Source organism: Phyllostomus discolor, chromosome 5 (genome assembly GCF_004126475.2).
Source record: "Phyllostomus discolor isolate MPI-MPIP mPhyDis1 chromosome 5, mPhyDis1.pri.v3, whole genome shotgun sequence".
Taxonomy (NCBI): domain Eukaryota; kingdom Metazoa; phylum Chordata; class Mammalia; order Chiroptera; family Phyllostomidae; genus Phyllostomus; species Phyllostomus discolor.
Genome location: NC_040907.2, coordinates 14,971,874 through 15,112,538, shown reverse-complemented (window position 1 = coordinate 15,112,538; position 140,665 = coordinate 14,971,874). Strand labels below are relative to the sequence as shown.

General features: G+C 54.3%; 3 protein-coding genes across 3 annotated transcripts; all 3 read left to right on the top strand.

Annotated features, from left to right (window-relative positions):
- Positions 1-42,092: 42,092 nt before the first annotated feature.
- On the top strand, positions 42,093-60,552 carry IFNLR1 (interferon lambda receptor 1). The gene is made up of 7 exons (XM_028513825.2): positions 42,093-42,183; positions 46,184-46,307; positions 53,357-53,544; positions 55,548-55,690; positions 57,188-57,347; positions 57,656-57,795; positions 58,736-60,552. Exons 1-7 carry the CDS (start codon positions 42,126-42,128, stop codon positions 59,483-59,485), a joined length of 1,563 nt encoding a protein of 520 aa, XP_028369626.1. The 5' UTR covers positions 42,093-42,125; the 3' UTR covers positions 59,486-60,552.
- Positions 60,553-69,959: 9,407 nt separating this feature from the next.
- IL22RA1 (interleukin 22 receptor subunit alpha 1) lies at positions 69,960-85,005 on the top strand. The gene is made up of 7 exons (XM_028514237.2): positions 69,960-70,042; positions 73,798-73,930; positions 74,813-74,991; positions 76,950-77,125; positions 79,529-79,667; positions 82,880-83,001; positions 84,041-85,005. Exons 1-7 carry the CDS (start codon positions 70,000-70,002, stop codon positions 84,920-84,922), a joined length of 1,674 nt encoding a protein of 557 aa, XP_028370038.1. The 5' UTR covers positions 69,960-69,999; the 3' UTR covers positions 84,923-85,005.
- Positions 85,006-90,950: 5,945 nt separating this feature from the next.
- On the top strand, positions 90,951-139,358 carry MYOM3 (myomesin 3). The gene is made up of 37 exons (XM_028513469.2): positions 90,951-91,159; positions 94,205-94,383; positions 94,649-94,729; positions 95,465-95,624; positions 96,333-96,490; positions 100,460-100,555; positions 102,154-102,242; positions 103,875-103,919; positions 104,385-104,525; positions 106,064-106,225; positions 106,807-106,948; positions 108,096-108,295; positions 109,060-109,113; positions 109,505-109,632; positions 112,081-112,264; positions 114,583-114,757; positions 117,393-117,514; positions 117,874-118,061; positions 118,308-118,434; positions 119,462-119,640; positions 122,323-122,437; positions 123,423-123,579; positions 124,305-124,414; positions 125,961-126,005; positions 126,531-126,667; positions 128,437-128,581; positions 128,718-128,777; positions 129,130-129,197; positions 130,199-130,309; positions 131,892-131,979; positions 132,531-132,569; positions 132,829-132,937; positions 134,434-134,597; positions 134,803-134,839; positions 135,026-135,048; positions 136,869-136,924; positions 137,848-139,358. Exons 2-37 carry the CDS (start codon positions 94,223-94,225, stop codon positions 138,109-138,111), a joined length of 4,320 nt encoding a protein of 1,439 aa, XP_028369270.1. The 5' UTR covers positions 90,951-91,159; positions 94,205-94,222; the 3' UTR covers positions 138,112-139,358.
- The last annotated feature ends 1,307 nt before the right edge of the window (positions 139,359-140,665 follow it).

Below are 140,665 nucleotides of genomic sequence, written 5' to 3'. Positions count from 1 at the left end.
GGGGTGCCCCCTTGCTCTGTCTTTGCCTAGATAAATTCTTGCTTGCCCTTACTTTTCAAAGATGACTTCTCTGACCAGTCTATTAGATCAAAACCTTCTTCCACATACTTTTATAATTTTATGTTGATTCCTTAATTGATGTCTGGTGCCACCACTGGACTATTGGCTTCAGCAAGGCAGGAACCTCATCTGTTTCCCTCTCCAGTCTATCCCAGCACAAGGTGGTCACACCATAGGTGCTAAATAAACATGTGTGGGGACAGCAGAAAAGTGCTTTGTGTTTGCACAATGGAGGGACCCTAGCTGTAATAATCTTCCTAAGGCCTTTTGGTTGTTTCTGTAGAGTTTACAAGGAGGCCTTGTCCACAAGCAGAGTGTGGGATGGTCAGTCTGGCTGTGGGCTCTGGACCCACATTATCTGAGCTCAGATTCTGCCTCTACTACTTACTAACTGTATAACTCTGGGCAGGTTATTTAATCACTTTGTGCCTCAGTTGCCCTCATCTACAAAGTGCGGGTGAATATAGTACCTTTTGGGGGGGGTAGTTGTCAGGATTCATTGAATTCACATACATAAGGCTCAGAACAGTACCCAGCATGTGACTGTCCAGAAATAATCCAGCCATGCACTATGAAAAATAGAGACATTTATTGAAGAAGATACAAGAAACATTGTACATAGGACAGTGATGCCTCAGTCCCCTTCAAAGTAGGCACCTTGAGACCTTACACAGTTCTCCCAGTCACCATCAGCTGCCCTGTTATATTTTCTTGAATTTCACTGTTGGTCTGAAATGTCTTCCCTTTCAAAGGTGGTTTTACTTTTGGGGAAAGTCAGAAGTTGCAAGGTGCCAAATGTAGGCTGTAGTGTGACTGAGTCACTTGGGTGATTTGATGTTTCCCAAAAAAAAGTCTGCACAAGATGTGATGCATGAGAGGGTGCATTGTCATGATGAAGCTACCAGGCACCAGTTGCCCATAGCTGCAGCCTTCTGAATGATTCAAATAGTTTCCAGTGAGAAATGTTCAAACTTAATGCAAAATTTGATGCTGATTCGTTGCTCTACTTGCTCAGTCATTTTGAGTGGGGTGGCCACACAGCACACATGTTCACTTAACAGCGTCTACCACCCCCACTGACTAGTACAGTGAAGTCGTCATTGTTCACACATGTGCATTCCAGTCCACTCTCCTCGGTTGCCAGGCCACATTAGTGTCGCACAAACCATTCTCATTGTATTAACAATGGCTGAACTTTTTCCAGACAGAACTTATATATCCATATGTACCTGTCTTTGTCTATCTATCTACTCCGACAGTTAAAGAAAGGCTATTGAGTGGGGAGTTGGTGTTGAGGGTGGCCAATGGATAGTGAACTCCCTGGTCCTACTGTAGGTCTCCTGGGCTGGGGATCAGGAGACAGGCAGGGGCTGAGGAAGGGGCAGCCCCACCTCAGTGCCTCCCCAGACCCATAGCACTGTTCAGTGGACAGCCCTGCAGTGAATGTGACTGACAATCTGTTCCTCAGTGAGACAGGCTGACTGCCCCCATCCAGCGGTGTGCTCAAGCCAGCCTGTGCCAGCTGTCAGAGCCGGTGTGCGCATCTCTTCCCGGCTCTGCACTGAGTGATGTCAGGCAGGTAGCTGGACACCAGCCACAAAGGGAATCTTTACAACATACATCCATACCTCACACCGTACATAGTTAAATTAACTTGAATTGAATCATAGACCTTAAAGCTATAAAACTCTTGAAAAAAACATAGGAAAATAACCTTTGTGGCCTTGGATTAGTGAAAGATTTCTTAGATACCAAAGACACAATCCACAAAAGAAAAATTGACCAATTGAATTTCATTAATATTAAAAACTGCTCTTTAAAAATCACCATTAATAGAAAAGATAAGCTACAAAATAAAATAACATGCAAAGAATGAAATAAAAATTAAGAATTAAAGTATGAAATTAATAAAAACAAAAATACAAATAATGAATTGTAAAAATATAAAATGCAAGCAACAGAATATTTGCAAATTTTGTGTCTGATAAGGGACTTTTGTCCAGAATATATAAAGAACTCTCAAAATCCAATAAGAAAACAACCATCCAAATTTACAAATGGGCAAAAGATTTCAACGAACACTACACCAAATACTATAAGACACACACATTCAGCATAAAATTGTGCAAATTATAAAGACTGTATCAAGTGTTGGTGAAGATGCGGGACAACCAGAACTCTCACGCACTGTTGCTGGGCATGTAAAATAGTGCAACCACTCTGGAAAACAGTTTAGCATTTTGTTTAAAAGCTGAGTATATACCAGCTATGTCGTCTGGCCATCCTACTCCTAGATTTTTACTCAACAGAAATGAAAACCTACATCTACACAAAGTCTCGTGCAGAAATGTTGGCAGCAGCTCTATGTGTCGGAGCCCCAAACTGGAGACGGCCCAGACGTCGTTGACAAGTGGGTAAGGAAACACCGTGGGACGCATGCGCAGTGCAGCGCTGCACAGCGATGCAGATGGAGGTGCCTCTGATACACGAAACAGCGTGGGTGAGCCTCAAAGTAATGTTGAGTGAAAGGCAGAAGAGAGCGACTGCACACTGTGATGTTATTTTTTAGAATTTTAGGAAATATAAACTAATTTAACCTACAGTGACGACAGCAGACCAGCAGTTGTGTGGGGATTTGGGGTGGGAGAGCAGGAAGGAATAGGAGGGAGGGACCTCAAAGGGGCTTTTGGAGGTGACAGATACGCCCAATTTTGGGTGATGGTGTCACTGTGTATTTACACGTCAAAAGTTATGAAATCGTGCGTTTTATATAAGTACAGCTTATTGTATGTCAACTGTACCTCAGAAGCTGTTTTTAAAAGACTGAAAAGGCACCAAAATAGAATTGGTAACAACAGGAAAGACAGCCAAAATATGCTAGGGCTGAAATAATGTTATAGTGAAAAACCACCTTACAAGAGAGCAAATATGTAATACCAATTTTACTAACACACACACACGACTAACAGAAGCTTTTCCAATGAAAAAATCCATGCATACCCTTTATTCCAGCAGTCCAACTTTTAGGAGTCAGCCCTTCCTACAAGGGAGAAGACAGAATGTAGGGCGGGACACCACATGCAGATGTGCGGGCTGCTCACTGCACAAGGGCGCTGGGCGGAGGGGCGTGCGGGGCCAGAATCCAGCCTGCACTCCACGTGCCAAGGCACGTGCCCCCAGGTCCATGTCTACCTACAGGGACACCTTTTGCTGGTTTACACAAAGGTATTAAGTGGTCTGGGCGCATCCCAGTTAAAGACACATTGAGATGATTCTGCAGCCTTGTCTGAAACACCCATTGCAACACACCAGAAACCACCTTAATGTCTCCCCACAGGGGAAGGGCTGGAGACAGTGCCCCCAAGCACACGATGAAAAAGAAGGAGGCTATTAACAAGAATGAGGTTGACACGAGTTAGCCCAGGCCGGTGTCAGAAGGAATGTTAAAGAAAGAAGAGAACTGCAGAGAGCTGCGCTCTGAGCAGCCACGCGGTCCCTGCCCGCCCGCCGTGGAGGTGGCCCAGTAATCACCTGGACCCTCCACTTCTGTTTTCCTTTTCCCCTGTGCTTCTCTGCATGCCTTCCCTGTGATGGTTGGAAGTCGTTAAGCCAGCCCTGGATAACAGTGTTTATGCCTTCCGTGAACAGAAAACATACATCTCAGACACTGAGACTATTCTGTATGCTTAAAGGAAGGGCCTCTTTTTTAAAGGCAGAAGGACCATGTTCATGTAAATAACATACATATATATGTATGTTCGCAGGGTCTTAGAGCAGGTAGACGCCCGTGGGTTGGACAGAGAAACAGGAGCCTGTTAACTTTCTCTTCACACACTCCAGCATTGCTCGACGTGCTGCGACCGGCACGTAGTATTTTTGTAATTAACAGAACAGTGTGCATAGGAATTACCTGTGCTAGTCCTTATACTTTTCTGTAAGCTTGAAATTACATCAAAATGTTTAAAAATTAATATTAAAAACAAGAGATTAAGAACAATAGTGATTTTTTTTTTTGCAGAAATGAAATACTAAACCAGTAGAAACCCCTCCTAAATTGCCAGCTAAACTGAAAAGCCCTCCCCCCACCCCCCACCACACACACAAATATCTGGGTGAAAGAGAGGCCCGTACATGCAGCTGAGGTGCTGGGTGTGACTTTCCTTCACGTGGCGGGTCACCAACAACCTGGGGACTTGAGAACCGGACCCCCGGCAGGTCAGGATGTCATTTCCATGCTCATTTTGTGTCCGTAGCTCTTGCCTGGTCCTCGGAGGGTCTGTGGCCTAAACGACAAGTGAAGACTCACAGCTGTGCGTTATTTCTGAATTCCGTGTGGTGACGTGATTTCAGGTGGCCCACCTGCGTGCCAAAAACCCAACAGGCGGCAGCACAGTGGGCCGTACTCATATGCTCGTTATAACACAACTCACAAGGGAAATGCAAAAAACCTAGAAAACATGACCCAGGATTATCATTGTTTTGCTTTCTTCTTTTGCCCATTTCTACTCTCCAAATGTTCTACAGTGAAGATGCAGTATTTTGGCAATAATAAAATGTTACGGATACGCTTATTATTATAAATATAAATATGCAGATAGAGAAGTAGACTGGAAGGAACCACACCCCAAAAGCTAACAGTTTATGCAGGAGGGATGGGACTGTGGGGTTTGCACTGTCTTCTTTGGGCTTATCAGGAGTTCCTAAGTTTTGTTTGTTACTTTTGGATAGAGAGATGTTACCTGGAAGCACCTAGAAACCACTTCCCTCCTGTTGATCAGTTTTAAGATCTCTCTCTTCTCCCCCACACTGGTAGCCCCCTCCCAGCCTCTCTCCCCCCAGGGGGCCTCACACTCATCACCTTGTTTGGGGAAGTGGGGGAGAGGGGGGCTTGCCCGGGCATGCCGGGCTGACTACCTTCCAGGGCCCAGCCTCTGAGTCACTTGGGAAAACCTTAAACACACACTCCGGACACTTCACTCCCTCTCCCACGGCTGTGCTCCCTTGGGGGAGAGAAAGGGTTGAAAGAGCTGTTCAAGAGTCAGGCTCAGACAGACAGAAGGAAAGGAGCTTCCAGACTCTGGAATTTTCTAGCACAAGAGGAGCAGGGTGAAGGTGGAAAGGCTGGGCTCTGGCATCAGGCTGCCTGAGCTCCGGTTCCAGATCCACTGTTTACCCCAGGCTGGTTCCTGAACCCCTCCGAGCCTCAGTTTCCTCATCTGCAAAATGGTATAGTGACAGCACCCAGGAGGCAGTTGTGCAACAATAGACATATTAATAAAGCATCACACAAAATATGAAAGAGTACACATTGCCCTTCTGTGAATGAGAAACTTATCAAAACCCACCTAATTCACAGCAGGCTGAGCAAGCGAATTGCGACATCTTCATACCATAGTCACACGATTGTACCGCTTTGGCTGGTAACCAGGAACACGAGAGGCCTTTGTCAGGATGGGCCTTAGACCATGTGAGTTTGGAATCATGTAAGGTATTCAGCGAAAGGATTCTCACACGAGACAAATTCATCCTGAACCTCACAGGATTGTAAAATGCCAATGAGACACTGTATTCCCAGTGCCCAGGTTGGTGCCCGGCATAGAAAAAGTACTCAGTGTGCAAATACCCATTTCCAAAAGCCCATTCTCCTGTCCCCTCGGGCCTGAAGGCCACCCCGAGACCCTCTTTACCACCACTGGCCCCAGCTTCCATGCAGGGGGAGGGGCCGCCATAATTCTCCCAGCTAGCATCCCATCTGGTTCTCCCTCCAGACACAGAATGTAAATGGGGGGCGGGGCTTGCAAGAGAAATCCTGGAACTCCTTTTGGGCTACAAGTTGTCAAAAGAGGGAGGAGCGTCGCTGGATATGTGACCCTAAGATGTTATTATTCCTCCACCTGGGGTGCTCAAACTCCTCCTTGCTTGGGGTACCCTGATAAGTCTCAAGCTTATGCACCACCTCCCCCAGGAAGCCTTCCTTGCCTACCCTCTCCCCAGTCTGAGTCAGGGGCCTCCTCTGGCTTCCGCCACTCCCTGCTCACCCCGTCACAGCACCTGCACAACCAATTGTCATCGCCTGTGTGCTTGCTCAACCTACACTCCCCTTGCACCTCCCTGCCAAGTAGACCGAGAGCTGGGAGGAGGGCAGGGAGCGTGTTTTATTCACCTGTATCTTGGGCATCTAGCACAAGGTTCAGAGTGGCCCCTCGGCAGTCTGGTACATTAGTAAATGCCTGACTCTCAGCACAACTTTTAGGGAAGAGGTTACGAGCCCAGACAAACCTAGATCCAGTCCCAGCTCCAGTCTCCAGGGCTTGGACTGCGGACAAGTTATTTCCTCCTCAGGCCTCGTTGCCGTCATGGATAACAGGGGGAATGATAACAGTTCCCACAGTGCAGGTTGCCGTGAGGGTCACCTGCAGCAGGAACTGGAACGCATTCCGTCAGAGCCCGCTGCACACGGCAGGCACTCCATACATGCCCTCCACGCTCCTGTTTCCTCCGCCCCCACACAGGGGCAGCTGGGACCCTCCACCCCTTCAGGGGTGTGGGGACTGTGAGGGGTGTGGCCCCGAGGGGGACCCAGGGAGCCAGGCCTCCCGAGTGGCATGCTTCCTGACCTGGATTCTTGGCTCCTTCTGAGAAAAGGGGAGATACCCGCCCCAGCCTCCTGGGCCTCCAAGGCTGAGGCTCCCTCTCTCCCTGCCAAAAATTAGCCTATCACGTCCTGTGAAACTCAGGTGGGTGACTCAGACACAAGGCGGGCCTCCTCCGTGGCTGCTGCTCCCAGGGCAGGGCCCACGGGCAAGGCTGAGGCGTGGGCCCTCCTCACACACCCACACCCCTCGGGGACCCCGAGGCAGCTGGGAGCACCCCGTCCTCCTCCCAGAACTGCCAGGGAAGCCCACCTCCCCCACCCTTTCTCCTCTTTCCCTTTATTCCCACCCGTCTGGCCTGTTGTTTTCTCGCCCGGGTGAAATGTGAGATCTGTCGGTAGAAATTACAAGATGGCCTGGCAGCTGACAGACATCCGCAGCGAGGAGCAGAGAAGGGGGCTGGGCGCAGGACAGCGCAGGGCACTGTCGGCTCTTCCCCGGTTTCTGCCCCCGCTGCGCTCCCCCCCAGGCCCCCCCGACAGTGGGGCCCAGGCGTCCACACCCAGAACACAGTGGTTGTTTCCAGAAACAGTGTCTTCCCACCACAGCAGTTCCTGAAAGTGGGCCTCTGGACTCCTTGGGGTCCCAGACACCCTTTAAGAGGCTCCATGAGATCAAAACTATTTCCAAAGTCGTATCGAGATGTCATTTGTCATTTTCATTCTCATTCTCTGACAAAACTCATTCTCTGGAGCTTTCCGGAAGCTACGTGATACTACAAAGACTGAACGAAGTGGTGGATACAAGAGCCTCGCCCTCCCCTGTGAGACCAGACTTTGAAGAGTCTGCAAACATTGAAAATAGTGCCCCTCCCCTCGTTTTTTTTATTTGGAAAATATCGCTATTTTTTTAGTAAAATACATGTTGGCATGTGATGAGTTTATTATTCTCAGATTAAACCCAGGCTTCTCGGCCTTGGCATTGTTGGCTTCTGAGCCAGGAATTCTCTGCTGTGAGCCTGTCCCAGGCAGCGTGGGCTGCAGGCTGTGGCGCTCGCCTCTACCCAGTGGATGCCAACAGCACCTCCCAAGCTCCAGTTGTGACAAACAAAAACGTCCCAGATGCCCTGGCTGGTGTGGCTCCATGGATTGAATGCCTGCCTGAAGCATCGCCAGTTCAGTTCCCACTCAGGGCACATGCCTGGGTTGCAGGCCAGGCCCCCAGTAGGGGGCACTCCAGAGGCAACCACGCATGCATATTTCTTTCCCTCTCTTCTCCTTCCCTTCCCCTCTCTAAAAATAAAATAAGTAAAATCTTAAAAAAATATTCCTGACATTGCCAAGCTAAAATGGCTAAAATGAACATTAGCAATAGCTAGAACACCACCAAAACCCTGAATAATTTTTAAGGGTGGAAAGTGGTCCCGAGACTAAGAGGTTTGAGGGCCACTGCCCTAACAACACACGGGTCACCGGTGGGCTTGCAGGTCAGGACGAAGGAGTGGCCGGGTGGTTTTGGCCAGCCTGTTCCCGGAGCGATGCACAGCCCTTCTCACTGGGTTGCTACAGGAGGTGTGAGTCGGCCTCCCAGGGGGAGGGCCCTGAGTTTTTTCCCTTTTAAGTATCATTTATTTTGCTTTCTCAAAAAGCAGAAATCGGTGCATACACAGAGTAGAAAACATGTAAGACCACCAGAGTGTGAGAAGGAGTCCCCAGCTATCCCACCACCCAAGGAATAAGTACACATCACATTTTGGTGTTTGTCTTAATATTCAGGGAACTGTGTCTTTTGTTTTTATTGGATTTATCGGGGTGACATTGGTTACTAAAATTATATAGGTTTTAGGTGTATAATTCTATAACACATCGTCTGTATATTGTATTGTGTTCACCACCGCAAGTCTCCTTCCATCACCATTTATGCCCCCATACACTCTTCTCCCCCCCACCCCCCAGGGAACTGAGTCTTTATAAAGTTGTGGCCCCAGCCCTTGTGGCAGTGGGTGAGGTGGCTTCCTCCTCCAGGCAGGCCAGGAAGCCCCTCCCAAGATTCTCCAAAGTAATCGAAGCTGCTCTCCCATGGGCCAGCAGCAGGTGTCTGGGTGATGGTGAGACTCGCAGAACACCCGCGAGGCCCACCGCCCCCCGGATTCCTGCCTGTCCCGAAAGCCTCTGGACTGTGGTTAGTGCCTGAAAGGTCACCCTTTGCGTGGCATTCCTTTAACCTACAGCTTTGCCCCCTCATAGCCCTCTTAGAATGCTTTGCAATCTCCCAGCTTAAAACCCTCTTGGTTCTACTCCCCCTGCGACTTGAAGTCCCCACGCATTTGCGTGAGAAATAGTCGTTTCCGACTACTGTGTACTCACTGTGCATCGGGCACGGTGCTGGATGCTTCGCATACCGTAACTCATTTAACCTCCTGACCTACCGTAAGGTGGGCACTATTACCTCATTTTACAAACAAAGGAAGCAAGGCATAGAATGGCTAATTAACTTGCCCAAAGCCACAGAGCCAGCAGTGGCAGGTTTGAACCCATTTCCCACGACACCAAAGCCTGTGTCCCCAGATGCCACACTCTGCATGCACACAGGCATCCCTCCCGGCTCCTTCAGCCTCTTCTCCCAGCAATGTCGCCAGTGTGGGCTAGGGACACAAACAGACCCCAACCTTAACTTCATCTTAAAATAGCCGCGTGAGGTGGGGGAAGTCACTCAGCCTTTCTGAGCCTCAGTGGCCTCCTCTGCAAACTGGGAGTGACAATAACACCGACCTCATAAGAGAGTTGTGAGGGCTCAGTGATAGAAGTAAGTTAAATGCTTAGCACTGAGCCTGGCCACTAGGAAGTGTTCAATAAAAGAAGAAAGGATCCTTGACCCTGACGACACCAAGACCTTTGTCTTTTCCCTGAGCTCCTTAAGAAAAGTTCATGTCTTTCAGATCAGCCCCGACCTCCGCAGGGTGAGAGCCAGCCTGCCTTCCCACGCACTGTTCCCGCCACACAGGATGTCCTCTGCTTCGTCACTGTCAACTCCTATTCCTCCTTCAAGACCCCGTGCAGGCTCCGTCTCTTTTTCAAAGTCTTTCTTCCTTCCCTTCCCACCCTCTACCCAGCTAGGCATTCCTTCCTCTGACACCTACAGCCACAACCCCAAACCTGGCTGGGTGTCAGGGCCCCAGGCCTCCTGTTAGAGCTGTGCACGCCCGGGCCCACCTCCCACCCACTGAATCAGAACTTCCAGGGAGGGGCTCGGAATCTGCGTGGTGATAGGCTTCCCTATCGATGAGGACACGCAGCCAGCGTACACCCTCCGGCCTGCAGCACACCATCCTGTAATTATTTGTTTCCAGGACACTCGACATGGTCTCCCACAGAGGGCGGAGAGGGCCTTGAAGGGGCCTCCTTGTTTTTCAGTCTCCAAACTGCTCCTAACGTTTGCTGAGCACTTACTGTGTGGCAGATACTGTTTTCAGTGTTTTCCTTGTATTATCTCAATGAATCCTCAACCCCCCCTAGGAAACAGGTATTGTTATCGGGGTGGGTTCTGTGGGTGACCTGCTCAACCTCCATCCCACCCTCTGGGGCAGCTGTGAGAACAAGCCAGGAAGCTTCCTGCTACAGGCAGTGTTATTGCCCAAGGGCCCCCAGCAGCCAGTCCGCCCGCATGGATGTCTCCACCAGTGCCTGCTGTGATGGGGATACTAATGCACGCTCCTTCCTTAAAGACAAGGACTCCTTTGCCGAACACCTTTGGTTCAAGGATTCTCAGGTGACTTTGCTGAAACTTCCGCAGATGTTCTGCCCAACCTTCTCTCTGCCACACCTTTACTTAGAGTCAACTTGCTTTGCCATTTGACAGCTCCCCCGGCCTTACTCAGCTCGCTACCCAGGCATTTCCCTCCCTTTTAAATTCTCACTCAGGCATTTCCCTCCCTTTGAAATTCTTGCCTGATGTCTGCTTCTCAGAGGACTCAGACTACTGCACCTTTTTGTGAGAAGGTTGGAAAGCTGAAAACGACATTTTCAGACTCCCTTGCAGCTAGGGTTCTGGCTATGAATTAGACTCTACCAATTGGCTACTGTAATATTTGCAGGTGGGAGAGAGGCAGGCCCCCCTCTTCCTCTCCTGTTAGTTATTTCTGCTGGCCAGCGAAGTTTGGGGAAATATGAGGTTTTTCTGCTGGAGATCTCAGGCCCCTTACACACAGGTGCCAAGAGGCAGTTGCAATGGTGGCTTCAACATCTCCCTTCCTACCCTGGGATCGGCAGTAGAGGACATGTCCCTTGAACATGACCACAGAGGTTACAGCTCCCCTGGAGGGTCAATGCTGGACACAGTTCCCGGGAGCCCAGCCTAGAGCTTTCTCCCTCAGCCTTTCCAGCAAGTCTATAGGCCCCTAGTTCCCAAAGTTAAATCCCTCTTGTTTAAATACTTTGAGTGGCTTCCGTTTCCTGCACTAATATTGTCATAATTGCGCATGAGAAAACCGAGCCTCAGGTGAGGAAACCTGCCCAGGGCAGCAGTGGGAATGGGCAGTAGAACCTGGCAGTCAGGTTCAAAGCAGTGTCCTCGGCTGCTCTCGGGCCTCTGAGCCCTGTTCAGTGCTCCCGACGCCCTGGGAACGTCCTCCGTAATCAGATCGGAGGGAAACAGGTTTGCCACTTTCTGAATGCATTCCACTTTGTATGTTTAACACGGTTACTTTGTACCCACTTCATCCCATAAAAGACTGCAGGTGGTTTTTACCTACATGGGAAATCTTTCAAAATGCAAATCGACTTTTGTGACGTGTTTAAGAATTGGCTTAAAATATAGGAGGAAAATGCAAAACTCAGCAAAAAAAAATATATACATTTCTAAAACTAAAATCTATTTAGTTTCTTTGCGTATTCTAAAAGAAATATCTATCCTTTGTATTAACAGGCAGACACACAGACCACGTCAGAAAGTAGGGACCCATCAATGTCCCCCGCCTGATTTTCCCGTCCACACTCACCGCTGTGCAGCATGGCCCCTGTTTCACTTCCTTGCTCGTTGCTGTCGCTCTCCCTCACCAGAGCACCAGCTGCCCGAGGGCAGGGATGTTTGTCTGTTCTGTTCGCTGCTGTGCCTGATGCCGCACTGATCACATAGGTGTGCTCAGCAAGTATATACTGAATGAATTAATTCACATCAAAGTGCAGCTTACCACTCTTTTAAAACCTTTATCATTTAACACTTGGGGATAAAGCACCTGGTTATTTAAGAACAGCTGCCCTGAAGATCTAGGGACTGTGGCCACCTCACCCACCGAGCAGTTTAAAGTGTCCCCCGAGGGCTGTGACATGTGTATGGAGCCATCCTTGTGCATGTGGTGAAATGGTTTCAGATTCTGCCCAGGTTCCCCCAACTCGGGGCCTGAATCAGCTCCTAACCTCGGGGAGGGTGGGGTCTCGTTAGGAATCTGCTGGCCCAAACCCACAGCCCCCAAGGCTGGCAGCAGGGCAGAGCGGCCCCAAGTCCTTCCATGGCAGAGTTGCCCTCTCCCTGGCCCCGGCTGTCTTGGGGAGGGAAGCACACTCTCCCTTTGGTGATCTGCCTCAAGCTCGGCCCTGGAGTTCTCTCCTTCATCCCCCACAGCACTGCCGAGCCCCCTTGAACAAGATGCTACTAAGCCGGGGGGGTGGGGTGGGAAATAAGCACAGACAGCCTCGCGCAGCTGTGTTCTCTGTGGCACATTCTCAGCAAACGTCCTGCTTCCCGTCTCACTCCGTGTGCAGGAGACTCCTCTCCGCCCAGAACACCAGAGTCCCCCAGGCCTAGGTCCCAGAGGGCGAGGCCCAGAGGCGTGCAGGGGCCCCGTTCCCCCGCTGAAGGCCTGCCTTCTCAAGGCCTGTCTACCTGGTCCCGGGTCTGCCCCGGAGAGTAGCTCCAGGCAGGGGACCCCTGTTCGGGGAGAACCAGCTCCCTCCAAGCCCAGGACAGGTCTGGGGATGGCCTGGCACAGTCCTTCCTCTCCACCCCCAGCTCGCTTCGTCTAGCCTGAGGTGGGCTTCAGAACCACCCAGTACTCCTTGTCAGATCTGTTTGCAAGCCAAGAGTGACTAGGTTAGAAATGAGGACCCAAGAGTGTTTCTGGGAGAAAAGCCATAGGTCTCGGTGTGTGAACTTTATCCTGTTGGTTCTGTGTGTTCTGAGGTCTTTTCTGTTTACTCCCTGGGCCACAGATGAGGCCACCTGATACGGGCCTGAAGGGCACGGGCATTGCCACGGCCCGAATAAATTCTGTCGCTTCGGATGCATCGTGCGGTCCCTTCACTGGGACCAGGAACCCCCTCTGCAGGTGGGACCCAGAAGAATTATTTTGGCAGACGCATGTGTTTAGGAGCTTGCTCTTGTGGCAGGCACAGCGGGTGCCGAGAGCCAGCCCGTCCCCACGGGACGCAGGCCCGAGGACACGCCTCACCGTGGCGAAGCGCCATCCAACTACCCATTCATTCATTCATTCATTCATTAGCCAAGAAATATTTAATAAGCACCAGTGTGTGCCAAGCATTGTTCTAGAAATTCAGTTACATTAAATCCTTTTAAGTTCAAAATAACCATGCAAGGTAAGGCTAATAATCCCCACTTGACAGATGAAAAAACTGAGTCAGAATGATGAGGTCACCTGTTCAAGATCACACCTCTGGCACAGGTGGAGCTGGGCCCGGGCTCTGGCCTCCCCCTTCCTCCTCCTTCCTCCTCTCTCCCTTCCACGCCCCTCTCCTCCCTCCCCCCACCCAGGGCTTCCCACTCCCCCCGAGAAAGCTTTGTGTAACTGCGCTCTAAGACGTCGCACGGAGCACTTGACTTTGTCTGCCTCTTGAAGCCGTGAAACGCGTAATTTCATTAAGCTCTTTACAAACTTATGAGGTTCCACCCTTGGGAGATACCTAAGCTCCAGCCTCCCATGACAGAAGGGGAAACCCAGCAGTTCTGGGGCCCTGGTGACGCTGGCTTAGCGCCAGCTGTCCCCAGCCCCAGAGCACAGCTAGGCCCGGCTGTGAGGACTGAGGGCTGGCGAACGGCAGGCAGGATGAGAGGTGAGCCGTCCGTCGGGACAGAGCGGAGGTTTGAAAGCCTGTGCTGAGAACATTCTCGCCTGTGCGGTGGGGAAAGTGTGCGCTCCGGAGCCACAGGACCTGCCCTGTCCCCTGCTAGCTGAGTCACCGTGGACAAGCCGCACAACCTCTCTCCTCCTCAGGGCTCTCATTTATAAGTGGGGACGGTCAGCCAAAATGAAAGCAAGTCTCACTGTGTTCAACGTGTCACTCGCCAGGAGCATGAACAGCACAGCACGGGTGACTCCCGGCCTTCCCTCCCGCACCCGCGGCAGGCTCCACTGATAGGTCACGGGCCTTCCACGCCGGGCCCGGCCACAGCTCCGGACCCCTGCTTGAGGCGGAGCCCACGGCAGCCACCTCCGACGCACTGAGCTGGCGTGTGTAACCCTCATGTGACCCTCCACCAAGTCAGCGGTTTGAAGCCAGCGTTTTATTACCTCTCACGAGTTCGTGGGTCAGGAGTGCAGGCAGGGGTGGGCAGGGCGACCATTGGGCTCTACATGGCATTACTGAGCTCGCTCGATTTGGGTGACAGCGGGGCTCATCTGAAGGGCCCGTCGGCTTTACCCACATCCCCGGTGGCTCGGTGCAGACTGCTGGGAGACTGGGCCCTCTCTCTCTCTCCGCGGGGCCTCGGGGCCTCGGGGCCTCTGTGTGCGATCTCACCAGCCAAGGCAGTGAGACCCGCCCACGTGGCAGCTCAGGGGTCCCCGTGGCAGCAGGCAGAAACTGCGGTCTCTCCAGGCCTGAGCCGGGACCTGGAAGGGCATCCCTTCTGCTGGATGCTGGTGGTCCGAGCCATCACAGGCGCGTCCGGGTTCCAGGGAAGGGGACTCAGACCGGGCCTGTCTTTGGGGCCAGGGGTCAAAGCACCTGCAGCCACCTTTAGTCTGCTGCAGCTGGGGAGGTGCAACTCGTCTGCCGAGCCTGAGACAACCAGCCAGTCACAGGGCCCTTGTCACCCCTCCCCGGGCGCCCACTGTCCCCGCAAGTAGTCGTTCAGAACCTTCTTTGGACCTCGTTCTGTGGGGGATGCAGAACTAAGCGAGCCCGGGTCCCAGGCCACCGGGGGCTCACTGCAGGCCTGGGAAACGGGCCATGCTCCTGGACAAGCGAAGTTGCAGGGCCGAGAGCCTCCGCCAAGGAAGGGGCAAAGACGCTGCCTTCGAGGCCCGGGGGAGGGGAGAGCACGGGGAAGGGGGAGGGCAGGTGGCATCCGAGCTGCAAAGATGGGCAACACGGTACAGCTGGACTCGCGTGCTCATCGGGCCTGTACTGGACGCCTGTGGTGTTCGGCCCTGAGGACGCAGCAGCGGCCAGAGCAGGGCCCCTCTCCAAGAAGCTGACCATTCTGGTCGGGGAAGACTGTTAATAGGCAACACTGTGAATAAACAAAGAGCATAGTTCCTGATCATGATAAGCCTGTGAAGAAAATAAAGTGGGAGAAAGGGACCGAGCGAAACTGGGGGGGGTGGGGAGAGTGCTGTAGGTGGGGAGTCGGGCAAGCCCCCTCACCCCACAGGCAGCACCGTGGCTGGCGTGGAGACGCCCACCCGGTGAGCACCAAGGCCCCCCATGCCAGGCGGGGCGACACTCAGTGTCCAGCCTGTGAGCTTGGGGTGGTCACACCTGTGTCTGAGAAATACAAGAACGTCAGTGAGGACGGTGCCCGCCGGGCAAGGGGAGGGGCAGGCAGGGCCGGCACAGCGAGTAACGGAGTTTGTGACTGATTCAAGTTCACTGTCAGAAGGCCCCTCTGGCTGCTGTGCGGCTTAGATGGGCGAGTGGATTGGGGAGGCCAGTGAGGAGGCTGCCATGGTGTCCTCAGGGGAGACCTGGGTGAGAGAAGTGGACGCAGGGAGAAGGGCTGGGCTTGGGGGTATTTGGGGGGCATCAGAGGTGTTTGCTGATGGACAGGTGTGGGGAGCGGAAACCAAAGGAGGCTCCCAAGTCTGGGCCCCAACTAAACTGGGAGGAGGGACCGGTGTCACGTCCTGACTCGAGGAAACTGGGAGGAAGAAATCGGTCTGAGATCGATGATTGCTGTCATCCGAAGTTTAACTTCAGATTTCCAGGCGCCAGTTACCATTTTAAAATGTCATCTGCGAGAAGGGCTTATTATGACCACTTTGTAGCTGAGCAAACTGAGGCTCAAGGAGTTCCCGCCCAGCCCCACGGGCCGGGAGCAGAACCAGGTGTGACCCCCGAGGTCCGGCCAACCCCGGATCCTGTGCCGTGTGCCATTCTCCAGTGGTCCTCGGCCACTGTTCCCCTGGGAGACAGTTTGGGCCGTCACACCAGGGAGGTGCGCCTGGCTGGGAGACGGCAGGGATGCTGCTCACCACCCTACAACGTGCGGGACGCGCTCCCAACGGAGGATTACTCTGCCTCAAATGTCGGGGGTCGGGGGGGCTGCTCAGGAGCAAGGACACCGACCAGTGACTTTCAACCTTTTCCACCGCACGGCACACGTAAACTAACTACTAAGATTCTGCAGCACACCACAAAATACATTTTCTGCCAACCTGAAAAAAAAAACAGATATACTTTTGATTCATTCACAACAGGTGGTTGTTACTGTGTGGGCTGTTGCTGTATTTTTGTTTGGCAATCGAAGGGAAAAGCCCGGGAAAATCATCACCCTTGCTGCCACTTTGTGAGCACTTACTATCTGCCGGGCACCATTCTGAGCTCCACGTGTGTTGACTCACTCACTGTTCATGAGAAACCTGCCAGGGAGCCCTATTCCCATCCCCATTTTACAGATCGGGAGACCGGGGCACCGAGAGGGAAGCCACTGCTGAAGGCCACGCAGCTGCCAAGCCGGGACTGCGGGGCAGGCGGTCCGCTCCAGAGCTCACGCTTTTTCCCACCGTTACCCTGGCAGTGTGGGCGGGAAGGGGAGGGCTCGGGACAGCTGCGCACCTCCGGGCCATTTCTGAGGTTTCCCACTCTCGCGATGGGAGATTAACACTCTGGGAACCGCAGACACCAGGGATGGGGTGGGCGGGGGGGGAGGGACCAAGGAAAAAACTACTGGACACATTCTTGGCTTCAGGCCAGTTGAGAAAGTTAAAGAAAAGACCCAGAAAAATCTCCTTTGGGGGGCCTGGTGCTGTTTTGCAAGGTGTTGCCTTTCTGCTTGGCTGTATTTGCTTTGCCAAACTGGAACGCTTTTCTGAAATACAGCAGCCCAGAGGCCCGGGGCTGTTTGCCAAGGGAACTGGGGCCCGGGCGGCGGGGGAGGTGGAGGGCAGGGCTTGGCATCCCCGCGGAGGCCCACCTCATCTGCCTGCTGCTGGGAGGGTCTGTGGGGGGGCTCAGGGAGCCAGAAAGGGCCTGGCAGAGAGGGGACGGCACTGGGCTGGGAGTCAGGCAGGGGCAGGCGACCGACCGCCCCAGTCCCAGTCTGTGCTGATGACTTCCATCCAAATGTGCGCCCCTGCAGTCCCCCGCCCCAGCCTGGACTCATGTGTCCCCTGATCGCTCTCCTGGGCCACTTGCATGTCCTGCTAAATCTCAAAATTAACATGTCCCCAAATCAAATTCTCATTATCACCCCCAGTCCCTGCTTATTCCCCAAGCTCCCCAGCACAGTCAACGGTGCTCAGGTCAAACACCCAGGAGTCGTCCTGGATCTCCGTTCTTTCCCTCATGCCCACCTCCTCTCCATCAGCACCTCCCGTGGGTCCGCTGCCAAAATATGTCCCACACCTGGCCACCTCTCGCCACCCCCACCAGCCTGGTCCGAGTCACCAGTCGCTTCTTATCTGCTGTTCTGTCCACCCTTGCCCTTCCGCAGTCCATCTGCACGTGGCCACCAGGGCGGCATTTTAAGAATGTGGATCAGATTGTACGACTGCCTGCTCAGGACTTCCCGCCGGCTTCCTATCACGCAAGGAACAAAAGCCTCTCTTCTCACCACGACCTCAAGACCCTGCCTGACCTGGTCTTCGCCCAGCTCTCCTTCCCCATCAGCCTCTGCATCACCCTTGCTGGCTGTGCCCTCTGCATCCACCGTCTGCTCTCCCTGGACACTCTCCTCCTTCCCCCTGCCCCGACTTCCCGGGGCTCCCGATTTCCCATCATTCACGTCTCGGCTCGGATGTCGTCTCCTCAGGAAGGCTCGCTCTCAGCACCATGCCGGTCCTTCCCTGTCCCTTCAAAAATTTTTATTCTTTATAAAATATATTCTATTCTGAAACTATCAGGTTTACGTATTGCCATTTCCCTGTACAACGTCAGCAACGTGAGATGAAGGGCTGAGTCTATCTCACTCCCTGCTGGGTCTGCGGCGCCCAGGTGCTCAGCACACGCGCGTGTTCGCTGGGTGAACCACGGTGTTGTGCGGGGCGGTTACATGAGCCAGTCGTGGGCACTCTCTGCCAACACGCAGAACAAGGCCCCCGAGGCCCACTGGCAAGGCCCTGCCTCCTCTGATATTGTCTGTGACTCTCTGAGTGTTCAGAACCATAAGAGGCCGGATGCAAGGCTCAGCATTAGATGCGAAAGGAAAAAATGATAAAGACGGAGCCTCCTGCAGACAGTACAGGGAGGGCTGGAGGCCCCGGGGGAGCTCGGGCGTGTGAAGTGCTGGTGGGAGAGCTGCAGTGGACAAGTCGGCTTGAGCCCTGTGCCCTGGCCTCGGTTTGCTCCTCTGGAAAGTGGGCACAACGCTCCATGTCCTGATTCCCTTACAAGGTCACAGGGAGGGTCGGACAAGAACACATCTTATGGCTCAGGATTTTATGAACAAGTACATGGTAAAAAAAAATCTTTACTGAGTGTCTGGGAGCCAGACATCGCGCTGGGCCTGGGGATGCCACCACGAGCAGCCCTTGCCTTCCAGAAGGGAGAGAATCACTTGGTGCGCTCACCCACAGGGAGGAGTGTGCTGGAGGGGGAGCGGCTCCCCCTGAGAGCCTAGTGTGGGGGTGGTGCAGGGAGGGCTTCCCTGAGGAAGTGCCATCTGGGCTGAGAGAGGAAGGGTAAGCAGGAGTTTGCTAGGTGAAGGAGTGGAACGAGGGCTGGAAGGGGTGTTCCAGGCAGAGGGTACAGCTTGTGCAAAGGCCCTGAGGTGGGAAAAAGCACAGAGAACGCAGGGGACTCCAAGAGAACTGGTGTGGCTGCACACGTTAAGGGGGAGCATGCACCCCCAGGAGCTGGCAAGGCGGGCCAGGGCCAGCCCCTGCAGGGCCTGGGAGAGCATGATGGGTAGGCTTCCGAATCCCACGGGCGGTGAGACTTCCAAAGGGTTTTGGGAGGAGGTGGGGGCAATGACAGGATCAGACTTGTCATTTGAAAAGGTGGCTCTGGTGTCAAAGGAGAAATATTGGAGAAACACAGCAGGGCGAGCGTGGGAAGACAGTTGAAAGGTTAGCGCGCACATCCCAGCAAAAGCGCACGCCGCGGAGGCGGGGGCAGGGCACCGCACCACTGTACTCAGGAGCGGCCCCTCTGAGGACCCAGCTGGCGATCGTCAGCGAAGTGGGGAATGTGTAGGCTCCTCAGTCAAACCCCTCTGTTTCTCCAAATCGATTCTGCCGAAATGCTGGCACAGAAGTTTGCAGGCTGGCCGGCGTACACATGTCTGTTTTGTCACTGCTCAAAACGGTAAGAACCGGAAGCCACTCCAGCGGACACTGGTGGGGGCTGGTTAAATAGCTGGGCGGAAGCACGCAGCGCAGCGCTATGCAGCTGCTGAAAGAATGGATTCAGTTCGTCTATTCTGGTGGAGAAAAATAGACACAGTCCATTGCTGGGTGAAAAAGCAGGTTACAAAACAGAACATGCATTATCAAACCATCCATCTGTAAAGTTTATGTCCTCCTCCTGCGTCCATGTCCACAGGAAGGATGAGAGACACGTCTCATTGCACCAGTGGCAATCTCTGGGGTAAAACAGCAAAGGGGGAAGTTCTCACTTTCTCTGCATTGCTTGAGTTATATTTTACAACGAGGGTGTACTTTTAAGAAAAACAGGTGTTTCTTTTAAAATATGAGATGCTATAAATGAGGCTTTATCCATTACCTCCCCACTATTACCACCATGATTTCCCCAACCACCTTCACCTTCACCACCACCACCATCACCTTCACCACCACCATCACCATCACCATCACCACCACCATCACCATCACCATCACCACCATCGCCACCACCATCGCCGCCACCTTCACCACCACCATCGCCACCACCACTATTACCACCATCACCATCACCACCTTCACCACCACCACCACCACCACTGTCACCACCATCACCATCACCATCACCACCACCATCACCACCACCTTCACCACCACCATCACCATCACCATCACCACCATCGCCACCACCATCGCCGCCACCTTCACCACCACCATCGCCACCACCACTATTACCACCATCACCATCACCACCTTCACCACCACCACCACCACCATCACTACCACCACCATCGCCACCACCATCACCACCTTTACCACTATCTTCACCACCACCACCACCACACCACCTTAACCACAACCATCGCCATCATCACCACCATCTTCACCACCATCTTCACCACCACCACCACCTCACCTGCACTACCCCCACCCCCACCGCCATCACCACCACCGCCACTCTTGTCACCCCCACACTCCTCCCTCTTCCCTGACCCAAAAACAGCAGTTCAACAGAGTGAGCACAGGTTTGGGAACAGCATTGCCCAATTGAGCTATAATATAATATGAGCCCCATATATTACTCAGGAAGTAGCCACATCAAGAAATAAAAAGAAAAAGTGAAATAATTTCAATAATATATTTTATTTAAGTCAGTGCATCTAAAATATCATTTCACCATGTGATCAATGCAAAAAAATATTTTGCATGGTGATGTTTCACAACCTTTTTTGTCACACCAAGGCTTCAAAGCCTAGTGTGCATTACACACTCACAGCCCCTTTCGGTTCAGACGAGTCACATCTCCAGTGCTGCTGCTGGAGGCTCCCCTGCCTGGGTTCAAATCCCAGCTCCAGCACACGCTGGCTTTGTGTCCGTAGGCAGGTTACTTACATCTCTGGACTCACTTTGTCACCTGGGAATAAGAGCAGAGTTGTTGTGATGACTAAATTGATGGCCCTGTGTACAGGCGTGCTCCAGGGCCTGTCACACAGACACACATACAGGCGCACTGCAGGGCCTGTCACACAGACAGACATACAGGCACACTGCAGGGCCTGTCACACCAACATGGGTACAGGCGTGCTCCAGGGCCTGTCACACAGACACACATACAGGCGCACTGCAGGGCCTGTCACACCAACATGGGTACAGGCGTGCTCCAGGGCCTGTCACACAGACACACATACAGGCACACTGCAGGGCCTGTCACACCAACATGGGTACAGGCGTGCTCCAGGGCCTGCCACACCGACAGCGCTGTGTCATACCAGCCGTTGCTATCCTTCCAGAAACCTGGAAGGAGTTCAGAGGGTCTGGCTGTGCATGTGGGAACCATCGGAGAGACGGAGATGTAGCAGGGGCGGGTGCAGCCCAAAGGGGCTTCAGACGTCATGGAGGAGAAGAAGGCAGCCCTCCCAGCTCAGGGAGCATTTGCACAGGAGAAGCCAAGTGGGCAGGGCTTGGTGGAGAAGGGAGAGGAGCAGGGCCAGGCTGGTCAAGAGAGAGGGTGTTGGTTAAGGGGCGGAGGGAGGAATTGGGAAGTGCTGAACAGTGGGGATAGGGCTGAAAGCAGTGGGGCCCCGCAGTCGCATCCTCCAGCACCCTCATCTGACGGGTGGGAATGCCGGGGCCAGGCAGGGCAAGTGGCCTGTCCAGGAAGCTCGGCCACACATGCTGCCCCTTGTTCACGGCCCAGGCACCCGGTCCCTGCACACCTCTGCCTCTGAAGGAACAGGCCCTCGCTGAGTTCTGATTGGCTGGATGGATGCTGCGTTGTTACGTCATTGCGATGAGCTGCCCCTTCAGAGGCAGTGCCTGCCCGTACACTGTGCTGTTGTAAGTCATTGCTAGGCTGGGTCCATCCTTTTCTAGAATATTCTGCATCCCAACGTTTTCAAAAGGGTGCTCAGTGGGATGCTAGGTTCATGAGATGCTCCGCTATAAAAAAAACCCTGAGGTCAGGCAAATTTGGGAAAATGCAGATGTTTGGAGAGAGCCACTGCATGAACTAACTATCAAAGGGTCTGAGAAGGCCTGCGGCACGGGAGCGGTGCTGGTATTATCAAACTCCTAGAGCCCGGGTCCCAAATCCATTTGACCACAGAACTCCCTTGTTCCGGTGGGACAGTCACACGGATGGGCACACACCAATGGGCATCCTTCAGAATTCACTTTGGAAACAGCTACTGTCCCTGGCCCCAAACAAGACAGGATGAGCGATTAATGACAGTGCACGTGTGTGTGTGTGTGTGTTTCAGCTGAATGCCGGTTGTGAGGGCCTTTTCCAAAGAGGGGCCCAACATTTGACTATGGGTTGGAAGAAGAACCGAGCCCCCTGCGATGTATCAGCTTGCTTCTGCTCCGTATGAGCTCACGCCTGAGTTTACGCCACGCCTGATCTTAGTCTCACCTCCTTTCCTCACAGAGAAGGAAAAGTGATGCCCGACAGTGTAGGGTGGGTCAACCCAGGAAAGCTTCCTGGAGGAAGGGAGCGTTGAGCCAGCTCCTTAGAAGGGGTGGGGCCCAGCTGGGCAGGGAAGAGGGTGGAGGTGAAAATGCCACACCCCTGGAACATTGGGCACCTTCCAAACCCTGCATCGCCCTGTCAGAGCCAGCTGTTGGCTCTCTGCCCTCGCTTGTAGCCCTCGTTCCTTCCCCTCCTCCCATCCCAGTTTCAGAACAGCCTCCTGACTCAGCTCTTTTCTTCCTGCTGGGGACATCTGACCCCCTTCTGTCCAAGGAAGGGACACCAGCTTTGGGGTTCCAGGGCCCCTTCCCCTTTCCTCTGGGGCAAGGACAACTCGCTGCCTGGAAGGAAGGGAGATTGCAAGGCTCCGCATCTGCTCTCTCCACCAGGGGAGGCATGGCCTCAGCCGGGGATGAACTGGGGCTCAGCCCTCTCACCCCAAACACCTGCCCAGTAGGAAGGTACAGGAATCAGGTGCCTGGAGCTGAGGAAGGGAGGCCCAGGAGTGGGAACCTGATTCAGGCTGGAGGTAGGACCAGAGTCCTCTGGCCCCATGGGAGGCCCCAGGGCCCAGCCAGAGAGAGGGGAGCGTGGAGCGGGGAGCGACAAGGGCTGGGAGAGGCCCGCTGAGCACAGGCGCCGGCCAGGCTCCTCCACCCCAGCCCAGGGGAGCGGTCTGGATCCCTCCCTCCCTCCCTCCCAGCTGACAGGGCAGGGCGCTGTGAGCGTGCAGGGACGTGGAACCGAAACTCAGCAGAGAGTGCTCAGCAAAGAGTACTCGCCCAGGGACCCTTGCCCTGGCAGAACCCCAGCAAGCCCCGCACTGCCCAGAGCCTCCCCACCCAGACCCGCCCTTGCCAGCAAGGGGGCTAGTGCAGAGCGCAGAGCCAGGGCGGAGGGAGGGGCTCTGGGGCAGCCAGACGTGTGCACTGAGCACCTGTTATGTTTCAGTGTGGGTCCCTGGGCTGGGCTCTGTGAACGCCACGGGGACCCAAACCAGACCTGGCTGCTCACAGGCTGTGTGGCTTTGGCCATTACAAGTCTCTGAACCTTGGCTGCCTCTGCTGCAAGAGGGGGCTCCTACCACCCCACTTTCTGGGTCACTGGAAGATGCACTGACCTAAACCTCGTGCTGTAAGGCAGGGACACGCTGCAAAGAGCAGATGCTCAGCAAAGGCTCTGTGGTGACCGGGGCTCCCCTCCCAGGAGGCCAGCTGTGCAGAAGGCCAGCTGTGCCCCAGCTGCCCTCGGCCTGTCTCTGCCTCCTCATCCAGTGCCCTCTGGGTGACCCCAGCAGGACCTGTCCTACCCTCTCTGGTCCTTAGCTGCCTGCCCTCTGGAACGGGCTAGCAGGGCCCGTGTGACCACTTCCTGAGCTCGAATGAGGAAGGGCCTCCAGCCCTTTAAAGAGGCTTCCCCGGGGGCAGAGAGGGAAGCTCAGCAATTTTCAAACTATGGGTCCCTATCCATGGGGAGGCTGAAAGCAGGGATTTTTTCCAGACGCACTAGAAGCAGCAATATTAGAGAGTTTTTCACGAAGTACAGATAGGTTTTTAGCTCATGGCATTTTTATTCCAGTTGATCATCAACAGGCATGTGCTCGCCGAGTTGGGAAGTGAAATGCATTTCCTTCTGCGGATGGGAAGCGTTGGAAAGCTGCTGGTGACAGTTAACACGGACCGGACCGTGGGGCTGGACGCGTCTGGGCTTGACCCTTGACTCTGTCCCTTCCTACTGGAGTGACAATGGGCAAGTGACTTCAGCTCTCTGTGCCTCAGTGGCCTCGTCGGTAAGGAGGGATGGAAATAGCCTACCTTGTTAGGGTTTGGGGGAGGATTAAATGAACAGCCTGGCATGCGGCTCAGCGAGCCTTAGTGATTGTTGCCGGCCTCGGAGGAGGCGTGGCCTCTGTAAGTGGGGAAGGAGAGGTCATGCCGGCCCAGCCTCCCCACTTCTCGGATGAGGGAAGACCCCCAGTGCCTGAGTGAGGGAGAAGACGGGATGGAGCCCAGCCTCCTGCCTGCCTCCCAGGCTGGGGCTCTGCCTGCCTCCCTCCACCTCTTAGGGCCAACAGAGCACTCGATCCTTGGCTTTGTTGCCTATAAAATGAGACAGTAAGTCACCGGCCTCACAGGACTGACCCCTGGAGACCCTGCGTGCGAGGGTCCTAGCTCAGCGCCTGGCACAGAGTAAGGCTCGGTGAGCCTTAGGTATTTTTACTTGCCATATATTGTTCCACAAAAAAGGCAGGTTCTGAGCCATAGGCACGGTGTGAGCTTGTTTTGTTGAAGAAACAAGAGGTGTGTGGTCTGGGGACAGCCCCCACGGCACTCCCCAGGACTGTGCCCAGATGGTGGGCGACAGGCACACCTTTGCTTTCCGTCATATCTAAAATGTCTAGTCCCTAGCTTTTCTCCAGCTAAGGTGTATTGCTTTTTCTGTGGGGGAAAAGAAAAAAGAAATTATTTTTATCAACCTAAATAATAAGTGCCACCCACTTCACCGGACTCGGGTGACATTCCGGAGCCAGGGCGTGGTCTGACCCCAGGCCGCCGCACACTGGAAACCCCAGGTATGTATGTCCCTGTGGGTTGGGGCGCCGGAGCCCTGGGAGGAAGCCTGCTTTTCGTTTTCTTTTTCTTGTTTGTTCCCAGTGTCAGCTGGTGACCTCCTGGTGGCGTTCTGTGTAACAAACACATGCCAAAGATCGCAGATTTCGAACTCGGGAGGGAGAGGCGGTGGGTGGCAAAGGCGTGCTGCAGTTTATCAGGCGATAAGTCCTGGCATCTCCCGAGCACAAAACTGGGGCTGTGACTGGAGAGTGACAAAGGTTGGGGACAGGTGTTCTCTAGGCCTTGGTGCCAAGCCGAGAAGGAGGGCGAAGGAAGGGGGTCCAGGGGAGGGGGCGGTGGGCAGCAGAGCAGGAGGGCTGGCAGGGGAAGGAGGTGGTACGGAGACTGTTTCCCAGCTGAAGCCTTCCCATGAGGTCATCTTGTTCTAAGCAGCAGTGGGGAGGGGAAAGGGGGGGGCCTGGGGGAGGCAGGGAAGAGGTGCTATTGGCCAAGGAAGGGACACAGAGGCTGAAGAGCCATCCACATGGGGGGTTGGTTGTGGGAAAAGACAGAGCCAAGGTGGATGTCCTTTAAAAGCAAGGGTTTCAGGGAAACTGCAGTTTCAAGGGTCCCCACAGGCATCCAGAAATAAGCCCCCAACCAGCACCCTTGTTACGCACCCTTCCACATTAGCCCTACACCATCCCCACCCACTTGGGCACTGTCTCGTCCTCCGGGGGTATGCCCCTTGCGGCCCAGCCCGGTGTCTACCTCTGTCTCGGCAGGGCCCGGGGCTGGCCCAGTGCGTGGAAAATCACAGGGGCTCAACAAACGCCGACCGAAGGCCGGAGTCTGAACTTGACTGAGGCCTGCGAGACGGGTGACTCAGCCGCACCCGAAGCTGGGCGACCCGGGTTCTGGTTTCCCTTAGCGTGCCCGTGCCCAGAGCGTGGGCGCACTGGGGAGCATGTGCCGTCCTTTTGTTCCGTCCACACGGGGGTTAGTGTAACCCTCCTCCAGCTTTCCTGCTCAGAAGAGGAGGAACTGGGAAGAGGGCGTCCACAGAGGCACAGAGGCGAGGAGGAAGAGACACACATTCCAAACGGGCACCACGTGCAGAGGGAAGGCCGAAGACACGTGCCTGCCCCTTTAGGGAAATGGGCAGCGGCTGGGAGGCCGGGCAAGCGGGAGAGATTGACCGGGAGGCCTGCTTTGCCAGCTTCAGGGGCTTGGCTTGAGTCTACAGCTGCAGGAGGCCGGGAACCATGTCTGAGAAGTAGGCCCAGACCCAGTGGAGAAAGCTGAGATGCTGCTGTTTGGGAGGAGCCAAGAGCTGTGTTTATTGCACCAGGAAAAAAGGGTCTAGGCGGCTGCCAGGGCAGTCCTGGGAGGACGCTGCCCAGGGAAAACTGCTCTCCGCTTCCTGAATCTCTGTGGGTGATGAAGGTGCAGTAATGCCAACAGTGCCTCCTGCTGGCCAGCCCTAGCGTTATACTATGTCTGTCCTAGAGGTCAGAAACATGAGCAAGGGGGTTAAGTTCTAGAACATTCCAGCTGGAGGAACACCATTAGTGCTGTTGCCACTTTTATTGATGAAGAACGTGCTGTGTCCCAGGCTCCGTGTTAAGTACTTTTCTTGGGTCATTTCATCTAATCTTCACAACGACCCTCTGAGGTAGGAGCTATTATTAAACCAATTTTTCAGGTGAGACAAGGAGGATAAATTCTTTTTTTCTGAGGTCTCAGATTAGTTTGCAGCAAGATTAGCTTTCCAGCCCAGGTCTCTCTGACGCAAAGCCCATGGTTCTAACTCCATTCTCCGGCCTCCGTGGTTGGTGGCGGCGGCCGAGGAGTTTGGGCTGGAAGGATCCTGAGTGCCGCGATGAACTAACGGTGCCTTCCAGGGCCGCTGGAAGGTCATCGGCATGAATGCCTGGCACGTTTCCACCTGTGAGCTAGTCCAGCCTACTCTCTAGAGCACAGGTGGCAAGCACAGGTGGCAAACACAGGGCCCGCCAGCCGAACCCGGCCCTCCACCTTATTTTATCCTGCTTGGCACCTTGTTTCTACCTGGCGGCAGCTCTGAGCTCCCTGACCCTAGTTAAGGAGCAGTTACATTTATAGGGTCCTAACATTACATTCGGCCCTTTGAAGGCAACCGCGAGGCTGATGTGGCCCCCCGGTGAAAATGAGTCTGACACCCCTGATCTCGTGTGTGCTCTATCGTTCCCCCGGGAAAGGGGACAAGCTCAACCCTCTGACCGGTCTTCACTCACTCAGTGACCTGCAAGGCACCTCCAACTTCTCGTGTCCAAACATGACAACGCCTCCCGAGCCATCCTCCTGCCCTCCCCCGCATCGAAGCACCAGGCGCCTCTGATCCCCGTGTGCTCACGCCGAAGCCTTGGTGTTGTCCTCGACCCCTCTTCCTGTCACACCCCCCCATGCACTGTTCCAACAAATCTCACTGGTTCTACCTTCGAAATATATCCAGAGTCCAGCTACTGCCATCACCCCCATAGCTGCCACCACCTAACCAGCCTTGCGTGCTACACGCACCCGGCTCTCCCAGGGGCGTCCAGCCTTTTGGCGTCTCTGGGCCGCACTGGAAGGAGAAGAGTTGTATTGGGCCACACATTAAATACACAAACACTAACGAAAACTGACAAGCAAAGAACGGTTTTCGGTAAATTGACGATTTTGTGTTGGGCCGCACTCATAGCTGTCCTGGACTGCATGCTGCCCACGGGCCACGGGTTGGACACCCCTGCTTACGCTCTAGTGTCCACTCTGCAGGCAGAGCCCATAGAGCGGCATGGTTTTCAAAGTACTTTTACATAAATCACACACACACACGGTAAAGAAGGGCAGGGAATTGTCACCCCCATTTGACAGATAAGAAACACTGAGGCTCAGAACAGTGATGTGACTGGCCCGAAGGCACGCTGTAGGGAAGCTGCATCCAGGGCTCTCACCGCCGTGCCGTGCACTGCTTGGCCCTCCCAGACATACCCCTCCGATTCCCACAGCTCCCTAAGGTCACCCCTGAAGGTTCCCCCACGTCCCCTGCCCCAGGAGCTGCAAGAGGTCAGGTAAGGAAGATGTCAAGGAAGCCAAAAGAGGTAATTTTCTCTCTCCCTGGAGTGACCAGGAAACGTCTTGGCCCAATGTAAGGGCTCACAGTCAGTCACTTTTCCCTGGTGTGTGGTGCCCTCTGGTGTTCACTCTTATGAAATGCAGTCGGTGATCTAAGAAAACTTTTGGGGGAAGGGAGGGCTTTAAGATGAACTGGGTGCCTGGGAACCCCTGACCACCCTCTTAGAGGTGCTGCCTCTCAGCCTGGGTCTTCCGTCCATTGGAGACCAAAATGCATCCAGGTAGGTGAGGGCCGTGCTGCTTTCAGAGTGTACACATCCACACCTCAAGGAAAGCCAAACTGGCACAGCTTTTCTGAAAGCGCTCATTTAAAAATTGAGATTTCAAAAAAGATTTTAAATCTTTACATTAGATCATGGCATGCTCATGATGTAATGCTAAGTGAAACATGAGTACAAAAGTGCATATGAAAGTACTGTCTATGCACACAGCCATCAAAGACACACACATACAAATGGGCAGCAATGAGTCTGTCTGGGGAATAGGATGATGGTTTAGCTTCTTTATAATTTTCTACATTTTCCAAATTTTTATACTGAGCACACTTTACTTTTCTAAAGTTTTAGAAAGGAAAAAAATATTAACGTCCTTTCCATCTGGTGTCCTGCACCCCTCCCGCACTGTGAGTTGTCGGATGTCACCCTGCCCCTTCAGGGAGCAGGGGGTGAGCGGAGTCCGGACGCCATGGCTCACCCAGGCACTGCCGAGTCCTGGCAGGGGGCAGAGGGGAGAGGAAGGACCCCTCGGGGACTGAGAAACCTTAGATCTCAGAGACAAGGAAGCAGGGAACCCCAAAGAAAGCCCATGACCGAGATTCTCAGGCAGAGAGAAACAGAGGAGGCAGAGAGAGCATGTGTATGAGTGGGCCCAGGACCAGAGAGGCAACTAAATGTGCCCAAGGTCACACAGCAGCTGGTGACAGAGTGGGTTTAGCATTCACACCACCTAACCCCAATTCCTAAGTTCTTCCTCTATACCAGCAACCTAAACTTCCAGAAAACTCCCTGCAAATCAGCACGACAGTGAGAAAAATACTATTGGCAGAATAATAATAAGTTTGACAGGATCAAAGTTTGCTAAGGGTGTTGAGAAAAAGATGTTCTCAGGTATACTACTGGTAGGAGTTAGGTTGGTTCAGCCACTGTGGCGAGGAACTTGTAATATCTGTCTTTATTTTTTTATGATAAATGCATTCCATTGTTTACTTAGATGTTTAAGCTCTTGCACTAGATTTGTTACAAGCTGGTGAACACTAACAAATGATTTCTCGCACAGAACTATAACCACACATTCTTAGAGTGTATAAATATATGGTTGAACTAACATTAATACACATCACCATTTTATCAATTACATAATAAAGCAAATGATCAAGTACCCAAATATTAAGTTACATAGCTCAGAAAGCATATAAAATATTAGATGTCTGCTCAATCCATGAGCACAAACCTGCTTTTTCTGTCTTGCAAGAGAAAGTGGGAAGTAAAAAAAAAATCACACTTCAAACAAAAATAAGTTGGTAAACAGCTTCAGAATGCCTGAAAACAAATGCAAGAATTTCAGAATTGTTATGATTAAGAATTGTTTTAGCTGCAACAAAGCATCTCTACCTGTATGTTTAAAAATATATATATACTAAAGAGCATATTCTGTATTCTACACAAGACAAAGGCAACACTTTACTGAAAATACTTAGTGACCCCTCCCGTTCTTTTCTCTGGCCCTCCCTACAGGTTGCACACCAAGTACAAATATTAAAATGAACTGTAAGACTTTTTGTCTGGAGACACTAAAGACATGTGCTTCTGTGTGATGTAGATTTGCAAAATGGATGTTTTCCAGAGCAGCACAAAATGAGATTCATAGAAAGCCATTAAGTAATCACTAAGACTTGGTATACAAATAAAAATGTTGAGCAAGCATTGTTGTGCACTTGTACAAATGGGGGAGATGCAAACCAAGGTGAGCATGTAACCAGAAAAGGCACCGGCGTTCAGGTTGCCTGTCACTACCAAATCCAACAAGCAATGACAGCAATTAAATCTTTTGTAGGCGCTTTATTCAGATGGCCGGCGACCGGAGATGGTGGGTTCGTACCCTAACAAAACCATCTTCCTCTTTCTTTCCTGGCCAAATCTTTTATAAGAGGGTTACGGGAGGAAAAACAAGGGTCGGCGAGAGCTTTGGAATTTAGCAGCTGCAGCATTTCTGTCCTGGGCAGTTAGCTGTCTCCAAGGGGGAGGAGTAGTCACCTGCTTCTTCCCTATACGGATGTCTCCAGGAGGTAATCTCTAGCCAGCGCCCCAGGAGGTCATCTGCTTTTTCTCAGGCGCCAGGATGGGCCTTATCTGTAGTTTCTGAAACAAAAGCTTAACGTACACATTACCTGCTAGATTTATGGCTATTTACCTTAAGCTAAAATTGTCCAAGTCTTAAGCCCCTATCAAGCAGGCAGATGACCACACAGGCCCTACTTTCTCTGTTTGGAATGACTGCGGGGATAGACCACATGAGGTCTGAAGTGTTCACCGTTGCTGGGATTTTAGTTCTGTGTGATACTAAAAACACAGGTATTGTGCTGGACGTTCGGGCACCTAATCTTTCTAAATCCGTTGTACGTCGATAAGATTCTAGCATGGGAACAGAAGTAAAGATCTAACTCAATAATACTGCACGAGTTCAGGAAGTCACTTGGCACAAATGCTAAGCACATTTGAATGCTGAACAGTGAGAATCTTTTGCTAAGTGTCCAGATAGAGGGACCGAAACCCAAACATAGAGGCTGCAACTCTGTCAAGCTCATGGCCTGGTAAAGCTGCTGTCAGTGTTCCTATGGAAGCTTCCTGAGACATCCACCCCGCCAGCATGCTGGCTAATGGGAATGACAAACCAGGTCCCATCTCAAGTCCCACTTCCGAGGCCATGGCAGCAGGCACCGGCTTCACCAACTGCCGACAGCTGTTTCTGTGAGCACCGGAGCCTTTGAGCGCAGCCGCATTTTAAGCACAAGACTTCTCCAAACACGCAAGTTGCTTGCTGTTAACAGCTCCACGCCACTTTTGTCTTATGAGCTGCACGGCGCCTTCGTATTTCATTCCACCTGCAAGCAGCGCTAGGGAATGAGCACCGCAGCGCTCCTGAGGCCTGCGACACAGCAAAACGTGGCACAACCACCAGGCCCTCCACGAAACCCAGTTTTAACGAGACTCCGCCAGTCACCAACCATCTGCCTGAATGGTTGTGCACCATCACCAAAAGGCCAGTCGAGAACACGGGCGCCGTCTTTCTCCACCAGAGTGGCGTCATCAGCCGCTTCACATACTTACTGTTGCGGTAACTCCGCACTTCTTCAGCTCCTCTGTAAGCCTGTATAAGGTCGCCGTGGTTGGACTGCGTGGAAGAGGAACTCTCACGTTCTTGCCCGTGACTTCCACAGGAGCTGGGCGGCTCATTCGAGCCGTGCTAAGTTATTTAAAAAATACTCAGTGGGGTTATGAAAGAGTTTAAACATGGAATACAGCAATGATGTCAAGAAGCTGAGTCTACTTCAGCCCACTCCACTTGCAATTCCCAGGGCTTCGAGTGTGCAGTTGGGAGCGATGGGACGTGAAACGAGCCTCCCAACAGGCAGCAGCGATTCCTCAGTCCGGGAACACCGAGGCGACAGGGAGGAAGCGCGCTGAGGCTTTCCCCAGCCCGGTCAGCTCTCCTGCAAAGTGCTCCGCCGCTTCCAATCCAACACTTATCTGTCCAGGTTAATCACTCTTAGGGGGGCTTCTTGGTGGAGTAGCGATGCATTTCTACAGTTCGCTGGGCTGCACAGAGGTCGCGCTGTGCCTGGCAGGAATCTCCTCTGCCCTTCCGAAACTCCGTAAATGTGTGACCAAGAAGGCCACAGAACTGAGCAATGTGTTTACTCATTGAAGATAGTGTCTTAATCACACAGCCGGTCCCCAGGTGTTGGCGACACAGACGGCGACTGCAGGCCAGGGGGCGGCGGTGTTCGGGCCTGTAAGGTCTGTTTTCGAGTGCACGCCCCCTAGGGCCCGGGGAGCCCCATCTCGGCGTTGTCTGCCCCCAACTAACCCGGCCCAGTGCACGTGGTGTACGCAGGCAATTACTGTGGCGCTTTCATCATCGCAAAAATTTTAAACCCTTCTAAATACCCATCAACGGAGAGTGGTTAACTAAAACGGCACATCTGAAATGTGGACTACTTCGAGCAGTGAGGGAAAATAAAAGGGATGTGGAAAGTTTTCCACGGAGTTTTGTTGAGTGGAAAATGCCGGCGGCAGGTTGCAGAATGGCAGCGTGTGAGGCGGTTTATGTAGGAACCACACTCAGAGACACACAGTATCATATATCTTCGGTGGGTCCACACACTCCGAAAGGTTTGGAAAAATCACCCCTGAACAGATGACAGTTATGGGGCGGGGGGAGCCGGGGAGAATGGAGGGGGGAGTATGGTGAATCTGTGCTATTAAAGAGAAAGAATAAAAAGAAAGGAGATGGGCAGGGAGGGATGGAGGAGCCCCCCAGGACGATGTAGCTCACAGGCCCACAGAGACAAGGACAGGACGAAAGGAACGCAGACCCACTAGAAGGAAAACTCCGGCAGGGAACTGAGGCCCAGACGCAGAGATGCATGGCCCCCAGTCGCGGGTTCACGCACTCCCCTCTCGCTCCAGGGGCAGTGGGCGGGCCTTCGGGCCCTGCGCTGCGGGTCTCGGGTCTCGGGGTCTGTCCCTGCATGCCCCGCGGCCAGCACATCTAGGAACCGCTGTCAAAGTGCCTTCCCAGGCCTGAAAGAAGCAGACAGAGGCAGGTTTGGAAAGAGCCTGGGTGTTTCTTACCGGGAAGGGAGCGATGGTTCTCGCCTGAGGGCGGCCTGGCCCCTCCTCCTCTCTGGGCTCCCGCCTTTTTGCTCCCCCGCCCCTTTGCTCCCCCCACCTCCCATCCTAAGGGCGGTGCCACACTTGGAGTCCTCCCCACGTCTGGGCCTAAAGGAGCAGCAGGGGAAGCTGAGGCCAGAAAGGAAGGAGGGGGCTTGAGCAACGTTAAGGGCAGAGCTAAGAAAGGTCTTCACTTTGGGCTGTTTCCAGGCTGCTGTGCTCCTGGGTTCAGGTCCCAGCCCCACCCGTCGTTCTTTGTGCTCTCAGGAATTTCCTCCCAATTCCCTTAATTGAGATATAATCTACTTACCATACAGTTGGCTCTGCTGAGGTGCACAATGTTTAATATATTCACAAGGTCATGCAACCATCATCACTAGCTAATTCCAGAACATTTTCATCACCTGGAAATGAAACCCCACGCCCACTAGCAGTCACACCTACGATTTCTTCCCTCCCCCCTGCCCCTGGCAACCACAGTATACTTAATGTCTCTAGATTTGCATATTCCGGGCATTTCCTATAAATGGAATAATACAATATGTGGTCTTTTGTGATGGGATTCTTTCACTTGATGTTTTCAAAGTTCATCCATGTTGTGACAAGCATCAGCACTTCATTCCTTTTACTGCTGAATGGCATGCCACTGTGTGCGTGCGCCGCGATTTGCTTATCCGCTCATCAGCTGGGGGAAAGTTGAGCTCCTTCCACCTTTTTTTAAATCCTCACTGAGGGTATGCTTATCGATTTGAGAGAGAGAGAAACATCAATCAGTTTCCTCCTGTAGGTACCCTGACTAGGAACCGAACCCACACCCCTCGGTATGTGCCTGGACTGGGAATCGAACCCGCAGCCTTTTTGGTGTACGTGACGATGCTCCAACCAAATGAGCCATCCGGCCAAGGCAAGCTGCTTCCACTTCTTGACTGTAATAAATAATGCTGTGAGGAACATTCGGGTGCAATTTTCAAGTGGACATGTGTTTTCAGTTCTCTCGGATACATACCTAGGAGTGGAATTGCTGGGTCATGTGGTAACTTGATATTTAACTTTCTGAGGAACTGCCAAACAGTTTTCTCGAGCAGCTGTACTACAGTAGCTCCATTTCTTACCCTCTCTGAACCTCAGTTTCCCCTTGGCAAAGCCTCAGTCCTGACACTTACAGTCATTCTGTAAGGATTAGATAAAATAGTGAAAGCAGTGAGCACAAAGCAGGTGCTCACTAGGTGGATTATTGTACTTAGGACACCTGTACGATTCAGCCCATTCCTTTCGGTTCCCTTCAAACCTGACCAGGCCTCTCCTGCTCCTCTTTGTCCCCATTCGTTTCCCTACATCTTGAGTTTCCCTTGAATTAACTTTACTGGGGAACAAAGCTACACAAACACACACCATTGAATAAAGGCCTGGGCCCAAGCCAAATGGAAAGGTAATGTTAGCGCTGGAATCGTCTACTACTGTGATTCTCAGAGTATGGAACCCAGCCCGCCAGCACCTGGGAACTTGTAAACTACAAATCCTCAGACCTCACCCCGGAAACACTGAAGCAGGAACCCTGGGACTGAGCCTCCGCAATCTGTGCGTTAACAGCCTTCCAGGTGCCTCCAATGCAAACTACCGTTCCCAAACTATAGAGGAGAAAACTGAGGCCCAGGGGAAGGACATAACTGGTTCAAGGCCATAGGGTGGTAAAGGATAAAAGCTTTGGAATTATTGGCTGCAAATTCCAGCTTCCCTATTTTTAATTGTGTGACCTTGGGTGTGTCCCTTTACCTCGGTATCCGTCTTTGTGCAGGCTGCTGTAACGGAATACCATGGACAGGGTGACTTAACATTAATGTCTCACCAGTTCTGGAGGTCGGGAAGTCCACGATCAAGGTGTGAGCTGATTCTGCTCTTGCTGAGAACCCTCTTCCCAGTTTGCACATGGCAGATGTCTTCTCCTTGTTGACTACATACCCGAAAGAAAAATGATCTTGCTCTTGTCTTTTCTTACCAGGGCACTAATCCCATTCAGGAGTGCTCCACCCTCATGACCCTATTACCCCCCAAAAGGTCCCACCTCAAAATACATCACTTTGAGAGTTAGGATTTGAACATACATGTATGGGGGGCAGTGTATCCTCATCTGTTGAATGAAAACACCTACTCCCAGAGTGGCCATTATTCTGCATGAAAAGCAGAGTGAGTGCTGGAACTCAGGCCGCTTAATTTCCAGCCTACTGTGTTTATCCCCAAGAAACTGGCTGTCACCCCTATACCATCAGATAAGAAGTCTCCAGAAACCTAACATTTGAAAGGTTCGCACAGAGAGCAGGGCCTTGTTTTATTCTGTGAGGCCCCTAAAGGAAGAGCTAAAAGAGTAAGGGAAGCTACGAGAAGGTAGGTCGATTTAATGGTCATGTTTCTAACTAGAATTGTTCACAAACAGAATTGGGAGCCCCAAAGTGTATTGGGAGCTCATCACTGGAGGATTCCAAGCAGCATCTACATGCCCCTCTTCCTAGGATGTTGGAGAGGGAAGACCGTCATGGTAAGAAGCTGGTGTGGATGATCTCGGGGTGCCCCTCATATGTAACCGTCTGTAGTGGATGTATGCCGTTTGTCTCAGCAGCATCCCCTCTGGGGAGCCACCCTCTTTCTGCTCCAGAGTTTGGAGGAGTTGTAATTAGGATGCTCCATTCACCCCTCCCACCCCAGGGGAGGGCATGCTACCCAGACTGGCCAATTAGAATATTCCAAACTCCCTGACCACACTGATTGGTTCAAGGAATAGCATGTGACCCAAGACAGGCCAATCAGAATATTTTTTCTGCTGGTGCTGCTTCATAGCTGCACCCACCCTTGAATTTTCCAGCCTGGAGAGACTGCAGAGTTCTTTTTTGTGCTTAATCCAGTTTGGGGTTTCTGTCCTTGCTAGATATCAAAATGGGCCTTCTTTTTTTTTTTTTTAAGTTTGACTTTTCTTCTTCTTTTTTTGATTATTTATTTATTTATTTATTTATTTTTAGAGAGGAAAGGGGGGGAGAGAGAGAGAGATCAATGTGTGGTTGCTGGGGGCCATGGCCTGCAACCTAGGCATGTGCCCTGACTGGGAATCGAACCTGGGATGCCTGGCTTGCAGTCCGCTCTCAATCCACTGAGCTATGCCAGCCAGGGCCAAAATGGGCCTTCTTGTTCTTGTATTGGGACCTGCCTCCCTCCAACACTGCATTAAAACAACGACAAGAAAGACAACCCTCAAATAACAATAGTTTCAAACCACTTAAAATCTTTAGACTCTTCCCTGGCTGGCGTAGCTCAGTGGATTGAGCGCAGGCTGGGAACCAAAGTGTCCCAGGTTCGATTCCCAGCCAAGGTACATTCCTGGGTTGCAGGCCATAACCCCCAGCAACCGCACATTGAAGTTTCTCTCTCTCTCTCTCTCTCTCTCTCTCTCTCTCTCTCTCTCTCTCTCTCTCCCTCTCTCTCCCTCTCTCTCTCCCCCGTCCCTTCCCTCTTTAAAAATAAATAAATAAAATCTTAAAAAAAATCTTTAGACTCTTGAAAAAAATGCTCAAAGGGATTCCAGTCCTAATACCAAGCAAAACATTTTAAAATCCATTTTCTCCACCTCTTTCTACATACAGCTCATATCCACAGCAGCCTAAACTTGCTCCTTTCTTCTTCCAACGCCCAAGCCCCAGTTAGCTCATGGCTTTTTCCTCCTCTCCTGCCCTTTCCAATGTCCATCGATCCAACTTCACTGGACCCTGTGCTGGCCGAGGCAGGAGAGGAAGAGGCTGTGAGTCTTCATACAGTAAGGTGGTTTTACACATGTGATTTTTAGGGTCAATGCAAGAGGTGTGACTGTAAAAACCCACCTGCAGATAGACGCATGACCGTGAAGTTATACTTTCAGAAGAGATACTGAGGTCTTTTAACACTGAGTCACATGCCAAGTTCAGCTCGGTAGGCATTTAGCAAGTGGCTGATTGTTTGGGGCATCCAGAATTACGTTCAACTGAGCCCCAGACATTGAAGGTCTGTTAACTCACTCTTCATTGAGTGCCTGCTATGTGCCAGGCCCTGAGGATGGAACCAGGAAAGAGATATTAAAGGCGCAAAGTTGATTTCTGTGAAATTGTGATTGAGTATTACAAGGGAGACTTATCCGGAGATTGGAAACAAATCAACGCTGGAGTTAAGGAAGGCTCCCTGAGAAACTTCTACCAGCACCACCGCTTGTACCTAGTAATTCAGTGCAAAGAGGAGGCTGGCACTGGGCATATACCTTGCCATTCACGAGAGTCTCGTGCTGGGACCTTCGCAAGTCAGGAAGTGAAAGGGGCTGGGGAATTTTATTTTTGTCTGGCCTTAACCATCTGGAGGCTGAGTAACAGAAGTTTTAAAACCACAGGTTTCGAGGACAGCCAGATCGAGGTCTGAAACCCAGCCCTGTCCCTAATCGGCTGTGACCTAGACAAGCAGTGTTACCTCTCAGAGTTTCACTTGTTAAAAGGGCATGTTAATACTCGCCTCATGGGATCATCGGGAAGACTAAATATTGTAATGTAGGTAAACTGTAGGCCTGCTGCCTCATAAAGACTCCATCAATATCAATGCTGTTGAATGCTGTTTTAGATAAAGAGATCTCACTAGAGAACTTCCGGCCAAGAGGAAGGTGTAGATAGATACACATTGCTTCCTCACACAACCAAAAGAAGGACAACAACAAATATAAAAACAAAAAACACCTAACTGCCAGAAAATCGAACTGTATGGAAGTCTGACAACCAAAGAGTTAAAGAGGAAATATTCATCCGGACTGGTAGGAGGGGTGGAGACAGGCAACGGGGTGGAGAGGACTCGTGCCAAGGTGGTGGCTGGCAGACCAGGCGGTCCCACATTTGCATGCAGATAAACCAGGAGGAACAACTGGCGAGTGAGACAGACCACACAACCAGAGTGTCAGTGCAGGGAAGTAAAGCCTCAAAACTGCTAACAGTGAAAACTTGTGGGGGTTGAGGCGGCAGGAAAAACTCCCAGCCTCACAGGAGAGTTCATTGGAGAGACCCACAGGGTCCTAGAACATACACAAACTCACCCACCCAGGAATCAGCACCAGAAGGGCCCAATTTGCTTGTGGGCAGCAGGGGAAGTGACTGAAAGTCGGCAGAGAGCTGAACAAGTGGCATTGTTCCCTCTCGGACACCTCTCCCACATACAGCACCACAACACAGCCACGTGGGTTGCCCCACCCTGGTGAATGCCTAAGAATCCACCCCTTACTACGTAACAGGTGTGCTGAGCAAAAAAAAAAAAAAAAAAAGGCCTAAAGAACAGAACAAAGCTCCAGAAAAAAATACAATTAAGCGAGGATAGCCAACCTATCAGATGCACAGTTCAAAACACTGGTAATCAGGATGCTCACAGAATTGGTTGAATATGGCCACAAATCAGATGAAAAAAAATGAAAGCTATGCAAAGTGAAATAAAGGAAAATGTACAGGGAGCCAACAGTGACGGGAAGGAAACTGGGACTAAAATCAATGGTTTGAACCAGAAGGAAGAAATAAGCATTCAACCAGAACAGAATAAATAAACAAGAATTCAAAAAACATGAGGAGAGGCTTAGGAGCCTCCAGCACGATTTTAAATGTTCTGGGATCCAAATCATAGGGGTGCCAGAAGGAACAGAGGAAAAGCAACAAATTGAAAACTTATTTGAACAAATAATGAAGGAGAACTTCTTCAATCTAGCAAAGGAAATAGATTCCCAGGAAGTCCAAGAAGCTTAGAGAGTCCCAGAGAAGTTGGACCCAAGGAAGCATACACCAAGGCACATCATAATTATATTACCCAGGATTAAAAATAAGGAGAGAATCTTAAAAGCAAGAGAAAATCAGACAGTTACCTACAAAGGAGTTCCCATCAGACTGTCAGCTGATTTCTCAAAGGAAACCTTATAGGCAAGAAGAGGCTGGAAAGAAGTATTCCGAGTCATGAAAGGCAAGGACCTACATCCAAGATTACTCCACCCAGCAAAACTATCATTTAGAATGGAAGGGCAAATAAAATGCTTCCCACATAAGGTCAAGTTAAATAAGCTCATCATCACCAAGTCCTTATTTTATAAAATGTTAAAGGGACATATCTAAGAAAAAGATAATCAAAAACTATGAACAGTAAAATGACCACAAACTCACAACTATCAACAACTGAACCTAAAACAAAAAACAAAAATGAACTAAGCAAACAACTAGAACAGAAACAGAATCACAGAAACAGAGATCACATGGAGGGTTATCAGCAGGGAGGAGGAGGAGGGGGAGAGAGGGGGAAAAGATACAGGGAATAAGAAGCGTAGATGGTAGGTACAAAATAAGGGGCGGTAAGAACACTAGAGGAAATGTGGAAGCCAGAGCACTTATGCGTACGACCCATGGGCAGGAACTCAGAGGGGGGGAATGTGGGTGGAAGAGGGTGTGCAGGGCGGAGGGGAATGAAGGGGGGGAAGGGATGGGACAATTGTAATAGCATAATCAATAAAATATATATTTTTAAAAAGAGACCCCACTAGAGATGTGCCCATTTTAGTCCAGAATGGACTTATTTTCAGCACTCGGGTGGGGCTCCAGAAGGAAACTGAAGCAGCGCACCGAGGACACGTGGGGCCCGGGCCCTGAAAACCGGCGGCGATTTCCTCACCTGCACCCAAGGTGGCTTCTTTTTTTTCCTTAAGGTTTTGAAAGATGCAACTTGCCCAAGTTTATGGTCACAAAGTATCCCTTTATACAGGGTGGGGCAATCGTAGGTTTACAGTTGTTCATATGGAAAATAAGGCAATAATTAATAAATACTAATACAAGCATGAACTCTTGTGTTTTTCGTACTCACAATCGTAAACCTAGTTTTGCCCCACGCTGTAGCGATGCACAAAGGCGTCCAGACACACAGTCCCCGAACTCGGAGTGATGGGGCAGAGGGAAAGGGCGCAAGGGGAGAACGAGCCAAAAGAGCAGGTGCCACATCTGGACTAACATCCCGCCAGCAGAGCAGGTGACACATGAAGACGCATCTGTTCCCGCTGCAGAACTGCTCCCAGCTCGGAGGGACTCTGGGTCTGGAAGAGCGGCAGTGGGTTGAAGGAAGTTGTAACCGAGTGAGAGCTTGAACCGCTCGCTGCACAGACAGCCGATAAGTCGCCTGACAAGGAGCTGGGGCAAGGAAACCGGCTTTCGTGGAAACGCCAACAAGCCAAGAAGGTTGGATACTGGCATTCTGAAGAACCATCTCGAGAAGGTACAGAATTTAGGCTTCTTTTATGTTAGGGGAAGGGGGAAATGGGAGGGGGAAGGTCAGGAGGTCATTGGTGACCACTGACACCCGGGTGTCAGGAAGGGCCCAAGGGGAATGGTGACGCTTCTCTGCCATTGGTCACAACCCCTGGCTGCCATCGTCCCCAACTTGAGATTCCTCTGGTCCAAACCTTTTAATGAACAGTCACTGGTTTTGTACTACCTTCCTGTTCTCCTTGGGGAGGTAGTTTCAAGCAGGCGGATTGTCTCAGGAATTCCTGGGCTAGAGGTTAGATTCCTCGGTGATTAGCAGACCTTCAGGACTGAGCAGGAGTTACCCCCTGACTGACATGCTCAGAACTGGGCAGGCTCCAGCAAGCGGGAGTCAGAAAGACCGATTATTTGATTCGAACACTCAGTCACGATTTCAGAGGAAATTCCAAGATCCTGAAGTGTGCCTCCCACATGAGGCCCCTCCATCTTCCTTGCCCTCGAGGTCCAAACCTGGGCACCGTGAGCCTCTGTTAAGAAGCACCAACTGAGCTGAAAGCATAATTCGAATCCCAGAACCTTCCTGGGATGTCTGCTTGTCTGCACCCAGGGCCAAACTCAGGGCGACTTTGGGATCACTCAGCTCCATGAAAATGCATTCTGTCCCCCGAGAACCTCTGGCATTCAAGTTAGAGCCAGCACCTGCGACAGATGTTTCTCTCTGCTGCCTGCATGTCTGGCGTCTGTTCCCGGGCTGGGTCCCAGCCGAGTGGCGGTCACCTGGCCTGTCACAGAAGCAGGGTGGCCGTGGATCAGACAGGCCTGGGACTGAATCCAGAATCCTTATCTATAAAGAGGAGGCAAGACCTGCTTGGAGAGTGGGGGAGGGACAGAAAAGAACATATTTAACAAAGGAAGGCTGTGATTCCTGTCAGAAGAAAAGTGAATTTTCTTTTTGGAAAAGCAGTACACAAATGATTGAAAACCTTAGAAAGCAAGCAGGAGTAGAAAGAAGTTGTGGGGTTTTTTTTTATTTGTTTTTTTTTTTTTTTAGTCCTCACCACCAGAGATCATAAGCACTAACATGCTGGTGTCTAGGTCCCCAAGTCCGTCACTCATACCTGCAGATGCACTTTGTTTTAATGGGCCCTTATTTTGATAGTGTGCCTGCTTTTCCGCTACCGAGTGAAGGTACAGTACACATCTCTGAGTCACAACTTTTTTCATGACTAGACCGTTCTGAGGTGAGACCGGGTCCATTTCTTGGAAGAGCTTATTCTTCAGGCGAGGGGCAGAAAACTACGGCTTTGGCGTCCAGGGACTCGCCTCTCCCGGCGCGAGTCTATTAAGCTCTGGAGGTTGCCGCCCCCCTGCCCCCACGTGAAGAATACACAGAATAAGAGGACCGCCCCCCTGGATGCTGGGCGGGGAGGTTACTGTAAATAATGCGTGCAAGTGCTGGCTTAGCACTTGGCACGTAGAACGGGTTCAGATCCTGCCAGCGGAGTCTGAGGCTTTGTCATCAAGCTGGCCCCGAACGCTTCTTGGTCCTGTCAAAAGTCCTGCCTTGGAATTCCTAACCGTGGTTATTCAAAATGAACAGTTAACCTCCCCTGTCCTCCCCCGCCCCATACACAGATGCACTGCCCGCCCCGCCCCCGGGAGTGGAGCGGCGGCAACGGGGGTGGGGGGCGCAACGGGGATCCGCAGTCCCCTCGCCGCCCCCGGGCGCTCCTCGGGGAAGACCCAGCGGAGTCCCGGCCCACGAGGGCAGGGCCGAGCGCGCGGCTCGGCTTCCCATTGGCTGCCCGCAGCGCCACCTGCCAGCGGGTGCGGCGGGGAGGGGGGCGGTGTCAGGTGGCGGGTCCCCGCCCGCCCGGCGGGCCCGGGAAGGGCTGACATGAGCCCGGCGGGACGCTGGGCCCTCCTGTTGCTCTGCCTACTGAAGTCCGCCCGAGGTAAGGGTGCGCGGGGGGCGGGGGGCGGGGGGCTGCGGGGCGCCCCGGCCGGCAGCGTCTGCCCTCGGACCCGGAGCTCGGAGGAGGGAGAGCGGGACAGAGGGAGGCGGGCCGAGCCTTTCAGCAGCCACCGGAGCGGGGTGCTAATTGCACTGCCCACTCACCACCAGTTTTCTTCCAAGGATTAAACGCACCCGAGTTTTTGACTTTTTTTTTTTCGGGAAGAAAACTGATCCAGTGTCCTAATGCCAGTTCAGCTTTAGGGGAACAGGAAAAAGGAGACCGTTTATAAAGTGGCTGCATTTATGTATAAAGTGCATTTTAAGGTCTCTTGAAAGCACTGTCGTCTGCATTAATACCACGCTTGGGTCTCACAAGTGGGGAAAGTCAGCAAGAAGTGCCCTGCCCACCCGCGCAGTCCCCTCCCCTTCCTCCAGCTGGGGGTGTCAGATGCTCTAAGTGAGAGTGAGGAACTCTGGCTTAGCCTGTGCCCTGCTGTTCCTCTGTCAAGCCACCTTTTTGCCGCCCCCACTGGTGGGTAAATAAGGTGGCAGAGTACAAAAACCTTGGGATAGGACCAAGCTACAAAGACCCAACCAGTCCAGGGAGATGGTCCTGAAACTGTCCCCGGGACATCTTCCTAGTCTTAGATTCACAGTTTCAGAGCTAGAAGGGCCCTTGGGCATAACCTAACAATTATATTAAAATCCAGCTTTTATTGAGCAACTTTTTTTTTGTGCTGGGCACATTATCCTCTTTAAGTGTTACAACGTAGTCATCCCATTATGTAGATACTATTTTCTCCCTTTTCAGGTGTAGAAAGTGAGGCTCAGAGCAATGCAGGGAGTTGCCTAAGAAGACAGGCAGAGAGGTGAGAACAGAGAAGACCGGCGGAAGCCAGCATGGCCAGCTCCCACGGTACCACGGTAGGGTGGGTAGCCGGCACAGGGCAGCCCACCCACCTCGGTCAGCTCAGGGATGCCCCAGCCCCTGGTGCCTCCCAGCAGTGAGGGTTTTTTGCGGCTGATGAGGGGCAGTGTTGACGAGGGGAGGAGGAGTGCTCTGTCTCCCAGGCTCACTGCCAAACTCGGTACCTTTCTTGTCTAGCCCCAACTGTACTTACCCTGAGGGGATTTTAATTTGCGCAACTTAAACTGTGGTGTGATGATTTAGGGTGAAGGGCAGTTATATCCAGGTTCAAATCCTGGCTACTACCCAAACTAGCTGTGTAGCCTCAGGCATATTATTGGCCTTCTGTCTCTGAGCCTAGTGCCCCTCCAGGGAAGGGGAATGACACCTAACCCCGCCAGGTGGTTTGTCCTGACGATTGATTGAATGATGGAGGTTTTGTGTATAAAACACCAAACCCTTTGCAGGCTCCGTCGAGGGCAGGTACTCCAGCTGCTGTCTCTCCACTGTGGCCAAGCTCAGACTTTGAGCCTGTCCTGCCCACAGACACCTTGTACGTGGCTTGTAGGCAGACCCTGGCCTCCTGCCAGACGTCAGTTGGGAAATCCAGAATCTGCTGGGAGCGGCGATGGCACCAGCATTCCAGTGATCCATTTCCGGCTGTGGACACCGGATAGGGTGGAGACAAGCACCCATATTTGGGTCTGAAGGGCCAGCAGTAGGAGAGCCCGGCTGAGAGCCGTTGGCAGAACTGCCGCCTCTCTCCCTAATACCTAATGTTCTGTGTTGATGTAAGAAACATTCAAGCCTGTACGGAATTTTTGTGAGTTTATTTGAGCCAAACGATGACAATTGCCGGGATGCAAGATCTCAACGGACTGAGAAGTGCTCCAGAGAATGGCAGTTTGGCGCCTTATTTGATACATTACAATAGAAGCAGGAGACATGAGGGAGTTACCTGGAATCCATGTTGGGAGGTGGGAAAGCAAAGTGCAGGGGGCGGGGTGGGGGTGAGGGGAGCAGGGGGGGGGCACGGGACTTCTGGGATTGGATAACAGGTAAAAAGTGATAAACACAAACTTCTTTTACACCGGTGGGTAGAGGAGAGTTAACAGTCGACAGCTAACATGATAACAGCAACAGAGGAACCTGTGGTCTCAGCTGGGGTGGGGTGACGTGCCCAAGGGGTTCAGAGAAAAGGGAAGTTACCTTGACATTGCAAAGGTGTGTTGCCATAGATACAGGAAGAAAGGAGGCTCAGTTAAGGTAGAGTGACCTTTGTTAAGGAAAAATACCAGCCTGGGATGTAACTACCCAGCACAAGCTGCTTTTGTTAACAAGTTTTCGTTTCAGACCATCCTTTGTGGTCGCTTTACGTCTCTGAGTTAGTAAGGCCACCACGCAGACCTCCCCTGAGCTTGGCAGGCTGGCACGTGGCCCCTTTTCATCCCCATCTGTAACCTGTGTGGATTCTGTCGTGGCCCAGGTGGCACGTCAGGGTACTGGATTCCCCGTGGGACCATGAGCTCCTAAAGGGCAGGAATGGAGTCGTGCTCTTCTTTGAAACCACTGGCACGTGGCGGTCAGTGATGTTGTTGACCCGCGATGGTGCACTGGCGTTGGGAGAATGAAGCCGAACGGGCCCCAGGACAACCGAGAGGAGACTGTGTGGTCAAGAGCTCAGACGGCGGAGTTGGCCTGGCTTTGACTGGAGTTCTGATTCTACAACTTACTAGCTGCGAGGGCCTCAGTTTCCTCATCTGCAATGTGATGATCATAATTAGTACCTACCTCCTACCGGTGTGGGCAGATTGAACATGCAGGCAATGTATTTAACATAGTGCCTGGCACATAGTTAGCTCACACTACACGTTACCTGCTATCATCATCATCATCACCATTTCATCATCATCATCACCACTGCCACCTCTCAGAGATGTCTGGGAAGACTCCCTGGAGGAAGTGACCTTTGAATCAAGTCTTTGAAAGATTAGATGGTGAACGCTAGGCAGTGAAAGACATCGGGGTTCGGAGGCTCCCCAAAGAATACAGTGGTTTGAGGAGACCAAGGAGGCCAAGAAGGAAGATTGGTGCAGCTGAATGAACCTGTCTGGGAGAGGTCAGCCAGATGGCCTGAGCGGGCCGTGCTGGGCAGGGCCTCATGGACCTTGATAAAGACCGTGGACTTTATTCTGAAGGCAAGGGAAGGGCATGAAAATGAGCAGTTATGTAATCAAAAGAATATTCCGAAAGAAGAGGGTTAGCAGACAGATGGAGGAGGAGCCAAGGAGGGGGCCAGGGGCCAGGTGAAGGTGGTCGGGGAACGTGTCCCTGAGACAGTGGGACTCGCTGTTCGCTGGCTGTTCCCAAAGTGTGCCTGGCCAGTGTGGCGGGGCAGGAGTGGGCTGGCTTGGGGAGGGTCTTGTGGGTGATTGTGAAGATTGGGTTTGACCTTGCGTGACATGGAAGTCATCAGAGGGTTGAAAGCAGAAGAGTGGCATATTCTGACTTTCATTTCGTCTTTTGCTGTCCTGTGGAGAACAGACCGAGGAGACTAGGCTGAAAGTGGGGAGACCAGTTAGGAGGCCTTGGAAATGATCCAGGTTATCACAGGATTTGTTCATTCACTCAGCAGTTATTTGTTGTGCATCTACTGTGTGCCAGGGACCATTACCTGCAGGCTCTGGGGACGAGGCTCATGGAGACCCTCGGGACCGTTCCCCCGGGCAGCACAGGAGACCCAGGAGTCTGTTAGAGGGCTCCTGCTCTGTGGTCTACCGCAGCCCTCGTGGTCAGAGAGGGCAGGAGCTTCCTCTCAAGACCCCCACAGGCTGCCGAGGCCCGGGCAGGGGATGGGGCTACAGTCCAGCCAGTCATGGCGTGGCTGTCATGGGGATCCTGACCCCCCTGTTCCCAGCCCGTGTCCCCCATGCTTCACCGTGTCCCCCATGCTTCAGCCACTCCAGGTGACTCCTCGTTTCTCTAAGTCAGGGACCACATGCCTGCCTGCCATGCTGCTCTTCAGCTCCGAATGGCCAGTGTCAAGACCAGCCAGCAGCTCCAGGCTTCATGACCTCTTTCTGCCCCACAGGGAGGCCCCATCTGGCCCCTCCCCAGAACGTGACGCTGATGTCCCGGAACTTCAGCGTGTATCTGACATGGCTCCCAGGGCCCGGCAACCCACAGAACGTGACATATCTCGTGGCTTATCAAAGGTAAAGGGGAGCCTCCAGGCCAGTGGGTGGGGAGACCGAGGAGACAGGCAGGGGTGGGTGGGGCCTCTCCAGGAAAGCTGCTGCAGGTGTGGGCAGCGCTGGCCGGCTGTCTGCACCCCTGGGGAGTTGGCATGTGGCAGGTATTTGGAGAGGGCACTCGATAAAGGTGTGGAGTTGGGGATCCTGTGGAATGCAGAACAGTGCAACAGGTGATAGGCCTGCCAGGGGTGAGGGTGTGTCTTTGAGAAAAGTGGGAGCGGGGCTTGAAGGACAGACTGCAAGAGAGCTTTCGAGAGAAAGACCCATGTCAGGAGGCAGAGAACACAGGACACGTACGTGTGATTGCTGTGACGTCAGCACTGAGGCCATGCATCGAATGGGCTTGGTCTCACGCAGGCCTCTGAGGGAGGATGCGGCTCCAGCTCGCAGTTCAGGAAGCTGAAGCAGCGAGAGTGTGTTTTGCTCTGAGTCATACCGCTGGGGGTAGCGGAGCTGGGACAAACTGATTGAAGAGTTGAAAGTCCGTCCTCTGGACCTGTATAATATTTTCCTTCCCTTTTATACTTTTTAAACCTCTGTGAGAATTGCAAAATGGTAATATTCTAATTGTATTTTTCATTTATTAGTTGGAATTATTTTGTAAAGAGATGCTTCCTCCAAGTAGTATTTGATCTTCAGAGGTGCTTTTCAAATAGGCAAGACAGGATAAATGCCTGATTTTCTATTTATTTTTATTTATTTGCTTTTATTTACCAGTATTCAAGATAATGAACTCGTTCCCTATCATCCCCCAATGGTGATTGATTCCTTTTTTTATTATCATTATGAACCCATGTACTTAAACATATCTGGCCATTTCAATCTGTTGCAACTTATTCAACTCAGGGAAGCTTGAACTGCCCCATCTTTGGCTAGCAAAAGTCTCATCGAGTTGCTCCTGAGTCCTTTTAACTTGACCATGGTAGAACTGCCAACTGTATTGCTGTCTGTTATGACAAGAGGTTCCAAGTTCATCTGCTCAATTCCTAACCTACACCCTGGCTCAGCCACTTCTCCATTGAGTAGGAAGTCGTTTGAAAGGACACAAATCCATGGGCTCACTGGGCTGATCTCCACGTAGCTGTTCCTTTTAGATCTTTCCCTGGAGTCTACCATGATGGCTGATTACATCTACAAGTTGCCACCCAGATCACTTTGTCAAAAGATTTTTTTTTAGCCACACTCTTGGCATTCTCTCAAGAACATGTTTCTCCTTTTTTGCAACATGCATAGGCTGGGAATTTTTCAAGTCTTCCATTTTTGCTTAGCATTCCTTCTATTTATCACTCTCTTCTCTCACTTTACTATAAGCAGGGAGGAGAAACCAGGTTACTCCTTTAACACTTTGCTTAGAAGTAGTCTCAGGTAAATGCACAGGTGCGTCACCTTAAACTTCTACCTGCCACAAAACACTAGAGCAGGATGCTAGTGTTTGCCACTAGACACAGAGGCCACGTTCTTTGCCACTTTGTAACAAGGATCGCCTTGCCTTCAGCTTCCAATGACACACTCCTCCTTCCCACCTGCGATCTCCCCAGAATCACCTCAAACATCCATTTTCCTGCCAACAGTCTTTTGAAGGCAATGCTGACTTTTTCTAACATGCGCCTCAGAACTCTTCCAGCCTCTACCCATGCCCAGGTGCAAAACCACTTCCACATTTTTAGGTGTTTGTTACATTAGTGTCCCACTCTGATACCTAAAAATCTAAGTTTTAAATGTTAGTCTTTTTAACTTAGTTTTGCTAGGGCTGCCATAACAAAAAATCATAGTCTGGGATGGGGGCGAGGCTTAAGCAACAGAAATTCATTTCTCACAGTTCTGGAGGCTGGCAGCCCGAGACCAGGGCGCTGGCGTGCATGCTTTCTCCTGAGGCCTGTCTGCTTCGCTGGCAAGTGCCCACCCCTCACCTGGCCTTTTCTCCGTGTGTGCTAGCACCCCTGCTGTCCCCCACTATTCTTATAAGAGTGCCAGTCTTACTGGTTTAGGTTCTCACCCTGATGACTGAATTTAATTTTTTTTTTTTTGATCCTCACCGGAGGACATGCCCGTTGGCTTTAGAGAGAGGGGAAGGAAGGGAGAGAAACATCGATGGGAGGGAGAAACATCAGCGGGCTGCCTCTCTCACATGCCCCAACTTGGGGCCAAACCCGCAACCTAGGTATGTACCCTGAGTGGGAATCAAACCCATGACCTTTTGGTTTATGGGAGGACGCTTCAACCAACTGAGCCACACTGACCAGGGCTAAATTTAATGTTTTTAAAAACTTTAAAAAAATACATTTATTGATTTCAGAGGGAGAGGAGGGGGGAGAGAGAAACATCGATGTAAGAGAATTGATTGGTTGCCTCTCACTTGTACCCCAGTTGGAAACTGAACCTAAATCCTAGGTATGTGCTCTGACTGGGAATTAAACCAGTGACCTTTTGGTGTGCAGGACAATGCTCCAACCAGCCACACCAGCCTGGCTGCATTTAATATTAATTACCTCTTTAAAGGCCCCATCTTTGAATACAGTAGTCCCACGTTATCCATGGTTTTGCTTTCTGGTGGTTTCAGTTACCCGAGGTCAACCGTGGTTCAGAAACATTAAATGGAAAATTCCAGGGATAAACAATTTGTAAGTTTTAAACTGCACTCCATTCTGAGTTGTGTGATGAAATCCCACACCATCCCACTCCATTCCGGGACGTGAGTCATCCCTTGGTCCCGCATATCCGTGCTCTATCTGCTACCCACCTGTTAACCGCCTAGTAGCCATTATGGGCATCAGTTTGTTTATCAGCAGTAGAAAGGCCACATTTGCATAACTTCCATTACAGTGTGTTGTTATAGTTGTCCTACGTTATTATTGTTGTGACTCTCTTACTGTGCCAAATTTATAAATTTAGCTTTATCATAGATGTGTGTACAAGAAAAACCATATATATGGCCTTGACTAGTGTGGCTCAGTGGGTTGGGAATTCATCCCACCAAGCAAAAGGTCACTGGTTCGATTCTGGGTAAGGCCACATGCCTGGGTTACAGGTTTAGTCCCTGGTTGGGGTGCTTACAAAGTCAATTGATCAATGTTTCTCTCTCACATTGAAATTTCTCTCCCTCTCTTTCTTCCTCCCTGCCCCTAGCTCTAAAAAAATAAATAAAATCTTTCTAAAAAGCACATATCAATATATAGGGCTTGGTACCATCCATAGTTTCAGGCATTTGCTGGGGGTCTTGGAACACATTCCCCGTGGATAAAGGGGGACTACTGTACAGTCACATGGCGGGGAGGTTAGGCTTCAACATACAAATATGGAGGGGAGCACAATTTAGTGCCTAATAAATGGGATTTTATTAAATTTAAAATTTGGCCCTTCAAAAAAGAAAAGTCTGAAGAAAATGAAAAAACAGCAACTGAGAAAAAATATTCACAGTATATACATTGACAAAAGACTTGTTTCCAAAATAAAGAACTGCTACATCTCAGTAGTGAGAAATTGCCCCAAAAGATTTGACAAGTCCCCCTTCACAAAGGGAGGTAGGCGTATGAATGGCCAATGAGCACATGAAAACAGGTTCAGTATCTTTAGCCGTTGGGGAAGAGTCAAGTAAAGCTACGAGGAGACACTACTACACACCCACGAGAACGGTGACATTTCAAGGACTGACAATGCCAGGTGTTGAGAAGCACGTGGAGCAACTAGGAAACTCAAACATTGTTGGTGAGAGTGTGCAAAGGCACAGTCCGTTTGGAAAACAGCTGGACAGTTTCCTGTAGTTACAGATTCAAATGACCAACTCTCCCAGGTTCTACTCCCCGATCTTTATCCAAGAGAAATAAAAACATCCATACAAAGACGTACACATGAATGCTCACAGCAGCTTAATTCACAATGGCCCTGTTACGGACCGAATCGTGTCCCCTCCCCCCATGTGTATTTATATGTTAGAGCCCTGATCCCCCATGGCACTGTGTTTGGAAATAAGGCCTTTAAAGAGGTCATTATGATTAAATTTGGTCTTAAAGGTGGAACCCTAACCCAGTAGGATAGTGTCTTTATAAGAAGAGAAAGGGACAGAGGGCCGCTCACACACAGAGAAGAGGCCAGTAAGGACGCAGAGAGAAAGAAGGTGGACACTGCAAGCCAAGGGGAGAGGCCTCAGGAGAAAGCAGACACCTTGATCTTGGACTTCCGGGTTCCAGAACTGTGAAAAAAACATAAGTTTCTATTGTTTCCAGGAGTCCCCAACCTTTTTGGCACCAGGGACAGGTTTCATGGAATGGGGTAGGACGGGTGGGAGCAGGGGGCGCTGGGGTGGGGAGCAGAAGGGGGTGGAGCTCAGGCGCTAATGCCTGAAGCTTTGCTTTGCTCCCGATGCTCACCTCCTGCTGTTTGGCCGGGTTCCTAACTGGCTGCAGATCGGACTGGTACTGGGGGTGGGGGGATTGGGGACCCCTGGAGGCCACCTAGTCTGGTGTTTTTATCATGGCGGCCCAAGCTGACTGATGCATCAGGTTTCTTTTCTTCAGTGGTGAAGGCTTTTGGTGTCCTTAGAAATCTTTCCCTGACTCACGGTCATGAAGATACTCTTCTATGCTTTTTTCCAGAAGTTTTATAATTTTAGCATTTACATATCTGGTTTTTTATTATTTTTAAAACTTTTCTTCTGCCCTGGCCAGGTAGCTCACTTGGTTGGAGCATCAACCCTATACACCAAGGCTGTGGGTTTGATCCCCGGTCAGGGCACATACAAACATCAACCAATGGATGCATCGATAAGTGGAACAACAAATCGATGTTTCCCTTTCTATCTCCCTTCCTCTTTCCAAAATCAATTTTTAAAAACCTTCAAAAACAAAAATTTTCCTTCTTTTTTTCTCTTCCTTTTAAGACATTATTCGTTGCAGTAACTCGCCCTTATAGTCTAATTTATTAAAAAAAAACTAAAAATTAGGTTTTTGAAAAATCTCATTTTTTCTGAGCTTCTCTAATTCTATTTTATATTTTTCTTTCATGTGTTATATCATTTCTTAATGTCTTTTAGACCATTTTGCAGAAGTAGGTTATGGTTTTGATCTGTTCACATATGGGGGTTTTCTTACACATATTTTTTTTTACTTCCTCAGTTGATTGCTTATTAACTTCTTAATTTCTATCCTTTCTTATTTTCTGTTATAGGTATTTAAAGCTATATGTTACCCTCTAAGTACTACTTAGCAGTATCTCATACATTGTTATGTATATTTATTTTGTAATCATTTAGTTTTAGGTATTTACAAATTTCCATTATTCTTTCTTTGATCCATGTGTAATTTTAAAACATTAAAATTTTTTTTACCTTTCTTTAGTTCTCTTTGCATTAGTAATTTGTAACTGGGTTATTTTCAGTCAGAGGAAACAGTTCATGAAGTAACTATTCTTTGAGATTTCTTGAGGGTTGCTTTATTTTTCTTAATACTTGTTAATATTTTTTAAAGAATTTATTTATTTCTTCTTAGAGAGAGGGGAAGGGAGGGAGAAAGAGAGGGAGAGAAACATTGATGTGCCAGAGAAGCTACAACCGGTTGCCTCTCACACCCCCCCACCTGGGGACCCAGCCTGCAACGCAGGCACGTGACCGAGAACCCCACCTGCAGCCTTTCCGTCTGCGGGGTGACGCCCAGCCCGCCGCGCCAATCAGAGCTGCTCGTGGTTTTACGTCACGGTCAGTGCTCACGTGCGGCGTGCCCGGTGTGTTCAGCTTGTTCTCTGTGTGCTCACTGGACCAGCTTTGATCATGCCATTGTTCATTCTTTACATATTAAAATTATTTCTCTTTGTTCAAGCGTTAATTACCGAGTCAGTTGTCTTAAAAATCTCCCGTTATAATTACGGGCTTTCCGTTCCTTCCTGTAGTTTGTCTATTTGTGCTCCAAAACATATCCCGAATTTAGCCCCTCCTCGCCGAGCCTGCCATGGTTCTCTGTAGGGTCCCCGCTGCAACCTCCCAGCGGGATTATCCGAGATTTTTAAAAAATGTTAATTAGATCAGCCCCCTTCCTGTTCAGAACCTTCCTGTGGCTTCCTATCACACTCGGAATAAAATCCAAACTCCTTACCCAGACGGTGAGGCCCACCCGCTCTGCCCACCCACCTCTCTGTCCTCACCTCCAGCCTGCCGTCAGCTTCCCCCTTCCTTGTCCGCTGGGCCACACCGGGCGCCTTGCTTTCCTCTGGCTCAGTCAAGATCCTTCCCGTTGCAGGGCTTTTGCTGTTACCACCCCCAGCTTTCGCCTGGCTCCCCTCTCATCATTGCGGCCTCAGCTTAATGCCGCCTTCCTGGCCTTTCCTGAGCCACCTTCGGAAGGCAGTCGCTCCCACATCCTCTGCCATCACCACATTTACCAGCTCCTGCATTTATCTTGTTGCTGTGCCCGTGATCTCTCATCCCCTCCCCACATAGTGCAAGTTCCTGAGGACCTGGTCCATCATGCACTGCTGATTCCCCAAGAATAATGCCCAGAGCTCAGGTCCCTTCTGTGGACCTCAGCCCTCAGCGTCCTCAGGAGGTTGGCGTCATGGACCTGCCTGTCACCCTCTGACATCCATCCACACAGCACCCAGCACGGTGGCTGGCACAGGGCAGGTGGCCAGTCCATAAATGCCCCCATCAATAAACTCACCAAAAATTGCTACCAGCACTAGCAATAGCAGCCACCACAGCGGCCCTTTGAGGGAGGCATGACAGATGGGGAGGCCGAGGCTCAGGAGTGGTGACCTGCATCGGGTCCCAGAGCTAGTGAGGGGCAGAGCCACAGATCCCACCCACGTGTGTCTCTCCAGAGCCTGGGCTCCCACCTGGAGTGTTCTCGCTCTGTCTCATCCAGACGCTGGCTGCTCGGACAAACGGATGAACAGATGAAGGACAGATGGGTGGGCGAACGGCTGGATGAGGCAGAATAGAGGGACGCATGATCGCATGTTCTCAAGCTCCCTTATCCCAAGAGGCGGAGTCCATGGCCCAAGCTGTTCTGTTTCCCCCTCAGCTTTGCAACAACCCCCAGACGGTGGCGGAAAGTGGAGAAGTGTGCAGGAACCAAAGAGCTGACGTGCTCTCTGATGTGCCTGGAGAAGCAGGACCTATTCAACAAGTTCAAAGGGCGTGTGAGGGTGGTTTCCCCCAGTGCCAAGTCCGTCTGGGTGGAGTCCAAGTACCTGGAGTACCTTTTTGAAGGTAGGTCTATGGGTAAGGGACTACATGGGAGGCTGTCTGTCCCAGACCTTGGCTCAGTGGCACTGCTGTGCAGCCATCTGTCTCTCGGGTCCCCAAAGCAGAGAGCAGTGCCGTCCACGCAGCCTGGCGTGGTGACAGGGAGGTAGGAGCGGGGCACCAGTGCCGACAGTTCAGCTCGTACCTCCTACCTTGACAGTCATGACCTTCTATTGGACACAGCCTTGGCCACGAACTAGACAGGCACTTCACAGACTCATTTCTATTTTTTTATGTTCAACGTCTCTCATTATAAAACAACTTTTTACAATTCTGGCTGCATAAGTAATTTCTGTACATTGTAGAAATGAGGTGGAAAGAAGATAAAAATAGAGGCGAAAACATCCCCATGCTTCACGCATTCAGAAGTCTCCAGTGTTAACACGGAGTCAGGAGCGTACCCTCCTCCCAGTACATTTTATTTCTAATCCTCGCAACAGACCCGTGAGTTTCATTTTCATCAACCCAATTTCTACAAAATAAATAAAGCAAGACTCGCAGAAGTTAAGCAGCTTGCCAGGAAACCCAGCTAGGAAGTGACGGAGGTAGAATATGGCTCTGGATGTTTCTGAGCTTGGACGAGGTGCCGAGCCAGATCGGGAGTGAGGTGGGGTGGTAAGGACAGGAGCATAAACACTCAAACAACCGCCGCATGGAGCCGAGCTGGAGCTGGAAGGGAAGGGGAGCACAGGGTCGAATGAACGGTGGCAGAGAAAGGAGAAGGGATGACTTGGGTGGGAGGCTGCTGGTGGGTGGGTGGAGAGAAGGAAGAAAGGGATGAAGGGGTAAGAAGAAAGGAAGCAGCGAGAGGCTGGAGGAGGGCACGAAGGATGAGTAGAAGGAAGGAGGCTGGGCGGAAGGACCAATGCTTCCCAGGGAGGAAGCTAGTTTGGATGGAGAGATGGAGGATAGGAAGGAGAGGCAGGTGGGTGGATCGGTGGTCAGCGAGTGTGGAAGCAGAGCTGGCTGGCTGCCTGCAAAGGGCTGGAAGGAAGGGGAGGCCAAGGAGGAATGAACAAACAAATGACAGAAGGAAGTACACGAAGGAAAGTTATAAGAAAAGGAAAGAATGGATGGATGCCTGGCTGGAAAGGGTGGAAAGGAAGGCAGGAATGCTGGCTGGAAAGGAAGGATGGGAGGACAGGAGGAAAGGCTCTCTGGCTGGAGAAGAGGGACGGATGGACCACTGGACTGGCTGCCTAGATAGGAACGAGAGGCAGGAATGGAGAGCAAGAGGCAGAGGGAAGGTTACTTATTAAACAAAGTTCTTTTTGCCGCCTCCTCCCTGAAACTCTTCGGATTCTTTCACAGCGCACCCCAAGCCTGAGTGACCCTTCCTGCCTTTTTCTGCCCTCCACTGGGGCCCTGGTCACTTTCTGTCTTGGGTTTTGGTTGTTTGCGTATTTCATCTCCCCGTAATTTCTTTCAGCTCCTGCAGGTCAGGATCCACGGAGGCCTCATCTCCCCATTACCCTCAGCTCCCTGCCCCGAGCTTACTACAGAGTCGGCGTCCCCTGGACGCCGGCCAGCAGCACTGTGAGATGACACATTTGTGCTGTTTTAAGCCACCGAGTTTGTGGTCACATGTTGCCGCAGCCACAGGAAACTGACACACGAGGGCAGGCTTCTGGCAGGCCAGTGATACTGGAAGGGCACGAAGGTGGGAGGGACGGTGTGAATAAAGGCAGGTTTACTGTGAGTTCGGCCGGGTCCTTTCACCTCTCTGAGCCTCAGTTTGCCCCTCTTTAAAATGGGACCGGTGACATCTCCTCCCAGGGACACTGCAGGGCTTAAATAAAAGGGCTGGGAGGCACCTGATGCACAGCAGGTGTTGGACAGACACCAGTGCCGGGTTCCCCTTTCCAGGACAGCCCCCCGGGGCTCGATGTGGGCTTGCCTAGAGGCAGGGGGATGGGCGCGCCGTGGCCCCCAAAGGGCGCTGACAAGTCCTGCTCTGTTTCTGCCAGTGGAGCCGGCCCCGCCCGTCCTGGTAGTCACTGTGACAGAGGGGGTCCTGAAGGTCAACGCCACATACCAGCTGCCCCACTGCATGCCCTTGTCGAATCTGATGTATGAGGTGGATTTCTGGAAGGAGGAGGCTGAGAACAAGGTGCGAATCTCCTCTCCTGCCCCCTAACTGTACCCCCTCCCCTCACTGCCCCACCAAACCCCAGCGCTCCTCACCCTGCCAGCCTGCTACCTGCACACCTCCTCCAGGAAGCCTTCCCCACATACCCCTCACTCTGGGCGTACCCCTGACTCCGCCTAGTGCAAATGGCCTGTGGCCCCTCCCTGTTCTTCTCCACCTAAGAGGCCAAGGGCAGGGCATCCTGTTCCTGTACCTTACAGGTGGTGACAGCACAGCAGTCTTCTACCTACTATTTTTTTAATTATAAAACCTTTTTTTTAACATTAAAATCTCGTTGAAACTGGATGAGCTACAGGGTGCCTGCTTACCAAGCCACCAGAGTCACCGTAGAAAAATCAGGGACCACACATCAGCTCTGAGGGGGAAACCGAAAGCACCAGCAATGACTGCAAATAGCTCTTCGGTGCCCGTCCCATTTCAGACCTGTTTTCTGTGGGTGTGCGCGTGTTTGCACATATTTGTGTGTGGTAGCACTGGCCAGCGTCTTCCGTAAAGTGCCAGAGAGTAAATATTTGTGGCTTTGCAGCCCACATGGCCTGTCACGGCCACTCAGCTCTGCACCTGCAACACACAAGGAAGCAGAGACAATAGATACATGAGCAGGCTTGGCTTTTACCCAGTGAAACCGGTGACAAAGAAGCTGGCAGCCAGATTTGCCCACAGGCTGTGTAGTCGGCCGACCCCACCCTTACTGATCTTTTCTTTCCCTGGACATCCACGCCCGTGACCCCCTGCGTCCTCTGACCCCTAGGGAGTTCCTCTTCATCTGATGTGGTCCGGGCCTTCACGGGCCTTACAAAGGGTCTAGACCGGCACCGGCCAATAGAAATAGAATGTGAGCCACGTACATGGTTCTAAGTGTTCCTCGATAAATGAAGTAAAAAGAAACAGGGGAATTTAATCTTCATAATATATTTCGTCCAAAAGAATGTATCATTGCAACATGCAGTTAATATAAAAATTACTGAGATAATTTACATTCTTTTTCCCTTAGCCTGTGAAAGCCGGTAGGGATTTTATACCCAGAGCCCATCCCAGTTTGGACTGACCACACTTCAGGTGCTCGGGAGCCGCGTGTGGCCAGTGGCTACTATACTGGGGAGGCGCCTGCTGTATTGGACAGCGTCTGCAATGGCTGAATGATGCCTCCCCCAAACTAAGTTGGGAGGCCCTTAGGGTAGGAAGTCTGAGGAATATGCCCCTCAAGGTGAAGGCCAGCAAGACCCTGGGCAGGGGGCAGGGAGTGACCTTGAATGGCAGGGGCGCTTTTGACCCCAGACCATCTGTGCCTCGACACTCAGCAGAAGAGAAGCCAGACAGTGCTGGGAAGTGCTTCCCTCGCACTTGAACGTTAACGCAGGATCACAGCTGTATTCTGCCTGCCAGCCCCGCCCCACCCGCCCGTGGAAGCCGGTTCCCGCAGCGGGTCTGCTCACCTCTGCTTCGTCCTCCAAACAGACCCGACTTGCAGCCACTCGCCACGGCCGGGAAGCCCAGATCCCCCTCCAGCTAGCTACCAGTGGGAACCACTGCGTCAGCGCCAGAACCATCTACATCTGCGATGATCCTAAATACAGCGAGTTCTCCAAGCCCACCTGCTTCTCCCTGGGGACCCCAGGTGGGTGTAAAGTGGGGCCGAATCAAGGGGTTTTCCCCTGAGCGTCAGATCTTCATAATATGGGGGTTAAGAGTGTGAGTCTAGAGACAGACTCACCTCGATTAAAATCCCGGCTCCAGCACACTCACTGTGTGTCTTTGGGCAGCTGATGTAACCTCTCTGAAACTCGGTCTCCACAGTCTGTAGCGTGGGTTTTTCTCATGAGGATGAGTTAGGATGACGCATGGCGGTGAGGCCCTCGGGACGCACGCGGTTGGTGGGCTGGCGCCACCGTTGCGGTTTCTGTAATGGCTGTTGCTTTTCCTTAGGAGTCGGCTGGGTGTCCCTGGTGCTGCTGCCACTGCTGTTGGTTCTCCCCGCGGGGTGTGTGATCTGGAAGAGCTGGGTGACCTGGAAGAGCTTCGCGGGGGACCCTTGGTTTCAGCGGGCAGAGACGCCGCAGGCTCTGGTATGGCGAATCGGGGCTGTGCATCCGAGGGGAGGGGTGTTGACGAGAAAGGAGGTGTGGAGGGACTCAGAGGCAGTTCAGGTAGACTATCCAGGTGGCCCCGACCAGGAAACATCTCCTTTCTTTGTGTCTAAGGGTCACTGTTAGTTAGCTAACTTCATCTCTTCTAAGACCTGTGAGATGCGCAGAGCAGAGCCCCTAGCCTGGGGACTCAGGAGAGATGCTCAGAAAGGGGAGAGAGAGGGTGGTACCAAAAGGGGAACTCTTAGAAGGGTCCCCACACTTAGTTCACAACCTGACCCAGGGTGAGTCTTGCCTAGGCCGGCCCTGGAGTCTCCACACTCGTCTGCCGGCTCACTGCCTTAGAATGCGGGGGCCAGCGAGGGCAGGGGAAGCCTGGAGAGGTCAGAGGGTCAGACTTGCTCAGATGAGAGTGGCTGGGCCATAGGTGAGGCTCGGGGCACCTGGGCTGGGTGGGGGCTTTGAGGATGGATTCCAAGTGTCCCCACCACGTGGGAGGGGATATTTGTGAGGTTCCCCCCAGCAGCCAGCACCTGCATCCTGGGGGGCTGTCTCTGGCCTCTGGTGTCCGCTCAGCCCACGCACGTGGCAGGCTGCAAGTACCAGGGGAGTGGCACTGCCTCCACCCCTCCCACCGCCCACCTGGTGGCGCTCCGACATTCGGCTCCGAGTCCCCAGCAGGGTCGAGCCTGGCTGCCTTAGAAGTAACTTGCCAGATGACACCCATGTCCGAGGCAGCTCCCCCACCCCTGTCTGATGTGTCCACTCCCTTGTCGGCCTTTCCTGGGATCACTTCCCAAAGAAACCATTTACAGTCACATCCTCGTGGCAGGGGCCGTTTCCAGGGGACCCGGTTAGGACAGTCTTATGCTTCAGGAAAGCCTGGACCTCCTGTTCTTGTCTCCTCTGCCCACATCAGGACTTTTCTGGACACAGACTCCCCGTGGCAACCTTTCAGCCCTGTGGCCCCGAGCCCCTGGATGGCTTGACCCTCTGTCCGCAAAAGGAACCAACCAGAAGGATCAGACTGATCTCTAGGATCAGGGCCCCAGCCGCCGTCCAGGCAGGACCAGAGGAGGACAGAGCTGAGGAAGAGGATGATGAGGAGGACACAGACGACGATGTCAGCTTCCGGCCCTACATTGCACCCCCTCCCTTCCTGGAGCGGGAGCGCCGGACCCCGGGGCAACCTGAGGAAGGGGTCCAGGTTGAAGGCTGCCCTGCTTGGGATTCTTCAGACAGAAGCTGGGCCAGCACTGTCGGCTCCTGCCCCTCGGACGGGGCTGGGTCCTCTGGCTATTTAGTCAAGAAGGGGCTGGGCCAAGTGCTGGGTGAGGACAGGTGTCAGGACCCTCTGCTGCTCCCCAAATTCTCCAAGGACTTGGGTTCCCTGAAAGAGCTCCAGAGAGATGACCCCTCCTCCTGGGCCGGCTGGGGCTCCTCGTCACCAAGACTGAAACTGGCCCCCGGGGAGCCTCTAGTTTCTTTTCAGACACTGACCTTTGGCTGGGACAGCGGCACCGAGGATGGGGAGGAGGAGGAGGAGGAGGAGGAAGAGGGTGGGAGCGAATCAGAACTTGGGGACAGCAGTGCTGGCAGCTGGGGGACTGACAGCCTGCAGAGGACTGAGGCCAGGAGCGTGACACTGGGGCATTACATGGCCAGGTGAGCTGTCCCCCGGCTTCCTGCCAAATCTGGTGCTACTGAGCTTCCCAAGGACCCAAGGTGCCACTGGGACTTGAAAGCCTGAGAACATCGGCCCTGGGGGTGGCACAGTGTTCCCGCAGCGCTTCCCAAACCCCAGCTAGAGGCCGTTTGTCCGTCCGGTTGAGCAGTAAGGAGCCACCTCACGCTGGGACCCGCCAGCTATGGGCGGAGCTCCAAAAGGACTAGAGAACAGGATGGGCTGAGCTCAGACCACCCCACTGTCCCTGGGGTGAAAGGTCAGGTGGAAAAATCATCCCTGGACACAGGTGTGGCCAGGTCACAGTGGACATCGGGGGCTGACACCACAAGGGACCGTCTGGGTCGAGGGCAGGACGTTTGGAGGCACAGCTATGTCAGAGCCTCCTGCCTTTCTCCAGCACCCTCCCCCCGCCAAGTCTCGGGCTCCTGATTCATGAGCCCCCCAGGGCGGGCCACAGTGAGGAAGAACCTAGTTGACAGACGGTGTTGGAGGGGAAGGGAAGGGCGGCTGTCAGTTACATGCCTGTCTCCGTCGTGGAGCTGCACAGGTTTGCTGTCAGGCCAGCCGACCTGGGCCCAAATCCCGGCTCTGCCGTTGCCCGGTCCTGTGACCTGGGTGAGCGCCTTCCTCCTCTGCGCCAGGGTTCCCTCACCTGCACTTCCCACCTGGGGTGTGGGGAGGGCCTGCACGTCACTGGCGCTCTCTTCCTGGTGGCTGGCGGGGTCTCCATCTGCCAGGGCTCTGGGAAGACTGCCCGCCCTCTCCCACTTGGCCTTCAACTCAGAGCGCCTGGGAGCACTCACCCCTCAGCTCATCTCACCTCTTGTCTACCTCCTGTCTTCCCCCTTCCCATCTCCACCTCCTAGCCAGGAAACCCAGCCCAGGGCGTCCTCGGGCCCTCTCCCTTTGCCCAGTAAAAAGCCAAATGATGTGTCTTCCAAGGGCTTCTGGATTGTTGGGGATGGGGCAGCAGCCTGGCAGAGACAGGACCCCCGGCTATGACCCTGCTGCGGACAGCCCTTTGACCCTCTGGCTGGCCACTATGGTTATAAAAAAGTCCCATCTTCCTTGCCGGTTATGAGAAACCAGTGTCTTCTAGAAACAGGCCGTTCCCGGGGGGATGGGCGGGGGGGCGGGGAGTGACGGGTGCTCACTTCGTTAACCTACCCCCACCTGTGTGCAGTCGAGCGCAGCCGAGTTTCCACCCATAGGCACCGGGATTCTGTCTGAAGCAGCCGAGAGGTTGACCTGTGCGTATCTCTGTAAGGGTGAGCTCTTCGGTCTCTGGCCAGCTGGTCCGTCCCCCCGTTCCCTTGGCCGTGTCCGCAAAGTGCCGAGGTCACAGCAAGGACTTCCCAGGGGCACAAAGCTGGCAGGAGGCCTTCGCTGCTGGGACTCACAGGCATACACACACGCATGCACACGTGTGTGTGCTTGCACAGGGGTGAAGGCTTGTCCGCATCGCTGAGCGCAGAGGAGGAAGAAGACACCGAAGCTTCAATGCTGGGCAAGGCTGCGGCTCGGGGCCTCTCCCTGGGAAAATGCCGACCGAGGCTGCAGTTCCCTCTGGAACCCAGATGAGCTGCTCCATGACGGTAATTTCGAAAAACTGAAAGCCGTCAGCATTCTAGTGAAGGAATCACATTATCTTTACTATTATTAAACACTGGGGGTTTTTTAAGCTAAGCTTTTTCTCAACGTTTAATTTCACAGATAAGCTGAGCTTTTTAGTAATTTTAAATTCCAGCTCCTTTACAGTGATTGCATCACAAACAAACTGTGGGAGACATCATAACACTCGCCCTTTGACGGGCACAGCCAGCCCCAGGGCCACGAGGAGGGGCAGCAGGTCAGGAATACCTAATGCCTTTGGTTGCAGCAACTTAAGTTTTCAGAGCACAGTTGACTCTTGAAGGGATTAGGGGCGCTGACCCCACCACACAGTCGAATATTCACATATAACTTTTGAACCCCCCAGAAACTCCAGTCGTACCTCAGTATCTGCAGGGGATCGGTTCCAGGAACGCCCCCCTACCAGCCCCATGTCCGCAGATACCGAACCCCATGCGTGCTCAAGTCTGTCCGCCACATCTGCCAATTCCCAACCAAGGATCAAAAATACTGTTTTCGGTCATGTCTGGTTGAGTCTGCGGATGCAAGTCCCAGGGATACGGAGGGCCGATTGTATATTTATGGAGAAAAATCTGCGTCTAAACGGACCCGTGCAGTTCAAACCCATGTCGTTCAAGGGTCAGCTGTACTGAGATTATATATTATTCTTAGATTTTTGTATTTATTTCTAACTTTCTATGTTTATATCATATTTAAATAACTTCCTAATGTTCATTTTAAAACTCTGAACTTTTAAATAAAGAGCTCTATTTTTAGAGAAAATGGAAGAACTGAATGGAAAAGTGTGTGCTCTTATTTCTCAAAGTCTCACCACTCACCTAGCTGTTTAACCAGAAGGGTCCTGGGCTGGGTCCCAGCAGCCGAGCCAGAGACCAGGGTTTCTGGGTGCAAAGAGCAGCAGCCATGCCAAAAGCACCAACAAGGGAGTGGGAAGCCAGACAGAGGGAGGGCAGCCAGCCCAGGTACACCATCAAACAGGTCACCGCTGGGGGCACCAGGGGCCCTCTCCCCCTGAGGGGCACTGGGAGTTCAGTGTTGGCGCCTCCAGATTTGTTCTGCCCGGGCCAGAGCTGGGGAATTTATCTACCAACTCCCGCTGGTCCTGAGAGGGCTGCCCCCTGCTGTGGAGTTGTAGGTACTTGCAGTCAGGATCCATCGGGGTGAACCCGTGAGAAAGGTGAAGCCATGGGGGTAGGGTAGGACACCCACATCACCTGCTACAGTGAGGCTGGAGCTGTGCCCGCTGCCCTGGCAGCTCGCCCCAGGGTAGAACTCCAGTTCGCGGAAGGGTACAGAACAGCCTCAGTGGCTGGCCTCACAAACCCAAACTCACTCCAGTCAAGCACTAACGAAGGTCTCCCAGGTCCCTGCGATTGTCAGGCCACCTGGTTGATGCCCCAGCACTGTCCTTGCAGACTGTCACGTTCTACCTGGGCGCTAGATCCAAGCTGAGCTGATCCGCATCCCTTTCCCTGGAATTCAGAAGCCTTCCTCGCTGGCTGAGCCTGGAACAGGGTCCAACCTACTGCGGCCCTACCCTCCACCCTGAGAAACGGGAAAACCCAGCATGCGGGAGCGACAAGAATGCGGCTGCCACACAAACCGCTGAGATGAGATCCTGGTTCTGATCCATCCCAGTGGCAGCCCTGTCCTCAGTTTCCCTGCATCCTAGTTTTTGGTTGTTGTTTTTTTTTAAAAGAATTTTTATTTATTTGTTTTTATACAGAGAGGAAGGGAGGGAAGAAGAGAGGGAGGGAAACATCAATGTGTGGTTGCCTCTCTCATGGCCCCTACTGGGGACCTGGTTTGCAACCCAGGCATGTGCCCTGACCAGAAATCGAACCGGCAATGTTTTGGTTCTCAGCTCGGGCTCAACCCACTGAGACACACACCAGCCAGGGCCCTGCACCCTAGTTTTAAGCCATCTCCCAGGACTTTCCATTACTTATAACCAAGCTTCCTTGCCAATTCACATTACGTGCATGTCGAAACTTGTGGACAGGTTGGGTCATCTGCCCTCTTGGGTGGATGTACAGTAGGTTCTTTCCAGAAAACAAGGCAGAACTTCCTCTTTAGGTGATTCCCCAGCTGCCTTCCACCCTGACCTCCAATGCCAGGTCACGTTTTGAATGTCTCCTGGCCTGTCCATGGCCAGCTTCTGGGCAGTGATGGTATGGCCAGCTACTGGGCTGCTGGATTGCACAGGCTCTTACAAGAACAATGCTCAGGGTCACTGGGAGAGGGGAGGGAGGGCTAATGGGTATCACATCCTGGGAATTCCTGTAGGGAAGGAACTTTTTCTCCTGGCACCAGCACCTGGCACAGGGTGGAGGCTGGTGTTGCATAAATGAATGAAGGGATGTGTGAATTGATGTAGGAACTGGAGTCAGTAAGGAGCTGGCCATGGCTGACGTACGATTTGATATGACCAACTGGAATTGTAAGACAGCAGAGATCCTGCATTGGAGAGTACCAAATTCCTGTTGCACTCGGATGCCTGCTCTTCCTCAACCCAGCATCTGTCCGAGGCGAGGGGATCAGATGCTGCTCAGTGAGGCAAATGGCGAGGGAGGGGCAACCATGGGAGACGAAACAGCACGTGACCCCTGCCTGTAACTCTGTTTCCCGTGTGATTTGGCACTCGATCGATCGGTGGCTGCTTGCTTACATCTTCCATGAGTGCATTCCTGTGTGCACAGAGTGGGGGGAAAGTGATCAAAGTTTTAAACACACACACACAGGCCAGAAATTACATCTTTATCTGAGCGAGTGAGTCAGCTCCATGAGTCAATTACTCAGCAGATAGTGGCTGGCGCCGGGACCTGTTCCAGCCCCACCTCTCGACATGTGATGACACCTATGCAGAGGCGACAGCTCTTTATCGATTGTCAAGAGTCTTTTCCCACTTTACTGCCTCTGTATATGGGTTAGGAGGAGGAGGTAGGGATCCCAAGGTAGGAATGCCTCAGTGTATACTGTCCTGGTGGAAAAAACCACCAGCGAGTGGTGAGAAGCCCCCTCCAGGGGCCCACGCCTCCAGGGTAAGTCTCCTGGGTTCCTGCATTGCATGTGTCCCCTCCCCCCTCATCCTCAGTCTCAGCCCCGGCTTCTCTGGGCACCAGATGGGCCCTCTTGAAAGCCAGATTGCACCAGGGGCTCAGAATCCCGCCCCCACTCCCATCTCTGAGCTCCAGGCCCCTTCTCGGAATATACCTATTCCCTCTAAATAACCCTTATTCAACCTCAGCGCCTAAACTGTGGGGTGCAATGCCCACCCTCCTCCACCCCTGGCATTTGGCCGGAGACACTAATGTCCACTCGAACTTCTAAAGGGAACATTTATCACTGTCCTCATTGCCCTCCTACCGTCCCCACCCATACACACCAAAGAGTCTGGGCTTTTGCAAAGTTTTCAAGGGACCTCTCTTGATCCTTGGTTCCTCGTGTTATAACAGAAGAGTCTCACAGCAGGAGGTCTCCTCCGCAGAATCTGTCAGGAGGCATCAGCTAGTTGGACCCTCCCAGCAACCCTGGGGAGTAGAGACTATTGTTTCCTTTTTGTAGATGAGAAAGCTGAGGGTGAGAGATTAAGGGACCCACACACTGCAGGCAAGTGGCGGGGCTAGGATTTGAACCCCGGTCTGTCTGCCCAAAACCCATATTCTGTTCACTTCCTGGTTCCCAGAGGCCATGTGAAACTGCCCCCCCCCCAATCCTGGCATGAGACGCAGGGTCTTCTTCATGTGTCTGTGAAGAAGTTTGGTCTGACAAGCACATAATAAGCTTCAAGAACTCCTTACCCTGAGAGAGAGCTGAAATTCTAAGCAGACTCGGTAACTGCTGAGTGATTTTGTGTTTGTGTCACTGACGATAGCCATGAAGGGAACTCCGGGATGTCAGAGAAGGCTTTTCAACCCCGCAGTGACATGGACGCAGAGGTCATTCAAGCTCCAAGGGCCCTTAGAGGACTTCTAGACCAAGCCTCCCTTATAGCCTGAGCACCTGGGGCCCGGAGAGGGGATAAGACTTACTCAAGGTCATCTGGAGTCAGGTGCAGGGTAGGAACAAAACCCAGGACCCCAACCCGGAGCATCAAAGTCCATGTCCCTGATGGACACAGCCCAGGCTGGGGGACTCCAGGTGGGTCTGCTTCTCAGGCTTTCCTCAAGAAGAGGCTCTGGGCGAAGCTTTGTACCTTGCTCTTCCCACCCATGAGTGACCAGGGACTTCCTTCAGGCTCTCTCACTGCTGTGTCACCAACCACATGGTGTCCCCACCCCAAAGCATACGCCACTGTCTCCTGATGTTCTTGCTTCTACAGAACAGGTTCTGGAGCCCCTGGGTGTTGAAAGAAGGGACAGGTCGCATTCCTGAATATTTGTGATTTTAGGATATGCTTTTTCTACAGCTTAGGGGTTTTCCGCAGCCGGTATGGAAGCCCTGGCCAGCTCACCCCAGCTCACTCAGTCAGTCAACAAACACTGCCAGGGACCTGCTCGGTGCCAGCTTGTGATGGACACTGAGATGTCAAGAATGGCAAGTTGCGTGCTTCATCCCCATAACCAGTGACAGGCAGAAAAATGATACGGTGCAATACACACTAGGATGAGGAAGGGATGGGGACCACAAGAACACACAGCTGGGCTCCAAACCCGCCCAGGTGAGTGGTCATATAGGCGAGGCTTCCAGGAGGACGAGAGTTTGAGAAGAGGTCCGAAGAAGGAGCAGGAATCAGACAGGGAAGAGGGTGGGGAACGGGTGTTCCGGGCAGCAGCTACAGCTTGTACCAAGGCTCAGAGGCTAGACAGTACAAGGTGCACTGGAGAAATTCACCAGAGGGAAAACAAGTGTGTTTTTCTGGCCGTCCGAGCCAGAGAGAGTCAGCAGGTGACTCTGCTGTGTCATGGTCAATTCCGTAAGTCAATGCTGTCCAGGTGCTCTCTGTTCAGCCAGGTGGAGGGTTCAGAGAAATACAAGGTGTGCTCTTTGCACTCAGAAATGTGCCTCTCTCCCTGGGAAGACAAGAACTATTGCATTTTAGAGACCAGAGATACAGGTATCTAGGGACCATCTTCCAGCGGCCACAGCCTCCCACGGAATAGCCCCAGCAACCGAGAGCAGTCCAGCCTCAAGTCAGCCACGCCCTCATAACAAGAGCCATTTCCTTAAATCCGAAGAAGATCATCTTCTTAACCTCTCCCCTTGGAACCCCCCCTGGGCAGAGGTGGTCACACAAAGAGACCCTCCTCCAGGCAATAGCCCCTCTGGTCTTTGGAAACGGGCCTCTTGTCTCACCTTGTCTCGACCGGAGCCTCTCCTTCCCAGCCTGAGAACAGGGGAACCGCTGCAGAACAACGCTGGAAGATGCCACGCGCGTGCAGGCCGGAGCTCTGCTTCATCCCCATAACCGGTGACAGGCGGAAGGACTTTTAGAGCGAGAGTGTGGTGGGCTGCTGTTGTCACAGCTTCTTGCAGCAGGACAAACCCCCCCCCCGGGGGTTCAGGGGATAGGGGGCTTTCCTCAGGGAGGGGAAGCGACGGTCCGGGAGCACGGTGCAGACCGACAAAGACACTTGCTTTTGCACTGTTACCGTTCACACTCAGTGCCATTGTGTGCTAGTCTCGGGCGTGCCGCAGACGGGTCACACAATCCCACACTTCACAAGGGCACTTCTTTAATATCTATTTGTTTTGTGCATAAGCCTTGCTTTTTCTTAAGAAAATGTTTATCAAATGCAGAGGAGCAAAGGAAAGAAAATAAAAGGCACCTGTAACTCCACTACCACCCAGAGATAACTCCATGAATATTTTCATATTATATCTTCCGAGATTAGTGTATATATCTGTCTCTACGTGTGCATGCATGTGTTTTAACCAGGCTCCTACTGTATACAGTTTATGCCATGCTGGTTTTTGTTTGATGAAATATGGTGAATCTTTACCAGGCCACAGAACACTTTTCTCCAGCATTATTCTGAAGGCTGTGTTCATCTTGCATTTGGTGGACATGCTATTATTCATTTAAACCAAACCCCTATTGTTGGACAGACTGTTCTGGTTTTTTCTTCCTCCTTCCCTCCCTCCCTCCCTCCCTCCCTCCCTTCCTTCCTTCCTTCCTTCCTTCCTTCCTTGCTTCCTTCTTCTTTCCTGTTAGAAGAAATGAAGTCTGAGTGTTCCCAAGTTCTTTAAAGATCCAGGTGTCTTCTTTCCCATTAATTACTGCATAACCATAGTCCCTCACAATGACAAGAAGTCTAGTTTTTCCATCAAGTTCCTCCCCCCAGGCGCCCTGAGAGTCCCCAGGGACAGTTTCACGATCCCCAGACCTGTCATCTCTGCAAGCCAGCCAAGGTGGCTCCAGCTACTGCTCCTCTCCTCTGGGCCCTTCTTGGCATTCTGTGACCTGTTTCTCTGACCATGATGATCTCCCCACGCCATCTTGTGCCTGCCTGGAGTCACCGAAGGCCCCGTATCCATCACAGTCCACTCAGGAGCACAGAAACCTCTCAGGTCTTTTAGACCAAGGGACTTCTTAATACAAGGGAGTTGGTTATCTAGATGATGAAAGAGCTGGTAATCCAAGCAGGAAATTGCTCCACCCTTTGAGCTAAAGGGAAAAGTGGGGGTCAGGTGGGTGGTGTTTCCAGGAGCTGGCCACCTAACAGAAAGACGTTGATGGCAGCCTGGCCGGAGGAACCCAGAGGTCCAGAGGACATGCAGCCGTTGCTGGGGAGGCTACTCAAAGCAAAGAAAGAGGGGAAGGAATACCCTGACTTCTCTCTGCCAGCTTTCCAGTCTTTCTCCAGTGCCTCCTAGTGGTCAGACCTATCAGGAAGCAGTTGACAAAGGAGTCTGGGAAATGTAGTTTCTTGTACTTACAGGACAGGACTGGCTCAAGCCAAACCTTCACTCTCCCAAAGCACAGCTCAAATTTGACTGTTTTTATGGAACTTCCTCAGAAAACTAAAAATGGATCTGCCTTTTGACCCTGCAATTCCACTGCTGGGACTCTATCCTAAGAACACTAAAACACCAATCCAAAAGAACCTGTGCATCCCAATGTTCATAGCAGCACAATTTACAATAGCTAGATGCTGGAAGCAACCAAGATGCCCATCAGTAAATGAGTGGATCAAAAAACTATGGTACATGTACACAACGGAATTCTATGCAGCAGAAAGAAGGAAGGAGCTCCTACCATTTGCTACAGCATGGATGGAGCTGGAAAACATTATGCTAAGCAAAACAAGCCAGGCAGTGAAAGACAAATACCATATGATCTCACCTTTAACAGGAACCTAAACAACAAAACAAAGAAACAAGCAAAATATAACCAAAGACACTGAAATAGAGGACAGGCTGATAGTGACCAGAGGGGAGAGAAGAGGGAATTTCAGGGGAGAATGGGAAGGGTTCATGGGAACAAACTTAAAGGACACATGGACAAAAACTAGGGGGAGGGTGGTAATGGGAGGGAAGTGGGGAGGGGTGGGAGGGGGGCTGGACTGGGAGTAAAAAGGAGAAAACTGTATTTGAACAATGCTTAAAATAAAATTTTAAAAAAATTGACTGTTTTGTCAAACAAATTTTACCAGAGACTGAGGGCTGATAGAGAACAATTACAATGCAGAAAAGAAAAACTTAAGTACAGATCCCTCGGTATGACAGCCTACTACATCCAAAAGGCAACCCCCGCAGGCACAGGCTCTCTTAGGAGCCAGATGTCCTGCCATTGGTCTCAGCCTGCTGTCGCATCCCGGGGGTCAGCCGAACTCTCCCGGGGCTGAGAGCTCTATGGCCATGTCCACCCTGACCCAGACCCAGGCCCCTTCAATGTTCCCTGAAACCCAATGAGAAGGGGAGAACATTTCTGAAATTATTTAGCAAAGTATATCCTCAACACCCATCCCAAAGAACTTCATGTTAATCCTTGTGGGTACAGTTCTCAGTAGAGTGATAGCTTGGGGGAGCCACGTGACTCTTCATCGTCCCAGACTAAAGACCCATTCATGAATTTCACCCTCATTTGAGCACAAGAGTCACTGAAGTTCCAGATCCATTCCTTCCTCCCTAATCTCCAGCAGACCCCAGACTCCAAAGGCTCTGGCTGAGAGTGCGGGGGCTTCTCACCCCAGCAGCCGCTCTAGGAGGAAGGCTCCCTGCTCTGATGTGGGGCGCTGGAGGGAGCAGACCATCCTGTACCTCCTCCTGCCGGAACAAAGCCAAAGAGCTTTGGCCCAAGGAACATTCTGGAACATACGCAGTGAGTCCAAAGTAGGTTTACAGTTGTGAGTACTTGAAACACAGAGTTATTCTTGTATTATTATTTATTACTCATTATATCATTTTCCCTACAAACGTCTGTAAACCTACTTTTGCTCACGCTGTACTTTCTGCTCCCTGGTTCAGCTGTTTTCCGCAGGGTAAGTCCCTGAGAATGGAATTACTGGGGCAAAAGAAATGCACGTATCATAGGCTTTTGATCCTCGGTGTCAAACTGCTCTCCGATAAGGCTCCGTGTGCCATGGTTCTTTCTGCCCTTTCTGCCTCTCGGATCCCCCATCAATCACCGAACAGTCTCGGGATGATTCAGCCGCCAGACCAGATAAACAAGCTGGCCAGTCACTATTGCTGCTTTTTGCACCTAGCAAAGGAACTCCCTTGGATCCCACCCAGAACGTGGAATTCCGCAGCACCTACGCCAGGTACCTTTGTACCTGCTCCCCACTGCCAGGTCCCACCCTCCCCTGCTCACCCCGCCCCGAGCCCAGGTGGAGCCAGCTGCCAAGGCGGCAAAGCTTCCCAGTCCTCCCCTGGTGCTTGGTCCAGAGTGGCGGCCAAAAGAGGGCTCTGTGCCCAGCCCGATGAAGACGCTACTGACCATCCTGGCTGCGGGGTCCCTGGTCGGTGAGTGCCCATTGCCCCGTAGCCCCCACCTACCCCAGCACAGCGATCAGGGTTATCTCCCTGTACCCTGCCACGCCTGGGACAGCCAGTTTCAGTTTCTTCTGTGCTGGGGCTGAGCTGCATGCTGGGGCTGGGGGACAGACCCTCGCCTCCCTCCACATCCCTTGGGGGCCTCTCCTGGCCCTTCTTGCTAGCTCTGAAAGAGCATTTTTTCCCCACCGTGGCCAGGTGTGGGGCAGTCACAGGATCTAAAGCACCTGGGGTACAGAGTGCACGAGCCCTTTTCAAAACAGATGGGAAGGGCATAGTTTTCAGATCCAGTTAGGTGGATGCCTTGGCTCATCATTATGGAGAACCTGCAGGCAGATGTGTGAGGTTCTAGATTGTGTCTGCTCTCTGAGAAGTTTAATAAAACTCAGGGAACTTTTCTCAGGGGGAGATGGCCTGTACAGGCCCTATAGTTCAAGTTCAGGATGAGCCCATGACGGGTCAGAGCTTCCCAGGCCCCTCACTGCTGTGCCCGGCCAGTGCTGACTGGACCACAGTGTTTCTGGCTGCTGTCGGGGGCCCCTCCAGTCTCCCCTCCCCTTGGCATCACACTGGCCTGACACGCTGGGTCTTTGATGAGCTAGGAGGATATGTATCCCCAAGAGACTTGCTCCTTTAGACCCCCACCCCTCCGGATGGGAGTCATGGAGGCTCCTGGACCTTTAAGAAGGGGGACCCAGGGGCAACAATCCCTAGGAGATTGTCAAGTTGGTAAGGTCACTCTGGGGACCTAGGTTTCCTCACCCCACTTTTCCTAGGCTGATTCCAGAGCATGTTGAATTGTTTTTGCTTGTTTGTTTTTCCTCAGCTTCCCATCTGGTTGACATAGAATTGTTTTTCCATGAAAGTGTGATAACTTTCTTGATAAGAAAGACTTCTACCAGCCGGTTGGTCCCGACAACACATGTTTCCCAGGATTTCACAATGTAGACTTTTTACCCGGGAAGTGTAGGAGAGGCACAGGCTCAGGAACAGATGATGGACTTGAGGATGAAAAGAAGCAAGTGGGGTGGGAGGAGAGGGGAGAACTAGTTAGGCCTTGACACCTCCTAAAGGAGGGGACCCAACCGTGGTCCACCCACCCCGTTTCAGAGAACCAGCTTCAGTTCCCTTCTGAGCAGGGGTGCCCAACTCCACTCGGATAAGCCAACTGCCTCCTGAGCATGTCCCAGCCTCAGCCACCAGCCTCTCCTCAACCCACCTGGCTCACCTGGGTACTGACCCCAACAAGCAATCCTCCACTGCAGACCCTACCCCTCCATTGGGGGGGTGTCCAGCCCCACACAGACCCTGGCCTTCTCTCAAATCCCAACCTCTCTCTCTCCTGCACCTTCCTTACCAGCCCACCAGCAGCTACCATTCCGTTCTGACCTCAGGTGAAGCCTTTGCCTTCCTAAGAAATGGGTGGGCAGGGATTGGGTGGGCAGGGATTGGCTTGGGCAGCAGAGAGGTGGTGATTTATAAACATCTTCTTCAGCCTTGATTGAAATGACTGATTTGGGGCAAGTTACTTCTTTTGTGTATGTGTGTGATGTTGAGTATTTCTCTTTCTTTTTAAAAAATATATGTCATTGATTATGCTATTACAATTGTCCCATTTTCCCCCTTCAACCCCCTCCACCCTGCCCACCCCCTCCCACCCACATTCCCCCCTTTAGTTCATGTCCATGTATCATAAGTTCTTTAGCTTCTATATTTCCCATACTATTCTTACCCTCCCCCTGTCTATTTTCTACCTACCATCTATGCTACTTATTCTCCATACCTTTTCCCCCTCTCTCCTCCTCCCATTCCCCTGTTGCTAACCCTCCATGTGATCTCTATTTCTATGGATCTGTTCCTGTTCTATTTGTTTGCTTAGTTTGCTTTTGTTTTAGGTGTGGTTGTTATTAACTATGAGTTTGATGTCTTTTTACTGTTCATATTTTTTATCTTCTTTTTCTTAGATAAGTCCCTTTAACACTTCATATAGTAAGAGCTTGGTGATGATGAACTTCTTTAACTTGGCCTTATCTGAGAAGAACTTTATCTGCCCTTCCATTCTAAATGAAAGCTTTGCTGGATAGAGCAATCTTGGATGTAGGTCCTTGCCTTTCATGACTTGGAATACTTCTTTCCATCCCCTTCTTGCCTGCAAGGTCTCTTTTGAGAAATCAGCTGACATTCTGATGGGAACTCCTTTGTAGGTGACTGTGCCCTTATCTCTTGCAGCTTCTAGAATTCTCTCCTTAATTTTAATCTTGGGCAATGTAATTATGATGTGACTTGGTGTATTCCTCCTTGGGTCCAACTTTTTGGGGACTCTCTGAGCTTCCTGGACTTCCTGGAAGTCTATTTCCTTTGCCAGATTGGGGAAGTTCTCCTTTATTATTTGTTCAAATAACTTTTCCACTTGCTCTTCCTCTTCTCCTTCTGGTACCCCTATAGTTTGGATGTTGGAACATTTAAAGATGTCCTGGAGGTTCCTAAGCCTCTCCTCATTTTTTCTGAGTTCTTGTTTCTTCATCCTTTTTCTGGTTTTATGTTTTTTTCTTCCTTCTGGCCCACTCCATTGATTTGAAACCCAATTTTCTTTCCATCACTATTGGTTCCCTGTGCATTTTCCTTCCTTTCACTTAGCATAGCCTTCATTTGTTCATCTAATTTGCGACCAAAATCAACCAATTCTCTCAGCATCCTGATTACCAGTGCTTTGAACTGTGCATCTGATAGGTTGGCTATCTCTTGGTCGCTTAAAAGTATTGGCTGTGGGGCTTTGATTTGTTCTGTTTGAGCCTTTTTTTTTTTTTTTGGCAAGTTACTTCTTAGACATCTTAGCTGACTATCTCTAAAATACGGGTGAGGACCACCAGCTTCAGAGGGTATTGAGAAGTGAACGAGAGGCAATACCAAGTGCTGGCAAGGGTGTGGAATAACTGGACCACTCAAACATTGCTGGTGAAAATGTAAGATGGTGCAGCCACTTTGGAAAATAGTTCGGCTGTTCTTTAAAATCTTAAATATAAAGTTACCACATGACCCAGCTATTCCACTTCCAGCTGTACATTCAGCCGAGAACTGAACACATGTCCACTCAATAGTCTGCACACAAATGTTCACAGCAGCGTTATTCACAACAACCAAAAAGAGAGGACAACACAAATGTCCATCCACTGACAAATGGATAAACAAAATGTGGTATATCCATACAATGGCATATTATTCGGCCATACAAAGGAGGTCCGTGCTACAGTATGAGTGAACTTTGAAGACATGATGCTAAGTGAAAGAAGCCAGACACAAAGGCCATGTATTGCGTAACTCTATTTATATGAAAAGCCCAAATAAGCAAATCCATAGAGACAGAAAGCAGAGGAGTGGCAGCCTGAGGCTGGGGCAGGGGAGGACTGGAGTAGACAGCTAATGGACGTGAGGGTTCTTTTAAGGTCAATGAAAATGGTCTGGCACTAGAGAGTGGTAATGGTGGTACGACTTTGCAAGCACACTAAAACACCACTGAACTGCCCTCTCTAAGTGGTGACTTTCATGGAATGTGAATCAGAGCTCGAAGAAAAGGAAACTAAGAAGTGGAGGGGAGCAGTGGTGGTCAGCGAGCACAGTCTGTGCTGAGTGGGTGGGTGCTGTTCCCCACTCCCCCTCCTTGGGCCATTGGTGCCGGGGGGCAGGGTGCACGAGCCCTCGGCTCACCCTGCTCCCACTCCCCGCAGCTCACATTGCTGAGGACACCTCGGATCTCCTTCAGCACGTGAAGTTCCAGTCCAGCAACTTTGAAAACATCCTGACTTGGGACAGCGGACCGAGGAGCACCCCAGACACAGTCTACAGTGTGGAGTATAAGACGTAGGCTTCCCTCCCAGCGTGGCCTCCTCTGACTCTGCTCTGACTCCGTCCCTTCCGAGAAAATGCCACCCTTCCACGTGCCCTGTACCCCCCACCCTGACTGGTGTTACAGCCCCTGATATAGCCCTGCTCCTTTGTTTCCTTTGCAGAGGGAGGATGAAATAATGGGCAAAAGTACAGGCTCTGGCTTGAAAGCCAGCTCCCACCTACATGACCTTGGGCAATTGGGGAAGCACACCAAGCCTCAGTTTCCCCATCAATAAAGTAAGGATAGCAATAGTTCCTTCATCATAAGGTTGTTAGGTAGGTTAAATAAGATAGTCTTTGGCACTAGTGCCTGGAAAATCATTGTTTTACTAGTAACGGTGAGATAAAGTCACACATAGTTGTGCCTACCCCATCCAGACTACGCCCCAGTTCCCGTGAAGGGAAGGACGGTTGGCAAGGGCTCAGGAGTCTGCAGACCTGGGTGTCATTCCTGATCCTCTGCTTCACCCTGTGCCAAGTCACTTCCCCTTTCTGGGCCTCGTTCCCTCATCTGTAAAGTGGGGATAACAGTGTCTGCCTCAGAGGGTGATGGTGGCAGTGAGCCCAGAACGTGGCGTCAGCCTGGCTGGGTTCGAATTCTGCCTCCCCGCAGGCATGCTTCAAACACCTGGGCAGGTTTCACCTCCCAGCCTCAGCTTCCTTACTTGAAAGGAGAGAGAATAATGTGTGAAGCTCACGGGGTCAGTGTGTGGAATAACACACCATCCCCATAAAAGGCCTGGAACACAAAGCATGCTAAGTAAATACTAGATATCACTACCGTTATTAATAAACCACAGGTCTGATGCCAAGCCTGTTCACGAAAGGTGTGCTCAGCCCCTCCCTTGTGTACAGGTACGGGCAGATAGCGTGGCTGGCGAAGAAAGGCTGCCAGCGAATCACCAGGAAGTCCTGCAACCTGACCATGGAGACAGGCAGTCTCATGGAGCTCTACTACGCCAGGGTAACTGCCACCAGCTCGGGAGGCCAGTCAGCCACCAAGATGACCGACCGGTTCAGCTCACTGCAACACAGTGAGTAGGAGCCCCCGTTATCACAGGGGAGGGGAGGAGGATGGCCCAGAAGGGCTCTGCCTTTTGGAGGGTGGCGGCTGTTAGGGATGTGGCCTTTAGGAAAGGCATCCCGAGGGAGAACATCCTCAGTGTGGTTGCTCATCTTCCTCCATCCCCATCCCGAGCTCCCTAGTTCAGACCGCCTTCATCTTCCCTGAGACCAGGGAGCCTGGTCCCCACCCCACTCCACTCCTCCTCCTTGGACTCTTGTCCAATCCTCCATCTGGTCTCAGCCTCAGTATCACATCCTAAGTGATATGGAGGTTGGGGCCACTCCCGGCCCCCCACCTGATTTTACCAGATCACCAGCTGGTATTCTTCGTGACAATTAGCTGGTCATTGTCTTCACAGCTCATATCTGCAGTTCTGGTGTTTGCTTATATATATCATCAGCCTCCCTGCTGACGGGCAAGCTCGTGTGTGGGTGCGGAATCCATGCATTCCCAGCCCTCGGCACGGTGCCTGGCACATGGGAGATGCTCAGTACATCATTGATAAAGGAGAGAAGGAAGGAAGCGGGGGAGGAAGGGAGGAAGGGAGGGAGAAATACACATTGCCAAACTCCCCACATCAGTTAAGCAGGTGATGGTGTTCATTAACTCACTCAACAGCCACATTTTTTAAAGACAATAAAAAATTAAAGTAAATAAGCTATTTTGTTTTTTCTTGTTTTGTTCAATAAATACACGTTTATCATAAACATTGTGAAAAATATAGAAGTACACAAAGAAAAATAAAAGTAGCCCAAAATAGTCTGAGCATTGAAACATCGCTGCAGTCACTAGCAACTCCATCTGTTCTTTCATCCTCTGGCTGTTTTCTATGTGATGGTGTCATGGCCGTGCATTTGCTCCTTCCCATGAACTGTTTTTCACAACACAGCATTTCACTGCTAAAAATGGCCCCTTCTACAGAGGCACTCTAATTTACTTCCCTAACACACTTTGGAAGACGTTTAACTCAGTTTTTCAATTTTATAAAAAACACTGAAAGGAACGTTCTTTCAGCTCAGAATTATTTAAAGAATTTATTTGTTTGTTTATTTATTTTTAGAGAAGGAGAAGGTAGGGAGAGAGAGAGAGAGAGAAACATCAGTGTAAGACAGAAACATCGATCGGTTGCCTCTTGTACATACCCTGACCAGGGACCGAACCCACAACCCAGGCATGTTTGTGCCCTGACTGGGAATAGAACCAGCGGAATGAAGCCCAACCCACTGAGCCACGCTGGTCAGGGCTTGGCTCAGATATTTTTAATCTTGGAGGTCAATGGACCCTTGAGGGTTTTTATGAATTAGCTTCAGGGAGTATGGGGTTCACGAATCCCTGAAATTGAGGGTAAGATTTTTGCATACGTAAATCTTGGAGGAGAGAAGAGCCATAGATAGCATTCATCCAATTCCCAAAGGGGTCCTTAAACAAATAAAGCTCGTGTGGTTATTTAGAAAGTTCTGCCTGGAGAAAGACTGAATTCTTAGGCTTGGAACTGAGGCTGATTCAATGATATGGGACACCGCAAACATTATCTAGGGTGTCTCACTGAATCATCGTCACTTCCCGAAGCTGTCGTCGTTGCCAGGGGGCTGGGGGAGAGTGTGAGCTCCAGGCAGGTTCCAGGTGGGGTGACGGGCCCAGGGTGTATGGGGGCTGGGCCAGGGGCACGATCAACCCCCTAGGAAGCCAGTATCCCCCCTGAGACCCTCCTACTCACTCCTGGTCACCCCTTTGCTCGCCTTCATACACACCCCAGTGGCCTGCAGACCATCTCTGTTCTCGCCTGTGTGTCCAGCTGGTGCTTTCAGAAGCAGGGCTGGCGCAGGGAGGGAGGAGCAGGGAAGCCGTCATTTCCCAAGATCTAGCGCAGCCTCACGTACTTCTAGCTGAGTCCTACTTTTCTTTTCTCTCTCTCCTTTTTTCCAGCTACCATCAAGCCACCCGATGTGACCTGTATCCCCAAGGTGAGATCCATTCGGATGATTGTTCACCCCACCTGCACGCCCCTCCACTCAGAGGACGGCCACCGGCTAACCCTGGAGGACATCTTCCAGGACCTCTTCTATCGCTTAGACCTCCGGGTCAACCAGACGTACCAAATGGTAAATAAATGGCAAATACACGTGCTGCCCTGGTGCCTCCCTGCCTGGGAAACCCACTTCTCTCCCAATTAGGTCTACATGGCCTCAAGTAGAAAGGAGATGTTTTATACACATTTGCGTTTCCCAGAACACGTCCACAGCCTCTCCCTAATGGGCCCACCCACACAGCAGTGTGCTCCCGTCTCTGACAAGTCCCGCAAAGCCGAACCGTCTCAGTTTGTTTAATGCAACTTCTCCCAGATTTATTTGACCTTTTCTTTTGCACAATATTTATTGTTTTTCTTTTTTTTTTTTGCCTAATGCCTTCTAACATCCCGGGGAACAACCTCTGTTAGCATTCTCAGGCATCCACTTCAGAAAATGCTGGAATCAGTTGCCGCCGCTGTAGTCCTTTTTGCCGGTTCTCCACTGTCTGTGGGGACTGGACACAGGCGGTGTCTGAAGGTCAGCAGTAATGAAAGATGGGAGGCGGGGGCCTGCATTGTCAAACTATGTACACGCTACTTTTTTCTACTCAGAAAACATGTGGCATTTCCCCCCAGCATGTGCCACTAATCCATAATTCCATGGATTGTTTCTGCACTCAGTGGGTCTATAATCTGGTGAGAAGGAATGGGACTGAAACAAGAAGCTGAACAGGTACAGGTAGAGGAAAATAAGGGTATTGTGTGAGGCAGACAGAGCAGAAGCGAGCAGATGAGAGGGGAGATGGCAGTTCAGGGAAGTCTGGCAAGGCTCCTGGATCAGAAAACTTTCCAGTGCCAATACCAGTTTCTGGGGTGTGCCAGGTAAGGTGTGTTTATTAAGTCACTTAATCTTCACCCAGTTGCTATGTAGTAGGTGCTTTTATCTCCTGCACTTTCTGAATGAGAAAACAGAGGCTCAGAGAGGTTGAGTCACTAGCTCAAGATTGTTCAGCAAATAGTAGCACGATCCAGATTCAAACCCAGCTCCGTTCAAAGCCCACGTTTCCCCCCACTAGCCTGCATTGCCCCCACCGTGATCATGGGAGAAGCAGCAGAACTCTGGACACTAATGGAAAGCACAGAAATGCCCAGTTTGCCTGGAGCAAGGGGACATGGAGGACAGCTCCTCAGAACATGGTCCCAAACCAAGGGCATCAGAATCTACTGCAGCATTTGTCTAAAATGCTCCTTCCTCCAATCTCCTTGATCAAATTCTATAGTTACACCCTGGAATGTGAAGCAGTTTAGTGAGCATCCCCCGTGCTTCCTGCCCACCCTGAACTTGGAGCACCACTGACGCAGAGGAGCCGTGGGAGATACACCCAAGAGACAGTCCGGGGCGGTGCCGCAGACGTCTGGGGCAGCGGAGGGAGGAACCTCATTTATTTCAGTCGTCATGGGGAGCAATTTGAGATTATTGTGTAGGGAGGGTCCTTATCACGACCGGATTTTGGTAACTCGCTGGGGTTATCATAATGTAATTCATTTTGTGGTCAGAAAAATACTCTGTGTCATTTCAGTCCTTATAAATGCATCGAGACTTGCTTTATGGCTCAGCAGCGGCCTACCTTGGTGGACGTTGCGTGTGCACTTGAAAAGAACGTGTTCTCGAGGTCGTGTGTTGGAGCACGCTGCATGTGCCAGTCAGAGCGAGACGGCTGGGAGTGTTGTTCAGATCTTCTACACCTCTCCTGGTTTGGGAGGGGTCAGTTGTTTTAATTGCTGAAGCATTGCATTCTCCAACTATGACTGTGGAATTGTCTATTTTTCCATTTCATTCTATGTGTATTTGAAACTGTTATCAAGCACATACACATTCATGATTGCCAGAGCCAGACCCTGATAAATTGGTGGTGGAGGTGGTGGTTATGGTAGTAGTAATGGTTGTGATGATGGTGGTTGTGATGATGGTAGTGGTGGTGGTGGTGGTGGTAGTGATGGTGGTGGTGGTGGTGGTGGTGGTGGTAGTGATGGTGGTAATGGTGGTGGTGGTGGTAGTCATGGTGGTAGTCATGGTAGTAATGATGGCTGTGGTGGTGGTGGTGGTAGTGATGGTGGTAGTAGTCGTGGTGGTGGTGATGGTGATAGTGATGGTGGGGGTTGGAGGTGGTTGTGGTCATGGTGACAGTGATGGTGATGGTGATGGTGGCAGTTGTGATAACAGTAGCTAGTATCTACTGAGTGCTTACTACATACCAGCCACTGTTCTAAGCGCGAGTGCATGGAGCTTGGTGACCCACTGGGTCTGCAGACAAAGCAGAAGGCAGGGGAAGGGAATGGAACACGGCAGGCGGATCCACCAGCTTCTGGTTCGGGAGCTGGTAGCACCCTTTCCCTAACTGCAGTAACCCAGGCAGAGGTGCGAGGAGACTTGCTTGGGCTCCCCATGGAGACTGGGGTGTAAGAGGAGTCACTCTGGGTTCTCTGTCCAATTCAGCACCTTGAAGGAAACCAGAGGGAATACGAGTTCCTTGGCCTGACCCCTGACTCGGAGTTCCTCGGGACCATCACGATTTCTGTTCCAACCTGGTCCAAAGAGAGTGCCCCCTACATGTGCCGTGTGAAGACACTGCCAGGTAAGTCTGGCTGAAGCCAGAGGAGGTGGGACTCCTGGCTTCAGGCCTTGACTACGCGCTTTCCCCCCTGTAACCAAGGTAAGGCTGGGCAGGGCTCTGAAAACTACAGAAGGGTTATCAGCGTGTTATTAAAGTTAATCTTTGTTTATCCATAAGTGCGTTAGCTGATGGGTTATCACAGCACCCTCCAGCAAATGTTTAATCTTCACCCTCCAGCCTGGGTCCGGATTTCCTCTCTGTGGCAAGCTTAGTGTGTACCCCAGCAAAGCAACCGCACCTTAATATTAACTCAGGTGAGATACGCTCGGCGGTAATCTGCAGGGGGGAGAACAAAGAGAGGAAGGTCACTCGAAGTCAGATCATAACGGCAGCGATGGCAACCAGTGTTTCCGCAGTGCTAACCAGGGGCCAGGGGCACTAGGCGCAATCCTCGGGAGCACCCCACGAGGTGGGTGCTGTTTTCACCCTCATTCTGCAGATGAGGAAACGGGTTCGGAGCAGCTAGGCGACTTGCCCGAGGTCCCACAGGTGGCGAGGGATAGAACTGGGCCTAGTCCTGGAGACCGAGTCCTCGCCACTGTGCTCCTGCAGCAATGGTTTGAGTCACTGGCTGGGGGAGATGGCGCCCCATGCACTCTTCCTCTGACACATTGGAAACACCCCTCTCGCCATGAGCATCGTGACGTTTTCCTCAGGGTTCATTTTCACGGACACGTAGAAATGTTGCGATGCTCGGGGCAGCGAGTCTGGAGGGTGAAAGTGACAGCAGGGGGTTGGACGGGTTTGGAAAACCAGTCCCCACTTCTGTCATCTTGTTCAGATGAGAGATGCCGGCAGGTGAGTTCTGTTCTGACAAGCAGAGCTGAGGGGGCTGCGAGGGTGGGCCCGAGGGTACAACCACAGCTTGGGAAGTCATCACCAGGGAGGTTCTAGTCCTCGGTTTTGAAAACTCAACCCATCCGTTGTCCCAGGGGCCCACAAGAGACTTATTCTCCACCACACTGAACTCATTTTCTGGGGAAGATATGGCCGATGGCATAGCCAGCACTGGCTGCTTGCATGGGGCATGCCTTTCCTGGGGGCAGGGCCACAGAGGAGACCAGAATAGAACTTGGAAGAGGAAAACTTAAGGGAGAAGGGGGGCCGATGTTACAGGCACTAAGGTGGGGCATGTAAATGACCTGTGACCTCTCCCCCAGACCAGACTAGACAAACCGCTCCCATCCCCAGCCCATGACATGACTCCACCCTTATTTTCCTGTTGACCTGCTCCTTCACGACCTAGCTCATGCTGCGATGCCATTTTTTTCCTAAGACTGAAGCAGCTTTTATATGAATCATACCTCTTGCTGGCTATTTCCTGCTGGCATACAGAAAGCACTTTATCCTCAAAAATAAAGTATATTAATAAAAATTCCCACCATTTATTAAGTTCCTACTCTATTGCCAAACACTGTGTTAAATGCTTTACCTCTATCATCCCATTGCATCTTTATAAAATAATCCTGAAAGATGAGTAGCCTCATCCCCATGTCACAAAAGAGAAACTCCGGCTCAGAGAGGTTAAGCAACTTGAAGGTGACCCCACAGCTGGTCAGCGAACCTAGTTAGGTTCATCTGATCCGGAGTCTGAGCTCTAGCCACCACTTTGCAATTTTGTTTACAGCAAAATTGGACATATATTCCTCTCACTGCCCCTTATGTCTTGCCCTTGACCCCCTATCCTGAGGTCTGTCTTATCCCCAGAGCCGGTAATCTGCACTTTATCTACCTTTCAGAATATCTGGGAGGGTCACAGAACAGCAGCCCAGTATCCTGATGCTGGAAAGGTCTCTAGAGGCCATCTCACCCCAATCTAATTTTTACCGATGATCACACTGATCATTGGTAAAAGCCTCCTTGTGCCGTGGCTACGAGGGTGAGCTTTGGAGCTATACCTATCAGTCCTGGCTTTCCCACGGAATAGCTGTGTGACCTTGGTCAAGTCACTTAACCTCTCTGAGACTCAGCTTCATCACCTGTAAAAAGGGAGCATCCCTGGCTCTCTGTGTTTGGTGGGGTAACACGGGCAGAGCAGCCGCACAGTGTGTGGCACATTTTAAGAATTCAATAATCATCGGCTACTGTTATTAATAAATGGTAGACCAGAGAGGGTCGTGCAGCAGAGAGAAGGGTGCTCAGCATATGGGTGGTTGAGCCAGACACCTAATCCCCCACATTCTGGTGTTGTTTCTATTATTTCTTCCTGCCTGGCCATGGGTGAAATGGCATACAGGAATGTTCCACGTCCCTGTCCTATCCCGGTACAAGGAGCCGTGGTTTTCCATTAGGCATGTCACGTAGAGACATTCAGGTTGTGTCTTCTCCCTGGAGCAGTGCTGGGGGTATCGTGTGACAAGGGACAGGGTATCGCTGAGGTGGGAAAAACTGACCCAGACAGGCTCACGCCACAGGGGTTGGGGAGGAGGGAGGAGTGGGCTGGAGGTAGGGGCTCCGATTCCCTGTGTTCACAGCAACTGCCAAGGTCATAGGCAGCTGGGGATCAGCTCCTCAAGCTGAAGCCACGTGGGAACAGGAGGGTGAACTGGAGAGCCAAGACCCCTGGATAATACAAATTGTCAGTTTTAACAACAACAGCAACAACAAGAAAAACCCTCCAGTTACTTCTTCCTTACCTAGCCCTTCACCAGTCCCACTTGGCTTGGTGACAAGAAGTGTGCCATGCCGAGAACGGGCCGTGCCCATCCCAGAGACAGGGGACCGCAGGGAGAAGGCTCGGCACTAAAGCCCTCCGTTGTCTGTCTCCCTCCCCCTTAGAAAGGGTGGTGTGCCCCCCAGCCGCCTCCTGAGCAAGGTCTCCCCTGACACTCAGCCCTCCACCGAGGGAGGGTGTGGGGAGGACAGGGTCCTCCCACTGTCACTGCCCTTCCTTTGCCAGGGAGTCAGGGCCGTGCTCAGAGCCAGGTAAGAGGGACCACTTCAGAAGGCCCCCCACTCCAGCCCTGGCTCTGGCCGGGGCCCTCCCCACAGGATGAAGAGTCCTTAGGCCCAAGAGGACAAGTTCCCCGGGAGCCATGACATCTCTTCCAGACCCCACTCTGAGAGCCGTGGACCCCGAAGTTCCCAGGAGAAACGCCCCGAGCCCGTGCCCCCTCCAGGTGATCTCCTCCTTGCACCCTTCCCCCTGACGGGAGATCTCTTTGCTCCCGCAGACCTGACGTGGACCTACTCCTTCTCCGGGGCCTTCCTGTTCTCCCTGGGCTTCGTGGCCGCCGGGCTCTGCCTCCTGAGCTACAGATACATCACCAAGCCGCCTCGGCCCCCCAAGTCCCTGGTGAGCAGCCCCACCTGGGGCAGGAGGGCCAGGTCTGGGGAGGGCCCCGAAGTGGCAGAGGGCAGAGGCCCAGGAACCCCTGGCTCTCCCTGAAATGCAGGGGTCAGCACACAGAGCAGACCATTAGCCCTCATTTCTCCCCTCCAACCTAAAAACGTGGCTTGCCAGGGAGCACGGAAGAGGGGCCAGGGATCAGGAAGAACGGGCTTGGAATGGAAAACCCGTGCAGCATGAAAGCATCCAGGTCCAGGCAGGTCACGTAGGACCCGAGGGAGCAGGTCACTGCAGGGGGTGGTGGGCACCGTGGGGTCCCCGAGCTCACGCCCTGTCCAGAGGGCAGCCAAGTACTGCCCCTTGGGAAAGCAGGCCCAGGGTGGCCAGCTCTTCAAGTACACTTCCCAGAGAAGTCAGAATTTCAGATTATAATGTGAAAGCTCTCAACTGGCAAATGTTGGCAGCTAATTCTTAAAACGTAAAGCCCTATGTAAACCACACAAGTCACGTGGCAGCCCCAGTGTGGCCACCAGTAGTGGCCGCAGCCACGCTGCCGGGGCTCCGAGTGGCTGTCACAGGCCTGAGAGGCTTGCGGGCAGGTCGCTCGATGTCACAGCCCAGACGGCCATATCTGGCGAAGCTCTCCTGGCCTCCCCTCCTCCCCATCCCTTCCCGCCTTGCCCCCCACATCAGTTCCTTGGGACCCATGAGCAAGGGGCAGCGTGGGCCACCACCTCCAGAGCACACCGCGAGGCCTGGGTTATCTGTTCCCTGGAGAAACCACAGCCGGGCTCCCTCTGCCTGAGATAACCCAGGCTTCGGGAGTGGCCCTCAGGGGCAGGGCTGGCAGCCCTGTCCCTTCACGAAAGCCCCAGCCCCTAGAGGAGTCTCTGGGAGGTGAAGGGGACGTGTGGGACACGCATCTTGAAAAGCCCTGATGGCCGACCCCATCACCCTGGGCTCCCCATGGAGGACCTCACCCCCCAGGGTACCCCCGGGGGCAGGGAGTGGGCCCTGAAGGTACGCTGTCGTTGTCCCCATGCAGGATGTCCAGCATGTGCTGACCTTCCAGCCGCTGCAGTTCATCCAGGAGCACGTCCTGAGCCCCGTCTGTGACCTCAGAGGCCCCAGCAGCCTGGCCCAGCCTGTCCAGTACTCCAGAGTCATGGTCTCTGGACCCAGGGAGCACCCAGGAGCCCCACCGCCACTGCCCAACCCATCTGAGATGGCCTACCTCAGGCAGCCGGACAGCTCTGTCCTGCAGCCCTCCAGGGCGCCACCTTGCCAGGCACCCTCCCCGCTGTCCTACGCTCCGCAGGCCGCCCCCAAGGTCAGACCCCCGTCCTACACACCTCAGGCCGCCCCAGACAGCTGGCCTCCCTCCTCCTATGGGCTGTGCATGGAAGACTCTGGCAAAGACACCCCACCCGTGACACACTCCAGTCCCAAACACCTCAGGCCTAAGGGTCAGCTCCAGAAAGAGCCACCAGCTAGAAGCTGCACCACGGGTGACCTTTCTCTGCTGGGGGTGGCCTCCTTGGCTGCGGAGGAGCCCGAAGAAGCAACATCCCTCCAGCTGCCCCTGTGTGCTGACACAGACGGCGCACCTGACATTGACGCATTGCACAAGGCACAGCCAGGGACGCCGGGCTACCTGAAGAGCCGGCTGCCCCTCCTCTCCTCTGTCCAGATAGAGGGCCACCCGGTGCCCCTCCCTTTGCACACTCCATCCCTCCCGTGTTCTCCCACGGACCTGGTGTCTAGTCCCTGGGGCCTGCTGGAATCCCTCGTGTGTTCCAACGACGAGGACCCGGTGCCCGGGACTGAGGCCAAGAGCACAGCCCCTCGGGCCTCGGGCCCGGAGCAGCCCGCAGAGCTGGACTCTCTTTTCAGAGGCCTGGCCCTGACTGTGCAGTGGGATTCCTGAGCGGCCAGCGGGCAGGTCTGGGCCTTCCTGCTTATCCCCAACCCCCACTCGGCTGCGCACACAGCCCAGCCTCAGGGGGTGACCTGGAGAGAACCAGAGGACGGGGACACTGGGTCCCTGCCGTGGTTGGAGCAAAGAGATGCAACGAGGACTCCTCCATACAGGGAGTTACGGGTGGTGTCATGTGTAAATGTGTGTGCACGCAGCGTGTGCACGCAGAGCTCTGCAAGGCAAGACGGGACAGTCAGAGCGCGGGAGTGAATGCAGAGAGACCTCCTGAGATCCAGCACCCAGCTCCTAATAGCGCCGGTCACGAAATCCTCCTGGAGCTCACCCCTCCTCCCCCCACTCCTGGCCAGGTTGATAATCTGATCCGACAGAGAGGGAGGCCTCTGCCACCTCTGTGACTCTGTGCGTGAGAAAAGGAGCCTGAACTGGATGCCTCCTAGCAGGCTGGGCAGAACCAGAATGACCTGCACTTCTGCCAAGGCCAGAGGCAGCGCCATGGCAAGACTCCAGGGAGGGGTGCGGCCTGGGGCTCATGCCCAGCCGGGGCTGCTGCCTGAAGTTGCACCATTTCTACTTCATTCCTCTGCTAGAGGCTCTATGTGCCCCAGGTGAAACGCAGGTCCGCCAGTGAGGGCGAGCATGTAAGCCTTTTCTGTTGGAGCAGTTTCGGACCCGGATCTGAGAGCAGGGTTTGAAAGAAACTTGGGGATGTGGGGCCCCCGCACCCCCCGGAGACATAACCAACAAACTGTACTGACTCTTCACAACTTTGGAAACTCAGCCTTGGGTTCAGCGCATCTGGGCCCAAATTCCAGCCTCACCATTTACCAGCTACATGACTTCAAGCAGATGAATGAATCACTACTCAGAACCTCAGTTTCCTCATTTGTAAATGGGGAGAATAACGCCTACCTCACTGGGCAGTGGTGAGGACGGGATTAAATAACACCTGTAAAGTGCTTACTAGTGCTCGACCTGTGGGCCGTGCCCAATAAATGCGACCTATTTCCTGTTGTGATGTTTGGGTTTTTAATCAGACGTCGCAGAGTGACACCTCGCCCCAGTTCAGGTTGGCTGCAGACCAGGCGTTTTCTCACTCCTTCCCGGCTCCTCGGGATCGCTCCAGCCCAGCCAGAGGAGCGAGGTTGTCTGGTGGAGGAAGCAAGTGATGGGATCACAGGGCCTTCTGGAAACAGGGATGAGAGGCAAGTGGAACGTTTTTCCCGAGGTTGTAAGTGAGAGCTGTTTGGGGGTGCTGGCATTCTCAGAGGACCCCCTTTGCGTGGAGCCCCCAGGCCTGCCTCCACTCCCTCCTGCCCGTGTCTGCTCCCATGTAGGCAAAGGGCCCTCCCTCTGTGCTTTGAGAGGCGCCTGCACATCCTTTGTATCATTTGCATCTTGGAGGATCCCTATGATGGGAAACCTGAGGCCCAGCCCTGGCTGGTGTGGCTCAGTGGGTTGAGCGCTGGCCTGCAACCAAAAGGTCACTGGTTCAATTCCCGGTCAGGGCACGTGCCTGGGTTCCAGGCTGGGTACCCAGCTGGCATGCAAGAGGCAACCAATCCCTCACATCGCTGTTTCTCTCCTTCTCCCTCCCTCCCCTTCTCTCTAAAAATAAATAAATAAAATCTACAAAAAGGAAAAAGAAACCTGAGGCCCAGAGCGGGGAAGGGACCCACCCAACAGCCCCTCACTGAGCCCATGACACGGTCGGAGCTCAGGTCTCCTGCTTGTTTTCCTCCTCAGGAGAAGGGACCTTCCACACCGGTGTGGATTCTTTAAAAGATGGCACTTAGGAGGACAGAGCCCCAGCAGGGTCCGTAAGGACAAGCGCCTCCATCCCCTTCCTGTCCCAAACCCCTATCCGAGCACTTCTGAGAAACAGGACTGGAGCCCAGCTGCCTCGTGTGACCTTCTGGAAGTCTGTGCGGTGCCCCCCTTCCTCGGCACCCAGAAGGACATGCCTCCCTTCCCCGTCCCCCGCTTCCCGCAACACAGCGTTTGCCATTAATATTTAACATTTCAGGGTCTGCCATTAATATTTAACATTTCAGGGTCGCTGGTTGAGACCCAGCATCTCCCTAAGTAAGAGCTGGCGGCTGCCCCCCCACCCCAAGCCCATTCTCCTCCTCTCAGCACCCACTGAATTGAGGTTAATGATGCTCCCCCTCCCCCCACACTGCAAACAAGTCTGCTTCCTGTCACTCAGGTGAACTCGGTCAAAGGTAAGTGGGACACGGCAACATAGAGGGGCTTTTTTAATTAAAAGTCACAAACATTTCTTCCAATTCACAGGGCCACAAAGCTCTCTAAGCTCCTCGGGGTGACAGATGTCCCAACTACTCCATGACTGATAAGGGTGGAGGTTGAGAGCCTGCGGAGAGAGGGGCACAGGGCTCTGAGCCCTGTGACCCTCTCCAGGCCGGACCCATCCCAGCTGAGGGGCAGACGGCAGGCTGCTGGACCCTGGAAGGTCTCGGTCTCCTAGGCAGGCAGCCCAGCCCTGCAGTTACAGTCGGAACTGGCTAGAGGGCACTGTCCCAGGCCCCGGGAGCTGGGCGGGGGGCCTTGGCGTTCCTGCCTGACCCGAGCCCTCACCCCATTTCCAGGAATCTCCGAGCTGCCACCTGCCTCCCAGGCCTGGCAGAGCCAAGCCCAGGAGGAAAGGAACAGAGTCGGGGAGGAGGGGGAGGGACTCGGCCACGTGGCCCCACGGTTTCAGTAGGTGATCCGTCATCCTCCTGGAACGTTCAGATAGGTCGTATTCACTGATATCTGCAGGGAGGAAATGCTGCTCGGGCAGGCGACTTGCCCAGGTCGGTTTCCTAATCACAAGAACCCCCTGGGGAGCTTCAGGATACTACAGCTTCCTCAGCCTCCCGCTCCCGCTGAATCCCTGGCCCCTGGGGAGTCCGGATTTCTCATAAGCACCTTTAGTGATTCATCTCAGGCATACCGAGGGAAGAATTTCCTATCCATGGTCTCAGATCACCTCCCCAGGGTCACCCCCGTAACACCTCCCGGATGTGGGTAGGGCTTTCTGGGTGCCTGCAGAGCTCCGGCCTCCAGAGCCCCAGCCCCCGGCAACACAGAGGGGCTGCCCGAGGTTCCGCCCAGAGAAGAGGGGCCGATGGGACTGGAGCTCCTCCGGGGCCCCAAGGGCCAGACGCCCTTTGCCCTCCCAGGTCTGAGCGTCCGCCTAGATAAGGAGGCCGTGGCCAGACGTCAGCACCCAGGCTCGTCGCCTGTTGCTGTCCCTACCTGACCTTCCAGCAAGTGAGACAGGACAAAGACAGTAAGCTGAGGCAGGAACGGAAGGAGAAAGAACAGACAACCCAGCCTCCCCTGACGGCGTCCGTGCTGGCCGGGCGCATCTCTGAGGCCCCAGCCCGCCCGCCACTCAGCCCCCGAGGTGGTTTCAGTCCATTTTCCCCTCCCACCCTATGGCTGAGGGCGCATAAGGGAGATCCGTTTGACTTGTGAGTGTGAGAAGAACAGTAATTCAGATGCACTGTATGCAGTGTGACCAGCAGGGAAAGGGGATGGGGTGCAGGATAAAGTGGGGAGTGGGGAGGAAGCTTCGGGCTGGACAGTTCTCCTCTCGAAGGATGGGATCAGCCAATGACAGCGCTGCTGCTCTGGGGAAACAGGGCTGGGGATTCAGGGCAGGTGGCAGGTGAAACAGGGTTCAAGGAGCTGCCCTAAATGCTCGCAAGTCCAGGGAGGGCCATAAAAGGGAAAAGGAGAGAGGGGAGGGGACGATAAACAGGAAATATTTTGAGGAGTATTAGCCACAAGTCAGGTGTTATACCAGAATTTTACACATTTCACCCTCATAACCGTTCTGCATGATAAGGTTTTTTTTTTTCATGTTTTATTATTGCTATTCTATTACAGTTGTCCTTATTTTTCCCCTTTGCCCCCCTCTGCCCGGCCCACCCCACCCCCACCCCCACAGTCCATCCCCGCACCTTTGCCCATGCCCGCGAGCCATTCATACATGTCCTTTGCCTAGTCCCTTCCCCTCCTCCCACCACTGCCCCCCCCCCCACAGCCCTATCAGTCTGTTCCACGTTTCCGTGCCTCTGGTTCTATTCTGCTCATTCGTTTATTTTCCCAGTGAAAAACAAATACCATATGGTCTCACTTACAAGAGGAATCTAATGAACTAAATAAACTAACGTGCAAGATAAGCATTTAGTCAATTCACTCATCCATGGAGCTTTAAACAACCAGACACCGCGCGCCCAGCTGTACATCAGATCCTGTTCTTGGGGTGAGGGGTGCAGTGAGTACGACAGACAGGTGAGACCCCTGTTATCTTACAGCCTGTCTCCAAGTCGCCAATTTTAGGAAGACCGAGGCCCAGAGACGAGGCCTGGTGCTCCCACTGGTGGGCATAGGTGCCGGAGACCGGGATTCAACCCCAGACTTGCACCGCTGCCGGCCCAGCGTCCCCGCCGCCTCGTGACCCGAGGGCTGGCTGTGTTCACAATGAGACACGCCGGCATCCCCTGTGAGGAGTGAGGGCGTCGTTGGAGTGTGGTCCCCAATGGGGTACATGGGAATCCCAAGCCCAGAAGGGCGGTGGGAGAAGGCCCTCAGCATTCCTAGAGTCTCGAGTTGCTGGCGGGGCCCTCGGTTAGTGCACGTACACTGGGGGCCAGGCACCGTTTCCTGGACGGAGCTTTTCCACCAGACTGCGAGGCGGGCGTCATCGACCCCGCTGCACAGACGCCTGACCCTGAGTGGCTGAGTGGCTTGCCCAAGGCCGTACGGCAGGTGACGGGTGGCACCTCCACAGGCTGGCTTGGGGGAAAGAGGGGCGCAGGACCGGTCCACACGTTAGTCTGCTGCTGGACTAGAAGCCCACGCCCCTCTTTGCTGTACGTACACACTCACACTCACACTCACACTCACAGTGAACACATAAATGTGAGCCCGGGAGAGCCCTGGGTTGGCCCAATACAAGGTCAGGGAGAGCTGCCAAGGGTTGCCCCAAAAGGTGCTCTTAACACTGTGGCCGGGGAGGGAGGGACAATGCCCGGACAGGGGCTTTCAAAGGGGAGGGGAGGCTGGGATTTCAGCTAAGAGGTCACTGAGTTCTCTCTCTCTCTCTCTCTCTCTCTCTCTCTCCCCCCCTCCTCCAGTGAGAGGCCCCAGGGCAGCAGGCAGAGTGAGGGGCACCATGTGCCCGGCCCCCTGAGCCCCAGAAAGGGGGAAGAAGCTGTGCTCCCCGGACCAGAGCTGGCACAGCCTTCCCCAGACCCGGCCGTGCCCTGAGACCTGGCTCGGGCGTGCCTTCCTGACCCCCCTCGTGGTAACGGCCCGTCTCCCACGTAGATGCCTCCATGTCACGGGTCTCATCTTACTCGCTTCTGCATCCTCGGTGCCCACCGGGCCTGGCAAAGGGCAGGTGCGAGCCACGTGAGGGAAAAGAACTGAGATGGGGGAAGGATGTCTCGAAGGCTGGGAGGAAGGGTCCCACATTGGCCACTGTGACATCCTCAGGAACCTGGACGGTGAAGAGGCGGCTTCCCCACTGGCCTGCAGCAGGTGCCACACCCTCATACACACGTGGCCACACACCAGGGGCTGGGTCAGTTGCTGCCGGGGGAGGTAGAGAGATGAGAAGCCGCATACTTCCATTTTAGCCGGTGATAACTTCGAACACTGGTCATTTTTAGGTCCATGCCTTCCGCCGTCTGCATGAAGTCCGGGTGCCCAGCCTCACTGACTGCGTTTTTAGGAGGGGAATCAGATTGGAGATGCTGGTGTGTTCCCCAAGGCACGGGTCAGTGGGGGAAGAATTCGGACGAGAACTCTCAGCAGCCGGGAAACTGCCCTTACCCACTCTCCGTACACCAAAGCTGGAGCTGTTCCCTCCTTTCCACTCCCCTGGGGGGCTGGAGCTGGGCAGAAGGGACCCAGCTGGCAGAGGAGGAGCGGTCAGGGAGGCCGGGTGGGGGTGGGGACGGCTCCACCTGTTGCTGCTGCCCGGGCAGCAGCTGCAGAGGGAAGACCGGCCCCTCCTTCACCGCCACCCCTTACAGTCCCCGTCCATTGTCATCACGGTCTCAGTGCTGCTCTATTTAAGGCCCCTGCGTGCGGGCTCCAGGATCACATTTTCTTCCTGGGCCGGCTGAGCCCAGGGCAAGAAGAGACCGAGGATCCTCTCATCCTCCAGAGTCGGCTCCCCAGAGACGCCTGAGTGGCCACACTGCTCCTGTAAGCCGCCTCCAGGGATCGGGGTGGGGAGGGACACCCCCAGGGAAGGAGACCCTCACTCCCCTTCGGGAAGTGGGCTGTGTGTATGCGCGCGTGCTGGGAAAAGAGCCTGGGGGATTTGAAGAGAGAAGGTAGGCAGGTGCTTAGGCAGCACCCAGATTAAAACAGGAGGGGAGCCTAGAAATCTCTCCATCACACTGTTCTGTGTGGTCCTGGGTCTTCCGAGCTGAGCTTTCTGTGATGCTGGCGGGGAGGGGAAAGACCTCTGTGGCTACTGTGGAAGTGGGGCAGGGTGAGCTGGCAGGTCCAGCAAACCTAAGCAGTGCTGGCCAGGTCCTGCTTGGCAGACCCGGCGGGCAGGGAAGGAGAGCAAACCTGCTGGGTGCACATTGCAGGGCCAGGAGGGCGCCCATCCAGCCTGGCAGGAAACTGAGGCCCAGACAGGGCAGGAGCGGTCTCAGTCCCCGCGCGGCAGGGTCAGAATTCCTGCCTCTCAGGAGCTGATGGAGCCACAGCAGAAAGGCTGGACAGACCGTCCCTGCTCCCGCCCACAGGGCCCAGCACAGAGTCCCTGGGCACTCTCTTTCCCTCCTGGGGAAGGAAGGGGAGGGCTGCCTTGCCCCTGCTTCCTCCCCCCGGGGTTGCCTGTCAGAGGCTGAGGCTTTGGGGGAAGGTGGCCCCGTGGCAGGACCTCCAGCCCAGGGCTTTGCACCCCCAGGAGAGGGCAAGAGGGGGGAGGTTTCCTCACTTGGCCCTCGCCCTGCTGACCCTTCCCCGCCAGGCACCCACAGCTCTGGGAATAGGGCAGGGCAGGCTGTGTTCTTGACGCTTAATCCCGAGCCTCGGTCAGTGCTTTAAAAAGAACCGATGGCTCATCTGCTAAAGCCGGGGGTCTGGTTTCGGGAGGCCCAGCAGGTCAGGGATGAGCGCCAGGCCCACCCGCTCTGAGAACTGGGACAAAGCATCCGGGGACGGGAGCCAGCCGCCGACGCCAGGGAACGTTAAGCCTCAGCTGCTGGGGCCAGGGCCACGGCGTCCCAAGAAAGCTGCACCCGCCACCCACCCCCAACCTGGGGTGGTACCCAGCAGCTCTCCTCTGGGCTGTTGGGAGGGAAGAGCAGAATCAGCATGGCCATTCTCTGGGTGCAAGCAGATCCTCTTCCTCGGGGGCAACCAGATGGGCACCCGAGGGGTGAATGTCCTGTCATGTCCAGCTGAGGCCATGGCACGAGGCCCTCGGTCCCGGCTAACACCCCACAGTAATCCAGTCTCTCTTGGGTATTCATTCTTAGTGGACACCCCAAAGGAACAAACTTTTAGGAACTGGAAGGAGTCAATAAATGCCACCAAGAGTGACGTTTGGCAGCCTGAGCCCTGGACACCCCACAACAGACCGAGAATCTCTGACGAGCCAGTGGGCCACCTGCCATGTCATGAACTTAGAGAAATGGTCACCTGGCTTCCCTGTTCACAGCCAGGCTAGCACACCACACACACACACACACACACACACACACACACGCACAGAGGCCCCTGGGGGCGGTCGGGTGGAGGCAGCCAGGGCAGAGCTGGGCCAAGTGGGAGCAGACGGGACAGGGCTGGAGTGTCACTCTCTTCTGCCTTTTTCTTCATGGTCAGGGTCTATATCAGGTCCAAGCCCAGCAAGACCCTCCCCAGTCAAGGGCCTGCCACCCAGAGTTCCCACCTGGAGGAGGTGTCAAAGCCATTCCAAGGACCCCCCTCCCGAGCATCCTAGAGGTTCATCTCAGAGGGGCCCTCAGAAACCCAGCGCTGACACCGAGGCCCACATCTGGGAGAGGACTCAGGGCTCAGGACAAGAACCCAAAGCAGCTAGCTTGGGGGCTTCCCCCCCTCCTCCCCTCCCTCTCCAGGACTCACTCCCTGACCCCTAAGCCTCCCTCAGACTAGTCTGAGCCAGCTCCACTGGGCGTGACCTGGGGGCCCTGCCCTGAGCCTCGGGAATGCAAGGGGGTTCCCCCCTGTCGTGCCCCCTTACAAGAAGAAAGGCCGTGGGGCCCACTGTGTGCCTGGCCTCAGCCACGGCCTGGCCCTGAGTAGGTGTGTGGCATCGAGGTCAAGAAAGCTCAGCGCTGGGCAGACCGGGGTGCTGGTCACGGCCCCACTGGTGGCCCGCTGCGTGACCCTGGGCACGCCCTTCCCTCCCCGTGAGCCAAATGGGGTGATGATGAAGCTGTGTTGTCTGGAGTGTTGCAGGGACCAGGGTAATGCATTTGAAAGCTCCTAATGTGAGGCCTGGCACACAGTGAGTGCTCACTGTTGTGACTTTTAACTCATTCACAGCCTTGTCAAAGGGTCAAGATGCACAGACGTGAAATAATTAGTGAGAGGAGGCATTTTTTGAATCAGAACTAAATTGTGAAGTCTGGATACAAAGTACAAAAGGGATCAGAGGAGGGAAAATTCTAGGGGGCCTGTAGATTTTCAGCAGTGCTTAGAAACGTAATGTTGATATGTGCCACTTACATAGTACCTACTATGTGTCAGGTGCTCATCAAACCGTTCCAACCCCTGGGAGGTTGGTAAACCCATTTTATAGATGAGGAAACCAAGTCATTGAGTCTTGTCCAAGGTCACACACTTAACTGGAGTGCGAAGCTGGGATCACAGCTGGGGGTTGGACGCAGACCCTCCATGTCCAACCTGTGCGCTCACGTAAGCAGGCTCAGGTTGGGCTTTGAAGCACGAACAGAGTTGAGCAAGCCAGGAGGAGGAGAAGCTTCTCCAGGTGAGGAAACCAGTGCAGGCAAAGACGCAGAGGTGGGACTGAGTGTGGCGGATGCAGGAAGAGCGAGGACAGCTGCCCACCTTGAGCCATAGAACATCGCCGAGATCAATCTTCTGGGCAGCTGAGGCCCCCTTGGGCAACTCCCTCTCCCTCTCAGGCCTGTCTGCCCACTGGAGAGAGAACCCCCACCCCCTCAGCCCACAAACCTCCCAGAGGTGCTGGGACCACATGGGGAAGGGACGGACCGATGAAGGGACCGTGTAACCTTGGCTTGGCAGGTGGTTGTTTCTGCAGCCATGACGCTGCCGCACAGCTTGGGGAATGCAGGGGAGCCCCAGCCCCGCCAGACCGTGGAGGTCCACAGGCTGGAACACCGCCAGGAGGAGGAGCAGAAGGAGCAGCGGCAGCACAGCCTGCACATGGGGTCCTCGGTGCGCAGGCGGACCTTCCGCAGCAGGTGGGGGCATCGGGGACCTGACCCCAGCCACTGCCCTGTCCCCGGGGCCTGGGTCTGAGAGGGAGGCACCACCCTGTCCTCTGGGTATTCCAGTCTGAAGGAGGAGGCACAGCCTGCTTTCTGAGGCCCCAGTGTGAGGAGGGAGGAGCAGCCGTGCCTGCTAGTCCTTGGGGCTGAGATGGATGGACCCGGCCCTAAACTCGGGGAGCCCCACCCAGATGCCCAGCAAACCTGCAGGAGCCATAACCTCTCCTCTCCCGGGCAGCGAGGAAGAGTACCAGTTCAGCGCCGCAGACTACGCCCTCGCAGCCGCCTTGGCTCTGACGGCCTCCTCAGAGGTGTCTTGGTAAGTCAAGCGACCATTCCAGAGAGCACTGGGCTGAGAAGGGGCCACCCTGTCCGGTCCCCTTCCTCCATGTGGGGCTCCCACACTGAGCTTAAAGAAGCTGCCAGAGTGACACATCTAGACTAAGGGGCTAGGCCAAGGTTAAAGCCCAGGACTATCTGACCACAGAGCCCACCTCACCACCTTCTGGATGCATCCACAGGCAGCAGTGGGGGGCCATCCCCAAGAGGTGGGTGGGGGGTTCCACCTGCACCAGCTGGCCGCACGCAGTGCGGGAGGGGGCTGGAGAGAGGAGGAGCGAGTAAACCAGCCCCAGGTTTCCAACGAGTCCCGAGACTGGAAAGGCCTGTTGGCGTGAGACTGTTGGGCGGCTGGGTTGTGGGCTAGGAGGCCTGGGTCGAGGTCCTGGCTGCTCTGAAGCAAGTCACTGAGCCTCCGGTGTCTGTCCTGAAAAATGGCAAGACTGACCCCCGTCCACTTGGTTGCAGTGAAAACAAGAGGAACAATGGTCTGTGAAAGAGCCTTGCAAACCATTTGAGAGTAGTCATTATGCACCTACTGGATGCAGGACCCATGCAGGGTATTTTTGGAGGCAAGAGAGAATAAAAGTTATTCTGTCCTCAAGAAGCTTAAAGTGCAGGTGGCAACGCTGGGGGTAGGCAACGGCTGGGATGCCCTCCCCTCCGGCCACCGATGCTGGGTCCTCAGCCACTTGCGTCCTCTGTCGCCGCACAGGGAGGCCCAGCTGAGGCGCCGCACGTCCACGGTGGAGCTGGAGGAGCGCGGGCAGAAGCGGGTGCGCTTCGGCAATGACTTGGAGAGGACGGACATCGCCTTCCTGCGGACCCAGTGGCTGCTGCGCCAGAGACGGGACCGCAAGGCGCTGAGGCGGCGGGTAAGGGGCTGGGCTGCGGAGCCCCGGGGCCCTGAGACCTGGGGCCCATCGCGAGCCACCCACCTTGCTCCACCCACTTTGCAGACCCTGGCTGTCGACCAGGGTTTGAATCCCAGTGCCCCAGCCCCCAGCTCTGTGACCTTAGGCAAGCAATGGATTCTTCCAGGGCCTCGGTTTACTTATCTGCCAAATAGATGCGTGTGGTTGAACCAGCTCTCAGTGTCGAGGTGCGAATTAAATGAGATCGGGCTTGTAAAGTCACTTTCCCAGGGCCTGGGGCTCGGAGGACCCTCAGGAAATGCTGTTCCTGACCGACAGCAGGGATCTCCGTGCAGGAGAGCACCAGCTAACACCTACGTGGGCTTCCTCAGTGCCCATGTTCTTCACACATCGACTCCTTGAATCCTCATTACAACCCCACGGAGGGGGTGCATGTTACTATCTCCCCAATTTAATAAAGAGGAACCTGAGGTCTTGTCTATGGTTTCACAGATAGTAAGTGGCAGAGTCGGCCTTGACCGCAGGCCTGTTGGCTCCAAAGCCCACGTTCTGCCCTCTGGAAGCACTGCCTCTCAGATACGGCTGCAGGGGCTCCAGCCGACGGAGGCCTGACTCTGGAGCCTGGGTGTCAGGGAGCAAGGCGGCCGCGAAGATGGGGGAGAGCAGCACCCTGGCTCAGAGGAGTCACAGGCCTTCTCCTGCTTCCAGACCGAGGAGAAGGTTCGGGAGGCCAAAGAGCTAAGAGAGCTGTGCTCCGGCCGGGGGCCCTGGTTCTGGATCCCACTGCGCTCCCACGCCGTCTGGGAGCACACCACGGTCCTGCTGACCTGCACCGTCCAGGGCTCGCCCCCACCCCAGGTCACCTGGTAAGCCGCTGGGGCGGGAGAGGGGGGTCCTTGCCTTGCTTGCCTTCTTGGTTACGTGAATGTGAGTTCCTCACAGCCCAATGTCCCTCAGGGGCCCAGTCCTCCCCCAGAGGTTCCTGCAGCCCCCAGACCCTGAGCTCTGCCCACCTCCCAAAACAGAGCAGCAGCTGCTAGGGAGGCTCAGGAGAAGTTATTCTTAGCTGCCTCCCAGCCAGCCTGGGGCTAGAAGACGCCTGGGCCTCCGGGAGCCAGCCCTTGTAAAAATGTGGTTCTGGTGTCATGGAAAGGCAGCTGCTCCCAGCTGGGTGTCTCCGGGGATTAAGGAGGGGGGAGCCAGGGCAGGGGACAGGGAGCAGGGGAGCAGTGGGGACTCCGGCAAGAAGCAGCCCAGGCTTGGACTGGGAGCCCTGTGCTCCAGGCCTGGCTCTCTGTCTCTCTGCCAACTCGCTGTGTGGTCTCAACTGGATCTCTGAACCTCTCCAGTCCGGACTCAGTTTCCCTTTCTATAACATGGGTTGAATACCTCCTGCCCAGCCTGCCTCTAGTGAACATTGAATGCCACAACAACGTGAAGACTCTCAGAATGTGGAAGGTGCTGGAAAAGCAGGAGCTATCTTTCCTGGGGAGGTGGCAGGTGTCTCCTGAACAAGCATCGTGGAAACTGGGGGTGGCCGGGGCCATGCCCGGGGCCCCAGCTCTACCCCGGAGGGAGGCGTGTCGTTCACACAGCTGATCCCGCAGTTTCCTGCCTTCCCCTGGGTCTAGGGCCCGCTGTCAGCCACGCTGGAAGCCGAGGACGGGATTTCAACCAATTCTTTACGAAAAGCGTCATCTGTCCCAGGCACTGTGGTATAGATGTGACTCAGACACAGCCTTGCCTCCAGGAACTCTCCGCCCAGAAGCGAAATGTCCACAGAGAAGTGTATTCATGGGTGGCATTTGAGGTTAAAGAGGGGAGGTGAAGGGGAGGAAGTAGCTGCCCTCACCTGCAAAACCCAGGGAGGCTTCTCAGAGGACGTAACGTACAAGCCAGACCTTGAAGGTAAACAGACCGTGGTCTAGTAGAGGAGAGAAGATAAGCACACGATAACCAAAATCACGAAGGAGAAAGCAACAGCTTGTACTTGAACCCACTTTTCAATGACCTAGCACTTTTCTCTCATTCGATCCTTGGGGCCACCCAGGAGGTAGGGACTATTATCCCCATTTCATAGGTGAAGATAGCAAGGCCCAGAGAGGCAGTGACCTGTCAAAGGTCACACAGCCAGCGTGAGTCAGGATTCAAACTTACGTCTTTTGTCTCCCAGCCCATATCTCCTTCCACTGGCCTAGAGAGGAGGAAAGTCCCAATTCTAGTTCTGTTTTTCCCTTAAAGCACACCTAATGTTTCAGAAGTCAGAGAAATAGAAAGCACCTAGGCCAGGAGCAATCGAGAAGGCGTCTGGAGGGTGTTAACACTGGAACTGGCCATTGCCAGGTGACATTCACTCAAAAGAGCAGGCCAGACACCATGCTGGGCACTGGGGCTTTGTGGGAGCCAGGGCGGTCCCTGCCTGCGAGTTTCTGTTTCGCTGGAGGACTGCCCCCACCAGCTGGGCCCGGCGAAGCTCGGGTCAGCCCCTCAGCTGTCCCGGCTGGCAGCCACCCCCTGCCCTGCCCTGGCACTGAGGGCCACACCGAAGCATTCTCTGGGACCCGTGCAGCCAGGGGGGCTCGTTTCCACCCCTGCCGGCAATGTTGTCACAACAGGGCGAGGTTGCCACAACAGAGCATTCCAGCCTGTGGCTCGGCATTGGGGCTGGTTTTCCACCATCAATCACCTCCGGCAGGGACACACACGCCCTGGAATTGGCCTCCAGACCTCTGTCCAGGCCCCAGGTCCGGAGGAAGACCCTGGCCCACCAGGCTTGGGGCAAGTCCATTTATACGGCAATTGCTGAGTGCTCCCCGGATGCAGGGGCAACGGGAGGGCAGGGTGGGCAGGGCCCGAGCCTTGCTGTGTCCCTGCTGCCGAAGGAAGAGACGATCCTTTCTGAGGTCAGAATCAGTCTCCTGGGCCAAGCAGACTTAAAAATTAAAACCTAACACCAAAATATGGACGGGAAAGGGAAAATGAGACAAAGAGTAAAAATCTCACTCTTTTGTGTGGACCTGTCTGAGCCAGGCTCTGGGCTGTGTGTTTCGGCCCCAGCTCTCTCGTGTATTACTGTTTTACAATGGACCACCGTGGAGGGTCATCAGCACAGCCCGTGCGGGCCCACTGTTCCGGCAGGAGAAGCCCAGAGAGAGGGCGAGATGAGCTCAGAGGCCCCTGGCTGTCCTGGTCATTCCTAGAGCCGTGATTGCTGCTTTTTCTAGGAAAGGCAGAGGCTGGCCAGGCTGAGGTGTCTGGAATGTTTCTGATAGGTAGCGGGGTGGGGCACCTGACCTTGGCCCCCAAGCCTGGGAGAGGTGGAGAGACTGGGCCTTCAGTGTAGGCACCGCCTTCCCTACACAAGACCTAGTTGGGATTCTTTAAGAAGAGGGCGCAGCCTGGGGTTTATGTGGTGGGGCGTGAGCCTGGCGCTATTTGGTTGCCCTGGAGACAAACAAGGCATGGGGTGGGGGAGCCAGGTCCACGGAAGGCAACACACTGAGGTCGGGGTGCCCTCTCTCGGCCAAGCCTCCTCTCCACCCTCAGCCACCACCGGGGCAGACGGCCCATGCACCAGCCGGCCTCACGGACTCAGAGGCCCAGCAAGGGGCACTGACTTGCCCGAGGTCACCCAGTGATAGGTGTCAAGGCCACGCAACAGTCACAGGCTTTCACTGACCAGCCCTGACTCCTCAGGCTCCAGACCCCCCTCAATGGACGGTGGGAGATGGAAGAGGCAAGCCCCCCTCACCGTCCAGTGCCCACAGGAGGGAGGACAGGTCCCCAGTGGCCACAGGAAATAGCAGCAGTGTCCAGGAGCAGAGGGGTGATCTGCTCAGCCAGCCTTGGGAATCACCTGAGAGTCTAAAAAGTACCGATGCCCGGGTCCCACCTCCAAAGATTGTGATTTTTAATTCTGCGATGCAACCTGGGCAGGGAGACCTTTTGCAATGGGTTAAACAAGAGGATTTACGCTTCTCTCATGTAAGTGTCTTTGCAGACAGGGCGGGCTGCGGCCGCAGCACTGCTCACGGGCGGTCACCCGGGCACTCAGGCCTGGTCCCCTGTGGGCGAGGGCAGTCCTCACGGCCACAGTCCACCTCCCGACGGAAGGAAAGATGACGTAAAGGGGGCGGAAGGGACCATGCGAGGCTTGTCTTACTTCCTGCTGACCACACCCGGTCACGTGGCCGCACCTAGCAGAACACAGCCTGAGTGATAAAGCTTTTAGTGGCGCGGGGATACATTCTGTTCCTTTAGAATAAGAGAAGAATGCCTGTTGGAGAATAACGAGCAGTTTCTGATGCAAATTCCCGAAGACGTGTGTTTAAAATCTGGCCTTGGAGATTTTTAAATCTTCCTGTGGTGATTTTAACAAGAGCCAGGATAAAGAACCTCTGTCCTGTGGGGTCAACAGGGAGGTAGGGATGGGAGTACTTTCCTTGGTAACCCACCTCACAGGAGGGAATATCTGGGCCTTGGTCCCTGGAGGCCCCCCAACGTGGAGAGGAGTGGCCGTCCCTAAATAGAGTTTCCCTCTTCTCTGCCTCCCAGAAGGGAATGGACTCGGGAGCATCTATAATGTTCAGGCCGCTGGAGAAAAGCTTTGCACGTCTTACCACGTTTAATTGGCACGACAACCTTACAGGGTCGGTGCTATTCTCACTCCCATTTCACAGATGAGAACAAACGGGGTTCAGTGCGGTGAACGCGCTGCCCTGGGCCACACGGGCGAGGACGCGGCACAGAGCTGAGGTCGGAATCCAGGTCGAGAGGCTCTGAGTCCTTCCTGCTCGGAAGCACACTGCCTGCCACAGGTCACCGTGTCTCCACAGGTACAAAAACGACACGCGAATCGATCCTCGCCTCTTCCCTGTTGGAAAGTACCGAATCACCAACAACTACGGGCTGCTGACCCTGGAGATCAGGAGGTGAGGCTGTGCGCCCCGAGACACCGCTAACCCCCAGGCCCCAGTATCCCTGAAGCCAGAGAAGGATTCCCAGCCCCTCCTCCGAGCCGTTGCCCAAGCGTCTGGGGTGCTCGTTAAAATATCGATTTGTGGGAAGGACCTTTCTCTCACCCCAAGAGACCCAGATTAAGTGGGGCTCAGGAATCGATATGTAACACATACCCCCGTGGGAGTGTGTCCCCAGTGAGAAATGTGGACCCAGAGCCCAGGAGCAAGGACCGAATGCTGAGCTAGGCAAGTTGGGGGAGCTCTTTGCTGGGGGAGAGAAACAAATTCTTACACACATACACACACACGTGTGCATGCACTCACATCCACACACACGTGCAAGTGGAAGCAGTGGGAAGGGACAGTTAGACGGGCCTTTCAGGAGATGGCGAGCCTCAAGCCCGGTTTTGCAGGAGGAGGCCTCACGGGGAGGGAGGCGGGGAAGCACAGCCCCAACTTACGCGCAACTCAGGGGCTGCCTCGTGCTGCCTTCCTCCCGGTGCCGAGCTCCGTGCTGGCGCTCTACACGCTCGGCCAGCAACGCCCACCCCTGTCCATGCAGGAAGGCGTTGTTGCAGGTAAGGAAACCAGGGCTGTGAAGGGTCATAGGTTGCACAGCTTCTACAGGGCAGGGCCTGGGTTGGAGCGAGTTCTCTCCATCTGGGTTCTTCCCCGTATGCCACACACTCCCCTTCGGCCAGCTCGGGCTTTAGAGACACAAATATGCACAGGACAGTGACCCTGCCCTCCGGAAGCAATGCAGGGATACTCGGACGTAAGCATCTGACCATGCACGCGATGCTGCAGAGGGAGGGGTCCCGTGGGCTGTGCAGTCGGGGAAGGCACGCAGGTCGGGGGGGTGGGGGAGGAAGTGCTTGCAGAGCAGGTGGGGCTGACCCTTAAAACAAGAGGGACCCCTGCCCTGAGCAGCCAGGGGATGAGAGGGGGCACCGAGGGGCCTCTCTGCTTGCTGATGGGAGCCAGGTGTGCCACAGCCTGCCAAGTACTGTCTCCGTCACTAAGGTCACTGGGAACAGGACAGGTGCAGCCTGGGTGGTGGGGAGACCTGGGCCTGAGACTGAGAAAACCCGGGCGTCTGGCCCAGCCCTGGCGCAGACTGGCAGCATGTCCCTGGCAAGCCCGTGCCCTGCGCCGGCTCCAGGCTTCTGTTCCGGGGGTGCTGATGGGGCGGGAGGGAGGCCGTGCCTCGGAGAGGGCTTGCCACCTCAGAGCTGGGCCGAATTCCGGTTGCTGTGTGACTCTGGGCAGGGCGCTTAACCTCTCTCATTCTACACTCAGTGATAACAACCTGCTTTCAAAGCACCCTCCCCTGAGGTGGGCTAGGCTGATGGTGCACCCCCAGTTTTCCGGAGGTGGGCACTGAGGTGTGGAGAGGGGCGGGGGCCAGCCCGAAGGCACACCGCTTTTCAGAAGGGGAGCCCGAGCCACGGCCTGAAGCCTCCCCGCTGAGACCCTCCCGTTAATCCCCGCCCTCCCCACCCCCAGACTCGGACTTGGGTTCCCTGAGGAGCCCAATGGTCTTGGGGGCCCTTCTCCCTCTCTCCTTCCAGATGCACCAAGGAGGACTCAGCCACCTACACGGTGAAGGTGAAGAACGCTTTTGGCCAGGCCTCCTCCTACGCCAAAGTCCTCGTCCGCAGTAAGTCCTCCCGTCCCGTCCCTGACAGGCCGGGCCAGTCCACAGCACACCCAGGATGATCAGGACGGGGGTCTGTGGTCAGATGGAGGAAGGGCCCTGGCGCAGGGGTATCTGGCCTGGGTGGGACCAGGCGACCAGGGCAGCCACGGAGACGCTCCCTTCCCCGGGGCCTTTGAAGCAAGTGCGAGTCTCTGCCTCAGGCTGCACCACCTGCACAGCCGTCTCCGAGGAGTGTGCCGGTCCTGTCGGGTTGGGCTGGGGTCCGGATCCAGCTCAGGTCCTCTGGGAGGGTGGTCCGGCCCTGCCAGTCCCACTGAGGGGTCCCCGCGGGCAAAAGCCGAGCCCTATTGACCCCCACTGCCCCATTTGGGTTCTGATGCTATTTCCCAGCCGTACCTCTGAAGGTTACCCCAAGGGCATCTGCAGTCACAGCGCAAGGCTGGGGAGATGCTCGGGAGTTAGGCAGGCCCCAGCTCTCGGGCTGGCTCTGTTGCCCGCGGGCTGTGCGAGCCGGGGCAGGCGGCTTCTCGTCTCAGCCTCTTCGTCTGCCAAGGGGACTCTTACTGCCTCCCTCAGACTCCCGTGTAGACTAAATTAAGCGGTATAGGCCAGGTGTAGCTCTATTAGAGTCTCCCTCCCCCACCCCGTGACCAGCACAGAGCATGGCCCAGGAGGCCATACCTCCGGGCTCAGGACAATGACCTCAGTGACCCTGAGAGAGAAACAGCATGTGCCCAGAGTCAAGCCCAAGGTCAGGCATCAGGGCCCCCTGCAGATATTGGCCCCTCATCAAGCCCAGCAGCTTTGAATCCGTCGGCCCCCAGACCCCAGCCACGTTCGCACCAACACCGCCCACTCGCTGCCACAACTACCCGCCCCGCTCATCTCATCTCCGTGGCCTCTGTGGTGGCCCCAGTGGGGGGCCTTGGGCTGGGAGGCTGGAGCTCTGGGTTCTAATGCTGAGTCTTCCACCGACTTTGTGTGACCTTGCACAGCCTCCCAGACGTCCTTCCAGGGACCAATGTCACACGGTGGCTTCAGGCTAGTTGGGTGACAATACCTCTGTCTGCTCCTCCTTATGAGAGGACTACAAAGGCACCAGCAGACAGGCCTATTGTGAGATTAAACCGTTTAACAAGCGGCACGTGGCACTTGCTATGTGAACAAAAGCGTCCGTGCTCTTCTCTGGTGTTCTGTGCCAGCGTCTCCTTGGACTTCACCCTTACGCCCCCAGACGGCTCCCTTGGCGCTGCCCCTTCCCCTGACCCCCCCAGGAACCCCAGCCCCACCGGGCTCTGCCTCTCTGAAGACTATGTGACCCTGGCAGTGAGCTGGGCAGAGGAAGGAAACCCCCGTTTACTAAGCACCAACTGTGTCAGGCTCTGGCTGAGCGAGGGCTCTGCTCCTGTGAATTCAGTTGTTCAGAGCCCCACCGCCTCCAGGTAGGAGTCACGCCTCCGTTTTACCGAGGTAGGAACTGGGGCGCAGAGGAGTGAAGGAGCTTCCCCAAAGCCCAAGGGGAGCCACTCACAGGGCAGGACTCACACCCACACCCGCGGGCCACGCCGCCCAAAGGTCTGGCAGGAACGTGGGTCTGGACCTTCTCAAGCGCCGTGTGCTCTGGGTTTTCAGCTTACCTGGGGAAGGAGGCCGGCTTCGACTCAGAGATCTTCAAGAGTAAGGAGCCTGGGGGGAGGGACGGGCCTTCGGGGGGAGGGTGTCTGGGACTTCTCGTCAGGCCTCCCACAGCCCCCCTTTGCATCTAGCCATCCGTTGCCCACTAAGAATGTCCACGCGGGGCTTCCCCGGAGCTGCTAACGTCTGCAGACTGGTTCCCGGGGGCCCCAAGGCAGCGGCTACGTTGTCCGGTGGCCGAAACTGAGTGAAAAAGGCAAAGACACAGGGATGTGACTCTGGGTGGTTACTATTTCGGCTCATCTGGTCCCACGGAGAGAAATGTCTTCCCCACCCCCACCCTCACCCCAGGACCAGGCCCCTCTCCTTGGTAAGACCACCCCAGGAACTGCCACTCCTGACCCAGACGAGTGAAGATACCCCAGAAGGGTCCTCGCTCCCACCCAAGCCGCAGGCTGGGCTGCGGGCCTCAGACGCCGCCCGTCCTGAATGTCTCTTCCCACCCAGGACTGATGTTCGGGCCCAGCGTGGACTTCGCATCGGTGCTGAAACCGGTCTTTGCCCGGGAGAAGGAACCCTTCTCCCTAACCTGCTTGTTTTCCGAAGACATATTGGACGCCGAGCAGAACATTCAGTGGTTCCGAGACGGTGAGGACCCCCAGGCCTGGTCCCCAGCCTTCGGAGGCAGAGGCGGGAGGGAGGGACTAGAGCCTGGGCTCCATCCCCAGCCCTGGGACCCCCGGGGGGGGGGGGACAGAGAAGCTCAGCGACACCCCTCCCCCAGGTAGCACGAGCTGGGTTGTGGGTGCTGAAGAGGCAGCAGGGGTGCCAGGGCGGGAGAGGCTCGGAGGTGCGTGAGCTCCACGAGGGGCTCCTGGTCTGGGAGGAGGGGGGGAGCCGAAGCACAGTCGCGGCCGCTGCCCGCTAAGAGCCTGCCAGGCCCAGGCCCTGTCTCAGCCCTTCACATGGACGGGACCCTCGTCAGTGCCCTGAGACCGAGTGAGGCGCCCAGAGCCATCATCACGGGAACGGAGGCCACGGCCGCGGCCGGGAGGCAGGGCGGCACGAGGAGTGTGGTGTCGGGGCAGGTTGTGACAGCGGCACAGGGCTTTTCCCACTCAAGGTGTGGGTGCCGGGAAATAATTACCACCCGAGAGCTGGAAGCCCCCGGGCGTGTCACAGGCGAGGCTGGAGAAGCCTGGTCAGATAAGGCAGGAAGAGGCATCCCAGCCAGGGGGAGAAGGACGGCTGGGCCTCCTTCCTGCCCCATCCGTGACCAGGACGGCAGCCAAAGGACGAGGACAACAGCCCCCGCCCCCAGCTCCCGCAGCTCCGAGCCCAGGGAGGCCGCACCTGCCAGGACGGGGGTGGAGGGGGGCGGAGGCGTGGAGGCGCCAGGAGGAGCCAGGAGGAGCCCCGAGGAACAGCTGCAGTAGCAAGTCTGGACGTTTTCCCGACCCGTAGATCGTCCAGAATAGAGGTGCTGAGAGGAGGGAGAGGCCGTCAAGTGGGACCGAGAGCAGGACAGCCCCACAGCATGGTCTCGTGGTCTCGGAGGAAAGACCCCACCCGGGTCCCAGAGTACCTTCCCTGTGGCCCATTCTTCTCACTAGGGTGCCACCCTCTGAGTCCTCACCCTCCTCGCTGGCCCCTAGCCCCCTCAATGAGCCCTCTCCCCTCCCGCTGACACCCCAGCTGTCTTGATGAGCCCCACCCTTTTCTGAGACCCCATCAACAAGCCCTCACTCCCCCCATTCAGCCCACCACCCCCTCGCTGAGCCCCCACACCCTTCCTGGAGCCCCAGCCCCTTCAGCCAGCCCCAGCCCACCCACAGAGCCCCTGACCCTGGCCCAGGGCCTGGCCCCTTGTTTCCACTTCCTCACGGAACCTCCAACTGCTTGCTGAGCCACCCAGCGGTTTCCCTGAATCCTCAGTCCCCTGGTCGGGCTCCTAGCCCCTTCCCTGGGCCCTGCCTCAACACAGCCCCCGCCCCCTCCCCCAAGTCTGCTGGAGAGTTCAGCAGCCACCACCCCCATCCCTGACTCCCCAGTTGAGCCTCAGGCCACGGCCACGCCAGCCGCAGCCCTGCCTAGACAACCCCCCTCCCCCTCCCCAGAGCATCTGCAGGTTCCCAGGTGAGGCCAGGATGGCCCACGAGCTCACGCTGGACCCCTCTCCTCCTCAGGGAGGCTGGTGAGGTCCTCGGATCGCCAGCAGACCCTCTACGCAGACCGCCAGGCGTCCCTGAAGGTGTTCTGCGCCCACAAGGAGGACGAGGGGCTCTACACGGTCCGGGTGGCTTCGCCCTCCGGGCCCCGGGAGCAGAGCACCTATGTGTTTGTGAGAGGTGAGGGGGGCTGCAGCCCAGAGACCGGGCTCTGCCCCTGCCTGACTCTCTGTGGGACCTGGAGCAGTCCCCTGCCCCTTGGGGCCTCAGTTTCCCCGCTGTGAATGGGCTGTTGGGTTAGAGTCGCTCTAAGGATCCCTGCAGCTTTCTGTGACCCTCCAGAGAACGCAGCCCACAGCCTCAGACTTGGTGGAGGCTGGGAGGGAGGGCTGAGCACGTGCTGGGGTGATTCTGGTCCCTGGTCCGTTTCTGCCTCAGGCTTTGTCCCCTCACTGGTGATGTCACTTTTTCTCTGTGAGACTCATTTTCCCATCTGCAAAGTGGAGAGTTGCTCTGAGGCCCCTAGATTAATTATGCCAGTTGTTCAGGTGCCTGGTGTTGGGGGGCCCCTAATAAATGGTACTCCCGCCACATTGCTTAAAAAGAGGAAGCCATTATGCAGGCCCTGGTCTTCAATATCAAAACTGATGCCCTGGATGCTTAAGGAGAAGAGGATACTGGGTGGCAGTGGGAGGGAGCAGTCACCCAGGGGACATGGACCGGAGGAAGCTTCCTGCCCCCACCCCCACCCTGGGTTTCAGACGCTGCGGCAGAGAAGCCGGGGGCCCCAGGCTCCCCACTGAATGTCCTGTGCCTGGATGTGAAGAAAGACAGCCTCATCCTGGCCTGGACCCCGCCCAGTGACACTCGGGGCAGCCCCATCACCGGCTACTCTGTCGAGCTGTGAGTCAGCCCCCTGAGCGGCAGAATCCCTGGGGAGGTAGCCCTCTGCCTGGTTGTGGGGCCACAGGAAAGAGGGAGCCCCGTGCCCAGCCTCAGAACCGGGCAGGAGGCCAGCTGCGCTGTGCACTTGAGGGCGATAAGAGGTGTTTGCCGACGGCCGGAGTCCCACAGCTGGCGTCGGGCCCTGCCCTCTGGAATGCATCCAGTGGGAGCGGGCCCTGGGAAGGGCAAACTCTCGGAGCCCGAAACCTGAGCACATGTGCATTTGTTGGCTCATTTCCTCCCTGAGTGACAGACAGGCACCCGTAGCTGTGACCCCAGAGGGAGCGGCACGCCAGGCAGGGGAGGGCCCGGTCACCCCGCCTGCCTCAGTGCTGCCAGCTCAGAGGTCCAAGCTCGAGGCAACACACAACCCTGTCACCGACGGGCTGGAGGACTGTGTACCTGCAGCCCCCCCCCCCACCCCCCATCGCATTACGTCCTCCCAACGAGCCCATCTAAGGGCCAGGGGGACTCCGCAGTGCCTCACTCTACAGATGAGGAAACTGGGGTACATGGGGTGATGCCTCACACGGCTCATTAGGGGTGGAGGCAGGATGTGAGCCCACACGTGACCACCGCCCCTTCCCGCCAGTCGCGTGTGCCGTGATATGACCTGAGGACAGTGGCACCCAGAGGGCTCGGGGAGCCCAGACTCCGAGGGTCACTCTGGAATGCACGCCACCTCAGGCAGTGGACAGCCCTCTGGTGAAATCCGAGCTCCGCCACACCCACACGCGCTGTGAGATCCTGGGCAAGCCGTCTCGCTCCCCGAGCCGCGGGCCCCCGGTTGTACGGTGCAGGCGACCGCGCCTGGCTCCAGGGACTGCTGGGGTTCAGTGAGACGATGCGTGTGAAGGGCCCAGCACAGCTCCGGGCACACAGGACTCTCCATGAAAGGCGTGGAAAGTTCCACCACGGGAGCCGGAGGATGGCCCCCAACCTCCTGGGGCCTGAGGTTGGAGCCAGGCTTTTAAATGGAGAGCATGACTTTAACTAGCCAAGACCAGCTGGGCGGGCAGCCCGGGACAGGGAAGTGGCCCCGGTGGAGGCAGGGGCTAACGCTGAGTCATGGGCAGGGGCTAACGCTGGGCCGTCTCTCGCACAGGTGCCAGGGCGAGTCTGGGCAATGGGTGCCCTGCCATGAGGCCCCCGGCGGGACCTGTCGGTGCCCGATCCAAGGCCTCGTCGAAGGCCAGAGCTATCGGTTCCGGGTGAGAGCCATCAACAAGGCAGGCAGCGGCCTCCCCTCCAAGGCCTCAGAGCTGGTTGTCATGGGTGACCATGATGAAGCCCGGAGGAAGACAGGTGTGTCCGAGGGCCCTGAAAGGGCATTCCAGAGCACCACTCAGGGCATGCTCAGGACTGACCACACAGGAGACAGGTGGCACAGCCCCCATCCCAAGCTCTGTCCCAAGGGGGGAGGCACAGCCCAGCCCTCAGGACCCCCTAATCCGAGGGAGGAGACACAGCCTCGGGAACCTCTGGTCTGCTGGAGGAAGCACACTGCCGCCCTTGGGAGCCCCTGGCCTGGGCGGGGAGGTAGAGCTGATCTTGTGGAAGAATCACAAACCTGTGCACGGGAGACGCTGCGCTGAGGGAGGACCACAGCACCTTCTATAGATGCCCTTAATCAGAGGGAGGAAAACAGCCCCCTGCCTCAGGAGCCCCCAGCTGGGGGGAAGGGTAGAGGGGGAGATGGGAGACACAGCCCTCAGCCCCGAGGAGTCAACCCTAGGTCTGCTGCCCGCCCCGCTGCGCCCTGGGAACCTGAGCCCAGGCACATCGCTTCTCCTCTCTGTCCTCATCTGTCCCAAGAGGACAGAGCATCGCTCAAGGTCCGCAGCAGCAGTGCCCCAACTTGGGAGCCCTGAGAATGCTGGGGCCTGCCTGGGGGCCTGCCTGAGGGCCTGCCTGAGGTCACACCATGAGGGGCTGCAAGGCCAAGGCCAGGAGCAGGGGGAGGAATCAGCACCCAGCGAAGGGCAGGTCCTGCCCTGACCCTCCTGGCCCGGCCCCCACATACCCTGCACCGCTACTCACTCGCCAACTTGCTCCATTCTCCACCCTAGAGATCCCCTTTGGTCTGGGAAACAAGATCGTGGTCAGCGAGGATGATTTTGAAGGTACGTGTGAACCTCCTGACACTTTGCCCCAAGACCCTGGGCCCCTTTATGGTTCTGGAAACTCTAGTACACAAACGTCAGGCAAAGACATGGAAGCTGTCCGTGTACAGGTGTGGGCAGGCAAGGGGGGAGGGTTACAGTAGGAGGAGCCAGAGTTGTCAGGTGATGGTGGCCTGTCTTGCTAGGCCCCTCGTGGAGGGTGTGGCAAGTCCAGAGCAGGACATTGGGAAGTCTGCATTCTGGCCTCAGCTCTGCCTGGCCTTGCTTGGTGACCCGGAACAAGTTTCTGCCCCTCTCTGGGCCCCTGTCACCTCCACTATGAAACGAGGGGCTGAGATTAGGGGTCTCGGAGGGCCCACTCATCTCTGCCTCTGGATGACTCTGATTCTAGACTCGGTGACCATACCCTCACCCCCGACCCATGTCCACGCCATCGAGATCCGAGAGGCCTACGTGGTCCTGGGCTGGGAGGAGCCGAGGCCCCGGGGCCGAGCTCCGCTGACGTACTCCCTGGAGAAGGTACGGAGACCCCAAGGCCCCCAGCCCCAGGCTAGCCCGAGAAGTGGACGTGCAGGGGGACCCTGGTTGTGGGGCAGTTCAGGGGGCACGGAGAGACCCTGAGCAAGGTAACGTGCCCCTGGGGAAGCCTTCAGAGCATGGAAGAGAGTTCCTTGAGCAGGCACGATGCAGAAGCAGAGGCATGCATTCAATGACCCTTTGAGGTTACCTCCTGCCCCGAGAGGCCAATTTCTGATGGTAGTTCTTGAGGCTATTCATGGAAATATGAAAAATTAAGAGACAGGGACAACACTAACAACAGTAAGATCCACTTTTCCCGGGGTCTCTCCTGGCCCCCAAGTCTGGCTGGCATCAGGGCATGCACCAGGTTAAGCACCTCTTCTTGGCCAGAGGCATGATGGGAGGGGAGCTAGGCTGGTCCCCGCCAGCTAGGGTCATGACAGGTGGTGCTCACAGGGCGTGGGGGCGGGGTTTAGAGCGAGGTCCTCACTGGGGAACAGGGTCGGGGCAGGGGTCTGGGGAGAGGGCAGCTATGCTGCGTGGACTTCACAGTGGACAGGAGGCAGCAAGGCAGAGTGAAAGACAGCGTGGCGTTAAGATCGTTCCCATCCGGACTCTGCCACGAGAACCGGTTCCTGGACTCTCTGGCCCTCGGTTTCCTGCAGCATAGACGGGACAGCCTCCCCTCTGAGGGCTGGAATAAGATGCAGCATGCAGCCAGGGCCAGCAGCCCTGGGCCTGCGGATGCTTCCCAGGGAGACACTCTTGACCCTGGCACATAGTAGGTGGACAGTACAGGGTCAGTAAATCGATGAGTAAACAAGTTCTGGCTCCGGCTGTCCGAATGGGCCCCCCTTCAAGCACTCCCAGTGATCCTTTTCCCCCGACGTAGGAAGGTTGTAGTAACCGAGGGTTTGTTCTGTGAGGGTAATGGTCAAGACCTTGCAGTCAGGCTGCCTGGGTTCAAATCTTGTCTCTGCCATGTGCTAGCTATGTGGCCTTGGGCAAGTTATTTCGTCTCCCTGCGCCTCCATTTTTTCTTTTTATACAACAGAGATAATAATTGCACACACCTTCTAGGGTCAATATGAGGAACAAAGTAATTAAAGCACATAGGCCTTAGAACAGAATCCGGCACACAGTAGGTGCTCAGTAATGCTCACTAGGCCACTGGCAGCCGGATAGGCCTTCCGGAAGGGGGGAAAGCACAGGGGAGGCAGGGTCCGAGGGTCCCCTGGTGCTTCTAGGGCTTAAGTCTCATACCCAGACTCAGCAGAAGTGGCCTCCGGGTGCCTCACTAGTCCAAATCACCTTTGGCTCTTCACCTCCTATCTACCCAGAGCCTCAGAATTTAAGGGTGCCTTGGGGCCCCTGACGCCCACACTTGAGCTTAAATACCAAATCCACAAGCGATTAGGTGCATGACTATCTGCCAAGTTTCCAAGACTCTCTGACCCCGAGCTCCCCCATCAGAGGGGAAACTAACCCCTGCCCAGCAGGGTCACTGTGTGAATATCTCTATTCACTCACGTATTGGTCCCACAAACACAGACGGAGCCCCTGGCGTGTGCCGGCATGTTCTGGGCCCTGGGTCCAGACGGAAATCCCTGTCTCTGGAGCTGGCATTCGAGTAGGGGGTGGGGACCAATGATACACAAGATAAATGAGTCACACTATTAGCATATCAGTTAATGGTAGCACTTAGGAGACAGACGGAGCTCAGGGAGGGGATTTAAAGTGTGGAGGGGAGGGGCTGCTGGCTTTCTAACTGCAAGGGCTGGGGCAGCCTTCCCGAGAAGGCGAGTTCTGAATCAAGGCCTAAAGGAGAAGAGGAGCCAGCCCCACTTCCGCGCTAAGGGAGGATTCTGAGCAGCCCGGGACATGATCTGCCTTGTGCTGTAAAAAGATCCCTCAGACTATCATTTGGAGGAAGAAAAAAAGGCTGAGGGGGTTAAAGGTAGAAACAGGCAGACCTGTCAGGAGGCTATTAAAGTAACTCAGATGAGAGACAGTGGTGGCCCGGATCGAGGTGATGGCAGGGGACATGTGGGTGGCGAGTCATGCTTGGGTTCTGGATACATTCTGAAAGTAGCGCCAACTGGATTTGTGGAGGGAGCATATTCAGGGCGTGTGGGAAAGAGGAAGAGAGTCCAGGATCGCTCCTAAGGTTTCGGCCTGAGCAAGCAGAAGGGCTGGTGTCACTAACTCCACGTGCTGCCGCTTTGACATGAGGGCGAGCTCTAGGGTCACGTCCTGGCCATGCTGAAGGTGAGATGCCCGGTAGGCATCCAGGTAGCGATGCAGAGAGGCAGGTGGATCCAGAGCTCAGGTGTTCCGGGGCAGCTGTGGCGGGGATAAAAGCTAATGAGAGCTCACGTGGGAAGTGGTCACACAGGGCCAGGCTCAGGCAACTGCTGAACCGACGCAACTTTCTCTCCTTTGTCACAGTCAGTCATCGGTAGTGGCACCTGGGAGGCCATCAGCACAGAAACTCCTGTGAAATCCCCAAGGTTCGCCCTTTTGGATCTGGAGAAAGGGAAGTCGTATGTCTTCAGAGTGCGAGCAATGAACCAGTATGGCATGAGCGACCCCTCGGAGCCCAGCGAGCCCATCACCTTGAGGGGGAAGCCAGGTACCCGTGAGGTGCAGAGGATGGCGGCAGGACAGACCAGCCCTGGCGGCGGTCAGCATGCAGGGCTCGGGACCCCAGGGCTGCAGGGGCAGGGCCGAGCCCATTTCCCTGCCTCTGCCCGCTTCTACCTGCCAGGAAGCTGAGAAGCAACATGATCTCAGGCCTGTGCAGCGCCAGGATGTCAGAAATCCCATTTCCCTGGGCAGGGGAGGCTCGTGGAAGTACAGACTTTTTTTTTTTTTAATTTCCAGAACAATGATTCACAGCTTGCACAATCTAGCTGGGTCTAGCATAGGTGCTGAGTGTGGCCAACTGGTCCCTCAATTCCAAAGGTCTCCGAGCAGCACCCACTCCTGCCTCCTGAGCAGGTCTCCTGCCCACCCCCCATAGTGGGGGCTAAGCTGTCCCATCCCAAGCCCTAGCTCACCTGGTAGGACAGTTCTCACCTTCAGCACAGCATGGGCCTGGGCAAGTCATTGCAGGGCACCAAACACCTGCCAAATGAATATATATTCATAGCAAGTATGAGTGGGTTGGTGGGCAAGTGAGGTTTTTCTTTAATTCTGGCCCGGTTAACACTGAGGCTTGATTTGGGGCCTGGCCAGTGAACACCTTATGATCAGATGCGGGCCCTCTCTGGACCACAAGCCAGACTTAGGGCGAGGTTCCAGCTCCGTTCGAAAAAGGAAGGGAGAGGAAAAGGTAGGACAGAGGGGTATGGAAGAAGAGGGGTAGAAAGAGAAATGTATTTCCTTGTAAGTTAAATTATGTTAAAATGGGAAAATACCCACACACACACAATGCAAAAGAGTGAGAGAAGAAGGAAGAAAGAAATAGAGGAATGAAAGGAGAAACTGAGAAAGAGAGAGAGAGAAGCACCCCCCGGCCCCATGCCTGGCATCTGGGTACCTGGGTTTCTGGTCTTTTGACCACACGCCTATGTAGGGCTTTGCATTCCACTTTTCAAAATTAACATCACACCACAAACATTTCCTCAGGTCACGAAATTCTCCTTGAAGTCATGATTTTAATGTCTGAGGACTACTCCATACCAGGGATACCCTCCACTCAAGTTCTTGTCCTTGGGTGGAATCAGGTCTCAGGAACGTGGGTCCCTGACTGGCCTCCTCCCAGCCTCTCCCCTCCACCCAGTCTGTATCCGCAGCCTCACTGTCTTCACCCTGAGAGGCGGGAGTTGCTGGCAGGACCTTCCTGTGCCCAGGACCTCGAGTCTGTTTGTCAGTGCATCCCCAGTGCTAGGGCAGAACCTGGCTCAGAGTAGGCTCTGATAAACACTAGATTTATGTTGGATGGATGCTGGGTTCAGCCTTTTCCTGTTGACTTGGAAGCACCAGCAGAACACAAGGAAAGGTGTCTGGGGAAAAAGGAAAATGAGCTCTAGCACTCAGGAGTGAGGGCAGGGCTGGAGTTAAAGCCTGGGAGTCACCTGCAGAGAGGTGAGCATTTGAGACATGGGAATGGATGGACCCTTAAGATGAGACGAGAGGAGAAAAATACAGCAAGTCAAGAGAGCAGCAAGCAAGGAGTAGAGGTTGGGAGAAGATTGGGAGCCACCGAAAGATATATAAGGAGTTTGAGAAGTAGAAAGAGAAGGAAGCTCCTGAACCTGCCATATATTCATTCATCCATTCATCTATTCATCCATCCATCCATCCCCTATTCATCCACCCATCCATTCATCCATACATCCATCCATTCTCCTGTCCATCCATTCATTCATCCCCTATCCATCTATTCATCCATTCATTCATTCATTTTTCCATCCATCCACCCTTTCATTCATTCTCCTGTTCATCTATCCATCTATTCATCTATCCATCTATTCATCCATCCATACATCCATCAATCCATCCATCTGTCCATTTAACAAATCATGGCAGTCCCTACCTCAAGGAACTCAGTCTCAAAGAACCATGACAGTCAACAGAGACATTTCAAGGAAAGGAAATCAAGTTTTCTAGAGATTAAAGCTCAACCCTTAGGAAAATTGCGATTTGGTGACTCCTGAGTGAGAGAGAGAGAGATGGTAAGGATTAATTATAAGAATGGGAGCTTCAGCGAGGAAGGGGAGGTGTTTGGAAGTAAGAGGGAGAAACCATGTAGAACACAGGAGTCTGGGCGCACCTGTGGGACCAGGAAAGAGCCGCCCAAAGCCCCAGGGCACATCTGGAGTCCACGCTCCACCCGTGAGTGCTGCGGGGGCTCCTCCCTGCCTCTCCCCACACCCCACTTTCCCCCTCGCACGTTAGTGCCGTGTAACTCAGCATCCTTACTCAGCCCATGTTTCTACTTTTTAGCTACTCTCCCTCCTCCAGCTCAAGTTCAAGCTTTCCGGGACACTCAGACCTCTGTCTCGCTCACCTGGGATTCTGTGAGCGAAGGCCCGGAGCTCCTGGGTTATTACATCTACTCCCGGGAAGCAGGATCATCTGAGTGGCAAACAGTTAACAACAAGCCCATCCAGGGCACCAAGTGAGTTTACCCCACCCCTTCCTGCACCAGCGAGTCCTCTGAAGAGGGGCCATAACGATAATGATAATGATAATGAAGCCCACCATGCCACAGATGGCACTGGGCGCTGGGCACTATTCTAAGCTCTTTTCATATGTGAAGTCATTTAGTTCTCACTGCAATGCTATGATCTTGGGACTAATATTTTTACTGTCACTGTACAGGTGAGGAAACTGAGGCACCAAGTGGTTAAGTAACTTGCCCAAACTGCCTTAGCTAGGAAGTGGAGGAATTGGGAGTCGGCCCAGACGGCCTGTTTTTCAGCAAACACTTGCTGAGGGCGTCCCGTTTGCAGACAGAGGGGACTGACTAGGTGTCATCCCTCCAGGAGCTTAGAGGCACACGGAGACAGAGGGGGCAGGGCAGACAGGGGCTCCAGGGCCAGCGAGGCCAGGCTCAGACCCCACACTGACCCCTCACGTGCCTGCTGCCCTTGCACAGAGACTCGCCCTGTCTGAGCCTCGGCTCAGACCCCAGTGCTCCTGCCGTTCCAGCTCCTGCCTGCTCCAAGGCACCCTCCTCACTCGGAGGCCCCGGTCCTTGCAGGAGCGGTGAGCCTCGTGGCTTCTGGGCTCGTGAGTTCCCTCGGTACTGGGGCTCTGTGTGGGAGGGGGCTCAGGTGGTGACACCCCTCCCCTCCCTTTCCATTGGGGGGCTGGACAGGCCCGGAGCACGCCTGGCTGGGCTCCCCTCACCCCAGGCCACAAGCCCCGAGATCCTCTTGTCCAGAAAAAGCGACGGGAACTTGTGTCCCTCTGGTCTTCAGCACCTTGCAGTCAGCTGCGAGAGCTCACTCATCATTTGTCACCGCTGGAGTTTCCAGACTGGAGAAAACTCGGGGTTTTGACAAAGTGGCTCAGGGTCCATGCTATCCCTACAACAACATCTCCCCCCAAACTCGCACTGAGTGCACATCCCCGAGGGAGGGCAGGGGTTGAAGGAGAGTCACATGAAGGGCGCAATGGGCCTGGGGAATATGTCACACATGGGGTGGGGGGGTGGCATGGCTCTCTGGTGTGTCCGGGGAACCCAACACACAGGTGCATGCCATCGGTTACCTGTGTCACGGCTGGAAAGGGGGTAAACACTGCTGCCCAGGAGACCGTCCGGGGTGGTGGCATACAGGCAGCTCAGCCGCTGTGGCGGCCACGTCAGTGCCATGTTGCTGGGTCTCACAGAGACTGGCCTACAGGAGACGCTCAGAACTCTCTGAGCGAGTGGGCGGACGGAGGTAGAGGCGCTGTGCTGGGGCTCGGGAGACCTGGGCTGCGGTCCCACTGGGTTCCCGACCAGCAGTGTACCCTTGGCACACCTCTTTCCTTGGGGAAGGAAGGGCTTTTTCGGGCTGTAAAAAGAAGAAACGACAGTTCGATTCCTAAGGGCCCCTCCAACATTCAGTGTCGTCCTCGCCTGCAAAACAGTGTAAGTAACAGCGCCTTCCTTGGAGCATGTTACGCTGAGTGCCCGAGTTCCCACAGATCCCGTGAAAACGGAGTGCTAGACAGGCACGCATCATTGTCCTCGCTGGCACTGGTCATGAACGGGGGCTGGTCTGGGGAGTTCCCCCAGCCTCGCCGGTGCAGGGGCTGCCTGAGCACCCCCCCTCAGTGCTTTGTCCCTCTCGTAAGGGCACGTGACCCATTAGATGAGCCTATCCCTGAGCAGGAACTTGCTGTGTCAGCCGTCAATGCTTGACTTAAGTCCTTGGGGTTCCTCAAGGTCCAACTCCCAAGACTGGCTGCAGGAGAAAGTCAATAAATGAGAAGGGAGAAAGAGGCCCGCAGCTGGGTTCTAGCGAGAAGGGAGAGCAGAGGAAGGACGTTTTTCTCCGAACCAGAGTGTACCTGTGTGGCTTGGATGAAAATTCTCTTTGGCGGGTCTTGAAAAGGACTCCGTGTTTTAGAGTCACTGCATTCGCGCAGGTAACAAAAGCCACCTGTGTCTCAGGGGCAAGGTCTGGAGTCCTGGAGGTGTCCTAAGTGGCGCCATTCAGGGGAATGGCCCGCTGGCCTCCAGCCCGTATCTTTCCTGGCATGGTTGCACCTTAACAGTGGGCTCTCGGTGGGCTTTAGAGTCACGTCCTCTAAAACCATTTCTTCCTCATTTCACTGAGGAAGATGCACTCACGTGCATCACGGTTTAATGCACACAGCAGGAAGGTTTGACTCACACGCACCGTGAAAGGGTGACCACAATAGGTTCAGTTAACACCCCTTAGCTCACATAGATACAGTAATGAGAAAAGAAAAAAATGGCTCCTTGAGACGAGCACTCTCAGGATCTGTACCCTTACCTTGCCCATGCAGGACCCAGCAGAGTTGACTATCGTTATTGCCCTAGTACTCATGAGCCCTAGTACTCATTTATTTTATAACTGGAAGTGTGTGTCTTTTAACCAACTTCCCCCCACCTTTAAAATCTGAAAGCCTTTACCCTCCAGGCCTCTGCATCACCGGGGAGGCAAGGGTAACGACTGGCCCAGAACCCTCAGACCCAACCACACAGGCTAGCACTCGTCCCTCGCGGTGGTTCCGGAAAGCCCGGGGTGTCTGCGAGCAGGTTGGCTGACCCTGAATGCTGCACGTGTCTCTCTCAGGTTTACGGTTCCCGGGCTGAGGACAGGGAAGGAGTATGAGTTTTGCGTCCGGTCTGTCAGCGAGGCTGGGGTAGGGGAAAGCTCGGTGCCCACCGAACCCATCAGGGTCAAGCAGGCTCTGGGTAAGTCCAGGGGCAGGTCCAGCCTGTAGGAGTTGGGGGTGGGCAGCTCTGGGCTGGGCAGAGAGCAGGAGATTAGAGACCACATCTCAGAGGTTCCAATCCCAGAGGCAGGGGAATAAGCCCCAGGGGGGATAAGCTGACCCTCCCTGACCACCCTTTCCTCTGGGAAGGAAGGGACAATGACCCGAGGCTGTGCCGTGAAGCCTGACCAGGTGCCCACCCAGGGGCAAAGTCCCGTCACCAGCAGGCGCCTCTGGCTGAGTCAGCACCCCCGGAGCAGGGAGGGCTACCACTGGGGGAGGCTTGCCGGCTCCCTCAGGCCCTGCTGCCCCTGGCTTCACCCCCTTGCCTCCCTGTAGCCACACCATCTGCCCCCTATGATTTCATCCTCCTGAACTGTGGGAAAAACGACATGGTCATCGGGTGGAAACCCCCCAAGCGTCGAGGAGGAGGCAAGATCCTGGGCTACTTCCTGGACCAGCACGACTCGGAGGAGCTGGACTGGCACTCGGTCAACCAGCAGCCCGTCCCCACCCAGGTCTGCAAGGTAAGACTGGAAGTGGCTGCCCGTCCGGCATCCTGCCTTGCACAGGAGAGTCATGGCAGGAGGCTCCGGGGCTGCAAGGGGCCTCAGCTCCCCGGCCTCAGAATCCAGCCACCTGAAGTGCAGACCACGGCCAGTCTTGATTAAAGCCCCCATGGACATCCTGCTCTGAGCCTCTGCCCCCGCTGCTGTACCCCCATTCCTTCCTCCCCAGCCGTGGGTTTTCAGTCTGTGCTTCTGCTCCTCAAGGTCAGCAACCTTTGTGAAGGCCACTTCTATGAGTTCCGTGCCCGGGCGACAAACTGGGCAGGTGTGGGTGAGCTGTCGGCGCCCAGCAGCCTGTTTGAGTGCAAAGAGTGGACGATGCCCCAGCCAGGTGAGAGGCTGGGTGGTGCTGGACCTCTGCACCCTCTCCGTCCCCGAAGCTAAGCAATGAGATGACCATTGCCGAGCTCTCTGCGCATTCACGTTTGCTCTGCTGGGTCCAGACGCCAGGCCCCTGGCCCCTCCCACCAGTGGACCCTGCAGTCTCTGACACAGGCAGTCCTACCCCTGCCTTAGAGGGCCTGTGACCTTGCCCATCGACTGGCCCTGCACCCCAGCACAAACTATGCTCCAGCTCGATGTATCACCTGACCTCTGATCCTGGCTACAGACTCATCTCGAACCCCAAAGGCACACTGCTAGGGAGACCAACTCATCCCCGTTTGCCCAGTTTGGCTTTACTGCTGGAAGTCCTGGACAAACAAGGACTGGTCATCCCACACACCGCTCCCACTGCCCTGTTCGCTTCCTCACCAATGAGCCCCTCACGTCCCCCAGGAAGGAAGGGTCCTAATTCAGCTCAGTCCTGTTGTCTACACAACACCTTTACCTGAATGGCAGACAACTAGTCCGTGTGACGCTTTAGTCACCAGCAAGTATAAACAACCAACATTTACTGGGTACTTACTGCACTTACACTTTCCATAAATTATGTTGTTAATGTGCACAGCAGCACTTTATTGTCAGAACTGTTATTATCCCCATTTTACAGATGAGAAAACAGGAACCTAGAGGCTAAGTGACTTGCCTAGAGGTTCCACAGCCTGAAAGGGTAGAGCTGGGACATAAGCCCTGGTCATCGGACTCTGGAGGTCACGCCTATCCAGTGTGGCAAAGACATTGGGAGGATCCGTGCTGTCTGGCATGGGGATGGGAGGATCTAACCCTATTTCAGGCCCAGACAAAGCGTTGTCACCATGCCAAGGCCAACCAGGTCCCTACTATGTGCAGAACAAGTGCTTCCAGGCTTGGCTGTGACCAACAGGTTCACACGCTTGCTGACTGCCCACCCAGCTCATTACCCGGCTCTCCGGCTGGCTGCCCGGCCGCCCAACTCCTCCTCTGCCCTTCTCCCACAGGTCCCCCATACGACGTGCAGGCATTGGAAGTGCAGGCCTCCTCGCTGATGCTGAAGTGGGAGCCCCCACTCTACACAGGCGCCGGGCCGGTCACGGGCTACCTCATCAGTTTCCAGGAGGAAGGCTCTGAGCAGTGGAAGCCAGTCACCCCGGACCCCGTCTCTGGCACCCACCTGAGGGTGAGTCTGGGCCCCTTCATCCTCCGACCCACCCTGGGCCTTCCCTGCCCCCGGACGTGGCAGGACTGCAGCCCAGCAGAGCTGGAAGGACCCTCAGGGATGACTGCCCTCACCGCCTGGCAGCAAAGAAGCAGAGAGGGGGAATGGCTTGTCCAGGGTCACACAGCAAAGTGGCAGTAGGTGTGGCTGGCTGGCAGACTTAACCTGCTCCACTCTGAGGAGACTCCTGCCTGAAACCTCACTTACAAGCAATGAGGCATATCAGCATTTGGATATGCTCATCCCTGGAACCAGGAATTCTGTTTCAAGGACTAAATTGCAGAGAAATAATTAAACAAGCATGCAAAGATCTAAGGACAAGGGTGCTCACTGTTGCGTAGTTTATAAAGGCAAAAGTCAGAAGCAACTTAAATGTCCATCAAGAGAGCAGCTTAAATAAACCGTAGCACATCCTCAAAATGGAACCCTGTGCCAGACAGCATGAAGACTCAGGTGATTTAAGGAGTGGCAATAAGATAAAGAACAAGGTAGACATACATGTGCATATTGACATGAAAATATATCCATCCTATATGGCTAAAAAAAAAAACCAATACAGTAGGAGATACATATGCTAGATAACATATAATATGTGTATATCACAGTACACATATTAACAAACATGCAGATAGATGTTTCTTAATTTAAATAGAAAAAAAACTCTTTGGATACATAAGAAATCTGGCAGAATCATTGGTTGTATTCACCTGCGGTGGCTGTTTGAACTTGCACACCCGCAGGAGACAGGTGAGCGCACACGACCCTCCCCCGGCACGACAACGACAGCTCACAGCCATTAGACGGGCCAGAAAGCGAAGGCGTGGATTGAAGCACTCTTAGCAGACGCGAAACACTAACTCAGACGATCCGTCGGAATCACAGGCTCCCGGTCACCGGGGTCCCTCGCGCAGGCCGGGGCCCCCATCTCTGAGGCCAGGGTATCGCCCAGGTCCCCTTTGTTCGCGGCACACCTGTAAGGACAGTTCCGTGATGGGGACTAGGGTGCACTGTGTGCCGTCTGGGGAGACGGGGGAGATTTCTCCAACTCCCTTTCCTGGAGGCGTCTTTGACTAGCAGGCAGGAGGGCGTGCGGTCTCCAGAAACGCCGGCGAGCACTCCGTTAGTTGGCACCGAGAGAAGAGAAAGCAGGCGGGGACACCCACAACAATGCGGAAAGAATAAGACACTAAAAAAACAGAATACGGTGCCTGTCGTGTTTTCACATGGATTATGTGCATTTGAAGTCTAAACGGATTATTACGAAATTGTTTTTTCTGGTCATCTCTGGAGGGTGCGACTGCTGGGGGAGCTTCAACCCTTTGTTTTCTACTCTTCTCAATTGCTTTAATATTTCCCCCAACAAGCGTATATTTCTTTTATGACCAGAAAAAAAAATATCTTGCATTTGAAAAAGTAGCATTAAGGCCACCCAAGAGGGAATTAAGTGAGGCCAAGCCTCAGCCCGCAGAATGCCCTGAGGTTCTGCGGTCGCTGCCCGCACGGGGCCGGGCCCCCTGTGTAGAGCCGGCCAGGGCTGGGCGGCTGGCTCGAGAGAGCCACTCAGAGTGGATGGTCTCTCTGCCCTCACTGCCCAAGGTTCGCCAGGCCAGGGCAGGGCCAGGGCAGGGCACGCCTCGGTGACCTGGCACCGTGTCTGCGTGTGGCTGGTTGGCTGGCATTCGCTCGCTCAGTCATTCACTAAATACCTCTTGACACCTACTCACTGCCAAGTCTGGAGCCAGGCCCTAGACGTGACCATGCTTGAGTAACAGGCGATTACAGTGGCACGAATTGTACAATGGAGGGGCCCCTGAGGGATTCTGGGAGCTCCAAGGAGGACGATCAGAGACCTTCCCAGAATCCTTGCATCTACCCAAGCTGAGAGGTCAAGGATGAGTTGGGAGACAGGGGGAGGGGACATTCCAGGCAGAGGGCTCAGTAGGGGCAAAGGCAGGGAAGCATGAAACGACATGTGTGATAAACATGCGGACCCTGAGGGAGTCATGGAGTAAGATTTTTAAGGTCACATCAGGAGGAGTTTAGGTAGTAAACCTCGAAATCTGAGCTTTACCCTGAAAGCCACTGGAAGAGACTGAAGCATAATCAGACTGGCCTCTTGGAAAGATCGGCAGGGGGCAAGACGGGGCAGAAAGAAGGATCTAGAGGCGGAGCGCCACGGAGAGGCTGCTGGACTGATGTGGGGCAGGAGAGGCAAAGCTTCTGCAGGGGCCGTGGCTGGGACACGGAGAGGGGCATTCAAGAAACGCCAGGGAAATAACATGGGAACGTGGGGACTGCGTGTGTAGAGGTCAAGAAAAACGATGTTGAGGGTGATCCCCAGACTTCTTCCTGAAGGGATAAGCCTAGGAGGGACCGGGGTGCAGGGAGGGAGGGGGTTTTCTGAGTGGATGGAGTTCCAGGAGCCGCAGGCACGGAGATAATCCCAGCCACGGGGAGACCTCCCAACAACCGGGACTCGGGAGAGCAGCGTGCTCCTGGCCCATGCCCACCCTGGGCAGCCTGTGCCTTCCTGGGCTTCCACAGACAAGTGGTTCCCGGCACCCACGGCCAGGGATTCGGGAAGGGTGTTCTTGGCTGTCCTCAGTGCTCACCCTCACCTTCTTCCCCGACTCCCACCTCCAGGTTTCCGACTTGCAGCCGGGGAAGCGTTACGTGTTCCAGGTGCAGGCTGTGAATTCAGCTGGTCCGGGGCAGCCTTCCATGCCCACCGACCCCATACTCCTGGAGGACAAGCCAGGTAGGGGCAGGTGGAGCTGCCAGCACCACTGCTGGGCTGTGTCACCAGGGCGGGGCTCAGAGGGGCGTCGGGAGGATCTGCAGAAGGACAGGACCCACAGGGCCCTCCCCCCACCGCCACTCCACTCTTCTTCCCCCGTTCCTTTCTTTCCCGCCTGTGTCTCTCCCCACTCCCCACTTCATGAATGTCCACAGAATCCCAGGACAGGAACGCATCCTGTCCCTTTGGAAGGGGTCTTCCATTCTTTCACCTGCCACGTTCATAAACTCACACAGCTCTTCATGGATATTTAGAACAATACTCAAGGCCGAGTCCCAAGCGTTATTTCAGGCACCGCACGAGGCTTTGCTGGGCCTGCAGCCACAGCCCCTGAAAGCCCCTCCTACCACACACGCCAGATGCTGCGCTGGGTTCTTACACCGCCCTGGCCCGCCCAACACGCCACTAAAGGGGCCATCACCATCCCCGCTTTAGGATGGATATTGTCATAGCCCAGAGAGGTTAAATGATCGGCTCACACAGCAGTCCATGACAGAACCACTCAGCTCTCCTAACTAGGAAGCCTGTCCATTCAGTCAACAAATCTTTGGTGACGCCCACATGACACGGGGGATGCTGCAGTGACAAGAGAGCAGGGTCCCAGCTCCAGGGCAGGCAGCAGAAGCACAGGTGGCCAGTGCCCAAGGCACCAGTTATGTAAAGGAGAAAGTGATACATGCTGTAAGGGACATGAAACAGGGTGATGGGGAGGGTGAGGATTACTTTAATCCTGGTGGTCAGGGAGGGCCTCTCTGAGGAGGTGACATTTGAGCTGAGAAGAAGCCGGATCATGCAAGACCTTGGAGGCCACAGTAAGGGGCCTGGGGCTGTTCATTTTATTCAAGCACAGTGGGCAGGCGCTGGAAGGGCTAAGCAGGGGGAGGGCATGACCCGGTGGTTCACTGTTTATAAACTCCCGGCGCCCTCTGCTGGATCCTGCCCCCAGATGCCCCGGAGATCAAGGTGGGTGTGGATGAAGAAGGCTTCATCTACTTGGCTTTCGAAGCCCCGGAGGCCCCCGACTCCTCCGAGTTTGAGTGGTCCAAGGACTACAAGGGCCCGCCGGACCCCCAGAGGGTCAAGATCGAGGAAGAAGTTAACAAGTGAGTGACGGTGGGGGTGGCACGGCTAGTCCACAGGCCCCAAGTGTTGGCCGATGAGTGGGCAGAAGCTGGTGGGTGGGGCCAGCCGGCGGGACCCGCAGATAACGCACGAGTGGGGCAGAGGGGGGCTGCTTGTCTCTCACTGAGGACGCTGACCGCCACTTCAGGGAGAAATGGAGGAACGTGTCAGCATTTAAGGGGCTGACGTGACAACATTCAGGTAGAGTCTTTTTCTGTGAGCCACTGCTTCCACGGAGATGCTCAGGACCTGCTCTCCAGCCTGGGAGCCAGTGACCTGTTCTCAGAACTTCCTGGGCTCAGCGTCACCTCATCTGTAAAGAGAGGAGTGGGAACAGATAACCGCAGGGGTCTCTGTCAAATGCCCCAGGTCTCACTCTCCACCCCCAGCAGCTCGTGGCCTCCGCCCTGTCCCTCGGGAGGTGAGGCCGATGGCTTGGGCCCTGGAGGGAGAGACAGGGCAGCGAAGCCAGTAAGAAGACCCTGTGCCAGACATCCCGCAAACAGGGGCCACTGAAGGTGCCAGGCCAGAGCTGCCCTGGGCAGGGGACCCCGGAGGAGGTGTGAGGAGGCAGCCACCCCCGTTTCCCAGCTTGGCTGGGGTCCAGGGTTGGGCTGCAGGGCCCCAGAGCTGACCGAGACCCCAGCTCCCAGGCCTCTAGGGCACAAGGCCCCTCGCAGAGCACCTGCTCTCCTCTCTCCTGCAGGTCCAAGGTCATCCTGAAAGAACCTGGCCTCGAGGACTTGGGCACCTACTCGGTGGTGGTCACCAATGCCGATGAAGACATCTCAGCAAGCCACACGCTGACGGAGGAAGGTAATGCCCCTGCTCCACTGCCACCTCCCCGGAGAGACAGGCCCAGACGGAGGGTCCGCACCCACCCATTCAATCAGCCAGTCAATTACCGTATTTTTCAGACCATAAAACGCACCTAGGCTTTAGAGGAGGAAAACAGGAAAAAAAATTTGAAGCAAAAAATGGGGTAAAATATTTAATAACATAAATAACATAATATTTCACCAATGTAAATGTAAACAGAACTCAACAACAGCGTTAACAACCATTATCCCTCCCAAATTTAGGGAGGAAAAAGTGTGTTTTATAGTCCGAAAAATACGGTAACAAATATCTAGCGAGCACTTACCACAGGCCAGATACTGTCCTAGGATTACATCCGTGAACGCGGTGGCCAGAAATCCCTGCCTGGTGGATGGAGTTTGTATTCTTCTTGTCTCTCTCTCCCTTTGTCCTACTTTTGATAAAAGCAAAGCTACCAGAATTATTTCACTTCCTTCTGTAGCCTAAAACAAACAAACAAAAAAAACACAAAATCATTTGGGCATGAGACTGGCAATAGGGAGCAGTAGGGACTATGACAAACCAGAGAGTAGATGCCGTATCTAAAGGGTCACCCGTGATTGATGATTTAAACAGAACTGAAATCCGTGCTAATGACTGACAAGACTCACGCTCTGCTGTCTCCTTAGCAACTAAGGGGCAGCCCGCTGTCCTCCCTGCTGACGGTGCAGGAGGTCCTTTGATTCTGTTATGAAGCAGAAGCCAGACAGACCCAGTTGCAAAGCCGTAGTTTTCTGGCTGTTTGACCTTGAGCAAGTCGTGCCACCTCTCTGGACATCAACTAAAACAGTGTCACGCAGATACATTTAGATGATTCTATGCAAGCTAAAGCCGTCCACGAAAGGGATGGTTTTTCTGTGAGGTTTGGTTGGTTTGGTTTTGGCTGGATTCTTGCCCAGGCCCATCATGCTAAAGACTCCGGGGCTTACAAGGGAAAATAAGTAGGAGCTCTGTCCCTGCCGGTTCATCCATGCAACACATATCTATTGAGCACCTACTGTGTGCCAGACCCTTACTTAGAGCCAGAGCTCAGCATAGCGAGAGAGACAAGTCCAACAGAGAAACAGTGCATGACACAGCACTGGGCGGAGCTACCCTAGAGACTTCCACACTGAAATGCTCAGTGCTGGGGCCAGGCCTCAGGGACCAGGACGGCCTATTACAGAGGGTTAGGAATAGGGCCCAGGAACCAGTGGGCCTGGAGCGGTCAGAGGTGGACAACAGTGCTCATCCCACAGCACTGTGTACTAGTAGGATAATGCAGTGCCTGGCACATAGTAGGTGCTTCTCTGGGGAGACGGCACTTGATCTGAAGGTGGCCTGCAGCAGCCCTCCACACCCCCTTTGGTGCCACAGAGCCAAGGTCCACAGTGCTCATCAGCCCCTGTGCTGCAAGTGACCCCAGGTTGAGGGGGGTGTCTCAGCATGGACGCTACGGTGGCTCCCATGGACCCCGCGGCCCCATATTTCATTCTGTTTTCTTCCTTGGCCCCCTCTGTCCCAGAGCTGAACAAGCTGAAGAAGTTGAGCCATGAGATCAGGAACCCAGGTAAGCAATCCTCGGGTGCCTCCTGGGTGTTTGGAGCAGAGCTGAGTTGGCAAGAACTGGCTGGAGGGACAGGGACCGACAGTGAGATCCTCGTGGGGCTGGAGGGCCAGAGACCCGGGGTGTCGGCAGTTGGTGAAATGGAACAAGGAAGCCGCTGGCTAGCAGCATGTCATAAACTTGGGTGCACGCTGGAATCACCCCAGGAGTTTTTGAAAATCCCGATGCCCAAGCCAAGGCCCAGGCAAATCAGAACCTAGGGGCCTTGAAAATCTCAGGGATCTGGTGTTCGGCCAGTGCGAGAAGCTCAGCTTTACAGCTGTGGGAGGAGGAAGCACTTCCCTAAAGAGAATTCACTGTAGAGTGAACATGTGTAAACCCTCCTCAGACCCCCACCTGAGCCCGTCTCCTTCGACACCCGAGCACTGCACGGAATGCCAACGGTGTGCTCAGAGGGAGGCTGGTGGCCAGTAGGGAGGGAAGGAGACCCCACCCCCTTCTTCCTCTCCCCTGTCCTCCGCCTCCCAGTGATCAAGCTGATCTCCGGCTGGAACGTTGACATCCTCGAGCGAGGAGAGGTGCGGCTTTGGCTGGAAGTAGAAAAGCTATCTCCGGCCGCTGAGCTGCATCTAATCTTCAACCAGAAGGAGATCTTCAGCTCACCGGTAACTGGGACTCGGATTCCTAAGTGAGGTTCCAGGCCCAGCACGTGGCTTCCCCCCAACCCAGACCCCCCCCCCCCGCCCCGCCCCCCGCCCCGCCCCCCGCCCCGCAGTTGTTCCCCACAGGTTGGGGGCGCCCCCTAGTGGATGTTTCAGAAACGGCCACATGCTTTGGCTGGCTGTCGCAATGATGTTGGGATGGGGATGGAGGGACATTTGGTTTTCAGCACCTGGGAGGCAGACAGCAGGGGTCGTAGATGCTTGGCAATGCGAGGGACAATCTCAGAGAGAATTTCTCACGCCCCTTACAACTTTTGAGTGTTCCACCAGACATTCTTCAGATGCAAAACCTACATTCATGCTTATAATTGTCCAAGACTAGACCCTAGCTCTGAGATATACATAGAATTTTTGCAGTTTCAACATACACTGAGAAGAGTTTTTATTCGAGTAGACACTTCACCCATGCTCTTTCATTCATTATCCTGTTCTTGTATAGAATTGCCTTTGACCTTTTTGCTTTCCTTACTTTGCTTAAATTCAAATAAATTCAATTCATTATAAATCAGTTTAGAAAGAATGAGAGTGTATCTGAGCACCTATGTGTTGAAAATCAAATTACTTTTATTTCATCCTATTACAATTGTGGCATTCCATTGCTTTTTATTGGATGACCCACAAGAGCTGCCTGTATTCAACGGCTTTTACTTACAAATGTAACAATTTCAATCTCATGAGAGATCCAATCATGAGATCATACTATCTGTGAATGTTATCACCCTCAGAAACTGTGTTCTAGAGAGGACACTGGTTCTGACAGAGGAGAAAGAGCTCGGGGCAGGATGTCACAGGACCCATATATCATCCCCTCTGGGCTGGGCTGTGTGCCCTTGGGCAGGACCCTTCACCACTCTGTGCCTCCGTTTCTGCATCTGCACAATGCGGCTGGCTGTCCCAGAACCAGGAGGAGCAAATGAGAAAATCAGTTTGAATGTTCTGCTTACAATTAAGCATGACCTTGGCACATGGCAGAGGAAATGTTACAAAGTGTAGACCCTTAGTACACAGCACCAGGACTATCGATGACCCCGATAGAAATAGAAATAAAACTAGATGGCTCCCTCAAACCACACATACAAATAAGGTCAGAGGGAATAAGGTTTTAAATCTGGGAAAGAGCACTGGCTGGTGTAGCTCGGTGGATTGAGCTCCGGCCTGTGAACCAAAGGGTGGCTGGTTTGATTCCCAGTCAGGGTGCATGCCTTGATTGTGAACAAGATCCCCAGTAGGGGGCGCATGAGAGGCAACCACATATTGATGTTTCTCTCCCTCTTTCTCCTTCCCTTCCCCTCTCTCTAAAAATATGTAATATCTTTTTTTGAAAAAGAATTTAAATCTAGAAAAGAAAACTTTTAAAAAACTATTAAAATGTGGCAAAATATAAATGAGTGTTAACTCTGGGTAGCAAGTGCACAGGCTTTTTAAATATTATCCTTTGTACTTTTATGAAGAATTATAAAACAAGTATAAAAGAAGTCACACCTTAGAAGTGTCTTTTGAACCTCTGGTGTGTTTTGGGGGGCTGAGTGTGGGGAGACCCCCACTCTATAAGCAGCAGAGGGTTATCCAGGGTTCCCTCCCCATCTCTGAAGGCTTCTAACTCTGCACATATTACCCCCCAAGTCCAACTGCACCCTAATTTGTGCCTCACAGTGCCAATTCCCCAGGATTGGAAAAGAGCAGCAATGATTCTCTGGGTCTGTTCTCCCCAGAACCGCAAAATCAACTTTGACCGGGAGAAGGGCCTGGTGGAGGTGATCATCCAGGAGCTGTCCGAGGACGACAAGGGGTCATACACCGCTCAGCTCCGAGACGGAAAAGCCACAAACCAGATCACCCTGGCACTTGTGGACGATGGTCAGCTGCGCCCCGCCCTCCCCGCCCCACGTGCCCGGCCTCGGCTCTCGGCTCTGGGGTCCTCTGTGCACCCGCTGCCCCCCTCTGGACCCGCTCTCCTCTTGGCTCACACCGGTCCCTCCCTGTGTGTTCACAGATTTTGACAAACTTCTGAGGAAGGCAGATGCTAAGAGAAGGGACTGGAAGAGAAAACAAGGTAAGAGTCCCTGGGGTGAAGTTCAAAGGCCTCAGCCACCAGGCCAGTGGTCAGGGCTGGGGAACTCTGGGCTAGTGGGTCAATAGGCCCTTCAGGCCCGCCGGGGCCCCCGGGGACGGCCACTGCAGTTCAACCCAGCTCTGTCCCCGTGCCAGAACCAAACAGCACTTGCCCAAGCGAGAGATTCAACACCTCCTTAAATTGTACAACCTGGGCTCCTCCCGTGCTTTACCCCAGCCCCGGCCCTGGTAGGGACAGACTCTGAGGGTCCCAGTGGCCACTAGCTGCCCCCTGCCCCAGCTGGCTTAGCCCAGGGCTCTGACCTGCGGGTATGTTTGTGCTGTACTTGCAGGTCCTTATTTCGAGGAGTTCTTGCAGTGGAAGGTCACTGAGGACTGCCAAGTGTTACTGACATGCAAGGCAAGTCCCTGCCCCCGCCTCCAGCCCTCTCCCAGGCCCACCAGGGTGATACCTTTGGCTTGTCCCCAAGTCTGGTTGCTGTATTTCCCCCACTCCCCCAAAATCAGTACCCTGGGCTTGGCTGATCCCACACCTGGAAAGTAGCCCCAGGGAGGTTGCATTTAACCCAGAAAGCAAAGTCAGCCTTCACAGAGCCCAGGGAGCAGAATGAGCGTGAGTTGGGCTGGCCTTGAACTCAATCACCAAGTAGCACCTGGGGTTTTTTGGGAGCAAGAGAGGGGTCTATATGTTGAAGGGGTTCCCTGGTGTCTATCGGCAGCCTTGTCAGACGCTCTGCTCAGTGCTTCAGAGCATTTGATATCTCTGCCTCACGAGCATCTGTGACTTGGACATTGTTGCCCCTACGTTATGGGTGAGAAAACAAATGGGGAAGCAGCTCGAGATCAAGAGGTGGGGCCTAGTGTCTGCCTGACTCCAAAGCAGTGCTCCTTCTCAGCACCCCGCAGCCTCTTTGGGGAACTAGGGGAGGGGAAGGTAGGGGTGGGGACTCTCCTAGAAGCACATACATTCAGCACACTCAAAGCACCTACTGTGCACCAGACACTGTGCAAGGCAGTGGGCTTCTAGGAGCCCACAGATCAGAAGAATCAGGACCCTTGGAAAACAGCGTGCCTCCTGCTGCTATCGAAGCACTCTGGGGTGCTTCAAGGAAGGCTTCGTGAAGGAGGTGACGTTTAACTTGAATCTAAGATGCATTGGCGTTTACAAAGAAAAATAGAGGAGGGGGGGATCAAGAGGCAGCGGGAACACCATCAGCAGAAGTCCAAACTTCAGAAGCCAGCAGACACGGGTGCGAGGGAGAAGCTGGCTGACGCATACCGTGAGGGTGTGTGTGTGTGCAAGGAGCCCGGGGCCACATGTGCAAAAAAAAAAATTCTCATGAGCTGAGTGTTTACTTAAGAAGAGGGAGCCTGATGGAGCCTCCTGCTCCACTTCCCCAGGTGACCAACACCAAGAAGGAAACCCGCTTCCAGTGGTTCTTCCAGAAGAAGGAGGCACCGGACGGCCAGTATGACCCAGAGACTGGAGCCGGGCTTCTGTGCATCGAGGAGGTAAGGCGGCGCCCTCACCCTCTGGCAGCGCCAGGGGCTCTGGCCAGGGAGCCGGGAGTGGCTGGGACCAGGCGGAGGCACGTGAGGCGCTCACCACGGGTACAAAACTTCAGGGGCCACTGAAAACTCGGTAATCAGGATAAACAAATATTTCAGGTGAAATTTTTAAAAATCCAAATTAATGCAAAGAAACGACCACGGGGGGAGCAATAGCGCCATGTTACATAAAGACGGGATCAGTGACGCTGATTTTTCCTTTTGTTTGGACTCCAGCCCTGGCCCTGGCCCCGTGTGGCCTCAGGCTGGGCACTGGTCCCCTCTGACCTCGGCTTCCGGTTTCCATCGGGAACGGGGGAGGGTGGGGAGGGATGTTCCTCAAAGCCTCCTTCCTGCCCTGGCAGTCTAGGAATTTAGGGCAGGAGGCCTGGGCGCCAGGCCTGGAACTCAGGTCTCCCTGCCACGTCCCCCATGGCCTCCAGGAGTGGGACCGGGTTAAGGCAGAAACACGAGTCTCGCTCTCAGGGTTCTCTGCCCTGCCGCCGATTTCTGTGGCCTCCCCGGGTGCCGAGGAGGGCTGGAGCAAAGGCAGGTTTGCTGGCTGGGAAGGGAATGGTGATGTCAGCGTCTCCTCCCAAATCCCGGCCGGGACGATGCCAGGTTGGCCTTTGTCATCATGGTGTAAGCTCCTCCCACAGGGCTTGGCATCCAGTAGGTGCTTAATAGCGACTGAGTTTTATAATCCACCAACCCCTTGGTGCAGAACTCTCTGGCTCCTGAAGGGTCACCTCCCCTGACCCTCACCACAGCGATAGCACGGAGCTGGGGCAAGGGTCACGCCACCGTTTAGATGAGTAAACCGAGGGCCAGAGGGTTTAAGAACAAAGGCACAAGGCTAGAGAGTGGGGTCAGAAGTCACTCCAGCCACCTGCCCCGAGGTGTGGCGGGGACTTTGGAGCCTGCCCTGGGGGAGGAGGGAGAGGACCTAAGAGAGGACTGTTGGGGTTCAGCCCCTCGATCCCCAGGTTAGGAGCTGCCTCCGCCTTGGGTGCTGCCTCATGGGGCGCTCTGTAGAAATGGTCTGGGCGGGAGGCCCTTTGAGGGGGTGGGGGCGGGTGCTCTTATCACCACCCCCCCGGCCCTGCAGGAGACGCTGTGTAACAAGGTCACTTCTGACCTCGGAACCTCGCTTTACAAGGGCCACCCCAGTTACTGGTTCACCAAGGGTTGATTCAGGCTTCACTTGGGAGTTAACAAGCATGTGCCAGAGAGGACCCCCTTGTCCCAGGGGAAAGCACACACTCCCCTTCTGGAGAACTACAGAGGGGTCCCTCCTTCCAGGGGTCCCCATGCTCTGCTCGGGGTAGCTGCTCTCAGCTCTGCACCCCACCACTCCCTCAGAGCCAGCCAAGCCCCGAGTTAGAACCAGGGTCTGTCTCTGGAGCTGGCAGGAGCCCCTCCACTCCAGACGGGTAAACGCAGGCCCAGGGAGGAGAAGGGTCTTGCCTGGAGCACAGCCACCTTGCTGTCCGTGACTCCTTCTGGAGCCCAGGCGGACCCTGCCGCCACTCCTCCCCCTTTCCAGCTGTCCAAAGAGGCCATGGGAACGTACAGAGCGGTGGTTTCTGATGAGCGCGGCGAGGACGACACCATGCTGGACCTTACAGACGAAGGTAGGAGCTGGCAACGGAGATGGGCTGGGAGGGGCAAAGGGAAGCCACGGAGAACCAAGAGACAGTGATGTGGCCTGTGGGGTAAAATGATCGGGATCCCCACGTCACTGGGGGCCACTGCGGTCCAGAGACGTTAAGTGACTGACCCAAGGCTGCACAGCTAGTCAGTGGCAGGGGCCTGGTCTGTGTGACACCGGTGCTCATGGTCACTGGCACACACTGCAGCGAGCCCAGGCATCGGGACTCAAAGCCCAAGTCCACTCCTCTGCCGCACAGTGGTCCCAGGGCTCCGCACCCAGCTCGTTGGCTCAGTGGGCCAGAAACTTGGCAGGTCGGCCCAGGTGTTCGCTATTCACGGTGCCCGCCCCATCAGCCACTGAGTGCCCCAGACCCTGTCTGTCCCTGAGCCATGCCATGGGACTCATCCGGCGGAGCTCCCTGTGCCCCAAGAGCTGCTCGTGAGCTCCACGGCCCTTCTTAGGACGTCCTCGCCCTGGTGCGTCCACAGGGCAGCCCGGCGTCAGTTGACCGTTCTCTCTGTCTCCCCGCAGCCCTAGACACCGTCTTCACCGAGCTGGGCAGGATTGGTGGTAAGTAGGCCCCTCTTTTCACCCTGCCCTGATGCCAAATCACCTCCGGGGGACCTACAACCAGCCTTGGCTCCTGGGGGTGGGCTTAGTCTCCAAACTCAAAGATGGGGGTCAGAGGAGAGGAGAAGCTCCGGCCTCCTCACAACACTGCATCCCCCCACTGCACCCTGAGAGCAGGGGCACCCACAGCTTTGTGGGTCCCAAAATGTGCTGCCCAAAAGAGCTTGGGAAGACTCACACCTGTCTTCTGCCTCCCCAGTCCTCTCTGCAACCCCCCTGAAAGTCCAGGGGACTGAGGAGGGGATCCGGATCTTCAGCAAGGTCAAGTACTACAACGTGGAGTACATGAAAACCACCTGGTTCCACAAGTAGGTCGGCTTTACCCTAGAGCCCTAGCCAGGTGCAGGGGGGCCCAGCACCTGCCCCACCAGCAGACAGGGTCTCCCCCTGGTGTTGTTGCCCACAGAGGGAGTGAGGAATGGGGAGCTGAAGGGAGATCCCCCAGAGAAGGTGGGTAGCCTGGTGGTAGGGCCATTTGCCAAGAATATCCATAACCACAGAGGGAATCACAGTCCTAGAGCAGCATCCGGAACTGGGGGAGGGGAGGGTACAGGGACGACAGAGAACCAGACAGTCAGGTGGGTCCGGGTGCCTGTGAGGGTCTCTGCAGCCTCAGCAATGTCAGGCTCAGCAGAGGGGCCTGTGGGGCTGACAACTAACTGAGGGCCAAGACTCGAAGGCAGGAAAGGTAAGGTGTCCATGAGGACGTGGCCATGAACTTAGCAACCCCAGATCATTGGAGAGCAGAAATTTCCCAGGGTTCCTTGTCATTTGCACGCCTCAGCCTTGTGGAGCAGACACTGCTGCACTCATTCTGTGCAGGAGGCTAGACGGACCTGGACAAGCGTGTTGAGTGAGTGAGAGCCAAGGCCAAGGAGAATTCCAGGACAACGGAGCTCCTTCGCTAGAGCTTCTGGGCCCTCTGACTAGGCCCAGAGGCATCACTTCTGCAACACAGCGCTGGGGACGTGTTGCTCCAGGAATGAACTTGAAGTTAAAAAAAAAGATGTTTATGTCTTTTCTAAGGGCTAGAGGAGATGACTGTGGAAGAAACCCTGAAGGGTTTAGATGAGGAGAATGAAAAAGTGAGGAAGTGACTGGGGGTCACTGACCCTGGAGCACCACTTCCTCCCACTCCCTGCCTACAGCACGTGTCCCAAGTACAGACGCAGCAGCGGCACATAGTTGATGTTCCGCAGGAGTTGATGACTGGATGGATGGGTGATGGGTGGATGGATGGATGGATGATGGATGGATGATGACTGGGTGGATGGATGGATGGATGATGGATGGATGATGACTGGGTGGATGGATGGATGGATGATGGATGGATGGATGATGGGTGGATGGATGGATGATGACTGGATGATGGATGATGGATGGATGGATGATGGGTGGATGGATGGATGATGACTGGATGATGGATGATGGATGGATGGATGATGGGTGGATAGATGGATGATGACTGGATGATGGATGGATGGATGATGGATGGATGATGACTGGGTGGATGGATGGATGATGGATGATGGATGGATGGATGATGGGTGGATGGATGATGGGTGGATGGATGGATGATGACTGGATGATGGATAGATGGATGATGGATGGATGGAGGAATGACGAATGGAGGAGTGGATGAAGAGTTAAGGAATGTCTCATGGGCGGTCACGACAAACCTGGAAACAAAGCCCCGGAGAGGAGCAGGGGGCAGGGGGGAGTGTAGACCCTCAGGCAGCCAGCCGGTCCCGAGCAGCACCGATGGCCCGCGCCGTGTTAACCATGCATCTGCCCTCACGTTCAGAGAGAAACGCCTGGAGACTGGCGACCGGGTGAGGGCCGGCACCACCCTGGATGAGATCTGGCTCCACATCCTGGATCCCAAAGACTCAGACAAGGGCAAATACACCCTGGAGTTAGCTGCCGGGAAGGAAACCCGGCAGCTCTCGACCGACCTCTCGGGGCAAGGTGAGCTGTCCACCTGTCTGTCCTCAGTGAAGACTCCACGGGCTTTGAGGGGATTCCCATCCCCCCACCCAACCTGGCATCGCCCCAAGAGAATGCTGGGCCGGGAGGGAAGGGAGCGTGCAGGACCCCTGGGCCCCGAGCCCTGGGGGTCGCAGCGGCAGACGCCCTGACACTCCCGTTTCCCTCCCCTATTTCCTCCTCGCAGCCTTTGAGGACGCCATGGCAGAGCACCAGAGACTGAAGTAAGTCGCCCCCGTGTTTCTCAGCGTAAATCACCGGCCCCTCGGTGTGGTGTGCGCTGTGCACAGGCGCCCTTTCTGGGACCCCCGCCCAGCTCTTCCTCTCCCTCGCCACCCCTCACCCCACCCTGGGCGGGACTGTCCTTCAGCAAGTGGAACCTTGAGCCTTTTTCCACTTGTCTTTTGCAGAGCCTTGGCCATCATCGAGAAGAGTAAGTCCACCAGTCTTTCTGTTGCTTGCATTGCTGGGGCTGGGGTGGCTTCCAGGGAGCTGATGCCCCCTCGCAGGCTGCAGAAGTCCCACTGGGGTCCGTGCGGCTCTGAGCTGTCACGGAGCTGCCAGGGAGACCTAGGCGGTGGCAGCGTGAAGACAGACGGATACGGAGTCTGCAGGTACCTGAGACTGTGGGTGTGGAAGTGCCCGGCTTGTGGTGGGAACTGTGCACATGCTGAGCAGGCTCATGGGCAGCGTCAGGTGCAACGTCAGGTAGAACCCGACGGGCAGGGGACAGACAAGAATGAGGCTGGGCTGGCCTCTCCGAGGGAGGTGTAGGGAGAGGGCGACTTTCAAGCTGAAGCTGGTTCTGGCTGTTGGGACACTGGGGCCTCATCTAATCAAGGGCCCAGCCTCACAGCCACATGAACATGACACAGTTTCTTAGCTGCCCGTGGCGCCACCACCAAGTCCATGCACTTGAACTTCATCAGGTCTGCCCTGGCCAGTTCTAAACCCCCCAGTTCTAAGAGACTGACTGTCTGGTCCCGCTGACCCAGCAGATCAGAAGTAGGACTTTCATTGAGGAAATCACTTCTGGTAGCAGAGCAAAGCAGCCCCTGACAACGTGACGACAAGGAAGGAAACTCAATGACTTTGAGACACAGAAGCAACAACAACGAAAACTCTGCTAGCTTGGGGTCATCTGCAGCGGGGGGCAGGGGTGGGGCACGGAATTCGCCCCACACGGAGACATTGTCCCCGAGTGTCCCCGCTTGGCAGGAAGTGCAGGCCTCGACATTCATAAATGTAACCTGGAAGGGGCCCTGGTGGGGGTCTAAGTGGCCGTGCAGTGGGGACTTCTTGCAGGGGGGTGGCCTGCCTGGGGGGGAGAGTGCAGCCCGGAGACCCCCTCATCCTGTGCCTTGCCAAGAGGAGTGCTGACATGATCATGGAGGACCCCGAGCCCGCCACACCGCCCCTCTCATCACTTACCCAGCGAGAATATCTCCTCCCTCCCGGAATGCGTGTCCCTGGACAGCACACCTGTCCGGGACTCTAAAAACAGAAACTGAATTCACCGTGTACGGTTGCTGGGCTTTTGGAATGGAGAGTCCAGGGAAGGGGACCACCTCACCCAGCTGTGAAGCACCCAGTGGACACTCCACAGCACCCATCTCTGGGGCCTTCTCTCCCCTCCATTCAGTGTCCAGCTCCCCTCACGTGCAGCAGACTGACACCAGCCCGCCAGGCTCTCTGCCCGCCTGATCCGTGCCTTAGGGTGCACGCTGCCCACCCTTGCCGCCCCCACGGCCTCACATGCAGCCTAAGGAACATACTGACCTCTGCTCAGTGACGCACAACCAGTCTTCTCGCCCACCCACAATGGCCACCAGGTCCCCCCCTTGACCAGACTCACGTCCCAAAAGCTTCCCTCCCACTTTTCCCGTCCCCCCTCTTAGGTCTCCAGTTCATCAACCCCTCCTGTGTGCATTTTGCCAGTTCAAGGCTCCGAGCAATTTGACTTACCTTCTTCCCCAATTCTTGAGGGAGGGGCACCTCCTTGTCACCTGCAGGTACCACCCGTCACGATGGTGACTTCCAGTCAGTGACAGAAACACATTGTGTCCCCTATCTATCTTCTGTTTATGAAGGCAAGGAAACATGCAACACCAACATAAAGATTCCCACCCCCAAATGCTGAAAATAGAGGAAAAGGGCATCGCTTAAAAACAAGCCCCACTCGGTGGAAACCTGCTTCCGGGAAGCAGTCTGCAGGGGGACGTTCACCACGGGGGTCTCACTTTTCCCTTCCAGACCGCGCCAAGGTGGTGAGGGGCCTGCCGGATGTGGCCACGATCATGGAGGATAAGGTACTGACTGTCCCCAGCCCAGGGCCGGCAGTCCCACGCCGTGTTCCCTCACGCAGCCATCGAAAGTCATGAAACAGCGTGGCTCTGTGGAGTCCAGAGCCCGGCCGAGTGACCTCCTGGGTCACCTGTGTGTTAAGGAAAGCCCCTCAGCCTGGCGTCAGGGGAGGGCTCCCCCCGGCTCGGCCAGATCTCCCTACCTGTTCCCATTGGCAGTTACAGCAGATGGTCCCTAAAAGTCCTTCCAGGGCTGACATGATGCATGTCTGTATTCTAGAGAATGATGGCTACCGTTATCATGGTGCTTACTTTGTGCCAGGCACTCTAATGCCCACGTGGTGCGTATTCTGGCCTGTCTAACCATCCAGGCAACCCCATGAAATGGCATGTGATTACTGGGCACACTCTATAGCTGAGGAAACTGAGGCCCAGAGAGATTAAAGGTCTTACCTCAGGTCACACAGCTTGAAAGGGCAGAGCTGAGGCAACCCAGCTCCAGACTTTGCGTATGTGATCGTGATACTATAAGGCTCTGAGTTACAGCGTCTTCAAGAACTTTCACACTCAGTTTATAAATCTTGGTATGAAAGCAGCATAGCCTTATTTGCAAGGTAAAACCATAATGACATATATGCAGCAAAAAGCAGTAAAGCAAAGTGCAGGCCATTCTGGGGCAGATTAATTGTCAGAATAATGATGGTCTGAGGTCCTCACTAGTGAGTATTCTTGTAGAAAAGTTGAGGATGGGGGACGTGAGGTTAAAGTAAAAAGCCTCTCCCCTTAATGTTATGTCTTTATGTGGTACAATAAAACACGCAGAAAAGATTTGTCACAAGGACAGCTGGCGCTGGGAGCTCTCCGGGGTGGTGGGGGTGAATGCCGGGGATACAACGAGGTGACTGAGCATTCCCCTCCCGTCCTCCCAGACCCTGTGCCTGACCTGCGTCATCTCAGGAGACCCCGCCCCTGAAATTTCTTGGCTGAAGAACGACCAGCCTGTTGCCTTCCTTGACCGCTACCACATGGAAGTGAGGGGGTCAGAGGTCACCATCACCATCGAGAAGGTCAACAGTGAGGACAGCGGCCGCTATGGCGTCTTTGTCAAGAACAAGTATGGCTCGGAGACGGGCCAGGTCACCATCAGCGTGTTCAAGCACGGGGAGGAGCTCAAGGTGCTGAAGGATATGTGACGAGTTACCACCCGAGGCCTCGTCTGCATGGACCAGTAAGGTCAACACCAGTGAGTCACAGCCTGGCACAGGCCGAGGGGGCGGGGCAGAGGGGAAAGGGACAAGGTGAAAACCGGGACACGGGGGTGGGACGGAGTGGACACACCACAGTGGAACAGCAGAGACCTTGCTGGGGTCCCAAGAGGCCTTGGGGATGGCGGGATCAGCCCTGGACTCGGAACGAGACAGCTACACGCGAGACCCAGTTTCAGTTCCGCACTCTCCGTGAGCCTTGCCTTTCTCATCTACCAGACAGGAGTTCCCACTCCTGGGCATCGTTTATGGACACCCTTTATACACCATATACCAGTGGTTCTCACCCCGGAGGACAAAAGGCGATGTCCAGATTGTTGATTGGCACAGCTGGGGCCGTCTCCTGGCAGACGTGTCTGTCGGTAGAGGCAGGGGTGCCGCGGAACACCGACCCATGCTTCACTGCGGCGTTTCCCAGCACCCCACCCCACGGACTTCCCCAGCCCCACGTGCAAATAGCGCCTGGGCTGTCAGCCCTGCCGGAGAGCCGGAGAGCCCAACAGCCCTCTTCTAGGGTACCCTATTTTCCGTTCCCGAAAGTTCCACAAACACTCAGCATGTGCCAGGCTGAGGATGGCATTGGTAGCACAAAGATAAATAACATCCAGGCCCCGCTCTCGAGGAGGCTTCCGCCCACTGGGAGGGTCCGGCGTGGGTGCGCAGGCTCCCGGACAAGGCAGAAGCTGAGGGCTATAACACTGTGCAAAGGAAGTGCCGCTGGTGGTCACGGGGGAGAGGCAGATGTGTGTCCCAAAGGGACGAGGACTTTAAAGCCCCTCACGGAACTAGCAGAATGGGGTTGGACCCTGAAGAAGGAGTCCAAGTTGGCGGGGGTGACGGGACGGGGGCATTTCAAGAGTGGGGCACGGTGAGAGCAAAGCAAGGGGTGGGGTGACGCTGCCCTGGCGGCGCTGGGTGCCACGCCGGTGAGCTGGATGACCTTCGGGACTGCTCCCAGCTCGGGGCCGCTGCCTGCTGCAGCAGACACCAGGCGGCCTTGCTCGGGGGACCTCAGCTCAGAGCTGGGCGTTTCAACACCCTCCAATTTCGTTCTTATTGAAAACAAGACTTGGATTGGGTGAGGTTTGTAAAGTTGCAGAATGTTTGTTGTGAAATGTTGGAAAGTCATGGAGACATAAAGGAGAAAATAAAAGCCACCTATAGTTCCAACACTGGCAGATAACTCACCTCTGGTTTCTGAAATGACTTCTGAAGTGAAGGACAGAATGAACCGCTCCTCCCTCCACCACCTGCACACACACCAGGTGTGGCGGTAACTTACATCCCCCCAGCTCTAGTTCTGGGCTCACGGTGCGGTCAGGCCAGGGGTTCAAGGGGGGGGGGGGGCACCTGAATGTACTCCAGCTGGGAACGGGTATGGGGAGTTGCGCAGGTCTTAGAGGCAAACACACCTTGGGCAATTCTGTTCCTTTCTCTGGCCCTCGGTTTCCCGCCTGTAAATAAAGAAGGCTGAGCCACGGCGAGGTTAGCGTGTCCACTGGGCCAGGGTTGCAGGTTCGATCCTCTGTCAGGGCTCGTACAAATCAGCCAAGGAATGCATAACAACAAATCAATCTCTCTCCCTTCTTCTCTCTCTCTCTAAATCAATAAATAAAATTAAGTTTAAAAAAGAAAGCTGCCTGGCTGGTGTAGCTCAGTGGATTGAGTGCGGGCTGCAAACCAAAGTGTCGCAGGTTCGATTCCCAGTCAGGGCACATGTCTGGGTTGCAGGCCACGGCTTCCAGCAACCATACATTGATGTTTCTCCCTCTCTCTCTTTCTCCCTCCCTTCCCCCTCTAAAAATAAATAAATAAAGTCTTTAAAAAAATAAAAATAAAAAAATAAAAAAGAAAGCTGAAAGTTCATTTCTGAGGGCCCTGTCAGCTTGAAACTGGAAAAGGGGGTGTTTGTGCTGCCTGTCACCTGCCAGACCCAACAAGCAGAGACAGGGACTGAATCTTTTGGACACTTTGTTCAGATGACCAGTGACCTGAGAAGGTGGCGGGTTGTGTACCCTCACAGGCGGTCTTCAATTCCATTTTAAACCAACCCTTATTACAAGGAGTAGAAAAGTGTAGGTAAGGGGATCGGAATTCAGGGGAGAAGTCAATCAGATAAAAAGCTGCAGCGTTCTATCACCTGCGCCCTGGGCGGTGGGCGTCTCCCCCTGGAGCACAGTGACTCAGGTGCCACCTTGATTGCTTGCCGTCCTCAGGAGGCACAAAGGTGGAACTGCTTCTGGTCTCCTGGCGTCAGGGTGGGGCATGCCTTCCATTCCTGAAAGAATAGCTTTTTACATACATTGATTACTAAGCTTATTAGCTATTACCTGAAACTAAAGTTTTTCCAACATTCGAGTCCCCCATCAAGCTGACACTAAGATCCTTATTGCTTCCCAGGACTCAATCCTCCTGTGCTTTTCCCTTCTCTTGACGACACGACAGAGAAAAAGGCTCGTGTTCCTTCTCCCTCCCACTCTCG

Excerpts from the sequence above, each read along its gene's own strand:
- IFNLR1 (XM_028513825.2), top strand. The coding sequence starts at position 42,126 with ATGAGCCCGGCGGGACGCTGGGCCCTCCTGTTGCTCTGCCTACTGAAG. Across the intron at positions 53,545-55,547 it reads CCTGGAGTACCTTTTTGAAG|TGGAGCCGGCCCCGCCCGTC; the intron begins GTAGGTCTATGG and ends TGTTTCTGCCAG. Across the intron at positions 57,348-57,655 it reads CTTCTCCCTGGGGACCCCAG|GAGTCGGCTGGGTGTCCCTG; the intron begins GTGGGTGTAAAG and ends GCTTTTCCTTAG.
- IL22RA1 (XM_028514237.2), top strand. The coding sequence starts at position 70,000 with ATGAAGACGCTACTGACCATCCTGGCTGCGGGGTCCCTGGTCG. Across the intron at positions 70,043-73,797 it reads GGCTGCGGGGTCCCTGGTCG|CTCACATTGCTGAGGACACC; the intron begins GTGAGTGCCCAT and ends CACTCCCCGCAG. Across the intron at positions 73,931-74,812 it reads TACAGTGTGGAGTATAAGAC|GTACGGGCAGATAGCGTGGC; the intron begins GTAGGCTTCCCT and ends CCTTGTGTACAG.
- MYOM3 (XM_028513469.2), top strand. The coding sequence starts at position 94,223 with ATGACGCTGCCGCACAGCTTGGGGAATGCAGGGGAGCCCCAGCCCCGC. Across the intron at positions 112,265-114,582 it reads CACCTTGAGGGGGAAGCCAG|CTACTCTCCCTCCTCCAGCT; the intron begins GTACCCGTGAGG and ends TCTACTTTTTAG. Across the intron at positions 132,570-132,828 it reads CGAGCTGGGCAGGATTGGTG|TCCTCTCTGCAACCCCCCTG; the intron begins GTAAGTAGGCCC and ends CTGCCTCCCCAG.